The 144,179-nt window shown below is 33.8% G+C and overlaps 7 protein-coding genes, 1 long non-coding RNA gene and 1 pseudogene across 11 annotated transcripts; 7 read left to right on the top strand and 2 right to left on the bottom strand.

The window, feature by feature from the left end:
• Window positions 1–925: 925 nt before the first annotated feature.
• LOC129873114 (uncharacterized) lies at window positions 926–2,389 on the top strand. The gene is given in 4 exon segments (XM_055948131.1): window positions 926–1,108; window positions 1,624–1,796; window positions 1,798–2,109; window positions 2,323–2,389. Coding segments are annotated over 4 exon segments (735 nt in total).
• A 225-nt stretch (window positions 2,390–2,614) lies between these two features.
• LOC129873120 (uncharacterized) lies at window positions 2,615–3,352 on the top strand (annotated as a pseudogene).
• Window positions 3,353–28,927: 25,575 nt separating this feature from the next.
• LOC129877203 (uncharacterized) lies at window positions 28,928–31,351 on the top strand. 2 transcript variants are annotated; one of them, XM_055952699.1, is made up of 2 exons: window positions 28,928–30,044; window positions 30,504–31,351. In XM_055952699.1, the coding sequence occupies exon 1, from the start codon at window positions 28,930–28,932 to the stop codon at window positions 29,455–29,457; it is 528 nt and encodes a 175-aa protein (XP_055808674.1). In that variant the 5' UTR covers window positions 28,928–28,929; the 3' UTR covers window positions 29,458–30,044; window positions 30,504–31,351. The 2 variants fall into 2 exon arrangements, with proteins under 2 accessions (XP_055808674.1, XP_055808666.1); XM_055952691.1 differs by having other exon boundaries at window positions 28,928–29,851; window positions 29,932–31,351.
• Window positions 31,352–35,565: 4,214 nt separating this feature from the next.
• Window positions 35,566–40,001, bottom strand: LOC129877219 (uncharacterized). The gene is made up of 15 exons (XM_055952708.1): window positions 38,644–40,001; window positions 38,366–38,569; window positions 38,182–38,286; window positions 38,025–38,090; window positions 37,763–37,918; window positions 37,610–37,684; window positions 37,434–37,534; window positions 37,080–37,182; window positions 36,931–36,997; window positions 36,733–36,845; window positions 36,595–36,651; window positions 36,331–36,468; window positions 36,166–36,258; window positions 35,997–36,082; window positions 35,566–35,876 (listed from the first exon to the last, which is right to left on the bottom strand). Exons 1-15 carry the CDS (start codon window positions 39,931–39,933, stop codon window positions 35,870–35,872), a joined length of 2,661 nt encoding a protein of 886 aa, XP_055808683.1. The 5' UTR covers window positions 39,934–40,001; the 3' UTR covers window positions 35,566–35,869.
• A 2,841-nt stretch (window positions 40,002–42,842) lies between these two features.
• Window positions 42,843–110,532, bottom strand: LOC129880769 (uncharacterized). The gene is made up of 2 exons (XM_055954962.1): window positions 109,353–110,532; window positions 42,843–42,994 (listed from the first exon to the last, which is right to left on the bottom strand). Exon 1 carries the CDS (start codon window positions 110,494–110,496, stop codon window positions 109,489–109,491), a length of 1,008 nt encoding a protein of 335 aa, XP_055810937.1. The 5' UTR covers window positions 110,497–110,532; the 3' UTR covers window positions 42,843–42,994; window positions 109,353–109,488.
• On the top strand, window positions 44,070–44,878 carry LOC129880771 (uncharacterized). The gene has a single exon (XM_055954965.1). It carries the CDS (start codon window positions 44,228–44,230, stop codon window positions 44,771–44,773), a length of 546 nt encoding a protein of 181 aa, XP_055810940.1. The 5' UTR covers window positions 44,070–44,227; the 3' UTR covers window positions 44,774–44,878.
• LOC129880770 (uncharacterized) lies at window positions 50,687–59,601 on the top strand. 2 transcript variants are annotated; one of them, XM_055954964.1, is made up of 2 exons: window positions 50,687–51,302; window positions 54,943–55,374. In XM_055954964.1, exons 1-2 carry the CDS (start codon window positions 50,839–50,841, stop codon window positions 55,355–55,357), a joined length of 879 nt encoding a protein of 292 aa, XP_055810939.1. In that variant the 5' UTR covers window positions 50,687–50,838; the 3' UTR covers window positions 55,358–55,374. The 2 variants fall into 2 exon arrangements, with proteins under 2 accessions (XP_055810939.1, XP_055810938.1); XM_055954963.1 differs by lacking the exon at window positions 54,943–55,374 and adding an exon at window positions 59,014–59,601 and having other exon boundaries at window positions 50,692–51,302.
• On the top strand, window positions 76,740–79,896 carry LOC129880772 (uncharacterized). The gene is made up of 3 exons (XR_008765489.1): window positions 76,740–76,905; window positions 78,686–78,738; window positions 79,520–79,896. It is a non-coding gene; the product is annotated as an uncharacterized LOC129880772 (long non-coding RNA).
• LOC129880768 (transcription repressor KAN1-like) lies at window positions 97,472–104,015 on the top strand. Of its 2 annotated transcripts, none has more exons than XM_055954960.1 (6): window positions 97,472–98,289; window positions 98,717–98,793; window positions 99,718–99,763; window positions 99,984–100,101; window positions 102,740–102,839; window positions 103,483–104,015. In XM_055954960.1, the coding sequence occupies exons 1-6, from the start codon at window positions 97,596–97,598 to the stop codon at window positions 103,597–103,599; spliced, it is 1,152 nt and encodes a 383-aa protein (XP_055810935.1). In that variant the 5' UTR covers window positions 97,472–97,595; the 3' UTR covers window positions 103,600–104,015. The 2 variants fall into 2 exon arrangements, with proteins under 2 accessions (XP_055810935.1, XP_055810936.1); XM_055954961.1 differs by having other exon boundaries at window positions 102,743–102,839.
• Window positions 110,533–144,179: the final 33,647 nt, after the last annotated feature.

The raw sequence follows: 144,179 nt of genomic DNA on the forward strand, positions 1-144,179 counted from the left end.
GCACCAATTATATAGTAGTGATAGAGGCTTCATAGACTAGATAGTGATGGGTCGATTGAGTATTTTCTTTCCTTGAATTATTCTTGTCAAACTAATTTAAATGATAAAGATTAGAAATTGATTTGTTGGCTCATGAGCTTTCTTTCTTGAGTTAGAATCGTTGATTTGGATTGCCCACTAAATTATTTCTTTATTTTAAACTTTCCGCTGATTGATTGATATGAACGGATGTGTGATTGTACCAAGTGGTTCGCTTGGGGACCAGAAATGGTCTTCGAGTGTCGGCCACGTCTAGGGTACCCTCCCGGAGCGTGACAAAGCTATTGTTGATTTGTATAGAAACACGTACACGAGATCTATGTTTCAATTTTTACTGTAAATTGAAAAATTAATTTACCGAAATATGAAATCTTGTAGTTCATGTTAGTACGATTGTATATTGTATATTGTATATTAATATTACTTGTATAATTCTAGTTTTGTGCTATGATGGAGTTATGATTGTATATGTGGAGTAACATAAAGTTGTATAAACCTTCCTTAAGTGTATATGTATAAATGATCAAATTAATTTATTAAAAAAGTGTCAATATACAATTTTAATATATATTAGTATGAGTATATATAAAAACTATAGCTATGTAAAAATTGTATAAATATGGACTAAACATGAAGCACTTGAATATTTGTATAGTACTCATATGTGTATCAGAAAAGTTGTGTGATGTTTAATATATACATATACAATTAAGTTGTGTATTAATCAACTTTGTATACGTATACAGTTATATGGAATGTAGTTGAAATATAGTTGTTGTTTATGTTGGTTTGTATATAATATTAGATATTGTATATTCAGTGTCAATGTGTGATTTGTTGATTTGTATAATGTATTCTCTTTTATTGCACTTAACAATACACATAAATGGGTTCCTTAGCTATACTGGTAATGCATTCTAGTAAATGGGATGATGAAAATTGTTATGTTGATTATACTATTGAGGGGGTTGTTTTCAAAGAGAATGCATCATATTCAGAGTTGTATGATGTAATTGCAAATCAGCTTGAGGTTGATGTGACTAGCAAGAGACTGAAGATTGAGTACAAGGTAGAACAAAGCAATACACCTATGTAGATACACAACGACATGGGTGTGAGAGTGTATGTAATGCTCAAGAAGCATAGTAATGATTTTAACAAATATCTGATTTGTATAACTGAAATCAATGATATGATAGAGTCAACTTGTATAGAATTAGTTGACAATTTTAAGACAAATCAATTGGCAATTTTTGATTTGGTGGATACGCTTGGGGGTTTTGAAGCAACATGTTGTGGTTAGGTTATTTCAGATTCATGATTTAAGTATGTCGAAAAGGACCAAGTATATAGGGATGAAGCAACTATCAAATCTGTTATGGAGCAATATACAATTTCACACCGATTTTAGTATATAATTGAGAGGTCAAATGCGATCAGGTAATGTTTGAATTGAATAAGCACATATTGTGTTGTATTTGTATATATTTGAGTATAATATGTGTGGACTGATATATTGAATTGAATTTCACCTGTAGCTATACACTAAAATGCTTTTCTAATGTGTGTGAATGACAAATAAAGGCGTTAAATATTAACAAGTCTGGAATATTCAAAAGGAAGACCTTCAACAAGGAGCATACATGTCCTTTGAAGGACAAAGTGTATTCGCAGAAACAACTAACAAGTAATGTGATTGAAGGGATTATCAAACCTAAGCTGGTAGATCACAAATGAAAGTATATGGCTGCGGAGATTACATCTCGAAGTTAATGTTAATTACATGTGTGCTTGGAGGGCTAAAGAGAAGGCATTGATATCTTTGAGGGATATACCTGCAGGATCCTACAACAAGCTGTCTGCTTATTTGTATATGATGTCTATCACTTATCCAGGATGTCATATACAATTGAAGAAAACTATTAATGATCAATTCTTGTACGTGTTTGTTTCTTTGGGTACTTTTATACAAGGATTTAGACATTGCCGACATGTTGTTGTTGTGGATGAAAATTTTCTAAGAGGACCATATAATAGAACTTTTGTTGCAGCAAGTACTATAGATGGAGCAGGTATAGTGCATTTTATGTTGAATATCTATGTTTGTATATATAATTTTTTGTATATGTGTATATATGTGCTTACTGATATGTATATGAATTGATTTATAGGTCATATCTTTCCACTTGCGTATGGTGTGATTGATTCTAAAAATGATGCAGCTTGGACGTGGTTCTTTGATTAACTAAAAGAGGCGTATGGGGATCATAATAATATGTGTGTTGTGTCTGATAGAAATGAGATCATTATAAAAGTTGTCATGAGAGTGTCTTTTGATGTGCCTCATTAAGCTTGCATATGGAATTTGTGGGGTAATGTGCAAAAATAATACAGAAAGTCACATGAAAAGCTGACTGCTATATTCTACAAACTGGCAAAGACGTGCAAAAAAATTGAATTTCATAGTCTAATGGAGATTGTGGAGAAGGTAGATGTAAGAGTGAAAGAATACTTAGAGTTGGCTGGATATGAAAATTGGGCTAGGTGTTATGCAAAAGTTCATCGAGGATGGGCTATGACATCGAATATTGCAGAGAGTATAAATGCTACACTAGTATCAGCTAGAGAGTTGTCAATATTTGATTTTTGGAGCAGGTTAGACTTATGTTTGGAAGATGGAACCATGATTATAAAATGGAAGCCACCGGGACTTTAACGCCATTGATTGTAAAGTATCAGGATATACTCATAAAGAATGAAGCTATGTGCACAAGAATGATAGTATGTATTTTTTTGTATATTATTCTTCAAATATATATTAAAACTGTATATACAGATCTTTATTTTATTATTTTTTAATGCAATAATAGGTTGTACCATCGACTGAATACGTGCACAATGTAAATGACGATGGCAGAAATTTTGTAGTGTGTCTTCAGGAAAAAACATGGTCTTATGGTAGGTTCCAGTATGAAGAAATACCATGTGAACATGCTTGAGCCGTATTGAAATCGAAAAATCTAACAGCAAATGAATATTGCTCTGATTTATACAAACTAGAAACTGTCCTAAAGATTTATGAGATGCCAATATATCCCTTACTAGATATTAAAGAGTGGATGGTCTGGAATACATCTTAGATGATGTAGTTCTGCCTCCACCTTTCAAGAGACGACCTGGCAGGCCGAGGAAGAAGACTCGCGCAAAGGGTTCAAGAGAGTTGTTTGGGAGTGTATGGAAGAATACGTGTAGTACATGTGGAGTTGCATGTTATAATAGGCGTTCATGTAGAAATAAGCCTCGAGATAGTTGACAAGTGATAGATTGGTTTTATAATTTGAACTTCTTTTGAATTGAAAATGCTATGCATTTGTATTTTGAATAGTTCTCTTGGAATAAATTGTTTGATACATTACGAATTTATGAATTCTTTGAATAGCTAAACAGTAATAATGCTTAACGTTTAAATGTTGTTTTTCTGTTAAGATGTTTAATTAAGAATAAATGTATAAATCTAATTTGAAATTTGGATTAGCTATGTTTGTATAAGTATATAGGTTAAACCAAAAATGTATAAATGAATATGATAATGTTGTTGACGAAGTTCGTTTGTAGATTTATACAGAATATAAATGTATATACATATATAATTGTATAAGAAGTCAAAATTGATTATACAAATTATTTTATGATGCATTCTATTTATAGGTTTAATTCATTCAGTAATATTCCATATAAATATGTAGAACTTAATATTTTATACACTTGTTTGTTATAACTGTCTAATATGTATAAATATATATAGTATATTTGTCATTGCATATAATTGAATCATTTATTTTTTGTATATGTATAAGTTTTTATACTCATATTTTTTGTATAAGTTCTTTGTTTGCCTGGTTGTTTCCAAATTTTTTAATGATAAGTTTGGTCAAAAGTTGATTCGAGACATAGTGTCTTTATATAATTATACAACATATTTTGAATAGAAATAAAAACATAATTAAATTTAAAGAAGACGTGAATTGCTTACGACCACAAAAAATATTAGATGATTCAAAATATTACCAACGTATTTAATAGCGATAAAAGTATATTTTCAAGCAATGTATGCAAAAATACAAAAGCGCATAAAAGCATACGTACATTTAGTAACTGAAATGGAAACTTAAACTGTACTGAATTGTGATTCTTTCACCAATATCACAATCAGTCCTACTCCTATCAGGTTTCGGGGGTGCTTCACTATCACTAATTTCTTCACATTCAATCTTCTACATTCCATAATACAATTGCAGTTGCGCGTATTCCATACGTGTCAACTCTAGATCAAATGAATCTGGGATCCCATTGCCAGAACTGAGATGTAATGCATAAGCTGCCATATATAGTCCACAATCCCTAAAAATTATAAATTTACAATGAGTTACAATATTTCGTAAAATAGTATAAAAGAGGAAAAACTGAATATGCATAAGAGATTCCTTCAGTTAGCTGTGGTATACCGTTGATATAAATAATGTCAAATAAATCAAAAATAGAGTGCGCGTTATACTTTGGGTGAGAGGCCACATCCAACCCTTTCTTTGTATAAAAATCAGACATAGATAGATACATGGGAATGAGCTATGCATATTTCTTGACCTCGTTGTCAATATACAAATGGTGCAGCGCATTACTGATTGAATCATACACCATTATAAAATGTTCATCTAAAGAAACAACAATCAAGACCCAATGAAACCTCTCCTTCACATTGACTGGATGAAAATGTTATCCACTCAATGCCATGGTACAGTATAGTGCATCCTGTATCCTTTTATATACTCGAGGATGGCCTCTTCTGAACTCGCCTTAGAAGCTACATTTTCAGCATTATTATATGCTTTCGAGATGCAACTTATTAAGTTATTAAAATTGCAATCAACTGTGTTGAACTTATAGGCTGAGCTATTGGAATATTTTTCTTTTTTCCTCAGATAGTAAAAGAGCACATCTATGTGCTGAAAGATAATAATGTTAAAAGTAATAAACTAATAGTATGTCAGTCATACAAACTTATAAACTAAAAGTATATTAAAAATAATGAATAGAAAATCATACCGAGTCATCTAGCAACTGTCCTACATTAGCAAGTTTGTAGAACCAATTCTTGTTGTCAATTTTAATAACTCCATAATCAAAGAACTGTTTTAACGCTGCTTTATGCTTTTTGTATCTGTCCTCATTGTTCTTCCTGTACAGTAAGACAAAAAATTAACTCAGAGGTGTAAATTATACATTTTTTGGTGTGTACATAAAGTATTCATACTTTTTGTATCTAATTCTTACTTGGTATGATGCCTAACCAATAAACCTTCCCTTAACTATTTCCAGAACTTGACAAAGGTAGATTGTCCTCATCTTCTGGCAAAGCAATGAATGGATGTTTCAAAGAAAAAATTGAAGGAGACTTTGAAGAACACCCTGAAATGTATACATAGTGCATTTCAGTGTTAACACAATGTATAAAATTTGTTGTTGAAAAAATTGGTTTATACCTGTATCTGATCCAAATGAAGTAATGTATGGAGATGTGTTATATGGACCTAGGTGCCTAATTCCTTGAATTTGTAAAGGTGTATGGCCGTCTACTATGGATTGTTCTTGAAGTACAATGCTCATTTCTGGATTAAGGCTTGGGAGAAATTGATCAGCCAACAAATATTAGGATTTGGGTACGTTTGCATTGGGCATTAAAAGTGAAAGTGGTATAGGATATACAACAGACTCCTCGGCCGATGAAGATGACATAGTTGTTTCTTTAAGACAATCACCTAGATTTGGGTCTTCTTTTGTATCAGACGTTTGAGGCTCAGTTGGGGCTGACAGTGTTGTTTCTTTGGGACAATCACCCGGAAATGGATCTTTGTCACCATAGATAGATGTGACAATGATTGTGGGGTGTTCATTTTCAACAATAGTCGACACGTTCTGAAGAAGGTACACAAGAACATCTTGAGAAATCAAATAAAAACTAATAACTAATAAACTTTTAAATATAAAATGTTGGGTGCTTGTTCACATCTGTTTGATCATCGACAAGTTTTGGCTGCTCATGAGAAACCTTATTCAAATTTTGAGAAACAACCTTATAAAAACAAAACAATAGGTAATGTGTATACAAATCCAACTTATACAGATTTTAAAGATAATTGAAATTGTAGTACTAATATATAATCATACCTCTGAAATTATCTTATCGAGCAAAAGATCATCCAAGTTGGAATCCTTTAATGAATAAAAGTGAACAAAAGTGAAATAACAAATGTATATGTATATGTACAATTTAATCATGTATAAATGTGGATTTGAAACATTGTATATTATTAATTAACATTGAAACTTGTATAAAATGTGAAATTGTATAAACTGTATATATAGCTATACAATTAAGAAAGATGAAGAATAATACAATAAAATGTATAAGTATAAAACTGTGATCTAAATTAACAACATATAAATATATACATACAGTTGGAGTTTTACTGGCGTCTAATTGTTCAACCATGGACTGTGGCTCCTCATTTGTTTCATTATGCAAATTTAGACAAACAACCTTTTAAAAAAGGTTAAAATAACATGTATACAAATCCAACTTATAGATAATGTATAAATTAAATTAAATAATATATCACTATTCAAACCTCTGAGATATGATCAAGCAACAAATCCTCATTATTGAAATCCTTATATATAGATGCAAATAAAGAAAATCAAGATGACAAGTCAATATGTATATCTGCAATTATTTATACAAATGTTGAAATGTATAAACAAACTGTGGATTATACAATCATAAAATATTAGGCATGAGCCATGTATGTATAACACTATATACAAACATTTTGTATAAATAGTATATATAATAAGTAAAAAAAACTTTATTTGTGGGAGATTTATGTTACTTGATTGTACTGAGTGCTTTATTCCGAGATCGGATGGAGGATCAAAAAGAGGAGGTTGGTGTGGCTATTGGATGGTGAATGTGTTGGAACTTTTTGCTCAGCTACTTGTTCATTAGGATCTGTGTTCTTCTTGTTTATGGCCTCCATCACGACTGTAAAGTTTTCTTGTATCAACTTTCGCAGACCTTTGAACTCCTTCTTTACTTATATTAAGATGATAGAGTAAAAATAAAAATTAACTATGATTTATAAGAATTATATATATATATATATAAAATAATCTAACCAATTTTTCGAACGACTCAAATTCATCGTGAGATATTCTTAAATCAAACGACCTGCTAGATTATGATTTTTTAGTAGGGTCATCTATCTTTTTCCGCTGCACACATTAGTTTATTACTTGTTTATCAACGGATTGATGAGAGCGTTTACCCCGCTTCTTTGAAGGTGAAGGATTGACAGTAGGTGGAATAGTTTGATGTTTGGACACTTGTTTTATTCTTATATTCTGAACAGGTGCAACAACAGAATACCTTGACTTCTTCAGTGTGGGTATTGCAAGACAACCAACTTTCTCTTTGGCTTTTATCTTTCTTAAATCTGGAGAATCTTCAAAATCATCCTCGGGGTCAACGGGGTTACCAGGCACACCTACATCAACATGAAACTCTAACACAATGTACTCAAGCGACAATTGGAGGATTTGAATTTCCATAGGAGAAGGACTTATATTGTGGAAAGTGATCTGCAAAAGTAAATTAAACTCATTATACAGTGTTACTCTGAATTATACAACCCCAATAGTATACAATTATAACATTAGTATAACTAACTGTATTGTGCATACAAAAACCTATTTAATTGTATAATTATAAAAAATGAGTCAAATTTGTATAAGATATTTAAATAGTACATACACAATTTAAATATTTGATTTAATTTTAAAATCTGAAAAGACTTATCGGATTATCTTCATCACGTAACATTCCTTTCAAGAAGTAATCTAGGCGAGGCTTGTCTTTTCCCATCTTCCAGATGAGAATTCTCGAAATGTGGTTATAAACCTTGACAGCAATTGTTGGGTCAACTTTAGAACAACATTCATAAAACCATACTTGCATGGCAAGTGAGAAACCATGTATTCTGTAATACTTCCCTTCTGGTGGCATCTTCTTATGCAGGTTTTTGGCTAGTTCATCAATTGCTCTATTACTCTATGGGTAGTCCATATATCTACCAGACTCAACCAAATCAAAATCCATCCTGTCTATTATTGAACAAGTAGGCTCCGTAGATAGAATGAAAGTATGAATGTAGTACAATAATGCAAACTTCAACGCATCATCATCGTTATCACCCCATACCTTGCCAATAAAACTATCAATAAGATCTTGTTTACCGATAGAATTTATACCTTCAAAGTACTGGCTAAGAATTTTTTTTGGTACAACAGTGTCAAAAAAAAAACTTGACACATCCTCATCACACTTGAGACCATAAATAATTGAAAAATTCCTATGGTTAAGCATAGTCTAGTGTCATTTGCATAGATGAGGATACCATATGTTGAACTACCTTCCAATTCATGCAACATAAAGCACCTAAATAATTGTGCTTGAACATGACATCTTTTCATGGTAGTCAACTGAGCAAAAGATGTAGTACCACAAAAAAGCTTCAACTGAGACTCCGACAAATACTCCGCTAAATGATTCATAATGTCAATGTTTGGATAACATTGCATGTGTGGAGTGTGCTTGGGGTTTTTACTGAGAATGAATTTAACAACCTACCAAAAATAAATGAGCTTAATAAAATTGACTTGTAAAGAACATACAAAAAGGATTGAAACTACTACTAACTACAAATTAATATATTGTATATATCTTTTAGATGTCATGTTCTGCACTTAAATACAAATCTTCATATAATGTGGAATATCAACTCTTATACACAAATGCTCATGTAATGTATAATTGATTGTATATGTATAAATAAATTTTATAACTATATATATGTCATCATATACTATTGTTATTAATGTATAATAATAAACTTACCTGACATGTATCAAAACAGGTATATTGTATATATCTTTTAGATGTCATGTTCTGCACTTAAATACAAATCTTCATATAATGTGGAATATCAACTCATAATAAACTACTAACTACAAATTAATATATTGTATATATCTTTTAGATGTCATGTTCTGCACTTAAATACAAATCTTCATATAATGTGGAATATCAACTCTTATACACAAATGCTCATGTAATGTATAATTGATTGTATATGTATAAATAAATTTTATAACTATATATATGTCATCCTATACTATTGTTATTAATGTATAATAATAAACTTACCTGACATGTATCAAAACAGGTTGAATTGTATAAAAATAAATAATTAATGTATATAGCTTCTTTTATGCAACTACGATTTAGCCAAAATTAGACTTATACAATATATAAGAATTAATATGTTTTGGCATGCCAAATTGTTTGTATACAATTAAATGAAACAGATAACACTTATGCATGTTAGTTTACACCCAAATATATAAAAATATAGATTATACAATTAGGTTTATACACAATACTTGAGGTCTTTCAGTTTCACTATTATCAATTAAAGCTTCATCAACATCCTCTCCTCTAATTGATTCATTATTAGTAGTATCAATTTCTTTTGTTTTCCTCTTTTTTTAGACCCTAAATCTACTAAGCCCTTTTTATTTTGACTCAACTGATTTTGCAGCTTTTTCTATTGCTTGTTGTGTGATTTGTTGAAATTTTAGTGGGTCGTTTCTAAGCTTGGACCTGATCTCATGGTCTTTAATAGATTTAACATTGTCGATCTCTTTACTTCTTGCAATTGATCCTGTATTTTCTCCCAATAATTGTGTTAGGCCAATAGAAAATGATGAAAATTTTTGAGGGGAATAGGCATGCAATGGTATACCTCGTGTGACTCTCATAGATAGAGTCTAGTCATCTAATCGACTAGAAAAAAAATAAACAATCAAAACCAAAACACCTAACACTTTGAACCTCCATATCCCCTCTATCCCTTTGCTGGAGTTACTCTCAAATAGGGATATTTTAGCTTATCACTGTTAATGATCTTTCTTCCTGCTACTCCCAAACTGCTGAAATTTTGATAGTTTCACCCTCCTTTAAGCAATATTTTCCAAGTAGTCTGCTAGTTGATTTCCTTCACTGAGAATGTGCTGAAATGTATGTTATTTGTCCTGTAATGTTGGCTTGATTTCTATCGCCATCTCTGTGATTATCCAGGGACATGACCATTTTTCTTCTAGAATCTTGTACAATAGTATAGAGTCTGTTTGAATGATTATATTATTGTGATATTCCTTCATTCTATGTTTACATGCTTCTAGAATCGCCTTCTCCTCTGCTACAGTATTAGTGGTGTTTTCAATAGTAGCTCCCTCTATATACAGTAAATCCCCTTTTTCATTCCTCAAACAAAAGGCATAGGAGCTTTCCCCTGGAAACCTCATCTGTATTGTATTTTAGCCAGCCTACTGGTGGGAAATTCCATAATACTCTTGTTAGCCAGTCCTTCAATGTTAAAACCTGCAAAAAAGCAAAAATAGGACCAAGTCCTGCTAGCTAAAAAAGATCTCAGGAACACATGAGCAAGTGTCTCCTAAGTAAGGTTTTCACAACACCAGCACCTAGATGGACCTTCCAATCCCCATCTTCTCACTCTGTCATCTACAAGTAGTTTGAATTTTTATAATCTCCACATTGTCAATGCCACTTTAAAAGGGATGGCTTTTGTCCATATCCACTTGTAAATTTTGTTTTCTCCTTATTTATGCATTATATACTGCCAAGCTAATTTCATAGAAAAGGTTCCTTTATTTTCCATCATCCATAGTGGCTTATTTCACTCAATCATTTGTCCAGGAGGTTGAATATTATGACTGGTATACTCTACTAGCTCCTGTGGCAGTATATCATTCAAACCTTCTATGTTCCATTTTTCCCTCTTTACTAATTCATCAACTCTTTTGTAATTATCTTCCCATTCATAGTCTTCTCCTGTAATGGTGTACAAGTTTCCCATTCCCGTCCAAGATTATGCCACACTGATGCTGATCCATTTCTTAGTAGCCAAAAGATTTGATGCTTAATATGATCTCTGGCATGTAGCATTTTCTTCCACACTTGTGATCCTCCTTTTCGTATTTTCCACACCACTTTATTTGCATGATCTTTTCGATAATACTTATTCCTCATATACTCACTCCATAGTGATGGCTTTGTTCGAAAATCCCATCATAGTTTATAAAATAGGGCCATTGACATATCTTACATTAGTCTGAATCCTAGTCCACCTTCCTTCTCTGGTAAGCATAAATTGCTCCACTTTGCCCAATGTCTTCCTCTCCCTCCAATACAACTGCTCTAAAAAATTATGCCATTATTTTTTGAGCTTGATTTAGTACATTCATAGGAGGATTCATCATTGACAGGAAATAAATGAGAGTGCTTTGGAGCACATGTTTTATTAGAATAGCTATTCCTCCATAGGATAGTAATTTTCCTTTCTGCTTCCTTTTATATAACATAGGGCATCCCAATTAAGTGAAAGGGAATTCCTTTCTTAGGATTTCAGCTGCTACCTCAGCTATCACTGCTTCTCCTCCAGCTACAGAATGATGCATATAAATAGCACTCTTTTCCTTGTTTATTTTCTGCCCAAAAGTATCTTCATATCTCTTCAAAGTATCTATAATCATCTGCATTGTTCTCACTTCTACCTTGCACATTATAATCATATCATCTGCAAATGCTAAATGATTCATTTTGAGACCACCTCTTGGCATTCCAAACCTCGTAAAGTCCTTCTTCTCCATAAGAGCATTTAGGGATCTAGACATAACTTTAACTGCCAATATAAATAGTGTAGGTGAGAGAGGATCACCCTGTTTAAGTCCTCTAGATGATTTAAAAAATCCCTTTGGTTGTCCATTTAGTAGAATCGAGTACCAGTTGTTACTGATTAATCTGAACACATATCAATAACCCTTTCCCCAAACCTATTTTTCTTAATACCTTAGTCATGAATATCCATTCTACCCTGTCATAAGCTTTCATCATATCCAGTTTTATAACTAGATTTGGTGGCTTTCCTCTTTTTCTGATTTCAACAATGATTTCTTGCACTAATAGCACATTCTTTGCTATACTCCTTCCTTGCACAAATTCTGCTTATTTCGGAGATTAATCTTAGGTAACAGTGCCTTAAGTCGTTCATGAATAATTTTTGAAAAAATTTTATTCACGAAATTACTTAAAGAGATAGGTCTAAGATCTAAGAAAGTATTCACATTAACTTTCTTAGGAATGAGCACTAAATTCGGGTGGGTTATAAACTTCGACAGCTTTGCCCCTCCAAAAAAAGCCCTGATCATAATGTAAATGTCCTCTCTAGTGATGTTCCATGTGTTGCTGATAGAAAGTTTCTGTCATTCCATCCGGCCCTCCTGCATTATCCTTATTTAGTCTCATGACTGCCTTTTTGACTTCGTCTACTGAAGGCATTCCCTGAAGTTGCTTTTTTTCTTCCTCACTAATCACGACTGGTAGTTCATTCAGCATTTCAAATTCATCCCTATCTGCTTGTTTTGTAAACTTTTTTATGTAGAACTCTTCAGCTTTCTAGATTTTGTTCACTCTAAGTCTGTTCCTTCTCCCCTTAACTATTGTATGGAAGAACTTTGTCTTTCTCTCCCCTTCTTTGAACCATTCCATCCCTGCTTTCTGTTTCCATAATTTCTCTTCCCTAGAAAGTTATTTTTTAAGCTCTGCTTGAGTTTTGTGAAGCTTTTCCTTGTTGGATTCTGATAAGTCTATCTCAAATTGAGTTTCCTAAACTTTAATGACTTCCTCCAAAGTGATTGTCTCTTGAAATATATTCCCATAAGTATCTTTACTCCATTTGGCCAAAGCTTTCTTTAATATTTTTAGCTTATGATGGAATAAGATAAAAAGATCTCCTTCAAAATCTGCTTTCCAGTGTTGCTTTACCACCTCCTTAAGAGGAACTTTCTCTTAAACAGAAATTAAGAAATTTAAACGGTCTCACTACTATCTCCTCAGTTGTTTTGAAGATAATTAGAAAAGGTGTATGATTTGATCTGTTTCTCACTAAGTGTTCCACCTCCAGTATTGGAAAGAGATCTTGTAATTTGTCATTGCCCATCACCCTATCTAGCCTTTTAAAAATGCACTCTACATCTGTTCTACCATTCTACCAAGTATATTTACCTTCTTTAAATCCCTTATCCTCCAGATTATACACATTAATACAATGATTGAAATCTCTGACTTTCCTTTTGAAAACTGGTAGACCCCCGAGCTTCTCCTCTTCATTGCTTATTACATTAAAATCTCTCCTTATCAGCCAAGGGGCATTGATACTATCCGCCAACTCCTCCAGGGATTCCCATAGCCTTTGTTTTTCACCTTGTGTACATTTAGCATATACAATTGATACCACCACTTCTGTGCCCAACCCTTGATTCTGAAGTTTGAGTGTTAGCATCTGTTTATCATCTCCTTCTATAGAGTATTCTAGTGCTTCATCAATGAATGCCCAAATTTCTCCATTCACATTTGCCACTGCATATTTCACCCCTAGCTTCTTTCTGAAAACCTCTAGTTCTTGCTTCTCCTTAAATGGTTCTGAAATCCCCACAAATTAAAATTGATTTCTTTTAGGAAGATTAATAAGGCTAGAAACGCCTTTTGAGTGTTTACTGATCTAATATTCCAAATTAGAGCTCTCATTGATATTTAGTATTTTTGATAATCGTTCTCTTAGACCTTGAAGAAGATTGTGCGGCATTGAGTTCTCCTCTCCCTTTCTTCTTTGGCTTGGTATGTGATCTTTTTAGCCTGCTTATCTATTTAGGGGATAAATGCCCTTTTATAGCTACCTTCTCTATATTTTGTGTCATATCTTCCTTTTTATTATTCAACCCTGTTAATTCAATACATCCCTCCTAATTATCCTTTTGGATTGCTAGGGGCATTACTTCCTCATTACTTGGATCATAAATGACCATGGTTCCAGCCTTTTCCTCTTCGTCATAGTTTTGTCCATCTTTTACATTTTTTTCTTCTTGCAATTGTCTCCTTGTCATTTTGGTTTTCTGGTTGTGTCTTAGTTTGCCTTGTATCAGAATCACCTTCCTCTTGTTCCTTTATAATTATCACATGTTGCCCCTCTTCTTGTCTCCAAAATTTCTTGTCACCTATTCTGTCGTGCTTCCATCAAATTTATTTGTATTATCAGTTTTGTCATGTTGTTCTTCCTCTTCTCTTAGTGCAGCAAAAGAATTATCATCTTGTACGTCCTTCCTCCCTTCTATATGCCCATATTTATCCCTCTTATATTTGTTCCTCCCCCAAACCATCCACTCATGTTTGTTGTGTTTTGTCCCCACAATCTTTCCACTCATCAATGTTCTTCTTTCTTCCCCTTTCACTCCTTGCTTATTTTTGAGTTCTTTTTCCTCCTGATTCTGCTCTTCTTCAATCCTTGAATCATACAGTTCTGGATGGATTGCCCAACATTTATGTTCGTCATGTCCTTGTAAGCAACATTCCTTATAGTATTTGGGCATGTAGTCAGATTGCACTATGATCCACTTAAACTTTATAACCCCTGTCACATCATCTTCTTCCATTATTCTAACCCTTTGTGGCAACTTTGTAGTCAAATCTACCTCTATTTTGACTTTAACACAACTAGGTATCGTTTGATTCCTTGTTGCCATATCTACTGTTAGTGGCTTACCTATTGCTGCAGCTATAGAGAAAATTATCTCCTTCGCAAAAAAGTTAGGTGGAAGATCCAGAAAGGATATCCATGCTACTCCTATCGTTGTTTCAACATCTGGTTCAAACCAAGGGTCCCATTTTAGTGTTCTCATCTGCCAATAATTCTATCTCGCTTTCACATAGAAGGCTGATGTTGAAAGCAGATGCACATAATCCTCTAAACTTGTGAGTTTGATTAAGATATGTCTTGTATCCAAAACGTCAATCGTGCTCTCACTTCTAATTCCACATTGACTCGGTATTGTTCGCCTCAACTCTATTATGTCAGGTTTACCATACGAGAATTTGCCAATAATGGCGAATTATAGATTTTCCTGAATGATAAGAGATTTGACTTCCAATGTTTTCCAATTGATATTCGGTTCTCCATGAATCATTACTACAGGCTTGGGGGGAACACTAATCTGTGGTGTGGTGGTCATTTTTGGTTTAAGAATATTGGAAAACTGGCATTATTTGACTTTTTAGGTTTAGTATTTTGTGGATCTGGATTGCTTTTCAAAGGTAAGGGTGAAAATTCCTTCGGTGGGGTAGTACCACCGGCGGTGGCTACGGCCACGACGGTCTAATCAGCAAGGCTAAATAGCTTATAACTCCTCTGTCATGCCCCGGGAGGGTACCCTAGACGTGAACGGCACTTGAAAGCCATTTCTGACTGTCAAGAGAACCACCTAACTCAATCATTCCATCATTCAGTCATATACGCTCAAATGAAGGCTCAATTATAACATGTTATTTACAATATGGGGGCCGAAGGCCAAACATGTTTAACTCAACAAAATAAGTATAATAGGACTCCTCAAAATAACAGTTCAACCTCCCCACACTTTAGTCTATGAAGCCTCTATCAAATTCTAGGAGGTGCCAATGACAAGCCCATGGCTACCAAGAAATCAGAGTAAAGGAAACTACAACAAAACTATACAATAAAGTTCAATATCCTCCGGAAACTAGGAGGACTCACCAACTAGCTGGGAGTGTATGTGGATCTTCAACAGAGTGCCGGTTGATGATCTCTAGTACCTGTCTCTGCATCATGAAATGATGCAGGACAAATGGCATCAGTACATGGAATGTACGAGTATGTAAAATGGCCGGATGAAACAAACATCAAGGAAACATCAACATCAACTCAGGGTCTCAACTTATACATACATGACAACTCACTCAAGTGTCCTAAGTCTAACAAGAATAGTTTAGACGGGACTAACTCATAAGCCACTCAACTCAACTGACTCGGAGCACTATCAAGACCTAAATGGGAGTTTCTCTTATCCGACAACCATCACCTATAAGCCAGTGATAGTACAACAATCAAACGTTGTTGCCACATCCATCCATACCTTGCCAGGGCATTAACACCTCCCTAATCATGGATACCATCAATTAGTCAAGTCCTATCATTTCAGGACAAATAAATGGGAAACATCTGACTTTAACGGTTCGATCCCATGGGAAGCATCCGACTTTAACGGTTCCATCGCTACCTACGTTGGCGGCATAGATCCTGGTTCGAGTACGGACTATACTCTTGCCTGCCTCGGTGCTCGATACTCCTCCCATGACTCTATGCTTATAAGACTCCCTCCAATTATCTCAAACAAGCCCTCACGGCTAGTTTCAAGTGAGAAATTGCCAACTCATCAACTCTATTCTCATTTCAACTCAATTAAGTCATAATGGCAAGTTCCATTTAGGACCTCATCCACTCGTCAATTCTATCGTCCAATTAACTTAATCAAGCCTCATTTAGGTAAGCATTTATGATATCTCCTCAAGACTCATCACAACTCTATGACTTTAGCTCAACAACACAAGTAGAATAACACATTTAAGGAAATTGACTTAAGCAACATAATCACATGGCTAAAGATATCAACAAAACATAATAACAGGTCATCTCTATCAACTCATACTAACATGAAGGTTTTAGGAACTTCTTAGCTCAACAACATCAACACATATAGCATCAAATAAATAGGGGACAAAACTCATTCAAACCTAAACCATACCAAGAAACTCCATTTTCATGGACATCTAACCTCAAAGCAAGGGTAGGGCACATGGGTGGACTCAACCCATGTTTTGGATAGCCTTACATACCTTAGTGAAGACTTGAAGAAAACCTTGTGGTTGGGTCTTCAATAGAGAACTCAAATCTTGAAGCTCTTGGGACTCTTCTTATTGGTGGAGGATTTGGAGAGGAAGAAGAAGAGAGAGAAAGAGAAGAACTCCTAGGGCTTTTTAGAGAGAGAGTGGGGGCTGAAATTATGATCTCAAAATAGTCTAGGGTGATACATATATAATTTGGGTAAGTTCCCAAATTGCCCCTTCTCAAAAGTTCTGAAAAATAGGCAACAATGCACCTGGCGCGATAGTGGCGCATCGCGCCATTGCAGCGCCAGGCTGATTACACCTAAAACCTGCACACTTCACAGTGGCGCACTGTGCTAGAGACCAAACTACTAAGGCATGTTTCTGGCGCGATAGTGGCGCATCGCGCCCTTATAACGCCAAGGCTAATATTTTCTGGGTTCTGGAAATTGGCTTGAAAAACCCTGCACACCTTTTAGTGGTGCGCCGCGCCAGAGCCCAAACTACTGAGGCATGTTTCTGGCGCGATAGTGGCGCATCGCGCCACTGCGGCGCCAAGCCCAGTTTTCCAGCAATTGCAACCCAGGCCTGAAAATCTCTACTGTGCTAGTTCATCATAGGATCGTCATATCTTTTGACTCCAAACTCCAAAAATTACATTCTTGGTGGCGTTGGAAAGAAGACTTGACGACCTTTATTTTAATGGGTCGTGGGCCACCCAGATTGTCGTCTTTCAAAAGATAGTATCGTTAAAAGTTGACCCCTCATATGAATTCATCCTAAAACTTAGCCACGACGAATCCTTCGTGACCCTACATCACCTCTAGCACTTCTCAATTTCTCAAGGACTCATCTTAAGTCCTGCAAATGCTCCATAATACTCGAGTTCGACCCTACCCAAATATAAGAAGGGTCCGAATCTTAGGGAAATATTTTGAGGGGTGTTACATTATCTCCCCCTTGGGTTCATTCGTCCTCGAATGACGAGTAACCAAGAATGGACTCGGGGCGCAAATCAAAATCAAGAATTTAATCATTCAATCAATCAAATTCTTTAACAATTATCAATCAAGACTCAAAAGGCACAAATGAATTCAAGTCAAGGAAATGGGCATTACCTTCAACATTCTCGTCGGTAGGCACGAATAGATGTGGATATTTAGCTTTCATGGCTTCCTCCGCTTCCCATATGGCTTCCTCAACAAATTGGTTCCTCCATAGGACTTTGACTGAGGCAACCTCTTTGTTCCTTCACTTGCGAATTTGGCGATCAAGAATTTGGACCAGAACCTCTTCATAAGACAAGCTATCCTTAATTCCAACGCTATCAATGGGGACTGCCAATGAGGGATCGCCCAAGCACTTTTTCAACATCGAAACGTGGAACACCGGATGAATAGAGGCTAGCTCTGAAGGTAACTCCAACTCGTAGGCAACACTCCCAATCCACCTCGAAATTTGGTAAGGACCAATATATCGAGGACTGAGCTTCCCTTTCCTTCCAAACCTCATGACACCCTTCATGGGTGACACTTTCAAATGCACCCAATCACCCACCTCAAACTCCAAGTCTCTCCTCCTCACATTGGTGTAAGATTTTTGGCGGCTTTGGGCTATCTTTAGCCTATCTTGGATAACTCTCACCTTCTCCATGGCTTGGTGAACAAAGTCAGGCCCAATCAACTCAATCTCACCAACTTCAAACCACCCAATGGTGATCTACAACTCCTCCCATATAAAGCTTCATAAGGAGCCATTTGGATGCTTGCATGATAGCTATTGTTATATGCAAACTCTATGAGAGGTAAGTTATCATCCCAATTTCCCTTGAAGTCAAGCACACATGCCCTCAACATATCTTCCAATGTCTGGATGGTGCGCTCTGCTTGGCCATCTGTCTGGGGATGGAAGGTTGTACTTAAGTTCACCTTCAAACCTAATCCCTTCTGAAAGGATTTCCAAAATTGGGAAGTGAATTGGGCTCCTCTGTCTGAGATGATAGACAAAGGGACCCCATGCAATCTGACGATCTCATGTATGTACAACTTTGCATAATCTTCTGCGGTGTCAGTAATCTTAAACACCAAGAAGTGAGCTGATTTCACCATTCTATCCACAATCACCCAAATGGAATCGTGTTGCTTTCGGGACCTCGGCAAGCCTGTAATAAAGTCCATGTTGATCATCTCCCACTTCCATTCTGGAATTTCTATGTTTTGGGCTAAACCACATGGCCTTTGACGCTCAACCTTCACCTGTTGGAAATTCGGGCACTTGGAAACAAATTCCGTAATATCCCTCTTCATCCCACTCCACCAATAGATTTTCCTCAAGTCATGATACATTTTTGTGGAGCCTGGATGAATAGAGTATGTGGAACTATACGCTTCAGCCATAATCCTCTCTCGAACATCATTGACATCAGGTACACACAATCTACTTTGGTACCTCAACACACCATCTCCCCCTTTGGTGAAAACCATCACCCCTTGTTTGTGAACAACTTCTTTCAACCGAAGAAGGATGGAATCCTGATCTTGTTTCTCCTTTACCTCTGCTACAAGTGAGGACGTAGCCCCATCTCGAATGTTTACTCCACCTTCATTGTTCTCTTCGAGTCGAACTCCCAATCGGGCTAATCGATGTACCTCCTTCGCCAATTCCCTCCTTCCCTCCTCCACATAGGCAGTGCTACCCATAGACAACCTTCTAAGAGCATCAGCAACAACATTAGCTTTACCTGGATGGTAGAGGATGCTCATATCGTAGTCCTTGAGTAGCTCAAGCCATCTCCTTTGCCTCAGGTTGAGTTCCTTCTGGCTAAAGACATATTGTAAGCTCTTGTGATCGGTGAATACGTCAACATGCACTCCATACAAGTAGTGGCGCCAGATTTTAAGCGCGAATACTATAGCCGCCAGCTCAAGGTCATGAGTTTGATAATTCTTCTCATGAACCTTAAGTTGTCTCGAAGCATAGGCTATCACCTTCCCCCTTTGCATCAACACACAACCCAAACCAATTCTAGATGCATCACAGTAGACCAAAAATCCCTCTGTTCCATCGGGCAAGGTCAGGACAGGAGCAGTGGTTAGCTTGGTCTTTAATTTCTGGAAACTTTCCTCACAAGCATCGGACCATTGGAACTTAGCCTTATTTTGAGTCAGCTTAGTCAATGGTGATGATATGGATGAGAATCCCTCTACAAACCTTCGATAATAGTCAGCCAGACCCAAGAAGCTTCTTATCTCTGTCGGGGATGTGGGTTTGGGCCAATTCTTTACAGCTTCAACCTTCTGGACGTCAACCTGAATACCGTCTCCAGATACAATGTGGCCTAAGAAGGCCACTGATGCAAGCCAAAATTCATATTTAGAGAACTTTGCATACAATACCTGGTCTCTCAAGGTTTGTAAAATGACTCTAAGATGATAGGCGTGCTCCTCTTCATTCTTGGAGTAGACCAGAATATCATCTATGAATACAATCACAAACATATCAAGATATGGTTTAAGCACTCGGTTCATGAGATCCATGAAAGCTGTGGGGGCATTAGTCAACCCGAAGGACATGACCAAAAATTCAAAATGGCCATAACGGGTCTGAAACGCTGTCTTTGGAATATCACACTCCCTCACCTTCAACTGATGGTAGCCAGATCTCAGGTTTATCTTTGAGAAGCAAGTGGCACCCTGAAGTTGATTGAATAAGTCGTCTATTCTGGGGAGAGGGTATTTGTTCTTTACGGTGATCTTATTCAGCTGCCTGTAGTCAATACACATTCTAAGGGACCCATCCTTCTTTTGCACGAATAGGACCGGAGTACCCCATGGTGAGACACTCGGCCTAATGAATCCCTTATCTAACAAGTCCTTCACCTGTTCTTTCAACTCATTCAACTCGACTGGAGCCATTCTATATGGAGGGATTGAGATAGGCTGGGTGTCAGGAAGAACATCAATCCCGAAGTCTATCTCCCTATCAGGAGGGACTCCAGGCAAATCCTCGGGAAAGACGTCGGGAAACTCATTGACAATCGAGACCGACTCGAGAGATGGAGACTCAACATTGCCATCTTTCACTCGGACAAGGTGATAGATACACCCTTTTGAGATTAGCTTCCTGGCCCTAAAGTAAGAAATAAACTTACCCTTAGGCATAACCGGACTACCCTTCCACTCTATGGCAGCTTCATTTGGGAATGTGAACTTAACAATTCGAGTCCTACAATCAATGGAGGTATAACAGACATAAAGCCAGTCCATGCCAAGGATCACATCGAAATCAATCATGTCCAACTCAACCAAGTCAGCCAAAGTATCCCTGTGATGAATTGACACAGTGCAATCTCTATAGACTCTCTCATCTAAGACAGAATCACCCACAGGAGTGGTTACACTGAAAGGCTCAAGAAGATATTCAGGAACTTTATCGAATTTACTAGCCACATAAGGAGTCACAAAAGATAGGGTGGCACCCGGATCCATCAACACATAACAATCAAGATAAGAGACTCGAATCATACCCGTCACGACGTTTAGAGAGTTCTCTTGATCTTGGCGACTACACATGGCATACAGGCGATTTGTACCTCCACTCATACCTGAAGTAGTGCCCCTCTGGTTACCCCTAGCCGGTGGTGCGGTGGCAAAATGCTGGACTCTGTTTCCTCCTGTCGGGCACTCCTTCTAAAAATGGTCCATTTGGCCGTATTTATAACAACCAACCCTTCCTGCTCTGCATTCTCCCAAATGGAGCCTACCACACTTGCCGCATGGTGGCTTCCCTCTCGAGCCTTGACTTACGCTGGCCTGGGATTGAGAACCCTGTGGTCTAAGGTTCTGGCGACTCTGTCCCTACCGATCATACCTGTTCTGCGGCATAGAAGCACTAGCAATAGATGAGGCATAGTTGGAAGGCCTCTTCTGGAAGAAGGACCTGTTGCCCTTGTTTTGCCTCTGTTCACTCTCATGGCCCACTGATTTTACCTTCTTGCTCAGGTGCTCTTCTCTGTCTCTTCTTTTCTTATCCTCTACCTGTTGAGCATACACCATTAATTTGGAAATATCCATATCCGATATCAACAATGCTGCTTTGCACTCCTTCTTCACATGCCTCCCTAATCTGGAGATGAACTTCCTCATCCTTGACCTCATATCTGGGATCATTTTTGGATCATACCTGGACAGCTGGATGAACTTCAGGCCATATTCCTTAACAGTCATACCCTCCTGTCTCAGATTCACAAATTCCTCCACTTTTGCTTCCCTCAACTCTCGAGGAAAGAAGTGGTCAAGAAAGGCTCCCTCAATTTCATCCCACATAGCAGGTTCAGCATCCTCACCTCTACCTTACTCCCATTGGTTATACCAAATGTTTGCCACATCCTTGAGTTGATAAGACACCAACTCAACCCCCTCAATTTCCGTAGCATGCATAGCTTTCAGAATTTTCCACATCTCGTCAATAATGTTTTGAGGGTCTTCATTAAACTTAGAACCTGTGAATGCCAGCGGATTTATTCTCAGAAAGTCTCGAATTCTGGCGGCAGCAGACGGCTCTTGGAAACTAGAGCTAAGAGTCGGCGAACTCTGGTTACCATTTTGGGCAGCCATTAATTGAGTGAGCATTGCAATCGCCCCTCTAAATTCTACCACTGACGTGGGTGCAGGCGGAGTAGCAGGCACTTGGGGCGCCTCCGCATACCTCGCAGGTCAGCCTCTAGCCCTTGCCGGGCATACCTCAGACTGGGCATCTCTGCATTATCAGAATTTCTCTGGCTAGCAGTACGTTTTGGAGGCATTATCTATAACGTATAAACGCACGAATTAGAAGGGAAGTTTCATAGAGTTTAACTCCATCGCACAAATTCAGAGTATGAAAGAGGGGAAACAATTCCTAATGTCCTATAGCCTCCTGCTTAAAAGTGTGGTGCACTACACACCAATAAACAAGACTCTATTAGACACGGCTTCATAGACTCCCTAAGACACTTGAACTCTGGGCTCTGATACCATGTTTGTCACGCCCCAGGAGGGTACCCTAGATGTGACCGGCACTTGAAAGCCATTTCTGACCATCAAGCGAACCACCTAATTCAATCATTCCATCATTCAGTCATATACGCTCAAAGAAAGGCTCAATTATAACATGCTATTTACAATATGGGGGCCGAAGGCCAAATATGTTTAACTCAACAAAATAAGTATAATAGAACTCCTCAAAATAACAGTTCAACCTCCCCACACTCTAGTCTATGAAGCCTCTATCAAAGTTTAGGAGGTGCCAATGACAAGCCCATGGCTACCAAGAAATCAGAGTAAAGGAAACTACAACAAAACTATACAATAAAGTTCAACATCCTCCGGAAACTAGGAGGACTCACCAACTAGCTGGGAGTGTATGTGGATCTTCAACGGAGCACCGGTTGATGATCTCTAGTACCTGTCTCTGCATCATGAAATGATGCAGGACAAATGGCATCAGTACATGGAATGTACGAGTATGTAAAATGGCCGGATGAAACAAACATCAAGGAAACATCAACATCAACTCATGGTCTCAACTCACATATACATGACAACTCACTCAAGTGTCCTAAGTCTAACAAGAATAGTTTAGACGGGACTAACTCATAAGCCACTCAACTAAACTGACTCGGAGCACTATCAAGACCTAAATGGGAGTTTCTCTTATCCGACAACCATCACCTATGAGCCGGTGATAGTACAACAATTAGAAGTTGTTGCCACGTCCATCCATACCTTGCAAGGGCATGAACGCCTCCCTAATCATGGATACCATCGATTAGTCAAGTCTTATCATTTCAGGACAAATAAATGAGAATTATCAAACTTTAACGGTTCGATCCCATGGGAAGCATCTGACTTTAATGGATCCATCCCTACCTACGTTGGCGGCGTAGTTCCTGGGGTTCGAGTACGGACTATACTCTCACCCGCCTCGGTGCTCGATACTCCTCCCATGACTCTATGCTCATAAGACTCCCTCCAATCATCTCAAACAAGCCCTCACGGATAGTTTCATGTGAGACATTTCCAACTCATCAACTCTATTCTCGTTTCAACTCAATTAAGTCATAATGGCAAGTTTCATTTAGGACCTCGTGAATTCTATCCTCCAATTAACTCAATCAAGTCTCATTTAGGTAAGCATTTATGATATCTCCTCAAGACTCATCACAACTCTATGACTTTAGCTCAACAACACAAATAGAATAACACATTTAAGGAAATTGACTTAAGCAACATAATCACATGGCTAAAGAGATCAACAAAATATAATAACAGGTCATCTCCATCAACTCATACTAACATGAAGGTTTTAGGAACTTCTTAGCTCAACAACATCAACACATATAGCATCAAATAAATAGGGGACAAAACTCATTCAAACCTAAACCATACCAAGAAACTCTATTTTCATGGACATCTAACCTCAAAGCAAGGGTAGGGCACATGGGTGGACTCAACCCATGTTTTGGATAGCCTTACATACCTTAGTGAAGACTTGAAGAAAACCTTGTGGTTGGGTCTTCAATGGAGAACTCAAACCTTGAAGCTCTTGGGACTCTTCTTGTTGGAGGAGGATTTGGAGAGGAAGAAGAAGAGAGAGAGAGAAGAACTCCTAGGGCTTTTTAGAGAGAGAGTGGGGGCTGAAATTATGATCTCAAAATAGTCTAGGGTGATACATATATAATTTGGGTAAGTTCCCAAATTGCCCCTTCTCAAAAGTTCTGAAAAATAGGCAAAAATGCACCTGGCGCGATAGTAGCGCATCGAGCCATTGCAGCGCCAGGATGATTATGCCTAAAACCTGCACACCTCGCAGTGGCGCGCCGCGCCAGAGACCAAACTACTGAGGCATGTTTCTGGCATGATAGTGGCGCGTCGCGCTCTTACAGCGCCAAGGCTAATATTTTCTGGTTCTGGAAATTGGCTTGAAAAACCCTGCACACCTTTTAGTGGCGCGCCGCGCCAGAGCCCAAACTACTGAGGCATGTTTCTGGCGCGATAGTGGCGCATCGTGCCACTGTAGGCGCCAAGCCCAGTTTTCCAGCAATTGCAACCCAGGCCTGAAAATCTCTACTTTGCTAGTTCATCTTAGGATCATCATATCTTTTGACTCCGAACTCTAAAAATTACATTCTTGGTGGCGTTGGAAAGAAGACTCGACGACCTTTAATTTGATGGGTCGTGGGCCACCCAGATTGTCGTCTTTCAAAAGATAGGATCGTTAGAAGTCGACCCCTCATATGAACTCATCCTAAAACTTAGCCACGACGAATCTTTTGGACTTAGCATGGTCCTAGGGGTCCTTCGTGACCCCACATCACCTCTAGCACTTCTCAATTTCTCAAGGACTCGTCTTAACTCCTGCAAACGCTCCACAATACTCGAGTTCGACCCTACCCGAATACAAGAAGGGTCCGAATCTTAGAGAAAAATTTTGAGGGGTGTTACATCCTCAAGCCAAAACCCAGCAAACAGATAGAACAAAGAAATGTTGCAAGATAACAAATATCATGAAAGAAGTAGCAAAGAAAATATACCAAAATATGCAGCCTTAATCTTGTGGTGGTGTGACGAGCTCTGCCGCCGCAACTTTCTCTATGTCACACTAAAAACCTATATTCCACCATATCTGACGAAGGTGGTTGATCTTGATCTCCTATCAGCAAGCTTGAATGACGAACCGCCAAGAAGACTACGATATTGAAATGACAGATGAGTTGTTGTTGTATATGGTAGATCTAACTTGACTTGTGAGAGATGCTTCAGAGAAATTGGCGATCTAATTTTGCAGTTCAACAGATAGGGTCGAGCATTGGCGGACCCAGGAATTTTATGAAGGAGGTTCAAAAAAAATATAACACGCTAATTAGAAAAAAAAATGTGCTTATTCGGATTCGAACCCGCGAGCTGAGACAAGCTAAGGCAAAATATTGAACCTCATTTGCCACTGAGCTAGTCATTTGACTTATGCTCAAGGGGTTCAATGTTAAATATATACACATAAATTAAAAATTTTATCTTATATATACAGTATAATTTTTTAACAAAGGGGGTTCGGATGAACCCCCTGAACTTGCCTTGGGTCCGCCCCTGGGGTCGAGAGCTGCAGAGAAAATCTCTCTTCGGTTATGGATGTCTCTATTCGCCGACTCCGGCAAGCTGCTACAACTGCAATAAGTATGTTGCGCTGTTTACGGATCTGCTAGCAAAAGGCGGCGACAACAGTTTGGAATCAGAGCCAACAGCGACGACGGTCGGTGACTAGAGAGGTTCTAGACTGCGTCGTATTTTATCTCCTACTTGTCTGACAGCGAAGTAGAACAACTTGGAATCGGAAGCAATGGCAGTGGCCAGTTTTGCACGGCGGCGTATTGTGTTTTGTTTGCCTTTTTTCAACCGGAGGCAACTCACCACGGCGGTGGTCGATTTTGCACGGCGGCATATTTTTTTGAAAGTACTGTTATTGCTAGTTAGAAGACCGATTCTTAATGGAGATTATCAATTAGGAGGGAGAGTAAGATTGGTGTACGTAAATTCAAAATTGATACACGGCTAGATTTTAGGAGCGAATTTTGAGAAAGGAAGAGAACTGTATAACAGAAATAAAAAGGGGAAGTGGAAACGTTTTTGATTTTGATACAAATCAGAAAGTGGGGCCCGCCTTCCATAGCAAATTTCATCAAAATATACTCACACATGATAATAAAATAAAATTATACCCATATGGAGTAATAAAATAATAATGTTTGTCATATCACATAATTTTCCCTTTATTAATAGTGCAAGAGTTTTCAAACGAATTTATAGTGGTCTCATTTGCACTTCTCCTTTAGTGGTCTTTATTTTTTGTCGATCACTTATAAAAAATATTTTTTTATGAGGCATAAATTTATATTTTTCTTATTATAATATCTTATATTATACCCCAACATGACTTCAGATTTAAAGAACTTGTGTGTGACTAGGCATAAGTTAGATTGTTAATTTAAAGAGCAAAATGTTCAACTTTATATTTATAAATAATGTCCTTACTCCTTATGCCTTAATCATATTATATTTATAAATAATGTCCTTACTCCTCTATCACTACACTCATTTATCCTAATTAAAAATATAATATGATTAAGGCATAAGACATAATTAAAAATATCCATAAAATTAAATGACCGTTTTAGCCTTCTTTTCAAATCTATTCATATATTAAATATATAATTTACATTTAAAAAAAATAATGAAGTGTCTCTCTACCTCCACGAGGTAGTGGTAAGATTTGTGTAGACTCTATTCTCTCCAAATTCCACTTAGTAAGTTTTCACTGAATATATTATTGTAAAAAAATAATAAAGTGATAGTACAAAATAAATGTAAAAGATGAATAGTGTTCATATTTCTAAAATTAATAATAACATTTAGTGTAATCAATTCAGTTTAGAATTGTTTAAATCCTCCACTACCTATTGCAAATATTCTCTTACTATCAAGAAGTATATTAATTCATCTATTAGTGACGGAATCCATTGGTGGCCACCTAAGTTGGCATCAACTTTTACTTAGACACCATAATTAGAATTTATTCATTTTAAACATATCATGTCGGACTTCGTTGTGTCATTTTGACAATCAGCAAAAAATTGAAGTAGAGTGTAAATGTGTAATACACTCGTTGATGATGTGGCAAACAACCAATTAAATGATTACATTTGTCATTTTAAGTAAAAAAATACTATTTTAAAATTTATTTAATAAATAAAATAAAAATAATATTCTAAAAAAACTAATTTCACCCCATCCTCTCCCACCCCTCCCCTCACCCGGCTCTGCTGGAAGTCGTCATCTCCATTACATCCAATAATATTTTTGTATTTTTCTCAATCTATTATTTTCTCTAATTGTTTCATATATTTTTTTTTTCTATTTTGGTGTTGTTTTGTGAGAAAAAAAGAGGGGTAGAGGTAGAGGAAGAGAAAGAAAGAGAGAAAAAGTATGAAGCATGGATGTTGGTATTCATTTTTTCCGATGAAAAAAAGGTAATTTAGAAAAACAATACATTAAAGAATTAGAAGAAAAAATATGGCTTGAAAACATATTTGAATCAAAAAACTTTGACCTCCATTGAAGGAGTTTGAGCTTGAGAAAATGGTGGAACATGGTGACTTGAGAAATGGAGAAGTAGAAGAAGAGAAAAATAAAAAATGGCTAAATACAAGCCTTTCATGCGCTATTGATGAATGTATACACTCATTTTGTCATGTCCGTAAAAAGTGTCAAAATGACATAGAGGAGTCTAATATGATGTGTCTAAAATTATTAAAACCTAGTTAAGGTGTCTAAGTGAAAGTTAGTGCCAATTTTAGATGGTCCGGATGGAATCCACCTGTATTAGTTAAAGAAGAGCTCAACGATACATTCTTGTGTCCAAAGTGTGTCCCAGTTTTTCTAATTTTTTTATTTGGTGTCTGATATTTGCGTAGGAACCTGAGTGTGCTCCTATATTATACATAGATAAATTAAAGAAAATATTAAATATTGATTTAATGTAAACATAATGATTTAAAATCTAATTAAAATTATCAAGGCAAATATTTTTTTTAAAAAAAAAAAGGAAGAAGAAAGATTGGTAGTGTCCTATTCCGAGTTAAATAAGGTTTTTTGTTGAAATTAATAAAAAAATGGGTAGTGTCCTATTCGTAGTGAAAAGAAGTATTTTGATTGTGTGTTATATATACAAGACAAGCAAAAGGTTCTTTCCCAAATCTATTATGAGTTTCTTAAAATATAGACCGGAAATATTCAAAACATAATTAACAATAATAATAATTCTTTGTTTCCCGCTCAAAGTTGGAGAACAAAAACCTAATTTGTTTACAATATTATGTTATAAATAGAAGCGCTTGTGCCTCTTTTTATCGGTGTATTATTTTTACAATGTCTGATCAAAAGCCTTTGCTTAGCATTAAGAAGACATTCTTTTACAATTTCTTTCCATCAAAAGCTGAAGAAGAAGTTTGCAAACTTAACAACACTCCATGGGTAGTGACTCGAGAACTAATTGAGATAAGGGACTTATACCCTGCCCCGAAAATTGATTTGAAAAACCCGTGGCAGATCAAGAAAAAGATTACCAATGACGAGGTTGTTGTAGGAAAGATGGTGATTCCATTTTACGAGACTTTTGAGTACATTCTTCGATATTGGACGTTGGATGTGGCCAAAAGTTTGGAGAACGGGTATGGTGTGCCTGTTGGCGTGTGGGATGTAACTGAGGAGAATGTCCCTAAGAAGTATGAAGGTGGAAGTGTTTGCTTAAGGAAGTTGTACAATGATGACTATTCTCTTTCGTGCATCCAATTGTTCAACAATCGAGGATTAGGTGTTGGTGATGAAATTGGACTTAATTGGGATCCTAGATCTTCAAGTTTAATGTTCAAATTACTTTCTCAGGTTCACGCTTAGTGAAAGGTCCAAGAATTTAGGACCAAAAACAACATACCATAATCTTTTTATTAGGATTACTCTTTTTGTACTTGTGTTTTCATTCCTTATTTACTATAGTGCTCTTTTAATATGAGAATAATGTAGTTCGGTGGGTTTCGTGAACCCCCAATCATTTAGATATGCAATTTCGCAAAGCAGTAATAGTATCCTCTGCATCTTCCAAACACAGAGAAGATAGAGCTGATATAAAATTCTCAAATTCTCTAACTTTGTGTCCTCTTCGAACACAGTTAGTTCAAGACAGGACAATCATCGATTCTCACATATCGTAGTTTTGCAAAGTTTGTTTTACTAGTTTTCTCCACTGATTGATTTCTCCTTTAAGTTGCAAACAAGAATGGACACCTCCCTGGTAAGTTCTCCAACACGCGCCAAAAGGTCATGTTTTTTGCCTTATTGACACTAAATGTTCTATCCCATATCAATTGCTAGGTATGTGATGGAAAAGAAACATAAGTTTTGCCCTTAACGGATAGCTCGATGGTCAAGATTTCAAAATTTCAAAGCAGGGGTGGGGATACATTTACTCTTCAATTAGACAATAGGTATGAACTTCTATGTATGTGTGGCAATAGGGACAAAGCTTGGTCTTCCACGAATAATGCAATAGTTAAAAGGTCAAAATCTGAAACGCCATGTTACATCTGTGCAGATTTTGCATTTCTTCTAATTCCTACTGCTTCCTGATTTAAGCTACTGAAGAGATATTTATTCCTAGACTCATATAGTCAAGCAGTTTCATTTGATGGATACGGAAAATATACCTCCGCAATGATATCATGAATTTTCGGAACATTCACATGATTGAAGCCCAAAATATACCTAGCTAACCTGAAATTTATTGATAGCTGATATAATATTTTCAAATTCTCTAACTCTGTGTCCTCTTCTAAACATAGTTGGTTCAAATGAAAAGTACACGTACAATCCATTCTACTAATAAACAACACAAGTGTCTGTCATTACTAAAATTCACTTCCAAAGTTCTTTTGTTGTTGATTCAGATAAGAATATACTCTTCTTTGGCAACAATTTATCTAAGCCAAGTCAGCAGAAGTAAAGGAAAATACTTCTACAAAGAAGATTATACTCAGAGCAAATGCACAAGATAAGGACGTACCATGATCCCATTTCGCACAGGAGCTCACTAGTAGAAGGTTTGAGGCAAAAGGTGAATATACATGAAGGAGCAGAATATGTTCCTTTCTTTTCCTAAGAGAGAATTGATAATGACTCAAAAGCTAATAGAGACAGGACCTGACATGATATTTTATCCGAACAACATGAGGCACATCAGGAAAAACATTACTCATCAAGAACTCTGTGTTGAAAAGCTGTGGATTCCATTTTCTGCGGTGTTTAAGTATATTCTTCCATACTGGGATTTGGAGATGGCAAGATGTTTGGTGAACGGGAAGGTGTTGCTTGTTGACTTGTGGGATGACACGTAGGAGAATGGCCCTAAGAAGTATGAAGGTGGAAGATCTACTTTTAGGAAGCTGCGTAATGATGACTATTCTTTATCGATCATGATATTGATCAAAGATCACGGATTGGCTGTTGATGATGAAATTGGGCTATATTGGCGTCCTAAGCATTCAACAATTGTTTTGAAATTGTTTTCTAAGGTTGGTGATTCAGCAAGTAGGCCTGTATTGACAGATTAGGGGCCTGTAGGGAATATCTTCAAGTTTTATGTTCAAATTCTGTATATAATTCAAGAATTAGGACCAAAAACCAACATAACATAGTCTTTGGGTTGGAATATATGATGATTCTTCAAGTTCCTAATTGGAATATATGATGATTCTTGAAGTTCCTAATTGGAATATATGATTATTCTTTTCTCAAATTTAATCTGCCTTTTGTACTTGTGATTGGAATAACTGCTTTCTGTCCTCTTTCTCAGTTTGTATATTTCTTTCGATACAACCTTTTCTGCATTTTTACTTGAATTTGCTGACATCATCGATCGTCTTCACACCTTTATTTTGCTGATCTGAATTTGCTTTATACTTGAATTCTAGTAATCAAGTGTCTGCATTAGCATTAGTCATTGTAGTTCTCCACGTTCACCTAACAGAAATATGCACAGAACATCAAAGAGACGGTGTTCATCAGAAGCATCTGTAATTGATGACTATTTTCTTTCATATATCGAATTGTTCAACGATAGTGGATTAGGCGTTAGTGATGAAATTGGGCTTTATTGGGATTCTAGATCTTAGTGAAAGGTCCAAAAACTATATACTATCATAGTATTTTGTTTAGTATTATTCTTTCATATATTGTAATAGCTGAAGATTTGATTCCGAAATTGGAATATTTGCACTATGGAGTCTAGTCATTCTTGAAGTTCCCAATTTAGTCTGTGCGTTCCCCTTCCTGTACTTGGCATTATTATAGTGCTCTCTTTTTTAATTTTTTTTAATCAGGTAAAGTAAAATAGGGGTGTTCTAATGTAGTTGAGTCTTGAGGGGTTTTGTGAGCACCCAATAGTTTAGGTATGAAATTTCGCAAAGCCCTCAGTGCTGTTAGTATGAAAAATAGATGATCAGTTGCTAGTTTCATGTTCTGCTGCAACACAATAATTCTGCTGAAGATCTAAGCCACAAATCCTCTCTTTTCCTTCCTTGCAATGACACCACCAATCAGATCAAGTACCAAAGGAAGCCCTGCACACTTTCGGTCTATTTCTTCTCCAAAAACCAATAGTTCATCAGGGCAATGTTCTTCTCCAAATACCTTTTTGCTAATAACTCCCAACTTTCTTCTGGTGTGAACACTTCTGGTGTGAGCAATCGAAGATAAAGAGGATGACTGTGGTGTTTCCCTTGCAAAGCCACTTCCTTTTTCCGACTTGTTAAAATAATTCTACTTCTTTTCTAAATTTGAGGAAAAGGTCTTGTTAGCTCATTCCATGTTGCAATATCACACACAAGTCATCCAAGACAATTAGGTACCTCTTTCCAAACAGTTCTTTCCGCAGCTTATTAGCAATGTCATCAACAATGCCATCCTCATTGAGTGTTTATTTCAGACCAATAACTTGATTGAAATTTTTTTGCAACAACTTTTTATCATTATCAGGAAGTAACTGTCACGCCCCGAGAGGGTACCCTAGGCGTGGCCGGCACTCGAAAGCCATTTCTGACCTTCAAGCAAACTACCTGGTCCAGTCACACTTTCATTCAATCACATTCTCTCTGCGGAAGACTCAATCAATGAAGTACTATTCATAATTTAGGGTCAAAGGCCAAATAACTATCAAATCAACCAACAGTTATAGAAGAACTACTCAAAAGAACAATCCAACATTTCTACGCTCCGGTCTATGAAGCCTCTATCAACAATCTAGGAGGTGCCAATGACAAGCCCATGGCTACCAACAATCAAAATAAAGGAAACAACACAAAACTATACAGGAGACTCAACATCCTCCGGAAACTAGGAGGACTCACCAACTAGCTGGGAGTCTGTGGATCTTCAACGGTGCACCGGTTGATGATCTCTAGTACCTGTCTATGCATCATGAAACGATGCAGGCCAAATGGCGTCAGTACATGGAATGTACGAGTATGTAAAATGGCCGAATGAAACAACGTCAGAAAGGACCGAATCAAATCAACTCAGAATCTCAACTCAAGAGAAATAACAACTCAATCAAGTGTCCTAAGTCTAAACAAGAATATGATTTAGACGGGACCAATCACATACAACTCAACTCGATCTGACTCCGAGTACTATCAAGACCTATATGGGAGTTTCTCTTATCCGACAACCATCACTTATGAGCCAGTGACAGTACAACAAACCAACGTTGTTGTCGCGTCCGTTCATACTTTGCCAGGGCAAGAACGAATCAACCAATCATGGATCCAATCCAACCAAGTCCTATAATGTCAGGACAATAAATTTGGGGAAGCATCCGACTTTAACGGTTCAATCCCCTCCTACGTTTGGCGACGTAGTTATTGGATTCGAGTATGGACTATACTCTTACCCAATTCGGTGCTCGATACTCCTCCCAAGACTCAATGCTCATAAAACTCCATCCAATCAACTCAATCAAATCATATCGACAAGTCTCATTTACGACCTTGTCAACTCATCAACTCTATCACAATCAAACCTCTCCCAATCATACTATCCGATCAATCTCAATCATATCTTTCAAAAGTAGATAAATATGCATTCATAACAACATGTAAACCTATCCAATCGTTCCTCTATTCATTTAACAAATCTTTTGGGACTCAACACAACTCCAAGGTTTTAAATCAACAATTCAAGATAAACAACATATTTAAGAAAATTAACATTTCTTTATCAAAATCAACATAGTTAGGAAATTAACAATATATGATCGACACCTCATCTCAGTCAACTCATAACAACATGAAGCACATCACTCTCTTGACTCCACAACATCATCATAATGGAAATTAGGATAATAGATGAAAAGGACCTATTTGGACCTACCTCTATCAATAAGCTTCATTCTTATGGACAATAAATCAAAAGAAGATGTAGGGCACATGGGTGGACTCAACCCATGTTTTGGATAGCCTTACATACCTTAGTGAAGACTTGAAGAAAACCTTGATGTTGGGTCTTCAATGGAAAGCTTGAATCTCTTGAAGCTCTTGAATGAAATCTTTGTTAGAGAAGGATTGAAGAAGAAGAGAGGGATTTCTAGGGCTTTTAGAGAGAGAGAGAGGAGCTGAAAATAATGGTCCAAAACATTCTAGGGCTGATACATATATAATTTGGGAAAATTCCCAAATTTCCCTTTCTGCAAAATTCTGAAAAATAGGCCAAAAACACTCTAGGCGCGATAGTGGCACGTCGCGCCACTGCGGCGCCAAGTAGAATTTAGGCTTAAAACCTGCATATCTGATAGTGGCGCATCGTGCCAAGGACCAAACTACTGAGGCTGTTTTGTGGCGCGATAGTGGCGCGTCGCGCCCTTACAGCGCCAAGCCCAAGTTGCCTGGGTTCTGGAAAATAGGCTTGAAAACCCTGCACATCTCGTAGTGGCGCGCCGCGCCAGGGGCCAAACTACTGAGGCGTGTTCCTGGCGCGATTGTGGCGCCAAGCCCAGATTTCCAGCCATTGCAACCTAGGCCTGAAATTCCTGCCGTGCTAGTTCGCCTTAGGATCGTCATATCTTTTGACTCCGAACTTCAAAAATTACATTCTTGGTGGCGTTGGAAAGAAGACTCGACGACCTTTAATTTAATAGGTCGTGGTCCACCTAGATTGTCGTCTTTCCAAAAGATAGGGTCGTTAGAAGTCGACCCCCTTATACGAACTCATCCTAAAACTTAGCCACGGCGAATCTTTTGGACTTAGCTTGGTCCTAGGGTCCTTTGTGACCCCACATCACCTCTAACACTCTTCAATTACTCAGGGACTCGTCCTAAATCATGCATATACTTCACAATAATAGAGTTCGACCCTACACGAATACAAGAAAGGTCCGAATCTTAGGGAAATTTTTGGGGGGTGTTACAGTAACAAGATAAGCTACTAGAGACCATGTGCTGTAGATGAATCAGATATCCTCTAAGAATGTGTGGAGAGGCTTTCTGGAGCTGCTTAATGAAGCATCCAACTTTTTCTGACTTTGAAGCTTTCAAATTTGTCGTACATATGAGCATAACCTCCAGTTAAATAGGAATAATATCCACAAGTATAGTGATTACTTGGTAAAACCAATAGTGAGACGTGAGCGATATACTATCTTCCTGTGAGTGCTCGTGTAGGAAATAGAACTATAGACCTTTTGACAGATAGGTGAGAGACTTTAAATAGAGTGTGTGAGGGAGCAAGTCTTTAAGGTTGGGTTGTTACAAGTCTGTGCTGTGCTTTAATTGAGTGGTGTGTCTTGGATGATGATCAACAAGTAGAGTATGGTTGTATTAATTCTAATTTTTTCTTCCAGAGTTTTCATGGTGATTCTATCAACTAATACGAACTATATCAATTGCACTTATTATCAAAGAAATCTGTTTCCACATATTTGCTTCATTGTCATGATTTGCGGTAACTGAAGAATACAGCTTCAACACAAGAGTCACAAGATTTACATCTATCAAGACATTTCACATCGAAATGTAAACATCCTTACAAGTTCTCAACAGGAAAGTAATTTTAGCTGTTTTGAAACTATACAAATAGTAGCTAGGTATTGGTAGATAATTCCATTTTCCTTTACTGAATGTACAAGATTAAACGTGTGACATGTCACAACAGCTTCTGATGTAGGTACAGTTAAACCTCAAGGGAGAATGAGGAAAGGAACATGATAGTATAAGATTCTTCAATTCCTTCATCCGTTGCTCTGTTGCCAGATTATCGGTGTCTCTTAGAACCTGACAAATGTAATTCAGTGAGAAATCATAAACTACTAGTCCTGAATGAAAATCAAGAGTGTACAGTATGTAAGATATCAACATGCAAATGTGCTCAATGGAGAAGATCATGCAAGTTACCTATTAGCAGCTTCTTTACATTTCAGAGAGATTTCATTGAAGGTTAGAAGTGCAATTTCCTTCTCTTTTGCTGTTGCATCATTTCTCTGCATGAAGATCATATCATGTTATGAAATAAAAGAAAAACTTAAAAAAGTTTTAGCTTTGTTTATTGATGAAGAAAACTTACCATCATAGCTCTTATACATTCCAAAATTTTGTCGACCAAAGTCTTGGAGCTTTCCTCGTATATCTCCGTCAATATGTGAATGTAGTATACAACCTGTACCAAAAAGGGTTAATAGACCTAGAGGAAATCAATCAGAAGTATTCGGAGGTCATGGTGTCTACGGACCTTTTCAATGATCTTTTTTTCGAGATCAGTCACATCTTCCTCTTGTGAAAAATGTTTTCTTGATGTTGCTTTAAGAACCCGCTCTATCACATTAGCTGTCTGCTGAATTTTCTTTTTGCTAAGAAATCCTCCAGCAATCTGTAGAGAGAATTTCGTTGATTGTTTGGAAGTGTCAGTTAAGTTCCACATATCAAATAGCCAAAACATGACAAGAAAGAAACAGGATTTTTGATCACACTATTGAAATTTGAGGACATGACCAACCTCAATGCATTTGGTTAGTGATTTCACTATCTTTGCGCAAACTTTACCATCAATTTCCTGCATATAAAATGTAACTCAACTTTGATTATTCAAAAGAACAAATGGAATGGAAAAGGAAAGTATATAAACTTGAGGCACCTCATCCAGAGCTTCCAGCAGAGACTTTACAAATCGGAGCACTAGTTTATGCAGATGGGAATTTGAAGGGCCATCAATAGAAAGTTTTGCTGAGAGCAATAGCTTCGGCATGACTTGAACAAAAAGTACGTATCAAAAATACATGACTGAAGGAAAAAGAATTGATAAAATCAAAGATTAGGGAGAATGAAAAAGTACCTGAAAAAGCTATTTTTCTGATATCTCCATCATGAAATTTCACAAGTGATAACAGTATCTCAGAAACCTGCACAAATAATGTTTACCTAATGTCAAATTTGAACAGGAATGACATATGATGAATGAAAATCCAAATCTTTAGAACCAACCTGATTGATCCATGGAAATAACTCCCCTTTGAACTGTTTAGTTAAGCAAAGCAAAAGTTTACATGCCTTAAGTTTCTCTGTCAAAATAACACGGTCTCTGGTACTGTATAGAAATGCAATGTTTTAGTGGAAAAGCCAAAGATTTTCAAATTGCAGAGTATGCATGCTCAGCGCAACAACTTGTCCGGTCAATGTTATATTGCTAAACTTGATTACCTATTCTTGTTGCCCACTTAAGCATATGTACAAACTATTGCACTTCCAATTTTCTGTCACTTATTTAGCAGAAATGTACAATTTTCAGCTGAAAAGTGTACAAATTAGTCATGAAGCACTTTTGAAGTTTGTACATACCTATTCCAGCGAAGTCTAGCAGAGTGGAGCAGATCAGGCATAAGATCTTTCACGTATGGATGAAAATGGGATCCGAGACATATGAGGAGCTGCTCCCATGCCTTCAACACAGATAGTAGACCATTATATTGGGAGCATTTAAGTACAAGAATATAAATAGTTTGGATCATACATACTCGTAGAAGGTTAACTTTCAAACTGTGATCATCCTCCCCTAAATACCATCGCACAGACAAGAGAAGGGCCACGACCTTACATACATGAGAAAATTATAATCAGTTACTGCACTATTAAGCTGAAATAATGTAAAAGAAATAACGACACATCACCTCTGTAGCATCTTTAGTGAATATATCCTTTGCAACAGCCATTCCAACTGTCCAAATGCACTCAACAGATTTGTCTCTCAGCGATTTACTGGTTGCACCAGCTAGATGTTTTTTTAGGGAAGTGATGATCAAATCATAGCAATTACGGAAGAAATCCTATCCAAAATCATAATTTTGTCAGACACAACCATCAAATCCAAATTACCAAGGAAATAGAGTAGCATGAATGAAAAACTGAGTCAGAGTTTCTATCGAGATGGACCTTTGATGATATTGCAAAGGATGTTAAAGTGTTTAAGGACTCGGCTTGCACCTCATCATGTTCACTCTAATGTTAGACAAAAGAAAAAACACTTTTAAGCTAAAGGAAATGCCAATGAAAAAGAAATGTCAATGCAAATCCACACAAGATCTCTTACCTGGAGGAGTTCAAGTAATCTGCTCACAATTGATTCCAAGCGAGGTTCTACGATGCTTGAACTGCAATTCTCACAAAGAGAACGTATCGCCGAAGCAGCAGCAGCCTATGAATGATAAGAATTTCAGCAGAAATATGAATTTTAAGACAAGGAAAGAAATGAAAAGTCTATCATTCTTGGTCACCTGTTTGACGGGTTTGTTGCCATATGAAAGTGCCAAAAGTAGCCAAGTAATAAGTAAGTTAGCTTGTTGGTCTAGCGTATGTGGAGGTAGCTCTACACTCATAGCTTTTACTGTTTTAATAGCAGCAAAAATAACATCGGGAGAGGAATCATTCAGTGATTTCGTGAGCACCTTCATCACTTCAGCAAGATTATCGCTCAAGGCCTGAGAATAACAACAGTCTTAGGTGAAAAGATCCAAAAAGAGCATATATCCAAGAAATAAATTTAGGAATATACCTTTGCACATCCTTTTGAAATGGCACCAATGATTGTAACTGCTGTATATCGTTTCCGCCAATCTGATGAAGCCATATCCTCTGGTATTATCTTGAGTATTATAGGCATATGGAGTTTTTCACCCCTTACCAGTGAAATCCTCTGCATAAAAGTTTCTCCAAGAAGATAATAACACGTTTTATCCGAGACAAGTGAAATCATCTGCATCAACACATGAAACAGTCTTCCTAGAATGCTCCTTTTTACCCTTTTTATCGCAATATCATCAAAAGCATACATCATTTCTACACTAAGATATCTTGTTTGTTCCTCCAATTCATCATTAAAACCTATTTTAACCATTTCATCAAACACTTCATTCAAATGGGAGTCGAAAAACCTTGGCTCCGCCCCAGATAACTCTGCTAACTTCATGAGACTTGTCCGTGCATTGTCCTCTGTAACATCACTATCGAGAAAACCCGAGACCGCTTTTACCATTGGCATCAATAGATCACGAAACTGAGAGTAATAATCACTAGACATATGTAGAACAAGATTGACTAAAGCAGCCAAGGCATGAACTTTTCTCTCTCCTTTGGAAGAATTAAACTTATCCCAAAAGTTTAAACGGAGATGTTGAACGTACTGACTCAATTCTTCGTGTAGACATGTGGGCAGCTCCAAAAAGAACATAAGTGCGGAATCTTGAATGTATATTGTACCCGAATTTAGAGACTCGCAAAAGAAACTGAGCATATCATGCCACTCCCCCTGTTCTTCGTCAATAATGCAGGTGAATATCTGAGATGCCATCTTCCACATTTTCATGCAAAACATTTTGGGGTTATCTTGTTTAAGAATTTCAAGAATCGCAATTTTGAGCTCGGTCCTGATGACGTGTGAGGTGGAATCCCAGAAATCGGGAGAATCGAGAAGAAAGTGAAGGAGTTGGGCACAAGTGGATTTGATAGCAGGGTTATTGGATGAGTTAAGGAAGAGATGTGATAGCTTCAAAGACAATGAATTTGGGTAATTGGATTTGCAGAACATGTATATTCTTTTGTTAACCCGTGATGTTTCTAAGTTTGTGATAAGTTCTTGAAGGGCAGCATGATCTGGAGTGTTAAGAATTTGTATGGCTCTCAGTCGTTGTAATTCGTAACTTTTGCTTGGAGGGGCTGTTTCTTTCTTCTTTGGAGGATCATCTTTCATTATTAGAGGCCGGAGTTTTTGGTTCAAAGGAAGAAAATCTGCACCTGCAAGTCGGAGAATCTCATTTTTTGGTTCAGAGGAAGAAGAAGAAGCCATTGAAGAGAAACAGAGTAAGAGGAGTTTTGGCGGGGGCTTATATTTCAGTTGCAACGTTTCATCATATGGCGGTTTGTCAACTGCCAACTTGGAATAAAGACGTGAAAATTGTTTTGTAATATATAATATGAAAATTGTTTAGTTTGGAAAATTGATCAATTGATTTTATTTTTTCATTGTACTAATATGAGAAAAATTACAATTTATAGTAATTTTTATATAATTTTTGGATATATATTTTAATTTTAAAATATTGAAGTATTCTAATAGAATTTAGTTTGGAAAATTGATCAATTGACCCTAAAAAAGTGAAACGTCAAAACTATTTTGGAACGACGATCACATACTCTTATTGCTAAACCATAGTTAGTTAATATGTTATAACCTTAATCATAGTAAAATAATATGATTTTATTTAAATAATGAATGCAGATAAATTTTGACTTAATTATTATATGATAAAGTGTTATAGTCAAAACACACATCCAAACTATCACTTTTTCGTGAGTTTCTTACATAAATTATATGTTGTTCAATAATTTAACACACATAAACTATCACATTTTTTTAATTTCATATATCAACTATCCAATGTTTCCATTACATACCTAAGCTATTAACTGTTAGAGACGTCGGTGGATCCATTTTTACGGGGGTTTCAAATCTTACATGTTGATTGTCGAGTAATTTCAAATATTTGATCAACTCAACAGTGGAGTTTATTTTAATAGAACAAGATAATAACACCACTCATATTTACCATAACACTGAATTACTGTCACATAACAAACCTCAGAATTAAGTAAGAGTGAAGCTAAAAACTCAGATACCTGATGAGTTGATGTGATCTATGACCTGAGAGAATTGAGCTGATAAGTCTAATGTGATTCATGACGTGGGTGTCAATAATTATATTATTTTTATATTACTATCTTCGAGCACTGATTAAAAAAAAGTATAGAATATATGTGTTTATCCTAACGATACAAATATCTGTCTACAAATAATTAGTGACATCTAACTGAATCAACATACATATTTAATATATGTTCTATTGATCTTCAACGGCATGTAATATAGAGACTTACCCTTAATATATTCATGTGAATTACCAAATAGCATCATATTACCATCAATAAACTACCCATATATATATATATATATCCTCATATAGTTAGGATATAGATTTATTAGCGTAAACTACTCATATACATATATCCTCATACAGTTAGGATAATTTATTGTTAAAGTTAATAATATATTTTAGGACTCTATAATTTCTAAAACTTACCATATATTTTAGGATTCCTTATTTTAAAATATTATAAATATAATAATATTTATAGTATAGATTATATAAAATTATAAGATGTATTTATACATGCATATACAATAATGTACTATTATATAAAAACTGATTTCGTCCTTGAAACATCCAAAACATCTCAAAAATTACATCAAATCATCCAAAATTTCATATTTAGAGTCCTCATTATGTTACCATCTTTTGCAATAATGCCCGCTCGAAATGAATTATTTGTAGAAATCCAATTTTTAAAACTTTGAAGTTTCGAATTTCAACAATGATTGAAGATCAATTTTTTGTTGAGAGAAAGATTCAACTCTCAAGAAAATCCAACTAATCAACGGATCATGTAAGCCCTACAATTTAGAGATATCATGTAATTGGACCAATTTAGATAAGTGTTAAACTATATAAAGTAACTGTATATGTTATATTAGAACATAATTATCTCGAAAAAAGAGTCCGATATTGCATTAAACAGAATTCTGTTATTTGAAATGATAAAAGTAAGATAGGAGTATCCTAGTTAAACAAGGATATTCATGGCTCCTATAAATAATAAATACAACAAATCCTCTCTCCCTCGACGAGATAAGAAAGGAAAAACTCAAAAACATAATATGCCGGTCCAGCGGTGTTCTCTATTGGAACCCTCTATATGGGAGCATCTATTTACTGGTGGTGATTCCGACTCCGACTCCGATGAACCCTTACCCCAACCTCAACCCTTATCTTCTGATTCTTCTGAGTCCGACTTAGAAATCAGCATGAAGCCCAGTACTACTACTATCCCACGACCCCGAACCACCTCAGCAAGTAAGGCGAGTGAAGATCAAGAGCAGATTAATCTTCGTAGTGATTCTGACTCCGATTCTTCTGATGCTGATGATGATTCTGATTTTGATTCCAAGGTAGACCAACCCTTATCCCGGCGTCAGTGCCCTTCCAATTCTAATACTTGTGATTCTTCCTATTCTTTTGACTCCGGCTTACAGTTCACCATGAAGCCGACTACTACTACTGCGGATGAGCCGAGTAAGGCTTCAGGTCCTCCTCCTCACAAGTGGAGTCAAGAAGAGCAAATAAGTCTTCTTCATGATTTGATTGTGTTCAAATCTCAACGTGAAAAACACATTCATGAACCCTGCATCTTCCCCGGACATATCTATAAAAAATTGGATATCCAATTACCTGAGATAACTGAGGAGATTAATAGATTGAACGCCAAGTTTTGTGATAATATGGACAAGCCGAACCCTCCTGACGATTTAGTGTTTTATCTTTCGAAGAAACTATGGGGTACTCAACTTATGAAGAAAAAAATGGATCTTCACTCCAAGTATCCCATTTTGGCTGCAACTTTTGACACACGTTATTTGTCATCAATTCAGAGGAATATCGATTTGATTCCATCTAAAAAATTGAGGGATTTAGAGAAAGAATTGAAGAAGCTGCAGGATCAAGAAGCCAATATCAGTCGAAAAAGAGAAAAGATTATTAGGGACAATTATAGATGGTTGAGGAAATTGGACCAAAAAGAATGTAGTTGATGCTTGTGTTGGAGATTATTCTTGTTTTTTTTTTTGTTTTTTTAATGATTTGAGATTAAAATGGAGTTGCTGCTTATTTGGCAATAGTTCTATGGAGCTTTTTGATTAATTATTAGTATTCTTTTTTAGAGATACTAGTTTTTGAGAACTTGTGTGTTATGTTTAATAGGTAGGTGCAAAACAAACAAAACTTTGATGCTAAAATCTTGATTTGCCACAATGTAGAATGTCATGCTCTGCTCTTCATTTCACTTTGATGTTTGGTGTCTCATACTAACATTTATTGATTACATTCAAATCAATCTACATTCCTCTAGAGTAGTTGTTAATACAAATAAGACAAACTCCATGTCTCAATACATATAATCTTCCAACATTTTTTATATTACATACTCATACACAAACCGAGAACTCAAATTAAACAACAAAAAATAAAACAACAATACAAACAAAAAAAATCAAATTAACAAACTTAGGTTGTATATATAGGTAGATCACAACTTTTAGGTTATATATATGCATGGGAGATCAGCAAAAGTTGAAGCTACATAGGAATTTAGCTATGCTGGCTAATGAAAACCATTCCTCTTTTTCTTTTCTTTTTTTGGGTAGTACTTAGCTTTTAATATTCCAATCTTGATGTCACATCCCTTTCATCTCAAATTTTATTTTTTTTTGAAAAAAAGATTAGAAGAATTAAAATCCCATTTATGAAACTTGATATTTGTTTGAATCCCTTGTATGAATTTCTAGTTTGTCAATGTGTTTCACTTATGGTATTATACTTTATACCAAAAATGTTCTTTAACGATAATTAATTAACGGTAATAGCTTAATTGTCCCTAATATATTTTTTTCAGAGGTAATTAATTAACACTTTTTGTAAATGACCCTAAAACCTATAGCGATATTGGATTCAATGACAATTAACTAATGTCGATAAAGGATTTAACACTCTTTATTAATGTGTTGATCTCCCATGCATATATATATATATATATATGATGAAAATATTTTTTTAAAAAAAAAACATATATATACACACACAGATGTGTGTACATGTTACAATATGAAAAATTACTAAGTGTCTAAGTGATACATACATTTTCACTTTCTGCTTAAATAATAATTAAAAAAAATTAATGTTATTTAGACCAAATTCCGCATCAAATTGGAGAACGCGTCCTTTTTGAGTAGTTCAGCCTATAAAATAGAGACCACGTAAATTAATTGTTCAAAAAATCAATTTTAACGGGAAAAAAAAACCTCCCACTCATAGTTGGAATAGGAATTAAATCCTAATTTATTTAGGATTTGGAAATAGGTTTTTCAATTTGTACTCAATGTAGGTCTTGCACCATTATAAATAGAGATATTACTACCTATTTTCAATATATTAAATTTTTGGGGGAATTGTATCCTTCGGACAGTTTCTTCGATGGATGATCAAAAGTCTTTGACTAGCATGAAAAAGACATTCTTTCTCAAATTCATCCCATCAAAAGCTTTAGAAGAAGCCTGTCAAGTTAACAACACACCATGGGTAATGACTCGAGAACTAGTGGAGATAAGGGATGTATATCGTGCCCCAATAATCGATCTGGAAAATTTGTGGCAGATCAAGAAAAAAATTATCCGTAACGAGGTCGTTCTAAAAAAATTGATGATTCCATTTCTTGAAATGTGTGAGTATATTCTTCGATACTGGAAATTGGACGTGGCCAAAAGTTTGGCGAATGGGTACGAGGTGTGTGTTGACGTGTGGGATATAACTGAGGAGAATGATCCTAAGAAGTATGAAGGTGGAAGTGTTTGCTTTAGGAAGTTGTACAATGATCATGACTATTCTCTATCATGCGAGAGATTGTTCAATGATCGCGGCTTGGATGTTGGTGATGAAATTGAGTTATATTGGGATCCTAGGTCTTCAAGTTTAATGTTCAAATTACTTTTTCAAGTTCACACTCAAGAATTTAGGACCTAAAATAACACACCATAGTCTTTTTATTTAGTATTACTCTTTCATGTAATTGTAATAGCTGAATGTTGAATGATATTTTTGTTAGAATTACTCTTCATTTAGTTGTCACTTGGTATTGGGTTTCGATATAACTTGCTTTCGTGATCTTGAATTAAACCTCTGCTCTACTAATTCTGTTTTTGTTAGAATTACTCTTCATTTAATTGTCATTGAGTACTGTTGGAGATTTTGTGCATGATTATCGTTATTGTACGTAAAGTTCAGTTATTTTAATGTGTCAAGCGATAGTTTTGTTACTCTAGAATTATCAGAGTGCTTGTTCTTACTGTTTTTAATATTTAAAAATATAAGCATATGCTAATAGATTATCACTTGCTAATTTCATGCTTTACTGGAACTGGAGATGTTGCAACACAAGAAGTCCCAAGTTTTAGAAGAATGCATATGACTTAACTAGTATTTGATCATAGATTTTAATTAAGAGTAGATTATAAAAATTAATCGTCAGCTATCTTTTTGGCCATGATCAAATTTTGAAATTTTAATTTCAAATATTTCATGTTTAGATTTTTGAAACTTTCAATCACAAAACTTAACATAACAAATTATTCTAGCTAGCTTTATGATAAATGGGGTTCAAATAGGTTTAAATTCAAAGTGTGATGCATAGATTTTTTTTATCCACTTATATAAAATTATAAATTTCTAAATCCACTATTAATATCTCGCTTAAAGTGATAAATATATTTTCTCATAACTTATTATATATATTTATAGATAAGTTACGTTTTATACAAATTTTGAAAATTAAACCTATGATTGTTATTAGAGGACATGAAGGGGAAAAGAACTATAAAACAATGTCATTCTTGGACATAAATATCAAAAAATCAAAAAAATCAAACTAATTCAATTCTACAATTTTATTTTTTCGATTCGATTTTTTTTTTTGGAATTTCATTCTTTCGATTTAATGTAAGGGTTACGGTTCTTCAGTAGCACTAAAACACACACACACACAATATATTACCATATTAAAAGCATGAAGGCCCATAATAATGTTGTTTGAACTTTTTGTCATTTATTAAAGGACTTTTTTTTAAAACAAAATCATCTTTTCATCATTTTTCTTCAATCACTATATCATTATTTAATAATACTAAATATGGACTATAATATGAATCCTAAAATTATTGGCCAACTCCTAAATATTTTGTAGAAGTTTTTATTTATTAAGGTATCCTAAAATAATGAAAAATTTCATGAATCCTAATTATATAAGGAGAGGTTTAAAACTAAATATGTCCGTAAATAATGAAATTGAGTTAATCAAGGACTCTTTTCAACTCATCATGATCATTTTTAAGAATTTACACTTTTTCATTAATTTTTATTTTATAACCTAAATATATTGTTTACATTTTATGTTTTCTAGGTTTATTAGGAGTTTTAATGTTAAATTTTCTACATTAGGAATTTAAAATAAAATAAGTTTTATATATTAAACACATGTGTTTGGCTTTACCATTTTTAGTTTTTTTATCCTTTTATTTTTATACCTTTTTTTCTTTCGGTCGATGTCCTTTTTAAGAAAACTTCCAATATAAATTAATAATTTTTCTTCTGATACTAATTCAAAATTCAACTCCTAATTAAGGTGTTGAAATGGTGTTTCGAGTTAATTGGATGTCAAAGTCGAGTTTCGGATCCAAAGTCAAGGTCGTGTCAGGTTCAATCCCGAATCGATCATTGAGGTCAGATCTTGGTTCAGAAATCAAGTCATGGGTCGGCTATTAGGGTCAGGGACTGGCCAGGTGTAGGGTCCTAAATTGGGTGTCAGGGTTGAATCTTAGTTCAAAAGTCGAATCTCGAGGTCGGGTCCTAAATCAGTCATTAGTGAGATGTCGAAGACGAGTCTTGATTCGAAAATCGAGTCCTGGGTGGAGAGTTGGGGTCATGTCTGTTACACCCCGTATTTTTGTACATTAAAATATATTTTTTAGCTAATCGCGATACGTGTAAGGGCAAGATTATTTGGGATACGAGGTAGAGATTTTCTATCTCCGAGTTTTACTAGTGCGCAAATTGTTTATAAATTTTAGTTGGTCTGGACATATGCTATATCCCGTAGGTTTATACGTCAAATTATTTGTAAGCAATTCAACTCAAGTTGAAGGCAAGGTCATTTTCGGACACATAATAAAAACCTTTACGTTTCAATTTTTTTTATTAGAATATAAAGTATGTATAAATGTCTTTTAGTGAAAATAATGATAGTAATATATTAGTGGAAGTTAGGAGTTGATTAATTGTGATTAGATTAATAGTTAATAGTTAGTGGTTATCTATCCATTAATTAGCTTAATTTATATTTTATGGAACCCACCCATTTTGTCAAGAACTATAATAATATATATGTAATAAAGATACTACTATGGTGAGTAGTGAGCACGTGTAAGGCAAATGGGTTATATATATATATACATATTGTTAAGTAAAAGTTAAGATGTATATTCATTTCATTTGCTGCAAATTGAGTTTAGGAGAAAAAAAAATTATGTCAACGTGAATTAGATTGCTGGAGAAGATGGCGTTAAAGAATCAAGATCTTTAAGGTAAAATTCAACTTGTTTTCTACATGTTTCGGAAGAAGTTTAAAGTCAAAAAAAAAAAAAACTTATTAGTTGTGCAGTGAATATAAAACGCTATAGGTATTGATGTTGAGGTATAAATTGTTGTTTTAACCTTAAGTAGGGGTGTGTAGAATTTAAGGAAATATGAAAGTTTGTATGGTAATATGGTGCCATGTGTATACATGTTCTTATATGAGTAAGATTTACTCAATTTTTGTGTAGTATTTTTGTGTAGTATTTTTGGTGTAGTATTTGAATAGTAGTATGATAAATATTTGATGTTGAAAATGGAAGTTGGATGAAATTAATTGAAGTTGGAAATATGGGTTAGGTGATGAAATGGAAAAAAATAAGTTTGTATAATTTGTTAGTTGTTGTTATGATTTTTGGGATATAAATGAAGTTTATATGGTGTAAGTTGGAAATAAAATGGGTTGTAAGAATTATGTAATTTTAGTATGATATTATAAGAATATGGAGGTAAGTTATTAAAAGTATGGATTGTTGTTGTTGATTATGAAGTTGAAAGAAGGAAATAAATTTGATTATGAAGTTGAAAGAAGAAAATGAATTGTAATAGTTTTGTTGCATTTATGGATTTTTTGGGTGAAATATGGAATTGATGAATATTGGATAGTTTACTTGGAATATTTTTCACCTATGTTGGAATGAGTTGAAATTAACTATGGACATGAAATATTCATATTTATTTGGAAATGCAAAGTTGGGTTGAAAGTTATTGCATTAGTTGGAAAAGAAATCAATTTATGTTATGGTGCGTTTTAAATTGATTGTTGATGGTATCGGTGTTGTTGTTGGCTTGGTTGTTGATATGGTGACCGAGTTGTAATCTCGGGGTTGTCATATATATAAGGGAGATGCTGCCGAAATTTTTGTAGACAAATATTGGTAGAATTGAATTCTTAAAGTCTTGTGAATAGTAATTGGTAAATGTGATCAATTGTAGATTTTGAAGGAAACGGGAGTTGAATTTGGACAAACGTGAAAAGCCGATAAGGTATGTAAAGTTTTACCTTTTCTTCTCTTGGCATGTCTTAGGTGTAATAGGTTTGGATACGAGCCTCGGGGATGACTCTACTCTTCGAAATCGACACCTAAATTTGACCTTTTTCTATTCAGTAGAATTGAATTAAGTATTTATGAATATTTTTGAAAAATTATCTAAACCTCTAGAATTTGCTCAAATAGGACCCAACTACCTTGAAACTCTTATAAATAACGTTATGATATTTAACGCGCATAATTTAGATACGCCACCTCATTTGACCGAGGTGGGCCCCACTATTCTAAATTTTTCTTTGTTATTCTGTTTGGCTCATGTTAGGTAGAATTTGAAAGAAACTCTTTGCTACTCTTCCAAATATCATATGATTAATTATTCCGTTAAGTTCCATAATATATTCTGAAATATGGAAACAATTTCAGAAAATTATTTTGACATAGACTATCGGGACATTGAAAAGACTTACACTATTATTATTACTCAAGTATTTTTATATATGATTTGTTATCGAAATTATGCTATCGAGTCTGTATAAATATTTTGTATTTTAAATTGCATTTAGTCTCTCACTACTCTACTCGTGCATACTGTAACCACTCTTTCACTGAGCCTGGGCCAGGATATGTTATCAAGCGTACTTCTCTGCATTTTTCGCCGTGCCCCGATGTGAGGGGGCATGTATGACATGTACATGGGTTGTGGTGTATATTATGCCACGGAGTTATGCTGTGCCATGTACATATATGATATGATATGATTTGATTTGATATGACCATCTGATATGATATGATCTGTTACGGAGATATTCCCTACTCTGATGTTATGATGTGCTGTGGCGCCAATGACGGGAGGGCGACCACGTTTTGTTCACCGAGTCCCATGACATGGGGCCGGATATGGCATATGTCTTTGCATATATGATTTGTGATTATGATAAGCATTTTGAAATTTTGAACATTTATTTTGTTTTCTGCACATACTATTCAGATTATGATTTTATTTATTACAGTTCATGCTTTACATATTCGGTACATTTTTCGTACTGACCCCCTTTCTTCGGGGGGGCTGCGTTACATGCCCGCAGGTACCGAAGTTCGATTTGCTGATCCACCTGTTTAGGATATTTTCTGCGTCGTTGACAGTGCTCCCTTGTTCGGAGCTTGTATTTTGGTACTGACTTTATCTCTGTATATTTGGATATTTTGGTCAGGGGTACGACGGGGCCCTGTCCCGTCATATGACTATGCTATCATCTGTAGAGGTCTGTAGACAGAGTTATGTTGTGGGTTTTATATATATATTTTGGGTTGAGTGTGTTTCGTGACGGCCTATTGGCCCTCGTGCCTACATCTATTTTTGTGATCTATTTAGAAATCTTTCCTAATCACTACCTATGTTTATTCGGTTAAAAGGCTAATTTGGGATAAGGGTACGTTTGGGTGCCCAACTCGGGCACCAGTCACGGCCTACGGGGTTGGGTCGTGACAATGTCCGATTTGAAAGTTGAGTCCTGGGTCAAGAGTCGGGCCCTGAGTTGGGAGTAGAGCGTCTGGGTCGGGTCCTGCTTTGAAAGTTGGGTCCCATATTGGGTATTAGGGTAGGGACCTAGTTCAGATATCGGGTCTCAATTTGGGTGTCGGGTCCCGAGTAAGGGAGTCAGAAGTCATGTCTAAGGTTGAGTGTCAGAGTTGGATCCCAATCGATCATCGATGTCGTGTCTAGATTCGGATGTCGATGTCAGAATTTTCTAGAAATAATATTTTCCTACATCTAATTGTACTGCTTAATTATTGGTATAGTGGTGATTTATAATATTTCTCCTTAAGTGTATTTTTATCTTAAAAAACTTACATTATTTTTAAAAATTTTGTACTTAGTAATATAACATACATATAGTAAGTTTTTCATATATATATAATTAACACAATAAACACATACAAAGCACGTATATTTAACTAGTAACTACAAAAAAATATGTATAAAATTTGTTGTTTTAGTTATTTCTTTGGATTTTTAAAAACAAAACCAAAATCAAACTAATATTATTAATTTCTAAAATATAAAATCAAATCAAATAAAAATTAATTTATTTAATCAGTTTGAATCGATTTTTATCTTAATCATGAATATTGGGAGGGAGTATTAATCTTCATGCTCATATTGTTGGTAAAAGGTGATACATATTTGGTGCAATTAAATTCGCGGCGGTTATAGATCTAAACAGCACCGTTTCAATACACACACTATATATCTGAACAAAGCCTTTTGCTTTTCTTTTATAAATTATAAAAAAATTTGAAATAGCTCTTCCCTTTAGGGTTTTAAGATTTTCCCCCAAAATTCCCAACTGAAACATCATCTTCTTCATCTTCTCTAGGGTTTAACGTCTTCTCAATTTCACTGAACCAGCCATGGCGCGTAACGAAGAGAAAGCTCAATCAATGTTAAACAGATTCATCACAATGAAAGAGGAAGAAAAGAAGAAACCCAAAGAACGCCGCCCTTATTTAGCTTCCGAGTGCCGTGATTTAGCTGAAGCAGACAAATGGAGGCAGCAAATCATGAGAGAAATCGGTCGAAAAGTAGCTGAGATCCAAAACGAAGGACTTGGGGAACACCGATTGAGAGACCTGAATGATGAGATTAATAAGTTGATTAGAGAAAAGGTTCATTGGGAGAGGAGGATTATTGAACTTGGCGGCCCGAATTATACAAAATATTCAGCGAAGATGACGGATTTGGATGGGAATATTGTTGATGTACCGAATCCGGGTGGACGTGGTCCTGGGTATCGGTATTTTGGTGCTGCCAAGAAGTTGCCTGGTGTTAGAGAGCTGTTTGAGAAACCTCCTGAATTGCGAAAAAGAAGAACTAGGTAATGTTTTAGCTGCTTAAATCCATTTATACAGGTTGTTTTGACTAGCTTAGGATTGAATCAAAGATGATTGGTTGATTGGTTTTGACCTCATTCATGCTGAATGTGTTATCTGGTTTATATCTATATATTCTTATTTGTGCTTGTTTAGTACAATGTTACGACATGTATCACGAGTAGCTTTTCCAGAATTAGTAGAAAAACTTGATAGGAATTTATTAAAAATTATTAATTTGTGTTTGTGATACAAACGAACTGGAAAAATTAATCACTAGAGATCTAGGCTTTGAGTTCTAGTTACTACTAATATATAGGGATACATTGATAGAAGAAGTAAATACAATCCTGTATTTTTTATTTGATGAAATGCAAGTTTTGCTGAAAAACTTACATTTTTTTGATAAAGTAATAAGTTTTATTAATCTAAAAAGCATGCTCGTATACAAGAAGTATGCAAAAAAAGAAAAAAAGCCACAAAAAGAGACTTTTCTAACACCCAACCTTCTATGCATAAAGGAATCTTGCACAATAAAGAAATAAGGGATAAAATACCACTCCTTAACTGAAGAAAGTTCATCACTAACTGAAAAGATTACATATAATGCTGGATTTTGAATATCGACTTAGCTACCTAGGAAATCCACCTAGACCTTCATAACAATTAAAGGAAATTGAAAAGCAGTGAAAAGGAGACCTGATCCTAAATTAAAGAGACATTGTTATTCTTCATCGGTTGGAATCAGTGTTTAGGGGAGCGCGAAGCGTAAAAAGGCGACAAGGTCCTACTTCACGCTTTAAGCGAAGCGTGAAGCAAAGCGCTCGCTTCATTGAAGTGAAGCACAATTTAAAAGAAAAAAGGCCAAAATAAATAGAGACAAAAGATATAAGCAAAAATTCATATTAAAAACTAAAAAAGGCCCCCTTTAGTTGTCTTCTCATAAAACAGACATACAATTGTTGTCCTAATGATCTCACTAACTTTTTTCCCGGATTTTCATGCCGGGTCAACCATTTTTTATCGCGGATAAGATTTAAGAAAAATAATCAACATTATATTTTATCACTATTAAGAAAAAATTCACGATAAGGCTGCGTACAATAGACCCTTATGGTCGGGCCCTTCCCCGGACCCTGCACATAGCGGGAGCTTTAGTGCACCGGGCTGCCCTTTTTTTTATATTTTATCACTATTAAGAAAAAATTCAGCAATATTTTAGTCATTGTTAAGAAACAAAACAATGCAGCAATATATATTTCAATCACTATGAGGAAAAAAATCAGCAATATATAATTTAAATAATCAAAGCTAAACAGCACAAAGGAAAACAGAGTAACGAACAGAGTAGAAAAAAAGAAGAAAAATCCCAGGCTAGCAGTGCCACTGCACCAGAAAGAAGAAGAAAGAAAAGAGAAAGTACTGGAAAGAAAGAGTACACTGAAACCTTACTATTCGTATTTCGTAAGGACAAGGTAAGGCGCGACTCTTTTTATTCTTTAAAATTGATCACTTATTAATTAAAAAAATAAAAGCGCTGCTTTTCTCGCTTCGCCGCTTCTGGTTGAATCGCGCTTCAAGCCCAGAAGCGGCCACTTCATTTCACGTGCCTCGCTTCAGCCCTCACTTTTCTTCACCGCTTAAAGCGATGAAGTGCTCGCTTTCCCGAACACTGGTTGGAATAGGGTGCGATGTTGTTGTTTGTCTCCAAATGTGGTGAAGCTGGAATGTCAGTGACTTGAGACACATGAAATCAGAGAAATGAATAGGACAATCTGGAGATGGTTCTTTGGTTCATACAAATAGATTTGAGAAAGACTAAGCACTACCAATGATTGGTTTACAATGGTTTTTGGTTTCCCATCACAAACATGTATTTACTTAACAGATTTAAATAAGAGATGGCGCTTAGCCTAAAATTGCTTATTAGTATTTTTTGGTTGATAAGTTTATTAAATGTCTTTGATATGTTTGACAACGGTGTTTTGACAGTGCTCTAATAAATTCCTTTTTTCCCAATTGTAACTAAGCAACAACATTAAAGCTAGTGTCCACAACTACAAAAAAACTCAACCTAGCTTGCTTCAATTGCATTCTCTGTTCCTTAAATTTTTCCAGTTACTTCATGTGTGGTCTTTGTTTGGGAGGAAACAGAGAAAATGAGAGAACAGGAAAGCAATGATAAACTGATGGCTAAGGTTTTCAATAGTTTTTCTTTAGAATACAAAATAATATAGTAAAGATAAAACTATTGAACATGTCTTGGATAAGGATATGTTGCTCAGACCTCAGAGAACTTGGAAAGTCATTTATGATCCTTTGGTATAGTGTATTATGGAATGCCATTAGAAATGATCTTGTTCAATTGGTGGGCTGTATCCTAAAAAACAAAAATCAAGAATTGTTTTTCAAGCTACAACAATTTCTACCTTCTGGATATAGATGTCTAAAAGTATGGGAAAGGCAATATTTCCTTGGCTGGGAGGTACTTCTGAAGGGAAAGAGGGTGGCGGGAAGATGACGAGAAAGGATTTGTTGTCTTTAATTTTTTGGGGTAAAAGACCGAAAAATCCCCATTACAAATGAGATTAGTTAGGATATTTAAGAGAAACAAAAAATGGGTACATTGTTAACCTACTTCAGCAATGTAATAGATTAGCAAAATCCTACATGTATAGTATGTATATACATATGTGTCTATAGGTGTATAATATGCATATATGCATGTATAATATATATACACTTATACATGCTATATGCACGCATATGTGCCTATATATACACATATATACCTTTTTTTTATTGATCAAGTAAAAGATTTCATTGATAATGACAAGGCCATAATGATCGTATATAAGAGTTATACCAAAAAACTGAAACCTGCATAATATGGTTCTCTCTGAAAGAGACTCAATCCTCTATACAAACCGAAACTACATGGGTGCGCTAAAAGAAAATAAGGAATTGGACCTCCCCTTCAAAAGCTCTCATATTTCTCTTTCTGAATGATCCACAAAAAAAGCTTTGCGCCTTCTCCTAGCTTCACTCTTCCCATTGAACATCAACTCCTTCGTGGGCTTCTGCATTGCCGAAGAAACACCAAACCATTTAAAGATATCCCACAATAACTCGTAGCTAGTTTGCAATGTATCAGAATATGATCCACGTCCTCATCTGCCTTCTTACGTAGGAAACACCAACTTATGCAAACAACCTGCCCTTTTCTAAGATTCTCTGCCGTCAACATCACCCCTCTCGTTGCTAATTAGTGAAGAAACGCCCCTTCTTCGGCACCTTAAGGTTCCCAGACCGAATCATATGGAAAAATGTCCTTTGCCCTACCCAAAAGCTTCTCATAGAAGGACTTAATAGAGAAAACTTTGTTATTTTCCAAATCCAGTGTTCTAAAAGGTGCTCGCCTCTCGCCAAAGGCGACATGGCAAGGCAAGGCGATGGCTTGTCGCCTTTTCTCTGTGTGGTGAGGCGAGATCCAAAAGGCGACGCAAGGCGACAGAATGGCGAGAGGCGACCAGGCGAGGCGAGGCGAGAATGGCGCGCCATTTGTATTTTTTTAAAAAAACGAACTGATTTAATAATTAAAAGAAAATATTAGGTTTTTTTTTGGTTTTTTTGACAAATCTGCAGTCCTGCACTCTATTCTCTCCTGCGCAAACAGCCACGATCCTTCTCTCCTTCGCAGTTTGCACAAGTCGCGACTTTCTCCAGTTCTTGTTTCTTCTTTCTTCTTCAGCTGCTCAAGCATCAACTCTCAACAGGTACGTTTCAGTCTTCATCTTCAGTTCATTTTTTTAATTCTCTTCTTCTTTCTTCTTCTTCTTCTTCTTCTCTTCTTCAGTTCCTCTCTTTTTCTTCAGTCGACTCAGCAGTCAGCAGAGTGCTATATTTTTCTAGTGCTCTGTTTTTATATTTTTGGACTTTAGAGCTACTGAGTACTGAGTCACTGACTGTGACTGCAATGAGCAATCTGCCAATATTTTTTTATTTTTTTTTTAATTCTTCTATATTTATTTCTTTCATAATCAATTTAGTTTTATACTAATTTTGATAATCTTGAAGAAGAATAGACTTTTAGAGTTCTAGTATTGTTTGTCAATTGTCTTATGAATTATTGAATCATTCAAGTTTTAGACTTTTAGTGTCTATTATTAGGTTTTGAATTGAAATATTTGCTAATATATGTTATTGCTATTGAGATTTTGGACATTTATTTGCAATTAAATATTTTAAGAATTTGGTATTAATTGGCGCCTCAATTCAAAAAGGTGAGCGCCTCGCCTCGCTACGCCCTTGTCACCTTTTGCCGTCCAAAACACTATCCAAATCCCAACTCAAAGTATTGGGTTTGTCAACTAGCTCGCAATGCTAGTGAAGTAAAACTAGCAGTATCTGAATCTTGGTCGCCTCCCAATCTTATCTTGGAAATTCCTCTTGAACCTCAAATCCCAAAAAGTCCCATCCCTTTGTGACCCCCTAACTCAATCCTTTTGGCAAGGTCCTATACAAAACCGGGAAATCATCTGTTAGCGCCAAACTCCTCACCACTTTTGGCCTCAAAAACTAGCTCTATTCCCAATCCCAACCTTAAAAGCAATGTTTTCATAAAAGGCTTACCACTCCTTCATTATTTTCTCCATACGCCACATCCGAAAGGGTATACTGATCACATTAGTTTTCCACTCACCCTCCTTCATTATATTTCTCCACATGACACCCGAAAGGGTATAGTAATCACATTAGTTCTCCACTCACCCTTCCATTACTCCATATTTTTCCGTTATCACTCCATTCCATAAAACTTCTCCCTCCTTCCCGAATCTCCACAACCATTTATCCAAAAGTGCCTTGTTAAAAACCTTCAACACCATTTAGGAGTAGTCACGGTCTCCCATTGAACTAAGTGGAACTTCTTTGCCTCGTCCTCTGCATCCCAAATAAAGTTTTTTTGTAATCCCTTGAATTTTCCTATAACAACAGTAGGTGCATTGAATAGGGACATGCAATATGTAGGAATACTTGATAAAGTGCTCTTAAGAAACACTTCCTTCCCTGCTTTTGAAATACCTCTTCTGCCGCCTTGTCAGCCTTTTCTCTACCCCTCTGAATGATCGGATTCCAAATAATTTGATCTTTGTTCGAGTGATCTTTGTTTGAGACCCCTAGAGGTAAAGCCAGGTAGGTAGTTGGGAGGGCCCCTAACTTACAATGCTAAACTTGGGCAACTTGTATATACATTATATATGTATATATGAAATCACTTTTCATGCCGACATAATTATGCTTTGTGATTTATTGCAACCACACCAAAATGGCCTGAATGGGGGTGTATTAAGGACATTTCTAATGTGTCAAAATATCTCACATGCCTTTTGTGAAAAAAAGGTGGTGTTTTTGCAGTTTCAAATTTGAGTTTTGTTTTCTCATCAAAATTAATTGTCCCCTATTTTCCAAATGCTTTGGAAAAAAAAATATTCTGATGGAGAAAAAAAGTTACTTTTGCAGCACTCCATATGTGAAAAAAGTAAGCAACTATGACCCCCTCTATTCTTCTTTTCATTTAGTCTTATGCTATACAACACCCCTTAATTTAGTTGGAAAAGACATAAGTCACACCCTGTAGTTGTCCAAAATATCAGTGTGTAAATGACTTTTTTGGACAACTAGGGGTTGTAACTTATGTCTTTTCCCTTTTTAGTTTATCTTAATATTTGCGGATAAAAGTCAAAAAGGTTCAAATTATTTATGTTCTGCATGAACATATATAAAATAGAGAAGCTATAATTAATGGATGTATAGCATGCACCTTAATGTAATGGATAAAGAGGAGCTGTTATTACTTAAGTTTTTTCATTGTATGTTCCCTCCATCAAAATATTTTATTTCTTGGAGAAAAAATTCTTTAATGCATTGGGAACATCTAACATAATTAATTTGATGAGAGCGAACTAAATTCAAATTTGGAATTGCAAAATCCTATTTTTTACGAAGGGTGTGATAGACATTTACACATAGGAAGTGTCCATAATACCCCCATTATGAATATAGTACATAATTCTTACGCTTTTCTGCGCTTTCTCTTTTGACTACCCTGATGGTCCTTATGAGTTAGATTCAATAGAACTCAATCAAACCCTACTCTTCTTTGTTAAGATGGAGAATTCACCAAGTCTACTTCATCATCAATGATGAATCACATTCTATGAGCTGGGATTTTATTTCATTGTCAAAGCAATTCCAGTCAAGTTTTTTCTTTTACCATCAAGTCTTGAGTTAAATGTCTCAATTTCTCAAAAAAGTAATTCGACTAATGGGGATTTTTGAGGAAAAACTGTTTATCTGGTTTTAAGTGCAAACTCCATTTAGTTTTTCATGTTAAAACCTGTTTTTATGAATGATTAACAATGTGAAATCTCCAATTTCAATATGAGATTGGATATGGCCTGAAAAGGATGTGAGAGGACAAGTATGTCCTCCTTTTGGAACTAGTATCGGTCAATCAGAAGTTATCTGACGAACTACCTGCTGCTGAAAATGTGATGGTAGTCAAAGTTCAGCCACCTTGGAAGGTGTATCTGGATGGTACTGTGCAACTTGAAGGATGTGGTTGTGGTTTCACTACTTTTCAAGGAGAATCGAGAGCTTGAGAAACAACCATTGAGATGAATTAGTAATGATTGTAAGTCTTCAGAAACTCCAAGTTTGCTGTCAGTTAGCTTCTTAGTAGCTTCAAAGTGAGAAGATTATGTTGTTTCCATGTCACAATTAGCTCAAATTTATGGGCCTTTGGCTTGATATGATGTAACATTAGCATAAAATCAGTGTTATAAGTTATTAAAGGCTCGCTTAAGCCTCGAAGCTCTGTGAAGATGCATATGAAGAACACCGAGAAGCACATTTTGTCCGTGTCTGTGAAGTAGAGAACAAGAAAGTTGACAACAACCCCATCTGATGGTATTTCTTCCAGCTTGCTTACCGTTATCAAATAAGCTGGTCAGGAAGAGGATCCTTGGGTGTAGCGAGTAAAGTTGCGTACAATAAACCCTTGTGGTTAGGCCCTTTTCCTAACCCCGCGCATAGCGGGAGTTTTAGTGCATCGGGCTGCCCTTTATAAAATTGCAGCTCAAGTTCATAAGCAGTGGTATTTGCTACTCTGAATATCATTTCACTTAAAGATTGATCCCAATATTAGTCTTGCTATATAACACTTATCAAGTAGCACTTCTTCCAGCCAACTAGCCTTGTCACCAAATTTGTGATCTGCTTCTTGCACCAACATTCTTATATATAATGTCACTAAGAACGTAATTTAAGTAAAAGAAAGTTCAGTTTTTTTCTTAAGATATAATGTGTGGACAGATTTTAGTTAGTAGGTTGCAAATGGTCTTATGACTTGAACTACTTAAAATACATGGGGAATGTGGATAGATTGTGAATTAGCAGGTTGGAAGTTCTATATATAAATGAAAATTTAGTTTATCAGAAATTTTGTAGCTTTATGTTGTTTATGCATGTATGATGTAGCCATTACATATTATTGTATTTAACAAAAATCTAGGTTGAATAAAAGCTTTGTTGGACACGTGTAAAAAAAATATTACTTTGTCCTTTAATGTTTTTTGTGTGGCTACATTTTAGATTTTCTTCTGCTTGGTATTTTTCGGCAATTCTTATGTTGATTTGTTTGCTGAATATGTGTAGGTATGATATATACAAGAGGATTGATGCCAGCTACTACGGATACAGAGATGAGGAGGATGGAATATTGGTAAAGTTGGAGGGCCCAGCAGAGAAGAAGATGCGGGCTGCAGCTGTGAAAGAATGGATGGAGATGGAAGAGATAAAGAGGGAAGCCAAGAAGGCGGTAAAAAGTGGTGAGGTAGTGGAGGTGGGTTTGGGATCAAAGATATTGTTCGAGGAGGAAGAGGATGTGATAGAGGAGGAGAGGATGGAGAGGGAGAGGGAGAAGGACAGAGAAAAAGAATATGTGGTACATGTACCATTGCCAGACGAGAAGGAGATTGAGAGGATGGTGGTGGAACATAAGAAGATGGAGCTTCTGAGCAAATATGCTAGTGAGGATCTAATGGAAGAGCAAATGGAAGCTAAAGCCATGCTTAACATTCAAAGGTAGGTGGCATAGAGAGCATATGTTTCTACTCGATGTAAAGAGGAGTTGTTGGCTTTTCTACGAAGATGTTGCATTAATCCGACTGTTTTCTAGCGTTTTTGTACTACTTTTCAAGTGTAGCAAACTAGAAATGAATAGAATGACTATTTTTCAGGCTTCGCTTCGTGCTATTCAGCTATAACATTGATTTTCTAGTTGCAGAACAACACGATGAAGTGCATAGAATGTGGTTTGAGCTTTTAACTATTCTGCGTCGTGAATCCTCAGGAAATTTAATTCGATTTTTGCTCATTTCATTCCAACAACAAACAGAAACTACATCTATTTCAGCATCGAGTGATTATTTAGTAGTATTTATTATGCTATTTTGTAGTCATTATGTGTGTTTTCTGCTGCCCTTTTTTACATAATTTTGTAGTTCAGTTAAAATTTGAATAAAAAGCAATCCTCCAAAGCAACCATTTGCATTATTAACGCAGATTTCAGGTTTATTGTTTGTTTTCCATTAACCCCCTTTTTAACTTCCTTTAGAGAAGTCTATGCGGAGGGGAAGGGGTAAATCGAAAAAGTATTGAAGAGAGGTGATTAGATAAGATATGGTGCTACTCCACATCACCGAGGAAATGACCTTAGAAAAGAGTGGAGGTCACGGATTAGGGTTGAAGGCTAGTAGGGATAGAATGGTGTTTTGCCGTGTGTCGGATTTGGGTGGTCGTAGGTCTAGGCGTGCCTTCATAGTTGTGTTGCTATTGCCTTTGATGATCATAGTACTTTGCTATAGTTATTGTTCTTGTCTTGTAAATTTTGCATTGCATTTTTTAAAATTTATTTATTTATTTATTTATATTTTTTATTTTTTTCATTATGCTATATATATTGTTTTTATCTCGTACTTGGAACTGAGACTTTTGAACCGAGGATCTTTCGAAAACAGTCTCTCTACCTCCATGAGGTAGTGGTAAAGTTTGTATACATCCTACCCTCTCAAGACCCTACTTGTGGGATTTCACTGGGTATGTTATAGTTGTTGTAGAGAAAACGATAATTTTGGTCGGGGGTGGCAATTGGATGGGTTAGCTCAAATTTAGGCGGGTCATATTGGGTCAAGATCCAACTCAACTCAAATTTATTTGGGTCAAACAGGTCAAGATCCAATCCAATTCAATTCAATTTTTTCTCAGTTTAATTGTTTTATTTTTTCTTTTAAACTATGTTAGTATCTAATAAATTATTTTTTCTTTATTATGAATATATATAACATATTATTTTTTTTAAAAAAAATCTCATTAGTCAATTTGGATTATATATCAACTCAATTTTGAATGGATTAAAATGAATTAAGCTAATAAATAAACGAATTGTGAATTGTTTCAAGACCGACTCGAATTGCTTTTTTTTTTTATTGTGATGCAGGTTGAATTTGATTTTGTCGCCCCTAATTTTGATCAAACAAGAATGGAAATTCAAGTAGTGTGAGAACTATGGCTACTATTGTTTTACCGGTCTGTCTATACCATCATATCTTGAATGCATGTGAAGGGTCGATAAGAAACCATAGGATGGCGTTGGAAACGAATAATGTCTAAGGCGAAAACACAAGGTTTTAGTTCCATCTCTTAAGTTTTAATGAACTTAGCTACTCGATATCTATTATAGTGAAAGACAATACACATATCCGATGAAATAATTGAGATATGTTCAAATTGATTTCATTAAAAAAGAAGGTTCTAACCACAATTTGAACTCACTAGATCATGCCATCATTTCCAAAGTCAACTTCACTTGGATCAAGGTCAGTCAGTAACTCTACCAAATGAACAGAAAGGAACATATATTTCCCATCAGCCATCAGTAACATTTGTGATTTCCAATGGTTGCTTTTTAAAAAAATTTAACTTTCTTTTTTCAAAGCTCTAGCAGTAATTAAATTAAATTACATCTACTGTACATACACAAAATTTACCAAAAAAAAGACCTTTTTTTTTTAGCTAGAGTAGTATAGTGGCCATCATATATTGAATTGATCCATGCTTCATACAAATCAATTGAAAAGAAATTTTACCAAAAAAGATTTTGACACAAGAAATTTAGCTTTTGTGTATAGTTTTTTTTAGGATATAATATTCATCAATTTCATCTAACTGGAAATCTTGAATCCCTAAATTCAGCTACTATTATATGGGTCAAAGCCAAACAGGTTTTGTCCCAAGAAACAAAGCCCATTTTGTCTGTCATTGAATTGTCAAATCCCTTATTACCTGCTTCTTGGAACATAACACAAGTAAAGGTCACACAATTAATTAACCATGATGTGACTATCTCAAAAAAAATAAAAATTGCTTTAGTGATCTTAGACACATTGACCAAACTATTCTGTAAACACTATGAACTGGCTAATTTGAATTTGCGTCCGATAACTCGAGGGGATGTAAAATGCACTTTATCAAGAGGGTTTTCATTTTTAGGCTTCGAACGATCCCAACCATTCTATCATTCGACCACAACTCTGGGTGGTATGTGACCGCCTCAATAGTCAATAGTGCGTGTTGAAAGTAGGACGGCGTAAAAGGGGTAGGGTGAATTTATAAATACCTTTGCATGTATTAATAAATAGTTTTAACAAAAATTTTTTGGTCATTTTGAGATGAGCTGCACTACTAGAAATTATTAGAAATAAAGGTTTTTTTCATCGACATCAGTAAAAAAAAATTATGTTATAGAACATGATTATCTCACTTATTTTTCATTGAACCTACTCACTAGAAAATTGTATGGTAAGAAACAGATTCTCACCGAACTAGTGAGAAGCTTCCTAATTTTTTCATATGGAATAATTACTATACTATTTTTTTTCTTTTCGCACAAATTCAATCAAAAAATTGGATTTTTTTTTCCGCACATATTCAATCATCTTAGATACATGGTCTTTATAGGGTAAAGAGGTTGTCAAAGGTCAAAATTTAAATTCCAGTTCCACAAAAGTCAATAGTAAAAAGTACTCTAATTTCAGCCATATTTTAATTTGCCTTTATTAGAGCCTTCCCTATTTTTTGCTAACATTTAATCCTTCCCCTTATAAAGTGACATAAATAAATGTTGTGACAGATACCTAATTCATGAATATTTGAATCCACAGTCAAATACTCACGGACTGCAAAACCAAAAGAACAAAAATAGGAAAAAAAATATTAAAAGGGAAAAAAAAAATAGGGTTCATTTGGAGCAATTGTTCTCTGGAAAGAATGGAAGTAATAAGTCAGAAGAACAGCAACAAAACAACCACAAAAATTTCCTTCAAATTTCAGACTAGTCTGACTTAAATATGTTCATTTTTTGAAGAAAAAAATAATTTTAAAAAGTTTCATGTAAAATATTTCAACCCAAGGTGAAAATTTTTGTTCAAATTATTGAAGTTGTAATCATACATAATTCCAATTTTCTGCCACCTTTTGTCTTCTGTTTGTCAACTTGAAATTGAAAATCAATAAGTTAATTATTCTTAAAAAATATATTGGGATAATAGCACTTTTGATACCTCCGGTTATTGATTAAAAAAAAAAAATTGATCGTTGTGATATATGACTCATCACATTTAACCTTTAATTAATTGAAATATACATTAAATGTATTATATGGACTATTTTTAGAAGTATAGTACCCTCAAATATGGAGTAATAATATAAATTTAACGTAATAAATAGATAATCAAATGGTGATATAGTCAATAATGCTAGAAATTTGTGATTATGATAGCAAAGGAATCAAAAATGCACATTTCAATTTACTAATAACTGAAGGATTACTTGTAGGGATAATTACATCCCTAAACACTTCAACCAACTAACTTACAAAATGTAGATTATGTATATTTACATATACATATAATATACATACCTATGCTATTATACATATAAATAATATATATATATATGTATGATGTATATTTCGATCATATTTGAGAATTCATTTTCTAATAATATAATTAATATTCTTAAATTCAAGACAAATAGAATAATGACCCTCCAAACAAATATATTAAAAACAGGTATAATGTACAGTATGCAGAGGTACAATATATTACATTATAACATTATAACATATTGGCATTGTGTGGAGACTAGAGAATAGTAATACACAATATGGGTTCGCTTTAAATGCGAGGTGGACAATACATCATCTCCATTAATTTAATATCCGCTCAGGATCGTAGTGAGATAAATATATTTTTCATTGTTAATCAGAAATTTCTAATTTAATTATTCAAACCCTCGAAATATATGAGTATCCTAATAAGAGTGTTTTTTCGTTAAATAAACTTTATCATAGCATGAATTTAAATTAATTAAAATTTAAAAATAAATATCGAATACGGAGCGAAAAATTAAAAAAAAGGACATATCCCTCCAATAACTCAATCTTCCCACTAATTGGGTCCTTACCCAAAGATGTGAAAAATCATTCATATACCTAACCTCCACCCCACCCCATTAAGAAGTGTCTTATATATTAAGATTTAAATAATCATACTAGGGAATTTGTACATTATCAACTACAAGTTATAAAAAATTTCAAGGCTTGGTACTTAGATTTGACACTTTTGTGATCATCCTAAATTTTAAATCGGCCCTCAAACTCTCCACATTCATATTTTGTGAAATGAACAAAAAATGTCCTTCGTTTATAATTTGGTGTAAAAATACTTTTGTTGTCAATAGTTTTGTCTAAAAATGTCTTAATTATTATTAGTAGGTCAAAAATGTCTTTTTCCAAATAAATATATTATTTATTTTCTTTTTGAATACATAATTTTCTTAATAATATTTTTCTATTAGCAAATATTTACCCTATTTAAATTCAGAAAAAAAATATAATATAAAAATATTTCATAGTTTATTAGAATTATTTTTTATTGTTATCTAAACAAAAATCAATCATGGGTTTATGATCTTATAGATATGATATAAATAACCCATTAAAAGGGTACATAAAATTATTCTATTTTAATTGATAAAATGAGATGAAGAAGAAAAAAATATTTTCTACATTTTTATCAGTTAAAGTGATTTTTAAAAGAAAAAATAAGAATAGAGTTCTTTAAAAGTAATTTTTTATTCGAAACAAGATAGGTTTAAAATAAAAAGAAATAATATATTTATTCAAAAAAAGTATTTTTGCACATTTAGTAATATTAGTGGAATTTCTGAACCAAACTATCGACGACAAGGGTATTTTTGGACCAAAATATTGACGTCATGGGCATTTTTTAACCAAACTATAAATGTAAGACATTTTTATTCATTTCATATAGTTTAAGGACATTTTTGTCATTTTTCCTATTTTAAATTGAATGTCTAATTATATAGTGTCACATAAATTAAAACGAATGAAATAAATAGGGCATAATACATAAATTGAACCCTTAACTTGGTTTCAAATTATAAGATTGACCTTTAACTTTGATAGTGCACTAGTAGGCACTTAAACTATCCAACACTTAAACAAAAAAAATACTTGAATCCTATTTGGCAAAAAACGTGAAAAAAACACCCAAGTTAAGCTCGTCAGAGGTAAAATTGAGGCAATATTCGAGTTTTTTTTGTTTAAGTGTTGGTTAGTTAAAGTGTTTACTTGTTTACTGTCAAAGTTAAAGGTTATTTTTAAAATCCATGTGTATTTATTTTTAATTAGGTGGCAGTCACTGAGTGGCTCAGTAATCCACATCGGAGCGTCTGCATATCATGCGTTTGGGCTGCAATATTTGAGTATTTTTTTGTTTAAGTATTGGCTAGTTAAAGTGTATACTTGTTCTCTGTCAAAGTTAAAGATCAAAATTATAATTTGAAGCTAAATTAAGAATCTTATTTATATATTATGTGAATAAATAGCCACATGTCTATATATATTAGGTCACTTTTCTTTCTTTTTCCTTTTCATATTCCCCTAGGTCTATCTAGGCTAACTCACCATCAATGGGAAGGGGACCATGTTGGATGTTGAGGGATGAGGGAAGCCACTAGATGTCAATAAATACAACTGCAAGGAAACCACAATTCTATTCTCTCATCATAGTGCCATCATGACTAACAAAAGTAAAGTGAAATAAAAGAAGCTTTAATTTGGACAGCCTTTTTTCTTACCTTTTTTTCCCTTCTTTTATTTCTTCATCCAAGGAAGAAATCAATTTGGATGAAGTGATAAGTAATTTTATATATTTAATTTAAAATTTTAGGTTTAAATTTTAAGTATAAAATTGTATAGGATAGTTTGGTATGAATTTAAATTAGTTAAATTTAATATTAATAGTAAAAAAATTAAAAAATTATGACTGACGTAACTGATATTAGTTATGTGAAGTTTATCCTATTATCTACTCATTATTAATTTACGATCAATTATGTGAGACCCGTGATAATTTTTTTGGTGAAAATGAGAAGAAGAAAAAAAGATAGAGAGGGAGCAAGTTTACAATCATTATACCAACATGGATTGTTGTGCGTGTTAGGGTTGTTCCATCCTTAATCAGAGATTTCAAGTTCGAGATCTGAATATGAAAAAAATCTTAATAGAAGCATCATCCACAAATATGCATTGCAATGCACAATTCAAATTTAATCAGTACTTTAATACGGACTCCAAACATTGATATATATGAAAAAGAAAAGTTTACAATGACTTTAAAAAGTTTAATATTTTATTTTTACTTTGACATCATATATACTTTGGACTTTCAATCATAAAGTAATTGATTACAAAATGATATACTCTCCCCCTTTCTCTCTCTCCTCTCACATCCATCTTTTCTTTGCCTGTAAAAGATGTGTACCCTTTGCATTTATTACCTTCCCATTTTCCTCTCCCACCCACCCTACACCATATCACAACCCCTTCTCTTTTCTCATCTCATATGTCAACTCAATTACTCCCTCACACTTTCAAAAATGATATTTTTGATCACTCAATTTATGTAACGTAGTTTTATTTAAGGAAAAATTATTTAATTATATTTTTTTATTTATCATATTTTTTATTATTCCGATTCATTCTTAAAAATTTCAAAAATTCTTTTTTTTCATCCGGAATATTAGTTCAGTAATCAAGATACATTATTTCTGATTATTAAATTATCTTTATGTTCAATATATCATATTTTAAATATTATCTGTTGATACTTAAAAACCCTAATTAGTTAGTAATTTTTGTATCCAGAATTGAATTAATATATTCGGATTACTAAGTTAATGTATCTGAATTATCATGTTTTTAAAGAATTTCTGTAAATTGAAAAAGGGCAGAGAAAAATGATAATTAACTCTTTACACTATATGATTCCTAAAATATTACTTTATTTAATACGAAAAATAAAAAAATTTAAAATTTATGATCTAAGATATTGTTTCACAGTTACCATTAACTTTAACAATAATAACTTAGCTAAATATTTTATGCACATTCATTCTATTCTACTATAGTTATGATCTAACCTTACTATATATCCATTTATTTTTTTCAAAAAAAAAATACATCTAATGCCCATCGTATGGCTTGACTAATCAAATATAATGCATCCCAAAATTCGACTGCTAGAGTAATAAAGTATTCTTATCAAAGGCGATTCTATTTTGAAAATTTCAAATTTCGATTTTAGTTAATGATAAAAGTATTTTAATTGTTACCAAGACAACCACAAACGTTACTATTCCTTCATTCAACTTTATCAAAGAATTAAAAATAGAAGAAATAAGGAAATAGTACAAAAGAAAGCAGAAAAAATGACAAGCTTAAAAGAGAATAGGGAAAATGATTTCAATATTTAATTTCTTTGTTCTTTCAGTCTCATATATTCTCTTCTCAGAAGGGATTTTGTAAAATACTTTCCCTCTTTACCCTTTTGTTTCTTTTAATTTCTTCTCACTAACCCCACAATCGAAATTTAATTTCTTCTCACTAACCCCACCCCATAAATATAGCTAGCGTTTGGCTCTAAATTTCTGAATATTCTTGGTAAATTATTTTTTGGTGAAGTTTTGTTAATGTCCTATCATGCTTTTGATCACAAATTTTTTTTAAGAATATTTGGCTGTTTTAAAAATATTATTTTGTATCCGTAAGTTCTAAAAATTATTTAAAATACCCATAAGTTTGTATTATCATTTTATAATGAACATGTTCCGTTAAAACAAAAACTTATAACATAATTGATAACAATCAATAACAATAAAATAACAATATATGCAAGAACAATATATTAATCGCGTTAAAAAAAATTATTCTTTTTTTCTCAATTTTGTCACTCAAACTATTCTTTTTCGGAGGAGGTAGATAGAGATGTTATTTAATGGTGTTGGTTGGCCATGTTAATGAAGTAAGTTGGTAGATAAATATTAGTTGGAATTAATAAATGATGGTGTTTTTATAAAATATAAATGTTTGGGGTAATTTTTAAATTTTTAAAACTTTCCAAATATTAGAACTTGACCCAAGTTTTTTCTAAAACTTAAAAATTTGGAATGTTTGCCAAATATATTTGCCAAGTAACGGCAAATTATATAACCAAACACCAGTTTCCAAGATTTTTTCAAGTTTTTTTCCAAAAATTATTTGGAGCCAAACGGCACCTTAGCCTTTTCAAAGAGTGGCCACTCAATCTTGAAAGGAAGTACTCTCTCGGTATCATATTAGTCGTTCACTTTCATTTTTATACGTTCTTTAAAAATAATAAATAAGAATGATAGTTTTATTAATTTATCCTTTAAAAGACTTTTTTGGACTTTACAAACATGTTTACACTTTTGAAAATAATTAAATGTAATAACTACTTAATTAATGCACATTTATTTTGCATAAAATATATGATTTAACAATGCGGCATCATCGTTTATTCATTTGATAAGATTATATAAGAATTGAAAAAAAATCAATAATTTTCACAACTTGTGAAATTTTCATATTTATGAAAAAAAAATATAATTTAAAAAAATATAAATTGCATGTCAAATAAAACTTTTATTTTCAAACCATGTCTAAAACGGGGCCTAATTAGTCCTACAAAATTCTTCTTGATTTTACACTTCACCTAAATTATTCTTTCGGTTGGACGATGATTCTTTAATTTATTTTTTCGATTTTAAAGTGATAAAATGGAATTAAAGAAAAGATTTTTTTTTGTTTGCTTCTTTCTTCCCTCACTCCTTTAGTCCAAGATGAAATTTAAAATTTGAAGTTTATCGATAATTTTTATAGTAAGCTCTGTTAGTAATCTGTATTGTAAAATGTTGAAATAGTAACAATAATTTCTGAAAATAACAGACATAAATTGAAAATTAGAATAGTGTCTGAAAAATTATGTAAGAACAAAAATCGAGCCCACTGAATGCACAGTGTGTCCTTAAGGAAATTATTCCCCTCAATGTACCTAAGGTTTTGGAATCTTTCCTCCCAGGATAGAACGATTTACTCACCAAAATAACGGTACAGAAAATTATGGTGATTGCAAACCACTCAAAGGGTGTATATCACATGAGTTTTTAGGAAGTGCAGAAAAGAAGAAGAAGAAGAAGAAGATGTTTTTTCAGAAATTTTCGTTAGGAACAATTCTGTATAGCCTGCTTGCAACTTTTCAGAAAAAGTGTATGTTGGGAAAAGGTCGCAACTTTAAGGTTTGCAACTTTTTCAGAAAAGTTTGCAACCTTTTAAAAAAAATCCGTTGGAAAAAATGGTAGAAAATATTTTAAATTAATACGGAAAAGAAAAAAATGGGTCGGGTCACGGGTTAAATTTTTTTTAATTACTTAATTAATTAAAAAAAATTAAAAGAAAATTGGTCCAAAAAAATTATCAATCAATCAGAAATCTGAAGAAAAGCAAGCGTCGACGGCGCGAGGAGAGACCCTCTTCTTGACTCATTAGCAACATGAAGGAGTGTTTTTACTTTTAAGTAGGAGACTTTTTCTTTCCACCACCTATGTGAGAGAAATACTTATTTCATAAAGCAAGAGGGAACAACTCATTTTTTCCTCCACTTCTTTTTTCTTCTATTTCCCATTCAACCTATCAATTAAACCCAATAAGCTCAAATTAATCTTACGTTAACCTAGCAAGCTACCTTGGTTAAAGAGAGGTTAGAGTATTGTTATAAGTTGTTAAAAGTAGTTAGTAGGTTGTTAGTAGGTTGTTATGGTCAGTTAAAATATAGTTAAATGCCAACTGGTATGAGTGTATAAATACTATACATATATAAGGTAGAAGTATAAGTGTATGTACTGATGAAGTAAATAATAGAGCTTTTCATTTTTTCAAGATATTTTTCTCTCTCTATACTTTTCTGCTCTTCCTTCTCTAACAACTCTCTTCTCCATTCCTCTGTATATTCTTCTTCACTTTTCCTTCTTCTTCTTCCTCCGGCAGTTTGCCTCTTCTTTCTTTCAGGTCTAACTCCATTGATGGAGTTATCATGGTATCAGAGCCTACAAGGATCGTAGGGTAGAAGAAGAAGATCACAATCGGTGATCTAGACTCCAGTAGAAGAAGTCAACCTGCGAGCTAGGGCTTAAGCTGTCAATAGAGATGTACATAACTGAGGCTACATCGGGATCTATGGAAACTGGTGATGGAAACCTAAATGGAGCACATGCAACTGCTGATCCAACTAGCTATGAATCTCCGACTGTAGGTCACAATCATCCTTTGTATCTCCATCCGAATGACACTTCAAGTAGCTCTCTAATCTCCCTTCAGCTCACAGGCTCAGAAAACTATGTTGTTTGGAATAGATCTATGCGTATTGGACTATTAGGAAAAGGCAAATTAGGCTTTGTTGATGGACGGTTCCCTAAGTCTTAGTTTGCACCTAAGTTGTTTGACATTTGGGGAAAGTGTAATGCTGTAGTTTTGTCCTGGATAATGAATATTGTTACACCTGGATTGTTGAGTAGTATAGTTTATGCTGGTGATGCACACAAGGTATGGAGTGATCTGAAAGAGAGATTTGAAAAAAATTAATTGTGCACATGTATTTCAACTGCACAAGGAAATTCATAGTTTCACTCAAGGAACTATGACTATTACAGAATACTACACACATCTAAGAGGGCTATGGAATGAGTTTGATTCTATCATGCCCTGTCTAGGGTGTTCTTGTGCTGAATCAAAAAAGTTCCAAGAACATTTTGAATACCAGAGTTTGCTTGAGTTTCTTATGGGACTGAATGAGTCATATTCAGCTGCTAGAGGTCAGATATTGATGCAGAATCCAATTCCCAACCTAAACAAAGCTTACTCTCTGATAGTAGATCATGAAAGCCAAAGAAACCTAGCAAGTTCATATCATGAAAGTGTTACCTCTAAAATGGTTGAATGTACTGCTCTATTCAGTAAAAAGGGGGGAAATGGTCCTAATCGGGGTGGCAACTTTGGCCAGTAACCAGGAGGTGATGGCAACCCAGGAAGAGGGCACTATGACAACCAATACAAGCCACAAAAATTCAAGAAGTCAACTTTTGTGTGTGAGGATTGTGGCTACAGGGGAAACTCTAAGGAACAATGTTTTAAAGTGAAAGGCTATCCAGTTGGATGGAAGTCAAAGAAGAAGAGGGAATAGTTCAATTCTAATTCATATGCTAATCAAGCTGAGGTTACCCAATGTGGAGGTCCACATTCCACAGGTGACACACCTTCACCTACAACCTTCTTCACACAGGATCAGCACCATCAGATCCTACAGATGCTGGCCAGAAGAAGTGAAAATGGAGAAGAACACTCAGCTAAAGCAGCTACAGCAGGTAGTGCTCTATCTGCTTTAGTCTCTAAATATGTAGATAAAAGCTGGATAGTTGATACTGGAGCAACAAATCATATGACTTCTAAGACTGAACTTCTAAATAACTTTCACACTATATTACCATCTGAAAGGAGACAAGTAATATTGCCCACTGGAAATGTTGTGTCAGTCTCACATGTTGGTAGTACAAACATTCTTGGTAATTAATCCATTGGAAATGTTTTGTTAATACCTGACTTTAAGTGTAATCTTCTTTCTGTATCACAACTCACCAAAGAACTCAAATATATGGCAGCCTTCTTTCTGACTTGTGTGTTTTTCAGGATCTCTTCAGTGGTCAGGTCAAGGGGATTGGTAAAGAGAATTAAGGGCTCTACATTCTGAAGGAAGGTGCTCCAAAGGCAGAAGTCAATGGTTGTTCAACTCAGTTTCAAGGTGTAGCTCCTACAAACTCCACAAGTAGCAGTGTCATCCCAGCTGGCAGACCTGCCACAGCTACTCTGTGGCATCTAAGACTAGGCCATGTGTGTAGATATATTAAAGAAATCATCCAGTATTGAGGTTCTAGACAATGAACATTCTACTTGTACAGTTTGCCCACTTGCTAAGCAAACTAAACTTTCTTTCCCTGTAAGCTCTCATGTGTCAAATATTGTGTTTGAACTTGTTCATTGTGATATTTGGGGTCCTTATAGGGTACCCATTTATAATGTAAAGAAATACTTTGTGACTGTAATTGATGATTACTCTAGGTTTACTTGAATTTTTCTTATAGCCTCTAAGTCTGACACAATTGTGGTGTTAAGAAATTTTTTCACACAGGTTCACAACTTATTCTCCACAACCGTGAAGACTCTGAGAACTGATAATGGTTGTGAGTTCCTTAGTGTTGTATTTCAGAACATGCTGTCTACACTTGGCATCCTTCATCAGACCACCTGTATCTATACTCCTTAACGAAATGTAGTTGTTGAGAGGAAGCATAGAACTATTCTGGAGATGGCCAGAGCACTCAGGTTCCAATCCTCTGTACCCTTAAAATTCTGGGGTGAGTGTGTCACTACTGCAGTCTACCTCCTTAACAGAATCCCCTCAAAACTCCTTCAATCAAAACTCTATTTGAAATGCTTCATTTGCATTCCCCTTTTTTAGCTCACATTAAAGTCTTTGGTTGCCTTTGTTATGCCACAGTCCCACATATTCTTGACAAATTCTCTCCTAGAGCCATACCAGCTGTCCTTATGGGTTACTCCTCAACAAAAAAGGGGTACCTCCTGTATGATCTCCACTCCAAATCCTTTTTTGTAAATAGACATGTAGTGTTCAAAGAAGATATTTTCCCTTTCAAGGATGTCCAAGTCTCCTCTAATCCCCTATTTCTAGTTCTCACACTTCTAGACTCCTCTTATCCCTCCCCACAGCCACACTTAGAGTCCATCCAACCATCTTCACCTCCTGCATACCTCCTGAGTTCCACTCTCAGCCTCCCCCCTTCCTGTCCCACCCAAAAAATCCTCCAGACCTAGTAAGCCACCATCTTGGCTTCAAGACTTTATCACCACCTCTACAGGCAACTCTTGTTCCTATACTATTGCAGCACATATATCCTATTCTGATATATCTCCTTCTTACAGCACTTGCCTAGCTGCCTACTCAGCCATCACTGAACCCACATCCTATAAAACTGCCTCTTTTGATCCTCAGTGGGTTCAAGCAATGCATTGGGAAATTGATGCTTTGGAGGCTAATCATACCTAGTCCCTGGTTGATTTACCCCCTGGCAAAAGACCTATTGATTGTAAGTGGGTGTACATAGTCAAGTATAAATCCACAGGTGAAGTTGAGAGGCTGAAAGCAAGACTGGTGGCCAAAGGGTTCAACCAACAAGAAGGCCTAGACAATAGTGAAACCTTCAGTCCAGTTGCCAAAATGGTCACTATTAGAACTGTTGTGGCCCTTGCTGCATCTAGGGGTGGTTTATTCACTAAATAGATATCCACAATGCCTTTCTAAATGGGGACCTACTGGAGGAGGTGTACATGACTGTCCCTGATGGGTTTGCAAGACAGGGGGAGTCCAATACCAAAGTATGCAAACTCCATAAGTCCTTGTATGGACTCAAACAAGCCTCCAGGCAGTGGAACTTGAAGCTGACTGAGGCCTTACTGAAGCTGGAATTCCATCAAAGCCACTATGACTACTCCCTGTTCACCAGGCAAGTTGATAGTGATATACTTGTTGTACTAGTCTATATGGATGAATTACTGGTTACAGGTAGCAATACTGGTCTAGTAGAGGACACAAAAAGAGGCCTAAGAAAGCAATTCAAAATGAAAGACTTAGGTGAGCTGAAGTTCTTTCTAAGCATTGAATGTGCTAGATCCAGTCAAAGAATTCACATGTCTCAGAAAAAATATGCACTGGAACTGATTGCTGAATGTGGGCTAGGAGGAGCTAAACCTGCAGGAACACCATTAGAACAGAATAAGAAGCTTACATCAGTGAAATATAATGAACACATTTCATATGAAGGCAGAGTTGATGACCAACAACTGCAGCACCCTGAAAGGTACCAAAGATTTGTGGGGAGACTCTTGTATCTCACCATGACCAGACCTGATATAGCCTTTCCAGTCTAGGTGTTAAGCCAATAAATGCACAATCCTAAGGAGTTACATATGGAATCTGCACTGAGAGTTGTCAGATACCTCAAGGAAGCTCCAGGCCTTGGGCTATTAATGTCATCTCAAATTACAAACACTTTGACTGCCTACTGTGATTCTGACTGGGGTGCGTGTCTAGAAACAAGAAGATCTATCACTGGATACCTAGTAAAGTTTGGTGGATCACTAATCTCCTAGAAATCAAAAAAATAAGAGACAGTATCCAGAAGCCCAACAGAGGTTGAGTTTAGAAGTATGGCCAACTGTGTAGCTGAGGTCACCTGGCTGGTAAGTCTGTTTAAAGAGCTAGGAGTTCAGATTGAATTGCCTGTTAACATGGTCTGTGATAGCAAGGTTGCTATTCAAATTGCTGTAAATCCCATCTTTCATGAGAGAACCAAACATATTGATATAGATTATCATTTTGTAAGGGAAAGAATCTGCCAAGAATTGCTGAAAACCAAATTTATACATACAAAAGACCAGCTAGCAGATATACTTACCAAAAGTCTAGAAAAATCTCAACATCAACAATTGCTAAACCAGCTTGGAGTTATGAACCTCTTCAAACCATGAGCTTGAGGAGGAGTGTTAACCTAGCAAGCTACCTTGGTTAAAGAGAGGTTAAAGTATTATTATAAGTTATTAAAAGTAGTTAGTAGATTGTTAGTATGTTGTTATGGTCAGTTAAAATATAGTTAAATGCCAACTAGCATGAGTGTATAAATACTGTACATATACAAGGTAGAAGTATAAGTGTATGTACTGATGAAGTAAATAATAGAGCTTTTCATTTTTTCAAGATATTTTTCTCTCTCCATACTTTTCTACTCTTCCTTCTCTCTACAACTCTCTTCTCCATTCCTCTATATATTCTTCTTCACTTTTCCTTCTTCTTCTTCCTCCGACAGTTTGCCTCTTTTTTCTTTCAGGTCTAACTCCATTGACGGAGTTATCAATAATAATAACAGAGTTTATCCCCCCCTCCAGCATTCACACCCATAACATACAGAAGCTACTCCAACATCAACACATTATTAAAAAATAAATAAATGGAAAAAATAAGCAAATAAATTTGTCTCTATTTTATTTTCATGACACAAGAACAAACACCTAACTGCAGTGATTGGAGCTTAATATTGGTTTATTTGTCTGAACATAATGATCAGCAAAAAGAAATAATTGGAAATTTCTTGACTACAACTTTTTAAAAAAAAACTGCAAGCGAAAATTCAAATTAATGTCTGGGGTTTTGAGACATCCCCTCCAACCCCCGTGCCCCCCAAACCAAACAAATAAGTAATAACTATCGGGTGAAAATCATTTTCACCATCCAATTTTATTTTTAAAATCAAAATTTTATTTTAATTTTGAACAATAATCAAACTCTTATTTTTATTCTATGCATTGTTTATTTTACCCTTGTTATATCACATTTATTTAATATCTCTTTATATTATAGATAATTTACTTTTGAACATAGATATTATAAGAAAAATTCTTAAACATTATAAGTAAAATAATATTTTTCAGAATTGATCACAAATTTAATATTATTGTCACGAACCAAATTTGGGTGTGATGGCACCCATCTCAACTCACCGAGACAAGTCAGCCTAAAACTCAACGAAAGGTAAATGCAGAAGTAATTGAGATAAGCAAGGTTTAATTTAGTCAAAAATAAATAAATAATCTCAAAATCCCCCAAGATTGGTTGTCACGTGCACAAGCCACTAATACATTATCGAAGTACGAAAGAAAATACAGTCACAATGTCTTTGTCCCTAGAATAGGACTAAAACATAATAAAAGAGTAAGATGTGTCCGCTAGATGGATGTAACAGCTACCTCAACACTCGAAATGATAGGCTCGGATGTGGTAGAAAACATTAGGAGATCAAGCAGGTCCGGGATCACAACCTACACAAGTGTAGAAGAAAGATGTGAGTACCAAACAACACGGTACTGTTACACCCCAGAACATTTCGGGTTACTAAGGCTACAGATGGCTTAATGTAAGCCAGAGGGGGAGAAAATATTACAAGTATATAAAATGAAATTCTACCGTAGAAGAATGAGGATAGCATGAGTATAATATTTGGATTTCATATAATACGATTGGAATGATATGTTAAAAGATATATTGCCTCGTAATCGTGAGCTGAGGTAGGGCCCACATGATCGTATTTTATAAAGGGACATACGATAAGTTATATGGATAATAGATGTGAAGTTAAACACAACTCAAGAAGGAACCTTGAGCCAAATCCAAGTGTAAGTCATTAAAAAAAAGGTGTTTTTACGCTACATTTTCGGGTGATCTGATTTGGGGAGATCATAACGATATCATTGTTTGGTAATTTTGGAAAATTCCTAAAATAAAAGTTATAGATAATTGGATTATCTTTCCAACCATAGGTTGTGGGAATTTATTCAATAACGGAATCAAAAAATATGACTGTTTTACTGAACAAAGGCATTGACTGCAAGTAGAAAATCTGACACGTGGTGGCTTCAAGGACTTTTAATCCCAAATTTTAAAATGGCTCGACTTAGTTATAAATTTTAATCAGTGTGGGAATATTAATTGATATGATAGATTAATTAACCATGGTTGGATTCTTATGTGAGAATTTTGGATTAATTAAGATGAATTAAGCTAATAGTGGGATAAAGAAATGGTCCCCCCACTGCCACATGGCAAATTTCTATTAATCCACGTTTTAGTAGGGGGCAACTAGGCATATGGGGCAGAACATATGTCTTCTTGTTGACCAATGTTTCACCCCAAAAATGTTTTTAAGGTCTAGAACATTCAAGAGAAGACTTCATGTCCAAATAGAGAAGAGAGAAGCTCTCATCTTTTCCAAATAAAGAGAGAGGCTCGGCCATGGTTGATGGAGCAGCTCCAAGTGTGGCATTTTTCTTCAAGGTCATGGTAGCAAGATGAAGTCTTTAGGGCAACAAAAACATTGATGAACCAAGCTTCAAATTCCAACAAAGTTGGGTCACTATAACCTAAGGTAAGATTCCATCTTTTTTCTCATCTTGGAAGCAATTTAATCTCTTATAAGTTGATGAATGAATGAAATTATGGGTGTTGATGTTGAGGTGTTGTTGAGCCGTGTTAGGGGGCTGCTTGGTTGAAATTGATGAATTAAATTCAAGTAGTATTTTGGTTGTTGTCATCATGAATTATGTGACGAGAATAAAGGAAATTAAATGGTTAAAGTGGAAATCATTCTTATTCAATTAGTGGGCTATTTTGGAAGTATTATTGTTCTTGTTGATTGGAGGGATTAAGAGTTAAAATTTGTATTGTGTTGGTTGAAAATGATAGGCTGCCTTAATCTAAAAATGATATAATTAATTATAACTAGTGTTTATGTTATTGTTGTGGTTGATTATATAACGAAAATGGAAGAATTTGATATTTCGAGCTGGAGTGGTAATTGATTATGGGCTGTTGCGGAACTTGTGGTGAAATTAACATAGTTTTCTTTCATATGAATGAATGATGTTGTGGTTGTGTGTAGGCTGGTATAAATCACGAAAATTTGATAAAGAGATAGTACGAAATAAGGTGTAAAATCGTATGTAGTTTTCTTGGTGTGTTCACAAGTAATCGCAAGGTTTTGAGCCTCTTTATGTTGTGAGTTAGGGGCTGCTTTGATAGATTGTTGTTATTCTTGTTGAGCTTGGAAAATTAATGATAATTAAGGTTTTATGTTGCATCATATGTTGGTTGAGCTATTTTAAGATTGTCTCGATAAAACGATAAGACTATGGATCATTAAGGATAATTGGAAGATGTAGTAGTTGTATGTGGATTGGAATTGTTGTTGAGTGTTATGAATGGGGGCTGCCTTAACTTACCAATAATGTTATGATGAAGATATTAACTTGTCTTAAATGGAATTGGAAACAAGAAAACCCCATGATTAGTGTTGGTATTAAAATGGACAGATTTGGAATCGTTTAAATTAGATTGGGTTGATTATCGTTGTTGCTATTATTGTCATGAATTATGTGTTAAAAGTGAAGGGATTGTATATGTTAATGTTTGGGACATATTGGGGTTCTTCTAAACTAAATAATGGAGGAACATCGATTAATGTGGTGGTTGTTATTGTTGCTTATTACAAAACGAAAATGAAAGCATACGACATGTCAAGTTGAAGTTGTAATTGATTTAAGGGTGGCTTATAGTGTGTGGCTGCTTGTGTTAAATTGAAGTTATAATTATGCATTGTATGGTTGCTTGTTGGGCTATTATAGATCATTTTAATAAGGTGTGATGGCTGCAACTTATTAGAAGTAATTTGATGACATCATAGTCGTCATGTTGGTAATAAACGGAAGTTAAATGTTATGTGGGTTGTTTGGAGTATTTTTGAATATCTTCTTGGATTGTCTTGACATGGGATTTGAATGTGTGATTAGTGATGTTTCTTGGTAATTGTATGGCTGATTTGGGAAGTGAGGAAAATGGGTAGTATAAGGGAGTTGCTGCCCAGAATTTTGTGTTTAGCAAACCCTTTTTTGGATGGGACTGCTGTTAGTAATTTTAGCATAACTCCTTGTGTAAAGCTCCATTTTGAGTGATTAAAGATGTTCTGGAAAGCTATTTCATAGCTCTAAAACTTTTATGTAGGCTCTAAAATCCAGTTTTGCTTTTATATACTCAAAAAATGGTGATGAAGTTCAGGAGAGGTGCTGTCCAAATTTCAGAAATAACCTAATGATGAAGTACGTTTTATGCCTTTCCATAGCCTAATCATAGTTCTTAACGTATTAATATAGGTTGAGATCCTATGGGGCAGCATATACATATTGTGTGTGGATAAATGCTAAAGGTATGTAAAGCTAACCTTTCTTTTTTTTGGCATGATCTTATGAAACAAATGGACGACGAATGTATAAAATTCCAATAAAGCTATTATTCTTAGATATACTAGGATGGCGAATGTTCTCAATTTTCAGAATTTTATATCGATATGTCTTGATTCATATGTATGATTCCAGCCATCCAAGTTGGTATAAGTCATATTTTAGTATAAATCATACTTCTGTATAATTCATATTTGGAATAATTTATAAGGTCAATCGGAGGTTATTTGAAATGAATATTGTCTTGATTTTCAAATGATGGTTCATTTGAATTATTCTATTGAATCTCAAATGATGATTTAAATGCATATGGTTACTCACTACTCTACTCGTGCATGCCTTAATGTATATTTCACCGAGTCTCAGGCCGAGTATGTATTCGTGCACAGTTTCACTGCATTGTTCACCGAATCCCTCACTAGAGGGCCGGATACGGTATATATATATGATGATATGATATGATGATATGATGATGTGATGATGGCACCGGGCCCCGTGATGGGCCAAATATGGTACATGTATATGACAGATTCACCGAGTTCACAATGGACTAGATATGATATATGATATAATCATGCATGATTTTATTTCATAAGGCACAGATACAGTGACTTCTTGAGTATCATACTTATCTCCTGAATCTCTACTTCAAATGTGATCTCATTTATGATATGTTATGCTTTATATACTCAGTACATATATCGTATTGACCCTCTTTCTTTGGGGGGCTGTGTTTCATGCCCGCAGGTACAAATATTAACTTCGGGAATCCGCTAGCTTAGAATTTCCACTCAGCTATTTTGGAAGTGCTTCATTGTTCCGGAGCCTAGAATTACGATATAGATATATTTGATGTATATATTTATTTATCCATGGGTACGACGGGGCCTTATCCCGTCATATGATACTGTTGATATTCTTAGAGGTTTGTAGACATATATGTGGGTGGTATATAGATGTTATCCAATTGTACTAGTATGACTTATATTTTGGGAACGTTCCTATTTATAGTGGCGGCCTTATCGACTTGCATATATGTATATGATATATAGCGGGATGTTTCTACATGTAATGATAGCCTTGTCGGCTTATGTACTACATTACCTTTGATGTTATAACTCCTCAGGAGACAGATCGCATTATATATATAAATATGGGATAGTCTTGAGATAACATTCTATTTCCTTAAGTCCCATATCATGTTTAGTTCTTGATTGATTATAGATAACAGGTGTGTACACGAGAGTCCAGTTTGAGCTATAGTCACGGCCATGGGGTTGGGTCGTGACAGGTACTCAGCAAGTGGATAACTAAAATTAAGCAAAGTTCGATAGATACAAGTACTCATGCCATCCCAACCGAACCTCCTCAATAACAACCTGCATAAAACTAGCCCAACTCTACACTCTACACAATAATAACAATACAGTCTACGAATATTCATCGATAGTCTTATCAAGTGAATCATATCAAGTCAAATTCAATATATACAGAGCAATAAGTGGTAAACACGAATTCAAAAATATCAATAAAATGCGATGCAAAGCAATGAAATGATGCATGTATGTCCTATCGGTACACATCTGCTGAATTATAGTCTTGAACCCATGGAGGACATTTCTGTCCATGTTTCCTCCACGGTGCGTGTGGCCCAACCTCTTGTTTCATAATACCTGTCACGGAGCATGTGGCCCGATCCCTTTATTTTATATCATTTTCAGTCTCAGCACAATATGTCAGAACCAATGCAATCACATGACAACAACAATAATTTTTCCTATCTCACATCAACATAGTCATTTCACATGTTCAAAATAAACTCATAATCACAATATATCAATTCCACCAATACATGACATTAGACCACCATTTTATACCCCTCATCTCTATTTTTAAGGTCAATTATGTAGTTAATAACCCAGTCCAATTCTCATTACTCCCCGGTACACATAACACGAAAATATAAGCATCTACGCTTAAACTGAGGTTTAGAAATTCACTTGCCTCAATTAAATTGAATAATCACTTTAAAACTTGAGTCTTTTGTAACGCTTCCGAACGATCAAAATCTGTTCAAATACATAATCTTCATAAGAATACGAATCTAATGACACCCATATTGCTATATTTATTTTCGGATAAAAAATTGAGTCAAAAAGTCATCCCCAGTCATTGAAGTCAAATCTAAAATTTTCTTTTCGATTATGTTTACTCATGATAAAATAAACTCACATGTCAAATTTTAGCTAAAACGGATCATTATTCGACCCTCAAATCAAAATTTTATGTGAAGAATCCTAGGGTCATGTTTTCTTATTTCAGCGTTATTTCTCCACCAATATACCTTAAAAATATGTTCAAAATCACATAAAAATTTAATGGAAAGGATGAGAATAATTACCTTGACACTTTAGAATGAAAATCCCTAAAAAAAAATCTCCTTTATTTTTCTTTTCCCCTTTCTTTTCTTTCTTCCTCCGTATTTTTAAAAAAAAATTATTTTTAACAACAAAATAATTTTTTTTATTAATATGAAAATCATGCCACTCATTCCACAAGTCATAAATTATTTATAAAAGTTAAGGATTAAATAGAAAAATCAACAAAAGTCACAAAATAAGGTCGTTAGAATTATTCTTATGTAAGTTATTTTAATATAATATGCATTAAGTGTGTGTATATGTATATGTATTATTTTTTCTTTCTCTATTATTTTACTCTATGCGTTTCATATTCTTGATATATATGACACTCCTTAAAGAAATAATTAGAGGTGTATTTTACTAAACTAACATTATTAATAATATTTTGAAACCTTAAATTTCACTATTACTATTTTATGCAATTATTTAATACTAAGGGTAAAAATAAAAAGATATTAAAATTTCTTAAATTTCATAAATTGGACAAGTAAATTAAAATAACTATTTTTATAATTAGAGTCAAGTAATATAAATGGCAGTGAGTATTCTCTTCTATATAAATAAACAAGTTTTGATTGACATTGATGGAGTATTACATAAATTATAATATAAAATAATTTAAAATCTAAATAATATAATCTTTAAAAATTTGTCCTTAATTAAATTAATTATTTATATTTTCTACATTGAAATATATTTGTATAGTTATTAGTCTCTGCTATTTTTACTTGTATAAATAAATATTAGAGATTATTATTCATAAAATTAATTTTCTCATTATACTAATTTACTTTATTATAGAACATCATTAACTTATATACTTAATCAGTATTTTTCACTTTTTTTTTAAAAAATAATGTTTATGCTTTTATGAAAAATTTGTTACATTAAATAAGAAAATGAAAATACCATGATTTCTAAAGAAGTAAAAACAATTGATAATGAAAGGGTATAAAAGGCATTTAAAAATTTTAATTAGGATAAAAGGGAGAGTTTGATTATTATTCAAAGTTGAGGGGGAGTTTGATTTTAAAAGCAAAGTTGGGGGTGAAAATGATTTTTTTATCTCGACAATATTTTATTTAAGAATAATATAAAAAGGAGGCCATAATCTTATATATAATTTTTTCAATGGAAAGAGACTTTTATTTTGATCAAATTTGCTATTTTTCTGCGTTTTATTCCTCCCAGGAAAAAGGCAAAAAAAAGAATAACCACGGGGTAGAAAGAAAGAAAGAAATGACATTTTTCAAAGTCACTTTATAGAAAGTTAGTACCAATTTTTCTTTTTATGGTAATAATCAAAATTGTTTGAATTTATGATATATATACCTCGTTAGTATATATAATTTTTAAAATTGTCAGGACGCTTGAAAAATATTTATAGATAGTCCTTCTTAAAATATAAAATTTATAACTTTTAAGACTATTAGATAAAAATAACATAAAAAATACAAATTTATCATCCTCATAATATATATATAACTTTAAATTCTATTTATTTTTCTTATTCTTTTAATGTTACATTAGTTGTGGTAAAATGAATAGTATACCCCATCCTTAATAAGAGGTCTCGAATTTGAGTTCTTGATATAATTTTTTTTATTAAAAAAACAATTTTTTAACCTTACGCAACATAAATTCAACTTAATAAAGACCCTATACAAATATCAAACACTTGATTTAAAAAAAAAAAACAAGAAAAACTAATATATCATGAAAGTTGATTTGCTCAATTTCATGTTTGTTTTTTCATTTTATTAATTTATACCACTAGACAGAGTGTCTAGTGATTTTGAATTAAAAGTACAAAAAAATCAATAGGGAGAGAAAATTTCACACGACTTTTGCTATAGAAATGATAAAATTTTATTTATATTCGATACTTACACAAAATCATACAAAATTACCTGATTAAGTGAGAGAAATCGATGGTGATGATGAGGCATGTATTATCGTATAGACGAGAAAATGACTAAAATGGTCTCTTTACATTTGAAAGTAGATTCAAATTTGTTCTTAAATGTGCTCTTTAAAAGTTTTGATCCTTTACATTTATCAAAAATTAACAAAAATGATTCCTTAAATTTATCAAAAATTAACATTTTTAGTGTTTGATAAAAAAATTATCTAATTCTATCTGTTATTCCCTTCGTCTCATATTAGTTGATCACTTTTCATTTTGCATTATGCTTAAAAAATCATAAATAAGAAGATAATTTTATTAATTCACCTTTAAAAACCTTCTTGAAAACTTTACAAACAAATGTGAACACTTTCAAAAAAAAGTAATTGCAAGGGTAATATAGAAAAAAATTAATTAATATTTTTTTAATTTAATAAGACAAACAATTAATATAAAACAACTATTTTTTTAGTATAATGATCAGCTAATATTGAACGATGGGAATAAATTTAAAGCATCTAAAATACTTTGTATATAGAAATGTGGGTGGGGTGGGGGATGGTGTTTCCTTGTGGTAGCCAAAAATCAAGAGTCAAGTGGGGTCAAAACAAAAAGCTGAAAATAAATAGGGACTAATTTTAGAAGGAATATAAATGTAGTTGGGAATTGGGATGTCCCATTGATAATTGTTTTTTATGCATAAATTTTATGTCCCATTATAATTGTTTTGTTTTTTATTTTTATGCATAAATTAAGAAAAGAATAATAAGAAGTAGAAGAAAGAGAGTCAAAAGATGTGACAGAATAATTGGAGAATTTCAATCTCCAATATAACCTTTCAATTTCTTATAATTATTAATTAATCTTTACTTATAGTATATAGTAAAGTAATTGCATTTTATTTCTTTGAAAATAATGATTTTATGCATGCAAATATTGTAACGTAATGATTTGGTGAGCTTTTTAGTTATTTTAATTAGATGGTGCTTTAAGAAAATAATAAGTCACGTGACAACATCTTCCCTCACATGACCCCCACCCCAACCCCACTCCCTCAAAGAGGGGATTAAGATTTTCTCTAATCTCCTTGGAATTTGCATAACCTCATCCAAGTGCTAATGATTAATTTAACCATTTTTATTATGATACTCATATTAATTGATGTATAATTTTAAATTTTGAGAAATAAGTAATTAATATTAAGGATAAAATAGGAAGAATTTTTGTTGTCTTTTCTCGATATATGATAAAAACAATAAGTAATTGTGAAAATCTATTTTTGAAAACTTAAACAAGTAAAAGTTAAATTAAACACAGAAGGATAGGGATTACATAACTACCAAGGCAAAGCTAGTGGAGGAGCCAAAATATTTAATAAGGGGGTTGAAAATTTAAAAAAGTAGACACATGAACTATTCGAAGCGGATTCGACATCTACTATATATGCATAACAAACTATTTTAACCAGTGGCGGAACCAAAATTTTTAATAAGGGGTTCAAAATCTAAAAAAGTAGACACACGAATTAGTCGAAGGAGGTTCGACATCTACTATTTATACATAAAAAATATATTTTAACCATGTATAAATAGTATAATTTTTCGCCAAGGGGGTTCGGATGAACCCCTGGATACATGCTGAATCCGCCTCTGATTTTAATCATGTATAAATAATATAAATTTTTGCAGAAGAAGGTTCGGACGAACCCCCTCATTATAAGGTGGCTCCGCTATTGAGCAAAGCTATCAAACAACAAAACATAACAAATTTAAAGGGAAGCGTTGAAATAATTTATAAAATTATTATCATGTGATTATAAGATCACTAGTTTCAAGCAGTGTGAAAACAACATCTTATAGACAAGTAAGATAAATAAATTCTTATAATCAGATCCTTTCTTAAATCTCAAATATAACAAATTTTTAATACACTTAACTGCCCTAAAACATAACTAAATTAAAATAGGAGTTGTTGGAGTTTGTCTTTGATCCCTAAAGGAGCTCTAATATTACATATATTCATATTCTTCCTCCTTATTTTTTTTCTGTTCCAACTTGGCTGCGTCTGTTTATAACATCAACTTTATCAAACCAATGTTCTCAAAACTTTTCTGACTGCAGGATTCATCATTACACCATTATTGAAGTAAAAATTCAAAGAAGAGACACATCAATTGGGAGCACGTGAGCAAAAGGCACTCACCAATATACAATTATTTATTTTACAAAATTAGGTATTTGATGGACAATTTTTTCGAAAGAATTTTTTTTGAATTATAATAAGTTGAAATAAGTAAAAAAAAATTCTAGCGTGCTATAAACCTACAGAAAACAAGAGTCAGATCGATGACATTCCTTTCCTTCAAAGTATTTTTGCAACTTTGACAGATTTGTGAGAGAGGGCGATTGAAAAAGAAGTTCGATCTATCAAATTAGGGGAAAATTTTGAAAAAAATTTGAAAATTAGTGTTTGATCATATAATTTATCATTACGTATAAATATATTTGCAAATATCCCAAATTTTCAAGTTCTAGAAAAAATGAGAACTTGAAAAGTTTTAAAAATTTAAAAATTATCTAATTTTTTATATTTTATAAAAACACCCATTATTTATTGTCGGAAAGAGATTGTTCGTAGAATGTGGGAAGATTTAATAAAAGAATAGTTTGTTATTACCTCCCCCGGAAAAGAATAGTTTGAGTGACAAAATTGAAAAAAAAGAATAATTTATTTTTAATTCGATCTTTGTATTGCTTTTGCCCATATTGTTATTTTATTGTTGTTGATTATCATCAATTATTTTATAAGATTTTTTTTGATGGAACATGTTCATTATAAAATGATAACAAAAACTTATGGATATTTTAAATAATTTTTAGAACTTACGGATACAAAATTATATTTTTTGGAACAATCAAATATTCTTGAAAAAATTTATGGCCAAACACATAGTAAAACTTCACCCAAAAATTACTTGCTAAAAATATTTGAAAACTTGGGGTCAAACGCTAACTAAATAAGATTAGAAATAACATGGAAATCAGCACCACTCATATGAATGCTATATTAATCAGAAAAATTTGTCTTCATTTCAATTCTATTATGTGCAAATGAGTCAGCCAATCAATCTATTATTTAATAATTGATAAAAATGTTTTTCAATTCGATTAATTAAACACAAATTATTACTTTTTAATATTTTTATTTCGAAAAAGAAAACCTTTTCATGAAAGATACGTTTCAAATAAACGAATCTTAAAAATTTGATCAGACATAATATAATTAGAATAGGAGTCCAGTTTTATAAATTCCTAATGAGAATAATAAAAAATGGTAAACAAAATTGAAGAGAGAAAAAATAGGGGTTCAATTTTGCAATTTTTTATTCAATAAACACTAATTAAGGGAATTTTAAAAAGTTTTCCAAGAACAGAGTTTTCGTGAATAATTGAAATCTAACGGGAATTTGCATTTTAGTCCCGGGAATTTCGACAAAATCTAATTTGCTCAGGGAGATAGTAGTTAAGCACATTTAACTTTCAACTAATTAAAATAAATATTTTTATTCTTTTTTTTTTGTAAATTTTCACAAACTTAATTGTTAAACTATCCAATTAAATGTGTTGTGTTAAATTTGTGCATATTCGGAGAAAATAATTCTAAAAATGATCTAAAAATAATCTTTAATCTTGTACGCAGCAATTCAAAAAAAAATAAAAATATATATATATAAAGTTATTTTATTTTAAAATTAACTATTCAATAAAAAGAGATTATTATCTTAAAATATAAATAAAGACAAAATAGTAAAAAAATTCTCCTAATTAACCGATAGATAAATCTGAAACGGTAGAAATAATTAACCGATAAATAATTTGAGATGAAAGGAATAATTTTTTATGTCTTTTTTTCATCTAAGTCCTCAATTAACCCCAATGAATAAATTATCTCAATAGTTTTCACCCCTAAATTTTCAAGTTATTGCACTTTGCATGGAAATTGTGAGAATTACTTCTCCGTCCCATATTAGATGACCACTTTCTATTTTATTCTGTAATTAAGAAATCATAAATAAATTGATCTACTTTACTATTTTGTCCTTTGCTCATATTAATTAGCCAATTGAAAAAAGAATTTTTTGAATCTTCAAAATTTTTTTTAAACTTGCAAAGTATATTAATTATAGGGATAAAATAAGAAAAACTTACTTAATTCTATTCAAAATTAATAAATCATCAAATAATATGTGATAAATATTTTTAATAAAATATCAATCTAATATGAATCAAAGAGTAAACGACAACAATCACTATATGCCGACATAACTTTAATTTGAAAAAGAAGTTTGCTCAGAAATATTTGATGCAATTGACTTTAAGAAAAAGCAAAAGGTTTCTTTTCACCTTTTTTTCTAGACCCTTTTTCACATTTTAATTTGATTTGTTCAAAATCTCAAGTTTTTCTTTAAACATATTTATTGTCCTTTTAAAATCTTTTGACATTTTTCTTGATATTTCCCCGTCATATCTATTGTCCAATGGTGATTAGTCAAAACATTCTTCGCAGAAAAAATAATATATAAATATATATATATATATATATATATATATATATGTATATATTCTGTAAATAGTGAGTGTCATATTGTTATAAATTATGGAATATAGATGGATGTCATCGATAATACAACAACAACAACAACCCAGTGAAATCCCACATCGTGGGGTCTGGATGTCATCGATAATAGAAAACATTTTTCTTTTTTTCATGTTATCCTATGAAAATATATTTAAAGTTAAAAACAAGAGGAAATAGGTGAAGAAAATGAATAAAATAAAATAAAATAATATTGCATAGATTTTTTTGTGTAATTTTTATGTTTTTTAATGTATAAAATATAAATCTCTTATAAAAAGTATAAAATTAGAAATAAATTTATAAGGGATTATAAAATTAATTGACTCACTTTGAAGGTTTGTCACTTAACTACCTACCTTTTCTGAAATTGTAATCCATATTCATTTTTTTTATAAAGAAATTGATTATTTTTTAATCTATATTCTTTTCTAACCTTTCCTTTTCCATCCTAGCCATAAAAAGCAATCTATGGATATTTCACATAGGTAATATCCTTCCTTTATCTTTTTTTTTTCCCACACGAGGAGTAACATTTAATTGCAGGATTTGCCTTTCAAATAAACAATTTTTTTTTATAAAAAATAATATATATGTGTGTGTGTATGTGTGAGAGAGACGCCCCTGTTTGAAGGCGAGACTAATAAGGGTGCAAGTCAAGCAAGATTTGCATACTAGGCTGGCTAGCTTTTGAAAATAAGGTGCAAATGAGACTAAGGAAAGTAAAGAGCTTTGTAAATGCATAGTTTAAGTTCACACGGTATGCACACACTTTTGAGATTTGAAATGGTGCAGCTTGAAAAATAAATTTGTGTGGACTTAAGCTTAAAGTGGACAATATATGTCATGAATTTTGATCGTAAGAATATGTAACTTAAATCCTAATATCCTATATCAAGTTTAATATTTTTAAAGCCCTAGTTTACTTCTTCTCCCCCCCTCCCCCTCCCCTCACTTTAACTCCAAAAACAGTGAAAGAGAATTTTAGGCTCTTCAAAATCTTCCAAGAACATGATAATATATGGTAGCATCAGTAAAGGCAATGTCTTATCATTGTTTTCTCAAAGGTAAATGCTTTTTATAAGGTTGGAATTAATGCATGCAAAAGGCAGATATATTGGAAGATAAATAAAGAAGATGAAAGAATGAAAGTGCATTCAATGTAAATTTTTGAAATTTTCACTTTGTGAAAATTACTTTCCTAAAAATGTACTTTTGTTGGAATAATAATTTAAAGTTGGAGTAGAAATACTAAGTTGTTTAGGATTTGTTATTTGCTATTTATTTAATTCATGTCTAATTAAAATTTATTTGTCCTAGTTTATATAGGAATAAGTTTTCTAGTCCTAGTTTAAATTGATTTCTTATTATTATAAATAGAGATGTTGTTAGGTTATTTTCAATACATAGAAACACACAAGAATATACAGAAATATACAGAAAATACAGAAATTGAGAGAACTTATAGTAAGATTCAAGAAATTTTGAATTCTTATATAAAATATTTTCCTTTAAATTGGTATTAGAGCTTTTACGATCTCGGTAGAGAATCAAAGAGTTTCCGCTGCCGACAGGCGGCTATGACCCATATATGCTGTCCGTTATGCCGTCCGTCAGGCCAATGATCATGATGACAAATGCCGGACGAATGATATATGCATGAAAACATCATCCTAGAAGGAAGGACTTACAAAAATATTGCAGAGTTAAAGAAATACAAGTAATCATGTTCTTGAATTTCATGGTGAGTTGTTTAAAGCATGATTTTTAATTGATGAATTTCAAAGTATTTATGCATAATTTCATTTACATTCATGTTTGAAAATTGAAGTGATTTGAACTCACCTAGTTTTATTATGTTTTCAATGAAGGTTGACTTGAAAGCTTTGACTTCAAATGAACTTTTCTCTAATTAAAAGTTGGAGAAAGTAAAAAAAAAAGAGTTGGTGGGAAGGCATTAACAAGAGTTGAAGACAAAGTGCTTTAACACTAAACCGAATCTTCGGACCGGGTAGATCGTGCCTTCGGGCTGGGTAGACCGAGCCTACGGATCGAATAGACCGGACATACTGTCCGGGTAGACTGAGCCTTCGGGCCGGTTTGACCGGACATACAGTTCGGATAGACCGAGCCTTCAGACCGAGTAGATCGGACATATAGTCCGGATAGACCGAGCCTACAGGTCGTGTAGACTGATTCTACGGATCAGATAGACCGTGCCTATGGGACGGACAGAAAAAAATTAAAAATTGAAGAGAAGTTCTCCAAAACAACAATGACAAGAATGATATTGAAGATTGAAGAAAAAGGCTTTCCAATACAACAACAATGACAAGAAGAAAAAGGCAAGAGTATACAACTTTGAACTAGATAATGTTGGAATAATAATTCAAAGTTGGAGTAGAAATCCTAAGTTGTTTAGGATTTGTTATTTGCTATTTATTTAATTCATGTCTAGTTAGAATTTGTTTGTCCTAATTTATATAGGAATAAATTTTCTAGTCCTAGTTTAAATTGATTTCTTACTATTATAAATAGAGATGCTAATAGATTATTTTCAATAAACAGAAACACACAAAAATATACAGAAAATACAAAAATTGAGAAAACTTATAGTAAAATTCATGAAATTTTGAATTCCTGTAATATATTTTCCTTCAACTTCATGTGTGCATTTTGGTAACAATTGTTTTTGCTTAGAGTAAGATCCCTATATAGTGAAATCTTTCTATACACATTTTTTAAGTTAGATCAACTTTAAACTTATAACATTTGTAAGTATAAGCGGAGCTAAGATTTAAAATTTATGAATTATGAATAAATTATTTATATATATTAAATATATAGAAGTTACATCATAGGCGGAGCTAACTTGTCATTGACCCCATAATTACATATTTGATATTTTTTAACATAAATATAAAATTTAAGTGAAAATTATTAAGTTGAACTGAATCTTGAATCTGTATTTAATATTATAACTTTGCCTTAATGTGATGGTACATAGAGGGTCAATATGATCATACATCAGTTCAAAAGGAAAATAATTTTCATTTGTGTATGTTATACTTTGAAGATTGAGCCTAAAATTTTGTTCCTTTTCATCTTGAGTTGTCACCATTACAAGACATTACACACTAGTAGCTTCAGTTTCACTTGTTTGTATGTATATATGGATATATTCTCATTTTGTGCCATTCAAATTCTAACTCATTGAAAATTAGTGTAAAGTGTAATTTGCCTATTTATTCTCTTTTCTAAAACTTAGGACATTATTTGGGGAAAAAAATGGTACTACAACTATTTAGTGAAATTAGTGATTTTTTTAGTAGTATATATATACTTTCTATGTTTCGATTTGTTTGATCTATGTCGATTTGATACGGAGTTTAAAAATATAAAGAGATCTTTTTGAATCTTGTGTTATTAAATTAAAATTATGTCAAATGTATCAAAATTATTTTTTATTCTTGTGGTCTTAAAATGTCATGTAGAAAGTTGAAACTAAAGAATTGCTAAAAAAAGTCATTCTTTTTGAAACGTACAAAATAAAAGTAGATCAAATAAATTAAAACGGAGATTGTAATATTTTTGGTCCCTCATTTTGATAAATTCTTGATTTCTATGATATTTAACTAAGTAAATTAAACCTTCAAGTGATTAAATCATGCATTTTTATCCATTTTTTTTAATATTCACAAATCAATCATAAGTATTAAATGTTCCACCATATAATTACTTATACGGTATATTAAAGTTCATTGTTACTTTTTATTTGAAAATGATATAATTTTAAAATAGTTAAATATAATATAATTTCTATCTGAAGAGACAAAAACACACTTTAATTAATTAAAAACTAACTATGTTTAATCACATATCACAAAAATCAAAAGAAAAATTTAGCAATAGGTTAGGGACCAAAAATCTTATAAACGGGTAAGCTTGTAAATATTAAAAAAATAATAGTTAATTAAAAAAACCATTTAATTATAATATGATGATTAGATTTTTGTTGTATTTTTCATTTTTTTGGGTCATGTTGTATTTTTCATTTATTATTTCTTCAAAATGTTTTATCACATGGGACCCTTTAATTAAATCTCATGGTTCTTCTGATCTGATAGGGAATGAGTATATAAAATTGTACCAAAATATTTAAAATATATTAAAGTACATGTAAGGTATTCCATATCCTTTATGTTACATACTTTTCAAAGTGAAACCCCATTTATAAATGTATGCATGTAGACAATTTTTCCTTTCAATATTGAACCACCTGTTTATCAAGTTCTTTTTTAAATATTTTTTTTCTCCTTTTTTCATGTATAATAGAAATGTTCAAAAGTAGTATGATAATGACTTAAATTTTTAATAGTTACTTTGCGTTTTATATAATCTAATTTCAAATTGAGAATGATATGTATAATTTATTTATAAGATACTCTTTTTATAAAAGCTTAAACATATCATCAACTTATAATTAATCTAATACCGTCATTAAATTTTCATTCTTATTGAACACATTATTGTTATAGACAAATACTTTTATGGGTAAAATTAGTTTTTTTTAAAAAAATATCTTTCCACTATGTACTAGCGGGGATGAGGGATCTATTATACGTAGAAAAAAAATAATACATACTACTTTCATTTCAATTAATGTAGCACCTTTTGAAATTCGAGATTCAAACAAGATTTTCTTTTACCACAATTTTTAATATATTTTTTGAATATCTTGAATTATTAATTAATATGTTTTATAATAATTTTTAAGTAGTTTTCAAATATATAAATTTTATTTTAAAAATTTTAAAATGCCATATCCAAATTCATAGTCAAAACTTACCTTATTTAACTCTCGAAATTCGATTTGTCACGTAAATTAGAACATAAAGAGTAGTCGATTAGGACTAGTGAATGTCTTTAATTTCTTAAATCAGATGCAAAAACATGTGTCATTATTATCTATACACTTTTGATTAAATGTAAGAGACCAAACACCTTTTGACTAAAATACTTGAGATAAATAAAAATGGAATAAATAAAATCTAACTAAAAGCAATATATCAATGCGTGGAGGCATATTTTGTTATTTGGGTATGCCTTTTAGTGTTGGGACTCTCATTTTGGAGCCGTAGAAGGTCAATTAAAGGAAAAAACGTTCTTATCAGAATTAGATCAATTCTTAAAGCTCTAATTTGAAATCTTTAATTAAGGGAAGAGGGTCATGGTCATGGAGTCATATTAAACTTACAATAGATATTATATGTATAATGTATCTTAATAATTTATTGTGTAAAAACTTAAAAATAAATTATTTTATAATGATTGATAATAGTGAAATTCCGACAGAAACTTCAAGTGTACATCATTCCATACTAGATATGTAGGCAATACATTACCCAAAGCTTAAAATTCATAAAAGTTTGTCTTCAACAGTATTTCCAATGGAATATATTTCAGCGCAAAGTTTTTTTCGAAAATAGGAGAGCTAAAATATAAAATTATATACCGAAACATTAGCATTAAATGCTCCAGCCAAGCACCACCTATATAGACTAATGTCATTTAGTGTAACATTGGACAAAGTCATGTCACACTAAAACGGGCAGCTCGGTCTATGACGCATTTCACGTTTAGGTAGGATTTTAAAAAGGGTTATATTATCGAAAAGGTATATTATACATGATTACCCTAATTCATAATATTAGTAATACAATTTACGGTTTGAACTATGATATCTAGATCACGTCAAAAAATAATTATATCATTGCTCAAAGGCTCATCTTGAGAAGGTGTCACAATACTGTTAGGTGTTTGTTTCGACTTTCTTAGTATAATTGAATTTTTCTTTTTCTAAAAGAAAAACACAAAGTCTTCATATTTAGCTAGTCTTTTTTCTTGAAGAAAAAGATTTATGACTCTATAAATAGAAGTTCATTTCTTCTAACATGGTAGCATTCATAATGTATTCCTATGGACTTTGAGAGTTTTGTGTGGGAAGAGAATTTGAGAGACACAAGTGTTACGTTAACACTTGTGTGAACCTCTTTTTATTTCGAGTGGATTGTGTGAAGTTATTTCTCTAAATATTGTGTACTCTCATATTTATAGTGGACTGCTTATCTCCTCTTGTGGATGTAGATCGGTTGACCGAACCATGTTAAATGTTTGTATCTCTTTTTGATATATTTCTCTCTTATTTTCTAACTCATGATTTTTCGAGGTTTGCTTTGTTAGCTTCCGCATAACACCAGATTATTTTGATCCTACCAAAATAGAGAGAAAAAATGCCAATGAATACAAAAGTGAACCGATTTTCATATCTCTTGATGACCATTAATGGATAACCTACTAATTAAATTGATAACTAAGGGCAATTTTTTTTCCGGTATACCGCCCCCCAGCAAGGGGCGTGATACAAATTCTGACCTATTATGTCACCTTTTTTGTTTAGAGGCTTGTTGATCAGTGGCAAAGCCATATAATTAGCAAGGTGATTGAAAATATAAAATAGTAAACACCCAACAAAGGTAAATAAATTCAATATATTATATATACATAAAAAAATAATTTCGACTAAGTTGATGATATAGTAGGTTAAATTGTACAGGTGATAGAAAAAAATCTTTTATAATCTAAAGTGTATAGTTGCATATACAATTAGTTAGATCTCATCCGAATATAGCATAGAATAAAAGAAAGTCAAACGATAATTATAAAGAAATGAACTTGTAACCCTTTGATTTAGCCTAGGGTTTTGAAAACATTAATACTTGTATATGGATATGATTCATATTTAGTGGTGTATGATCATGTGAAGGAAGACATTAAAAACCAAGATGCCAGACAAAGTTGTTGAAAGATTAGAAGGGAATATTTGGGAGTATGAAATAAAGGAATTAGAAGATAATATGTGTGTGTGTTTTAATTATTTTTAGGTTTGTGCACACGTTAACACCACATATATATTCTACTACTAGAGAACAAACACCCCTTTTTGTGGTTCTCACTCTCCCTCAGTTTTAATTTCTCAAGTCAATGGCTCACTAGTTGTACTTTAATGCTCATATATATATATATATATATATACATTTATTTCTTCTATACTTTTCTCTATTACATATGTGTAGTTTAATTTGACCTAAAACCCCCTAACATCCCCTAATCTATTTCCAAATGGGATAGGGTGCTAGAAACCAAAATCTTATAGTATAAAATTCACTACTAGAAAATATTCAATTAGCGACAGATAAAATTTATAGATAAACGTATTATAAAATTCATGCTAATTTTTATTTAGATACAAATTAGAGACCGATTTTAAAAAAATTCAATTAGCTGAGAATTTTTTAGCGACGAATTAATTTATAGATAATTTCATATTTTTAAAAGTAGATTTGATCATATTTTGTCAATGTGCTTATTAAGAAAAAAATTTAACTTATATACATGGACAATAAAATTAATTATTACACTATGAGTAGATTTTTTTTTTCATGTTATATATCTCATTTATCAAAGACGACTATTAATACACCCGGTACGCCAATTTATGTAGTGTTACCTGACTAAACACAAAATTTAAGAAAGAAACAAAGATTTTTGAGACTTGTGGTAAAAAGAATCTTTAGACAATTTACAAGGGGTAAAAACTTCCACGGCCCCATCGGTTGCTTGTACACCCACTACTAGAAATAAATGTCTTTCTGACCGCGAATAAGTGAGAATTTTGTGTTATAGAACATTATTTTATCATTTATTTTTCATCATACTAGCTCACTGAGAAAATGTATGATGAAAAACAGATTCTCGCTCAAATATTGAGAAATTTTCTAATTTTTTTTATATAAACATATTATGATCTTTTCTTTCTCTCCGCTCAATCAAAATGTCCATGGGATAAGTGAGAAATTTTAATGAAAAAATAGTAATTTTTTAGTAGTGCGTGAACTATATAAACTTATCATCGTTAAGTGATATAAGCATGTGTGTTGTGTGTTGTGTGCAAGTGTGCACATATTGCCATATTGTATCATCTGAATTAGGTGTAACCACTCGATACAGGTAAGTTCTTTTTTATGTAGGGTAAAATGAAATTTGAAACACATGAAAAGACAAGAAGTAGAAGCGCAGAGAGTGGGAGGAAAAGAATCAACAGAGAGGAGGGAGATGAGTGTCTCTTTCACTCTTCAGCCATTTTTAACCCGTTCTCTACGGAGAGGAAAATCAATCAAAAAGTGACCCTTTATCTTTTTCAGTTTTTCTTATTTATTTCTCTACCTATTAGTACAATTCTTTTTTGATTTTTCATCGAGTGTTCAATACCTGCATTAGAATTCGACTAAATCTGGATTTGCATTGGAAAGTGACACATGGGGGAAAGGGGGTGGAGCTCTTCCTAAAAAAGGCGACTGCGTACCCAGGGGAACTCAAACCCGAGACCTTTGGTTTAGGATAAAAGAGTACTTACTATTCCATCACAACCCTCGTTGGTCCCTATTAGTACCATTTATTATGTGTCTTACTATTTATATTTCGTGATTATTTAAAAAATTTAAAATCTCACATAAAATCATAAGATTTAAAGGGTATTTCAGTATATTATACACGTAATAAATTTAAGACCATATAATTATCATATATGTCCTACATTTCAATTTGTTTGTCTAGTTGTGGTTTGACACGAAATTTAAAAAAATAAGTAAGTGTTTTGAATCGTAAGCTAAAGATATGTAAAATGTACTAAAATGAACTTTAAATTTGTAGTTTTAACCATGTTACGTGAAAAATTAGAATTAAAGAGTTGTCATAAAAATAATGAAAAGACATTCTTTTTTAAATGAACCAAAAAAAAGCAAGACAAATAAATTAAAACCGAAAAAATATTTATTTTCAAGATTATAAATTTTACATTAATTTTAAAGCGTGTACTAATAAATATTTTTTAGTAAGAAATTTGTTACCAATAATTTATGTTGCTTTGATTTTTGTTTTGACTATAGAGGAGAAAGAGGAAAGAATGACAAAAAAATGTGGTACAAGGTTGCTTCTTCTTTTAATCAAGGTTTTAGATTCGAGATTTAGGTATGAATTTTTATTTGGTAAGAATTGCTTCTTCCGAATGGGGATCTAAACGATGTGTATCCGAATTAATCAGGTTTCAATATAGGTATCTAAAACGTAATATAAAAAAAAAATAGAAAGGAGCCTTGTGTTCAAGTGTCATTTACGATGTGAAATTCGAATTAATCAAATTTTAATATAGATATAAAACAGAGAACGTATTAAAAATTAAAAAAAAAAGAAAAGAAAGAGAAAGGAGCCTTGTGTTCAAGTGTCATTTTCTAATAAACAGTATTTCTCGACGAACACAAGTCTCCTATCCCTTTCTTCCTTTTTTCTCATTCCATAAAGCCTTTCTTGATTCCTTTCTTTCATTTATTACAAAAACACTTTTTTTTTTCTTTTCTTTCCATTGTTTTCACAAACACCATTATCCCTACTTCTTCTTCTTCTTGCTACTTTTTTTTTATGCTCTCCCTCTATATCAAACATGTCCACTTAAAAAGAAGATAAAATCTTTGCCCCTCTTTTTCTTCACTTACACTTAGCTTTTTACAATATTCAAAAGAATAAACTGTCTACCTCTTTTTCCACTAAATCTATCATCAAGAATCAAACTTGAAGTTTGTTCATCATTCTTTTCCACATCTTGTGTATGTATGTGTGTGTTCAACTTTTTACTTTATTTTTCATCAATTTGGGGGTTTTGAGGTATTAAAGCCAAATCCAACATAAAAAAGAACAAATCTTGAATATATTATTTCAAAGATTTATTATTCACAAATTAAAGATGCCCTTAGAAGGGGTTTTTGTTCAACCAACTAATAATTCTACTTCAAAGCAAATCCCTGATCTTTCTCTTCATATTAGCCTTCCAAATAATAGTAATAATTCCTTACACACATCATCATCATCAACAACAACAACAACAAATAATTGTCTCACTGAGCTTTCTTTAGCTCATCCCACTACTACTACTACTAATGAAGAAAATAGGAGTTTTTCAAGAAACCCTTTTCTCCAACAAAGCTATATGATAAATCATCAACCAATTAGTAGCCAAATGAATAATCATGGGGTTTCTTTATTAGACCCTATAAAGGGTATACCAATATATCATCAAGATTCATTTTCTAATTTCTTGGAGAAAGATCCAAAGAGATCATTTGGATCCCTTTATTCAACACCTTATTATAATTTGGATCATTTATCATTCTTGAATTGTGGTACAGCAAATGCTTCTTCTCCTTATGGGATACCTATGGTGGCTAATAGATTTCAACAACATCAACATAGCCAATATTCTAATGGAGTGGGATCATTAGGGCCAACTACTTCTTCTCATGACAATAGTTTGATGATGAGATCAAGATTTCTACCAAAATTTTCATCTAAAAGGAGCATGAGGGCACCGCGAATGCGATGGACAACTTCACTTCATGCTAGATTTGTTCATGCTGTTGAGCTTCTTGGTGGCCATGAAAGTAAAAACTCCATTTCTCTACCTATATATACCCTACTTTGAGTTTTTTTTTGTGTGTGTGGTTTACATATATATACTGCACTTCTTCTTTTTTTAAGGTGGTTTTTTAATGCTTTTTTGGGGGTACTTATATATGCCAATGGACATGAAAGTAAACCCCAAATCTTTATCTTGATTTTTTTTTTGATTTGATTTGATTTTTAGGGTACATAAGGTTTGAAGAGAGAAGTGAGAACATTAAAAGATTCAGAATTTAAATTTGACTTTTGAAACTATTGTAACTCAATACACTTTTGCAATTCAGATTCATATATTTATGCATCATCACATTTTATTGCATTTATTTGAAAATTATTAATTGTTGCTTAATATAATGTGCTAAAAATTGCATCTAAAAGTCTATTGCTGAATTTTCTTGAATCTTTTAGGGGCTACTCCAAAATCAGTCCTGGAGCTAATGGATGTCAAAGATCTCACTCTAGCTCATGTCAAAAGTCATTTGCAGGTAAAAATAAATAAATAAAAATTACAAGAATTTTTTTTTAGTAAAAGGAAAAATTCGGTTTAAACTATTTCTGTTTTTTATTTATTTATTTTCTTCTGTGGGTGAATTGTTTCTCTGGCACAATAATCGATGAAAAATGCAGTGAATGAATGACTGAATTAAAGCAAACAAGTCTGATAGTATAGCAGAGAGATAAAGAAAAAAGAAAACAGACAAAAGTAAGTCATCATTATTCAATAATAATACTTCTGCTAATACTTATCAAAAACATCAACCTCGTGATTAATATATCAATTTTAAAGAAACATTTTGACTCACAACTATTAGAACTAGTACTAGCTATCTCCCTCTCTTTTTAAATATACCCTCTTTCATTTTTCCGTGTTTTGAAGCAATCGTTAGTAAATAAGATATTTAGAAGTTATATTTTTACTTCTAAAATGTAACAGATAAATTAATCTATAGCCAGTGGCGAAGCGATCGATCGATACTTTTTCATCCGAAAGTTATATTATGTTGCTACGTAAAAATATTTTATATATATATATATTACATTACATATTAACACTTCTTAGCTTCTATGCGATTTTATCCTCTTTATATTTTGACATCTTTTAATCAAAATTCTGACTCCTACATAACTATATCTATGTGTGAGTAGGGGTAAAGCTAAAATATAAATTACGAATTTAACTGTACTCAGTAACTTTAGTCTAAATTGTATATTTGTCTTAAGTTTATTGAATATGTAATTGTTAACGGGATAATTTCAAAAAAATTAAAATTTCGAATTAATAAACTTCAAATCTTAGCTTCATTCGAATTTGTGAGGAAGAGTGAGGAGATTTGAGGTAATTGGAATCTTTTTGTATTATAATTGAATTGTTGTCTAAAATTATTCTAAAAGGATTTTTCCTAATGCAGATGTATCGCACTGTTAAAACCACTGACAAACCTGCAGCTTCCTCAGGTAATTAATTAATTCACTATATAAAAAAGGAATTAATAATGAAATTTATCGTTAAATAGTTTATAGCTAATCGTATTTTTGATAATCCATCACTAGCTCGTTATTAAATAGGATTAGTAATGAATTTTTGCTAGGTGTTTTAATGATAGAAATTCTCTAAATATATTATTATTTTTATTTAATTTAACGATGAAAATTTGTCTGTTGCTAATTAATTTAGGGCAATCAGATGGATCAGGTGAAGAAGATCTGTTAGCTATAGACAGGATTTTGGATCAAAGAGGTCCATCTGATGGATGTGATGATCCTTCTACTACTCTTTGGAGTAACTCTTCAAGGTACAATTAACCTTTAAATATATGATCATGTCTTTTATGTCAAGGGTTTATGTTTTATGCACTAATAGTATATATAAAAATAATTACATAATCAGGTCGTTCGTGAGGTAGTTACACATAGATTGTTATGATAAGTACTTTGTCTTGTTTTATTTGAAATATAATTTTTTTAGTCTATTTCAAAAATAATTATATATTGAAATAATGCTTTTAAATTTTTCAGTTAATACTTGATACTTAATGAGATGATTTATTACATTTAGATTTTAATTATAAATTTTAAAAGTATTTTTTATTTTGTTAAATATGTATATGTCAAGTCAACACAAAACAATCAGATTGAAACAAAAGGAGAATACATCATCTAAAATGTTGGAAATGAATTGAAAATAATTAGTATATAATAATAAGGGTAAAATAGATATAAAGTGATAAATTTTTCTTAAGTTTTCAAATTGGACAAAAAGAAATGGACACCTTTTTTTTTGAAAGTATAATAGATGAGTAAAAATGGGCAAAACTAGTATTATATCTATTTTAATTTGTTTGACCTATTTTTCTTTTTAGTCAATTTAAAATAGAATGACTCTTTCCTTTTTCTTTTTACAATTCGTTAATTTCAACTTTTTGACGTGACATATTCAAAATTATAAAAATATTTTAATACATTTGATATATTTTTAATTTAAGATCACAAAACTCATTTTTTTTAACATGCCAAGTTAAAACAGCAAACAAATTGTAACACAAAGAATATATTTTTTTTTATAGGAAACCACAAAATGGGGGCAAATATTTCACACGTACATAAAACTTTTGAAGTAATGATGAATAAAATTGATAAACATATTTCCTTTTACTTTTTGCATGAGTCTTTAGAAATGCAAACCCACGTACTTCATTTTCTAATTATTCTAAATATATATATAAATAGTTTCTTGTCGCAGCTTTTGCTTTTGTTCTGCTTCGTTTTCCTTTTCTTTTTATTTTTATTATTAAATTATATTATTGTTTGGTTAATTTTTCTTTTTTTCACCTGAAGATTTTTCAACGTACGTATTCCCTTTCTTTTTTAATTAAAGAAACATAATAGTACTACACAAAAGTGTAGTATTTAATTGCTGCAACAAGAACTTTATCTTTTCTTTCTTTTGGAATTATTTAATTTTTAATTTATTAGACAAATTATAACCCTTTTACTTTACTTTGTTGTTATTCTCTTCACGAGGAGACTTTAGCATGTAGGTCCAAAAAAAACCCTGTCTCTTGACTTAAGTGCTCTCCTTTTCTCAAAGTTACATTTGTTTAATTAAAGTATTTATTTATGCATGGTGTTTCTGTGGACGTGTGTTCGTCTCTTATGTGTATATAGTTAATACTCCCTTCGTTCTATTTTAGGTGATATCATTTGACTTGACATGATATTTATAAAAAAAAGAAAAACTTTTAAAATTTATGGTCTAAAACAATCCTTAGATATTCATGTGGTTGAAAATCATTTCATTAAGGATAAAATGAGAATTTCAGAATTATAGTAAGGTGACATTCTTTTTGGAACAGACTAAAAATGATAGAGTGTCATATAAAATGGGATAGAGCGAGGGAGTAATATATATATATATATATATATATGTATGTATGTATGTATGTATGTATATAGAAGACAACATATAGATATTAATGCTCTAATTTTGAGTATGTGCATCTAGACGCTTTAACTTATATTATTATATCAGTCGAACATTTCAACTAATTACAAAATAATTTTCTAGACATGTCCAATACTTATGTACGTCACATCAGCTTCGGGTGTCCACAAGACACAATAAAAACAAGTTGATTAATTACCAATTGAGGTATCTAGATATGCACTCTCAAAATTAAAATGCTTATTATTTGTTGAGATCAAGTTTAAGTATATGCTCGAATAATATGCCTTAATTATATTATATTCATGAATGCCTTAACCGTATTCCTAATTCTTCTTCAAAAGCTCACATCAATAAGAAAAAAATTGTAAGCATCCAACTCAACTCTTAGGCTAAATGAGTGTAGTAATAGAGGAGTCAGGACATTATAAATGTAAAGTTGCACGTTTTGCTTTTTAAATGGGCTAAACTTAAAATTTTTGCTGAGGCATAATTATGAAGATATTATGATATAAAAATATAAATTTACGTTCTAATAAATATTATTTGTTATGAGCAACGAAAATTAAAGACCACCATAAAATAGAGGCAAAAGTGCAAATGACTCCATTATAAATTCTGTTAAAAACTCTTGCGCCATTAATAAAAATAAGTATATCTAGACTTCTCTAACACCATCTTCACCTATAATTAGTCTAGTTCTAGGGTTTACTAGATCTAAATTCTTTTTAGTTCTATCCTTTGTCGTTTTTTCTTTTGAGAAAAGAGTAGGGATGGTGACGGAGAGGGAAATAACGGGACAAGTAAGATTTAATTTATTTAAATGGTCGAGCATCTCTTCACCATCGATCGGTAAATTAAGTGGATATTTTTAGACAAATGATCATATAATATAAATATTTTTCATAAGAAATATTATGGGAAAATATTAGAAGTATATTATGAATATAACATGTGCTGAAAAATTTATTTTCTATTTGAATTATCAGCAGTAGAGAAAGATTGTCACAAGCTAACTTCAATGAATCGAATGGACTCATCAGATCATCCTCTTCCCCATCTCAACAAAGATTCGGCCACCATATAGAGGTATATACTTTCCTCAATCTCTTCTCGTTATTCCTAATAAGCATGTTATTCAGATCAGCTCACACGCATTCTGACTAATTATATATATACGATAGAATAGCCCTATCTTTCTTTATAACACTAGTGTTTTCCTCATTTTACTTTGCATGGAAGTACTATCAAATGTTTAATTGGTGTTTTAATTTAGCCCCAAATTATTATTTAAATTTCAAAAGATGTTCAATGTTTTAAATGGAAAACAAGAGAATTAATAGTAATTTTTGGTCCCTTATTTTGATTTGGTCCTTATGATATCTGATGAAACATATTAATTTAACCTTTACTCAATCGAAATGTGAATCGTAGAATGTTTTACTTATGCCTCCCTAGTTTTCTTCTCTTCTTTCTATGTTTTAATAATGAACTTAGCCACATATATGTGGAGATTTTAAAAGCCCCCCCTCCCCCCCTCTCAAAAAAAAAACAAACAAAAGAAACACCATTATAAGTAGTTAGGACAATAAGCGCATATATTTTAAGCGCATATATTTTAATTCCAAGTTAGTTGAGGTCAGCTATTTGATCCGTCCCAATTATATTGCCTTGTATTTGAACAGAGAAAATAATGATTAAGTGTATTAAATGTGTGAAGAAATTATTGCAGGAATGTGAATATTCAAGACCAATGAGTTATGTCGGTTGCAGTTTGGATCAGAAAAACCCTAGCTTGGAGTTCACATTAGGAAGATCAGATTGGGTAGAAATTAAGAACCATGAATAAGTTTTGGGCTTCAATATATTATTAATTTTGTCTTTTTTGTTTTTGGCTTAAGCTGATTCTTCTTAAAAATATATATATTTTTTATTTTTTTTGTAATTTGAGATGAAAGGGATGTGACATCAAGATTGGAATATTATCTACTTACCCCAACCCCCCCCCCCCCCCCCCAAAAAAAAAAAAGGAATGTTTTTCATTAGCTAGCATGGCTAAGTTCACAATCTCCCATGCATATATATATATATAACCTAAGTTGTGACCTACCTATATATACGGCCTAATTTTATTTTTCTTGACTTTTTTGATTTGACTCCTTTTTTTTTGTTTCATTTTTTGTTGTTTCATTTGAGTTATTGGGTTGTGTATGAGTATGTAATCTAAAAGTTGTTGGAGGATTGTATTGAATGGAGCTTGAGGCAGAGTTTCTCTTATTTGTATTAATAACTACTCTAGTGAAATGTTTTTACACGGTGCAAGGACATTATTATTCAAAATATTAGCCAGCATCAAATTATAAATTAAGTAATGGTGTATCAATATATTAAGAAATGTGACGCCCAAGAAGCAAATTCTTGTAAATATCTCTCAAAGTTGGATAAAAAACCTCTTTCCTCCTTTTCTCTTGAGTTCAAAATCAGTTTCTTGCGGATTCATTGTTGATCCATATTTAGATTAATTTTCCACTAAAGACCACGACAAGGTATAGAGGGATTTTTTTTTGATTATTTTATAGTAAGAAGCATTTTTCCAAATCAAGATGAGGTGAAAAATAAATTTATTAAAATATATTAATGATGGATGAAAAAAATAAAATAAAAATCAACAAGGTGACTTGGATCAAGTCATTGGACTATTTCAGCAGGGGAGTAGGTCGGCGTTTTAGGGCCTTGGCCCCAATTTTGTTTATGCAAGCCCAACTAATCTATTTCCTCTTTAATTACTAGCCCATTAGTTGAATGTTGCTCTTTTGAGAGACTTTAAAAAATGACTATATTTGGACTTAATTATAGATTTATATATAGCTAAATTACGACTCAAAGCTACATGATAAAAGGAGGCAAGAGGCGAAAGAGAGGATGAATACATATTGTATTCATTGTATCAGGTTTTATCATGCATACAATTATATCAAGTTGTATAGGTTGTATCAACGAATATATATATATATATATATATATATATATATATATATATATATATATATATATATAATATGACATATATGTAGTGATAATAAATCGAAAAGCAAGCTCCATAGAATTATTGCCAAATAAAGTTTATTGGGTAAAAAATAAAATAAGAAAGAAAGAAAAGGTAAAATGTCAAGCTGATTTTCCCTTTTCCTCCAATTGCCTCAACCATGTATAATCGTCCTTAATCATTTGTTTCGGGCTTCTTGAAGCTGCCAGCTTGTCCAATTTTTTCTCGTGAACATCCACTTTGCATTGAGGTTGAGGTTGAGGTTGGGGTAACTCGGAATCCGAATTACTAACAAATACGAAAATTGATTTTGTGGAGATAGAAAGGTTTCTTGTATTGTATTTCTTGTGTTGTTAGGCGGATATGTAAGTGGTTTCTCCTTCTTCTCCATATTAAAATCGAAAGACCATTGAGACCAGGATAAGGGTGAGTCGAAATCCGAATTATTAGCAAATAATTCGAAGATTGATTTTGTGGAGGTAGAGAGGTTTTCTTGTATTGTATTTCTTGTGTTGTTCGACAGATATGTAAGTGATTTCTACTTCTGCTCCATATAAGAATTGTCGGAATCCGATTTACTATCAAATACGAAGATTGATTCTGTGGAGGTAGAGAGGTTTTCTTATATTGTATTTCTTGTGGTGTTCGACAGACATGTAAGTGATTTCTCCTTCTTCTCCATATCAGAATTGCCGGAATCCGAATTACTATCAAATACGAAGATTGATTTTGTGGAGGTAGAGAGGTTTTCTTTTATTGTATTTCTTGTGTGTTCGATGTACGCGATTTCTCCTTCTTCTCCATATTAGAATCGAAAGACCATTGAGGCCAGGATAAGGGTGAGTCAAAATCTGAATTATTAGCAACTAATTCGAAGATTGATTTTGTGGAGGTAGAGGGATTTTCTTGTATTGTATTTCTTGTATTATTCGATAGATATGTAAGTGAAATCGCCGGAATCCGAATTACTAGCAAATACGAAGATGGGCATATTTCTTTTTTTGAGTTTGGTGGAGGTAGAGAGGTTTTCTTTTGTTGTATTTATAGGAGCCATGAAATATCCTTATTCGATACTTTTACCGTTTTAAAATAGTTTTGATTCCCAAGTTTCACTAACCGACTTTTCCTCTGTACGGAAACCTTTTTTTTCTTTTTTCTACTATGATTAAGTAAAAGATTAACTAAATATGGTTAAGTACAAGATTAACTAACTATGGTTAAGCAAAAGATTAAGGTTATAATATATTAACTAACTATGGTTTAGCAATAAGAGTGCGCGATCAATTCCTTCATTCCAAAATAGTTGTCACATTGATTGATTTTTCAAGAGTTAAATTTATCATTTTTTCAAGCTAAATTATATTAAATTAATTTGATATTTTATGATTAAACTTTAGATATTCAAAAACTATACCAAATATACTATAAATCACATTTTTTCTCATATCAATATGATTTTTTATTCCAAGTTGGTAGTTGATAAAACGGTACAACTGAAATATAAAGTAACCCCCACCAAAACCCATCTTTCTCTTCTCTGTTTTCTCTGTTTCTTTGTTTGTCTCTGCAATGGCTTTTTCTTCTTCATCCTAACCAAAAATTGAGATTTAGCGACTTGCAGAGGCAGATTTTCTTCTGATTTCTCGTGAAAGAAGGTCTAGAATTCGTAAGAATTGAATAAAGATATTTGGACTCATCTTGTAGGTGGCGTATGAAGCAGAACTTGCCATTAATTTAATTTTCGTGAGAGATCATGGTCTCATGTGTTAGGAACGAAAATAATTAGGTGTCATGCGGAAGCCAGTGGCGGACTCAGGATTTTAAATAAGGGGGTTCAAAATCTAAATAACTAGACACACGAGCTAGTCGAAGGGGGTTCGACATCTACTTTATATACATAAAAATTTATTTTAACCATGTATAAATAGTACAATTTTCCGCCGAAGGAGGTTCGGATGAACCCCTCGGCGTAAGGTGGATCCGCCACTGACGGAAGCCAGCAAAACAAACCTCGAATGACCATGAATAAGAAGATAAACGAGAAATATACCAAAAGAGACACAAGTATTTAATGTGGTTTGGTCAACTGACCTACATCCACAAGAGGAGATGAACAATCTACTATAAATATGAGAGTACAAATAATCGAGAGAAATAACCTCACACAATTCACTCGGAATAAAAAGAGGTTCACACAAGTGCTAACGTAACACTTGTGTCTCACCGTTTCTTCCCCTACACAAAACTCTCAAAGCCCCTAGGACTACATTGTGAATGCTACCAAGTTAGAAGGAATAAGCTTCTATTTATAGAGTCATAAACTTTTTCCTATAAGAAAAATAATTAGCCAAATATGGAGATATTGTGTTTTTCTTTTCCTAATATACTAGAAAAGTCAGGGCAAACACCAAAAATCATGCAACGTATCTTCTTATTTCCTCGTACCATAGAAAAGATCAAGTTTATCAAAGAAAGAGGTACTGACGAGGATTTCTAAAACTAACAAGCCAATTGAAATTAACAAGTCATAGACAAAGTGGATAATTTAGGAAGCTTACCAATGTAAAGAATTAAAAGATAATGATAGTTATAACATCGTCATGTTCTTATTTAGGAGTTGGAATAGATATTTGGGGTTGGGGTAAGGGTGAGTTGGAATCCGAACTACTAGCAAATACGAAGATTGTTTTTGTGGAGGTAGAGAGACTTTCTTGCATTGTATTTCTTGTGTTGTTAGGCGGATATGTAAGTGGTTTTTGCTTCTTCTCCATATTAGAATCGCCGAAATCCGAATTACTAGTCAATACGGAGAGCTACTACCCAAATAAGATTGTATTGAATGTAGGTTGAGACATGGAATTTCTCTTATTTGTATTAACAACTACTCTAGAGGAATGTAGATTGATTTGAATGTATTCAATATATGTTAGCATGAGACACCAAACATCAAAGTGAAATGAAGAGCAGAGCATGACATTCTACATTGTGGAAAATCAAGATTTTAGCATTGTGGGATTTGTTGGGTTTAATTGATAGGTTGAATGGGAAATTGAGGGAAAAAGAAGTGGAGAGGTAATGATATTTTCACTCTTGCTTTATTAAATAAGCTTTGGTCCCACATATGTGATGGAAATGAAAAGTCTCCTATTTAAAAATAGAAGCACTCCTTCATGTTGCTAAAGGGTCAAGAAGAGGGTCTCCCCTCGCGCCGTCGTCGTCGTCGCTCGCTCGGCTCGGCTTTGGATTTGGATTTGGATTTGGTCAATTGATTTGATTGATAATCTTTTTGGACCAAATTTTCTTTAAATTTTTAATTAACCCTCCGTTTTTTCCAACGGATTTTTGAAAGGTTGCAACCTTGTCCGAAAAGTTGCAAACCTTCTCAACAGGTGCCTTTTCTTAAAAGGTGTAAACAGTCTATATATATCTGTTAATCCTCAGAATGTTCCATACGAAATTCTGAACATACCATCTTCTTCTTCTTCTTTCTGCACTTCCTAAAATCGTGTGATATACATTCTTCAAGTGGTTCGCAGTCATTAAAGATTTGCAGTACCTCTACTTTGGTGAGTAAATCGTTCTATCCTGGGAGGAAAGATTCCTAAACCTCGGGTACTTTGAGGGGAATAATTTCCTTAAGGACACACTGTGCATTCAGTGGGCTCGATTCTGTTTCTGCATTAATTTTTCAGATTCTGTGTTTTATTACCTTTAGTTGTTGTTACTGGTTTTAATATTTACAATACAGTTTACTAACAGGATTATGATAGAAACTACCGACTACAGGAAGACAATACAATTAGCAAAGAGGCCATAATGAGAAAACAGGTCAGAAACAAGTAGTAACTTTAATTACGATCCATAGTTACATGTTAGAAGGAGGAGACAGGCGAGGGAGATTGGGAAAGGGAGGAGAGAGGCGGGCAAGAGGTTAGAGGGAGGATGAGTATGTAACAAACCCGGATATCTTACTATATTAATTGGAGACTGGAATGCTATTACAATTTTAAAATTATAATTACAATGCTCAAACAACTTAATTACAATGGAAATATTGAAATAACAAATAAATAAGGTTAGAAATATAGAACAGAGATGGGAGGCTTAGACTCTAGAAGAAGAAGAGAGGACAAACATTTTCTTCAATATGCATAATCCTTCTTTCCAACTCATTCTGCCTTTTAACCAAATGTTGATTGGCCTGGATCCCAAATAAAATACTCCAACATTTTACTTGGCCCAATCTCATTCACTACTTCTAACTCATAGGCCCTTATCAAGCTAGCTTGGTTCACAACAGAGTATATGTTGTATCCCAGGTTTCTTGTGTATTCAAAATGTATCAAGTATATATACGAATGCGATATTGTATCCAATATGGGATAGGTTGATTCATTTAAAGTATTTCAATTGAAAGGATGATAAGTAAAAGCCTTATGGAGTACTAGAGTTATTTGAGAGAGCATCATACTAAATAAGTAGTAGTAGTCTTCTGAAAGTTTTGTTTGCTTTGCACCTACCTATTAACCATAACACACACACACGTTCTCAAAAACTAGTATCTCTTAAAAAGAATACTAATAATTAATCAAAAAGCTCCATAGAACTATTGCCTAATAAGCAGCAACTCCATTTTAATCTCAAATCTTTAAAAAAACAAAAAAAAAACAAGAATAATCTCCAACACAAGCATCAACTACATTCTTTTTGGTCCAATTTCCTCAACCATCTATAATTGTCCCTAATAATCTTTTCTCTTTTTCGACTGATATTGGCTTCTTGATCCTGCAGCTTCTTCAATTCTTTCTCTAAATCCCTCAATTTTTTAGATGGAATCAAATCGATATTCCTCTGAATTGATGACAAATAACGTGTGTCAAAAGTTGCAGCCAAAATGGGATACTTGGAGTGAAGATCCATTTTTTTCTTCATAAGTTGAGTACCCCATAGTTTCTTCGAAAGATAAAACACTAAATCGTCAGGAGGGTTCGGCTTGTCCATATTATCACAAAACTTGGCGTTCAATCTATTAATCTCCTCAGTTATCTCAGGTAATTGGATATCCAATTTTTTATAGATATGGCCGGGGAAGATGCAGGGTTCATGAATGTGTTTTTCACGTTGAGATTTGAACACAATCAAATCATGAAGAAGACTTATTTGCTCTTCTTGACTCCACTTGTGAGGAGGAGGACCTGAAGCCTTACTCGGCTCATCCGCAGTAGTAGTAGTCGGCTTCATGGTGAACTGTAAGCCGGAGTCAAAAGAATAGGAAGAATCACAAGTATTGGAATTGGAAGGGCACTGACGCCGGGATAAGGGTTGGTCTACCTTGGAATCAAAATCAGAATCATCATCAGCATCAGAAGAATCGGAGTCAGAATCACTACGAAGATTAATCTGCTCTTGATCTTCACTCGCCTTACTTGCTGAGGTGGTTCGGGGTCGTGGGATAGTAGTAGTACTGGGCTTCATGCTGATTTCTAAGTCGGACTCAGAAGAATCAGAAGATAAGGGTTGAGGTTGGGGTAAGGGTTCATCGGAGTCGGAGTCGGAATCACCACCAGTAAATAGATGCTCCCATATAGAGGGATCCAATAGAGAACACCGCCGGACCGGCATATTATGTTGTTGAGTTTTTCCTTTTTTATCTCGTCGAGGGAGAGAGGATTTGTTGTATTTATTATTTATAGGAGTCATGCATATCCTTGTTTAACTAGGATACTCCTATCCTACTTTTACCATTTCAAATAACAGAATTCTGTTTCATGCAATATCAGACTTTTTTTTGGAGATAATTATGCTCTAATATAGCATATACAGTTACTTTATATAGTTTAACACTTATATAAATTGGTCCAATTACATAATATCTCTAAATTGTAGGACTTACATGATCCATTGATTAGTTGGATTTTCTTGAGAGTTGAATCGAGCGGACATTATTGCAAAAGATGGTTACATAATGAGGACTCTAAATCTGAAATTTTGGATGATTTAATGTAATTTTTGAGGTGTTTTGGATGTTTCAAGGACGAAATCAGTTTTTATATAATAGTGCATTATTGTATATGCGTGTATAAATACATCTTATAATTTTGTATAATCTATACTATAAATATTATTATATTTATAATATTTTAAAATAAGGAATCCTAAAATATATGGTAAGTTTTAGAAATTATAGAGTCCTAAAGTATATTATTAACTTAAACAATAATTTATCCTAACTGTATGAGGATATATGTATATGAGTAGTTTACGCTAATAAACCTATATCCTAACTATATGAGGATATATATATGGGTAGTTTATTGATGGTAATATCCCTATTGATGTTATTTGGTAATTCGCATGAATATATTAAGGGTAAGTCTCTATATTATATGCCGTTGAAGATCAATAGAACATATATCAAATATGCGTGTTGATTCAGTTAGATGTCACTAATTATTTGTAGACATGTATCTGTATCATTAGGATAAACACATATATTTTATATATTTTTTAATGTTCGAAGATAGTAATATGAAAATAATATAATTATTGACACCCACGTCATGAATCACATTAGACTTATCAGCTCAATTTTCACGTCTTTATTCCAAGTTGGCAGTTGACAACCGCCATATGATGAAACGTTGCAACTGAAATATAAGCCCCCGCCAAAACTCCTCTTTCTCTGTTTCTCTGTTTCTCTTCAATGGCTTCTTCTTCTTCCTCTGAATCAAAAATTGAGATTCTCCGACTTGCAGGTGCAGATTATCTTCCTTTGAACCAAAAACTTCGGCCTCTAATAATGAAAGATGATCCTCCAAAGAAGAAAGAAACAGCCCCTCCAAGCAACAGTTACGAATTACAACGACAGTGAGCCATACAAATTCTTAACACTCTAGATCATGCTGCCCTTCAACAACTTATCACAAATTTAGAAACATCACGGGTTAACCAAAGAATATACACGCAGCACACCACGTAGGATAAATATGTATATTTATTCAATTAATACAAGTTAAAGTGCCTACATGTACACATTCAAAGTTAGAAGGCATAAATGTCAGTTGAGACCAAGCTAAATGGCGTGTTTATGTATTTTGTCTTTTGAGATCAAAGGACAACTAACTTCATCATCGCCTTGATGCTTCCAATAATTGCAATACAAAGGCCACTTATCATATACATTCTCCTTGAAAACCTCGATCAAATTACCAGATTTTCCATCAACAAATTGCAACCGTATATGATTAGGAAGTTTATCCATTAGATCGAGTATAACCTTAACCCTAGTTGTGCTAGGACTATTTTAAATGGACTAAAAAAGAAAGTTTGACAAACAAATTAAAATAGATGGTGTATTAATTAGAGGTGTAAAATCACGTTCTAAGATTTTATTGAGCTAGAGTTGTTGAGATTTTTTTCTTGAATCATATTAGGAGAAAATGTATGTGTAAATGAAAAATTAAACTAGTTATTTGGCATATTTCCTTTTCATTCATAGTATAGAATTAACATTATATAAAAAAAAATATAGTTCAATGCACAAAGCATTCCGTGTTAGCGAGGCCCTAGAAGAGCCATACTCCAAGGGATGTGATGTAAATAGTCTACCCTAGTACAAGCATTAGTGACTGCTTTTATGGCTCGAACCAATGACCTATAGGTTACACATAAACAACTTTACGTTGTTTCAAGGCTCTCATTCCAAAATAACATGATATATGTAAATCTAGTAACAAATTCACATGATACGAGAAATACTAAATAAACATGACACAACTCATGACAGATAGAATCATAATATGAAAATATTAAATAATGTGACACTTGTGGTCAGGCCCTTCCCCGGACCCCACGCATAGCGGGAGCTTTAGTGCACCGGGCTGCCCTTTTTTATTAAATAATGAGACAATACATGTGACAAACAGATTCGTAATAAGAAATATTAAATAACGTGACAATACATGTGACAAATAGACTTGTGCACCTATGATAAATTACCCTGGTGTTCCTCTCAAAGTTGCTCTGGCTTATTCAGCCAAAACATCTTCTTATTTTCTTGTTTAATTATTTGCTTTTCCAATTGAAAAGAGGATTGACAGGGCTAAGCAAAAGATTGGAATGGAGTTGATTGAACAAAGGAAGAAGTTGATTGAACAAAGGAAGAGCGCGCTGCTACTTTAATTTCTCGCAAAGGAAAAAAACCTTGTTCAAGAAAACGGATGAGCTTTCAACTCTGATTAGAGCAGATGTTTGTGTTATGCTCTTTTCACCAAGTTGAAAACAAATTCCTATGGCTTCACAAATATAGAAAAAATAATTGAAAACTTTCTTGAATTGAAATCAAAACGTCGTCAACACGATCATGCTAATGTGAGGAAATCAAATGTATGTGAGGCATTTGATGATCATGTGTCTCTTGCTGTTGGTAAATCAAGCACTAAATGGCTTACAATATGAGTAGACTACTTAAATGTCAATTCTATTCTAATTTTCATTCTAAGAATATCTTGATTTATATTCGAAACTTCCGGAAAATACAACATGCCTGATGGATTGTGAAGCTACTGATATTTTGAAAGGATTAAGAGAACTTCTTGTTGTAATTGTCTCTTCTAGTGCGTTTTCTTATTTAACTCAGTTCAGGCCTTCAAAACAACATGGCTTTTTCGATGGGGAGGTATTGAAAGATTCGACATGTTAATACTTTGATCTGTTACATGTGATGTAAGGCAATCTTTTCATATTTCATTGTTGTATGGATGCAGCTCAGCATGATTGCCAACTTTCACTTGGAATCTGTTGATCAAGTGTTTGCTCCTGGCTTTCAAGACTCTTTCATAGAATTTCAACAATTTCTTCCACTTCTGAAAGCCTACCAAAACGGTGTTGACGCTCCTAATACGCCGCTCAACTAATATGGAGTTTTTACATAGAATAGATAGGTCTTTTATGATAGTCATAGAAACAATATGGTATGATTGCTAGATACTATTGCTCCGAATAGTCAGTTCTAGATTCTGAAGGAAAGAAATAATGTACTAACTGTTGGGATGAAAAACTTTATATGAACGGTGATTGGTAAAGGTAATAATAACAACATAAAAGGAAATCTGGTGCATGCACTAAACTCCCACTTTGCACAAGGATCGGACCACAAAGGTAACAACAACAACATGACCAATGTAATTGTTATGACGGAAGGACGCAAACCCGAATACAGAGAAAATAAATAACATCAAATTTAACATAGAAAAACCCTTCAAATCAAAGGTAACAACCATGAGATCTTTGAGATCTGAATTGCTCCACTATAACAATAAGAGGGTTACAAATATTTTCCTAAATGGCTACACCACAATTGCCAAGTAAGGAGAAGCAATAGCTACACCAACAAAAGTAATAGAAAGAAAAACTACCCAAAATAGAGCTACTGTTCAGGAATTAAAATAGGATGTTTCTGACCTCCAAATCCGATCTTCGCCGTTCAAATAAAAAACTAAGATGTTAGACATACTCACTAAGAATTTCAGCCAGATCCAACGGGTAATAAATAGGTAAACATAATTTGAAGGTTGCTGGTAAACGCAATGGGTAATAAATCGGTAAACTGCTGCGGAAAACACCCTTTTTTTTTCTCTTCTCTCTTGTTGAAAACTCTCTCAAAAAACCTCTCTTATGTTCTTAATGTCTCTCAAAGACACTATCAATGAGTAATTGCATAATTCTCTCAAATCATCCTATTTATAGAGTGATGCTTTTTTCTAAAGCCAAACCAACTCCAAATAGGATTATAATTCCCATCCTTTTACCAATAGAATTGAGAACCAAATTAGGAGAGTTATTCCAATCCTTTTACAAATAGAATTAGGCCATGGCCTTTGGCTGGAACATGGACCATAGCTCAATAAACTCCCCCTCCAGCTAAGAGGCCAAATGAACTTCAAGTGGAGGAACTCTTTGACAGGCTTCATGCCTGACGCTGTTCTACGAAACTCTTATTTTTCTACGATCACCACTTTTGTAAGGATATCTGAAGGATTGTCATCAGTGTGTATTTTCTCAACCTCAAATAATTTCTCTTCCACGACCATTCTAATCCAATGATACTTTCTACTAATATGCTTGGACTTAGAGTGAAAGGTGGAGTGCTTGTTGAGATAAATAACACTCTGATTATCACAGAATAAGATGAACCTTGATTGCTCAAAGTCAAGATCTTCCATAAATTCCTTCATCCAAAGTAATTCTTTGTTATCTTCAGTGTTAGCAATATATTCGGCTTCTGTGGTAGATAGAGCTATGCACTTCTATAGTCTAGATTGTCAGGAAATACTTCCCTAGCAAAAGTGATCAAATAACCGCAAGTGGATTTTGAATTGTCAAGATTACCTCCCAAATCAGAGTTTGTGTAGCATACAAGTTCAGGCTTGCCATTACCAAAGCACAACTCCATATCTGAAGTGCTATTCAAATATCTTAGTATCTATTTCACTGCATTCCAGTGTTCCTTTCTAGGATTAGAAAGAAATCCGCTAACAGTACCAACAACATGTGCAATATCTGGTCTAGTGAAAACCATAGCATACATCAAATTACCAACTGAAGAAGAGTATGGAATACATGGAATCTCCTTCTTCTCTTCATTAGTAGATGGACTCTGGATCATACTCAACTTAAAGTATTTAGCAAGAGGAATACTAACCACTTTTGCTTCTGTCATATTGAATCTCTTGAGTACCTTCTCAATGTACTACTTTTGGGATAATGATAACTCCTTCTTTTTTCTGTCTCGATGAATTTGTATGCCTATAATTTTCTTTGCTGGCCCCAAGTCCTTCATTGAAAATGATTTGCTCAACTCCTTCTTAAGGACTACAATTCTAGATTTATTTCTGTCAACAATCAACATATGATCCACATAAAGCAGTAAGATAATAAAATCATCATCAGAGAACTTTTGAAAGAATTCACAATGATCTGAAGAAGTTTTCTTGTATCCTTGATTTTTGATGACAGATTCAAACTTTAAGTACCACTGCCTTAGAGCTTGTTTCAAGCCGTACAAGTTCTTTCTCAATTTGCAGGCATAGTTTTCTTTTCCTTTAACCACGAAACCTTCAGACTGCTCTATGTAAATTTCTTCTTCTAAATCACCATGAAAAGAAACAGTCTTGACATTTATCTGCTCAACCTCTAAATCTACACTTGCGGCTAAGCCTAGAACCATGCGAATAGAAGACATTTTCACAACAGGGGAGAAAATTTCATCAAAGTCAACTCCATTTCTCTGGCCAAAACCTTTGCCAACTAACCTTGCTTTATATCTCGGTGTAGATGTATGTTGTTCTTGCTTTACTCTGAAGATCCATTTATTTGTCAAAGCTTTCTTATCTTTCGGTAACTTCACTAAATCATATGTGCCATTCTCATGAAGTGACTTCATCTCATCTTCCATGGCTTCTATCCACTTATCTCTATGAGTTTCTAGAATGACTTCATCTTAATCTTCAGGTTCTCCCATGTCAGTCAAAAGTATATACTCATTAGGAGAATAACGTATTGACTTTAACTTCTCCCTAGTAGATCTTCTACAAGAGGTTTCTAGAGCATCTAGAGTAGTCACTTAAACATGAGTTGGTGGATGATCAACCATAACATCATTACTAGGAGCATGTTCAAGTTTTACACTCTGATGATCATTCTGATCTTGATCTCCATCGATATTAGTAACTTGGATTCTTTCGTGTGCAAAAGATATGTTAGTACTAGGAACTAGATCAACATCAGCAAAGCTCTCATCAATCTGAGAATCTGTTTTCTCAGTGTTGTTAATATCTTCAATTGTTTGGTCTTCAAAGAACACAACATCATGACTTCTAATAAGCTTCTTATTAATTGGATCATAAAAGCGATATCCAAACTCATCTTGACCATAACTAATGAAGATGCACTGCTTAGTTTTAACATCCATTTTTGATCTCTCAGCTTTTGGAACATGCACACAAGCTTTACACCCAAATACTTTCAAGTGATCATAGGAGACATCCTTTGCAAACCAAACTTTGTTTGGAACATCACCATCCAAAGCAACAGTGTTAAGTGCTTTCACCCAAAAGGAATTTGGAAGTTTTATCTATGAAAGCACGCATCTAACTCTCTCAGCAAGAGTTCTATTCATCCTTTCTACCAATCCATTTAATTGAGGCATCTTGGGAGGTGTCTTCTGATGATGAATTCCTTGCGCTTTGCAGTAGTTATCAAAGGCACCAATATACTCACCACCATTGTTAGTGAGAATACATTTTAATTTCTTTTCAGTTTGTCTCTCAGATAAGGCTTGAAACTCCTTAAACACATCACATACTTGATCTTTGTATTTTAAAGGATATACCCACAACTTGCGAGAATGATCATCAATAAAAGTTGCAAAGTAAAGTGAACCACCTTCTTACTACACTTTAGAAGGACCACAAAAGTCAGAGTGTACTAGCTCTAGTAGTTCAGACTTTTTTGAAGGAGGATGAATGTGAGAAGAAACTCTTTTCTGTTTCCCAGCTAAGCAATGAACACATCATTTCACCTTTGCTTGTTTCACACCAGCAAGCAAATTCTTCTTAGCCAAACACGTGATCCCCCTCTCGCACATATGACTGAGTCTCTTGTGCCACAATTCTGACAAAGTCTTACTTTCTACCAAATTTATAGAGTCCCCAAGAATTGATCTTTGTGTCACGTATAAATTTGAATACTTTCTTCCTCGAGCTACAATCAACGAGCCTTTGGTGAGCTTCCATTGGCCATTGAACAAGTCATTATGGTAGCCATCATCATCTAATAGTCCTATAGAGATCAAATTCAAAGGAAAGTCTAGAGCATGTTTGACATTCTGAAAGACTAACGTTGTACCAAGATTGGTCTTCAAACAAACCGTGCCAACACCAAGTACCTTAACCTCACCATAATTACCCATCTTTAACATGCCAGAATTAATAGGAGTATAAGATGAAAAAAAGTCTTTCCTCGGTGTGACATGTGATGTAGCTCCAGAATCTACTATCCAACTTATATCTTGAGATACAAAATTAATGACGTTTTTATCACAAGCGAAGAGAAGGTCATATCATACAACAACAACAACATTGTCTTCATTATTTTCTTTTTTCTTTCCTTCTCTAAGGTCTTGCTTCAACTTATTGCAAAATCTTTTAATATGTCATTTCTTTCCACAATGATGACATGAAACATTTTGATACTTGGATCTTGACTTGCTTTTACTTTTACCTTTACTTCTCGAACCTCTTATTTTACCTCTTCCTCGATCTTCTGTAAAGAGAACGTGTGAATGTGAGGATGTTCCTTGAGATCTTCTTCTGACTTCTTTATTCAACATACCACTTTTTGCATATTCCATAGTAACCTTACCACCGAAAGCAAAATTTGTTAAAGAAACTCGAAGAGTTTCCCAAGAATTTGGTAGAGTATTAAGAAGGCAAAGTTTTTGTATTTCATCATCAAAATTGACACTCATTCCTGACAGCTGATCAAAAATACATTGAAAATTATTTATGAGATCAAGAATAGGACTTCCCTCCTTGTATTTAAAGGTCATCAATTGCTTTAGCAAAAACAACTTGTTATTGCGAGTTTTTGAAGCGTAAATCATCTCCAACTTTTTCCACAATGTTCTAGCATGTGTCTCATTCACAATATGGTTGCGAACATTATCTTCAATCCATTGCCTTATATATCCACATACTTATTGGTTCTCAAAGTTTCAATTTTCATCTGTCACAATCTCGGGTTTATGAGCAGTGAAAATGGAAAGATGCATCTTTTTCACGAATAGTAAATATTCCATCTTGCTCTTTCATATGCTGTAGTTACTCTCATTTAAACACACAATCTTTTTCATATTCTCCTCCATTAAAAAATTCTTGATAAATAACCAAGGCTCTGATATCATTTGTTATGACGGAAGGACGCAAACTCAAAAAAAAAAAATACCACCAAATTTAACAAAAGCCTTCAAATCAAAGGTAACAACCATGGGATCAGATCCAAATTACTCTATTATAAAAATAATTTGGTTAAAATATTCTCCTAAATGGCTACAAAATAATTACCAAGCAAGGAAAAACAATAGTTACATTAACAAAAATAATAGGAAGAAAAACCATCAAAAATAGAGTTACTGTTCGGGACCTAACATATGATGTTCTGACCTCCAAATCCAATATCCACCATTCAAATAAAACACTAAGATGTTAGAATCACTTTTTAAATTTTTTAGCCTGATCCAACGGTTAATGAATCGACAAACGCAATTTGAAGGTTGCTGGAGAGGCAAAATTGCTGCAGAAAACACCCTTTTCTTCTCTCTTCTCTCTTGTTAAAAGATCTCTCAAAAAACCTCTTTTATGTGCCTAATGTCTCTCAATGACACTACCAATGAGCCATTGCATAATTTTCTCAAATTATCCTATTTATAAAGTGATATTTTTTTCTAAAGCCAAAACCAACTCCAAATAGGATTATAATTCCAATCCTTTTACAAATAGAATTAGGCAATGAGCCTTTGGCTGGAATATGAGCCATATCCTAACAATAATTGCATAAGTCGGGTCAGGGAAAAGTGGCGTGTAACCTAGAATCAAACATAGTACTGTCACCTAGTATTTGGAATCATGCAAAGCTACGATATGTAAGCATGATGAGTTCTTTTGAATTTCATTTGCCTATTGACAAACCTACAGTGTTAGAAGAGGATTTAAGGTTAGAGAATTTGAGAATTTTATATGGGCTTGAGCTTTCCTATTCAAGAGATACAAATGAAATTTTGAAAAGGTTCCCAATCTTTGAAGCCTTAGATTCAGCACTGAAGAACCAAAGGATTTAGTTTTCCTTACCTGAAGAAGGATTTTCTCCAATACCCAAAATGAGGCAGTTTACTTCTGATGCTAATTTATTTCTTCTTTATATTTCCAGTGTACTTTTCACCCCAACCATCCAGCAATTGGAAAAACTTTGTCTTCAAATCCCCCCTTTAACATATGTTCCCATAGAACATCATCAATATTTAACTTTAAGTCACTAATTTCACTTAATAATGCATCGACTGCTCCACTTATTTACCCACGACCTCATGACTACGATGCAGGCAAGTCTGGAACCCATAACATAATCCGAATGGGCATATACATGAACACATTATCAATTTACCATTTAAAGCAACATATAGTTTCACAATGTAAATCTCAGATACAACAATCAACATGGTAACACTTGGACCTTCAGATATCAATTATTACATAAGATAGACATGCTCAATTATAATCGACTCAATTTCTCTATCATCACATATGTAGTCAAGATCAATTCATAGATGATAGACATATAATGGTTTTCTCATGAAACCCATACTCAAACTGCTAGTGTATCGGCGTGACACCCAATCCAATAGTTAACATGACACCCTATCCAATATATGTGTCGAAATGCGACATCTGATCCAATATATGTGTCAAAATATGACACCCTATCCAATATATGTATTAGAATGCGACACCCAATCCAATATCACAATCATAATGCCCAATCATAGTCCATAACGAATAGTTCACACACTAGCACAATCAAGTAATCAGGCTCATTGCATGTAATTATTCACAAATAGTCATTTCATTAATTTCATTCTATCTTTCCCTTCGTTAAGAATATTTCATCAAGCCTTCTTTATTTAAGGCATCACTTTTGGGTAGAGCAAGTTCAAGATTATAGCTTTCACAATCTTGAGATTGTAGACCTATCACAACAATATATCAATCATCTAACCACAATAATTAAATGCATGATAAATATCATAATATTATCCAGTCACTATTAAGGGCCTGCCGTAACACGGTGATCAGGATGCGAGGGACCCCAACCATAAGTCATCTTAGCATTCATTGCATACATAAAGTAAAGAACGATATAAAGATAAGTGAAAGTAATCATAGGTGGGGTAAGGGAGTTAGGGAAATCCAACTCTATAAACGTCCAAACCGGACTACACCAATACATCGTCTAAACATGCCTCTAGTTTAACCTTCAATAGGGGCTTAGGACAAGCTCCTAGATCACCCTAGCAATAGAAGAAATGTCTAAGAAATAGTAACATGAATAAAAGTCTTGTCATAGGTAGAATAAGGCTCACCAACTTTTTCAAAATCTAAAGGAAACTCTAGCCATGAACGGGGTAGTCGTGAGTGTCGTCCATCCCTATATTATGAGACAATATAGGCAAAATATGCGTTGGTATATTTGAATGTACTAAGTATGTGAGGTATGCATGATAAGTAATAGAACATAATCAATATGTCATAAGATACATGACCAGTCATAATAAGCATGACTATAGCTTAAAAGCAATTTAAAACATAAGAATCTTTTGGTCAATGCATATCATAAAACTTCCAATTTTCAAGGTCATAACTTGATATCTTAAAGCTTAAATTGAACTTGTGTGAGATAGGACCTTTAACCGATAACTAAGACCATGCGAGCTACTACATGGAATCTAATGACTCTTGCATTGAGACAAGTCGATGACTCCTGCATCAAAATAAGAGAGGTTTCCTTGCCAGGGTATACTCCAAAGATAACTCAACTGAATTGGGCTATGTTGATCCACTAACTAGGCCATGAAGGCAACCTACGTGGGCAACGTAGTTTGGGACTTTAGGTTGCTACTAGGATTTCCTTGGATAACCAACTGTGTTATCCGACTGAACCCCACCTTGAAGTCTTCTCGGTACTTAGTCAATATCCCAATGGAAACTTATAAAACGTACTCATAACATTGTAGGTAAAGAAAGTAACTGCCTATCAATCCAGCTTTAAAATATTTAGGAATATCTCATCTAACTTGGTGTTTCATAAGAATCTATAACTATGGTGAAAATTATCCTTATCACCATCTTTAAACATATAATGATCTTTACTCTGATCATTATCTCAACTTTAACTTCAAAAATCATGATCTCAGTTGTAATTCATTGGAAACTATCTTTATAAATCATTTAACTCATGATTAACTCATAAAACCATATTTAACTTTGACCATCATTATAACTTTCATCATAAGATCATAATTTCAACTTTAAACCATGAACACTTTACTTGAAGATCATTGAACTCATAATCTATTCATGAAAATCATCTTTAACTTCATAATCTTAACTTGGAAATAGCCTCATGCATGGACATTCATAATTCAACTCAAAATCATGTAATTCATATGAAAACATGCATATAATGATCATTGATAACATCTAAAAAGGAATTAAGTCAGCCCAATACAACTCATCAAAACTAGGGTTCATAATCAATTTAAATTGAAAGAAACTTTAAGAAAAACCTTAGAACTTCATGGGTGAAAGGAACCCATGAATCAATACCCGCATACCTTGCTTGAATTCACTAGGAATACCTTAAAGAAATATGGAAACCCTAGATTGAATTTGGAGAAAAACCTTGAGAGCCCTTGTGAGTTTTTGCCTTAGAAATTTTGAGAGAATGAATTGAATAGAAGGAGATTTTGAAGAAAAGCGTATTTATAGACTTTGAACTTTGGCCTAAAAGTGTCTAGGTTTATTGAACTGAACTTTAGAAAAGACACAATTGCCCTTCGTTAAATCTGGAAAATTGACCCTACGGACACCCTTCTACGGATCGTCAATGTAATGATAAGCCGTACAAATGACCGGTCTTGGAGGCCTGAGAAAAAGCGTAAAAACAGTCTCCAAAGTTTAGGAATGACTCATGTTTACGACCCATCATAAAGGAAATGACTCATTTTTTAGACTCATCCAGTAGGTCTGAAAACTTACAAATATACTAGTCTTGGAAGTTTTGCGACGAGTGGTCTTTATGACCCGTCTTACCTTCTACGAGCAGTCCTGCAAGTTTGTAGACTTTGCCCTGACGGGTCCTTGAGGCTTGGCCTCTGAACTTAACTTACGAGGGGTTTTTATGATCTGTATACTCAAGGAAGACTCATATTGGAAGGTCGTAGAACCTCTCCTGAAGGAAACTCCAACTTTTGCTTGAAGGATCACTCTACGAACCTACTCTATGGGTCGTAGGAATCTCTATGAGCCGTTTCGGGACTAGTTCTCATGAATAAGTTCAAAATTTTTAGACTTTTCTCCTTGGTTCTAACTTTCTGACTTACGGGGTCTTATAAAATTTATAAATACTCAATTGAGAAAACCAAGCCTACCTGGGCAACAAGCAATTGTAGAAGGATTATAGCACAATCTCTGACTTTCAAAAGGAGAATCTATGGAGACATGCCTGAAATCCATGGGTTGTAGCATTCCTTGCTCTAGGAATCTCTTCTTCCCTTCTCTCCATTCTTAGAATAACTTCTTGGGAATTTCTAGGGTAATCCTCATCTATTTTGGCTCTTAGGAGAAGAATGAGCTAAAACAATACGCCCTTTATAACTTCTGACCCGTCGGATCCCGCTCTGGCTGCCCAATATGGCTAATGCTCGATATAATGGGCATAACCTTTTACTCTGAATTCCAAATAAGGCAAACTCAGTGGCATTGCAAAGAAGACTCATAGACATTTAATTTGATAGGTAATAGTCCATCTAATTCAATATAGGCTAAGATTTATGGTCATTTGAATTTGGTCCTAGTTTGAACTCAAGTTCAAAAATAAATCAAAAGGACACTTTCAACTCAACTTTGAGATATGATCATAGTACGACTATATTTCAGCACTAATGCACTCACATACCAACTAATTGATCCTAGTCTTATGATGAATGAAATTTGTATACCTTTATCACATATATTTTTAGTAACGGCGGGGTTAAGTCGTTACACTAAATTAGAAAGAAAATTGATTAACTTTAAGATAAAAGATAATTATGATTTAAGTAGATCTCAGTTGGTTAGGGTATCTGCTGATAATATATTGTGAAATAAGAGGAAAAACAAGAATACTAAACAAGAAAGGAACACAAAAGATAATGGAGAGTATAATGTAAAGAGTCATATTTAATCTCTTCAAGTGTCATTACAATCGTGAATGACAACCCTATTTATAGTTTGAAAAATAACTCCAAAAGTCACCATGTTAAATGTCATAATTAATAGATACATTCTTATCCAAAATGATTCATAGAACCTAGGAAATATGTATACATGAATATAAGTAGTTCATGCATCAAGCAAAAGGACAACCCACAAATTCAATGGATTTATAACACTTTTATTTTATTTTTTCATTTAATTTCCAAAAGAGCCACGACCACTGCCCAAATATGATTATTGTTTTTAAAAAAGAAAGTATTGGAATAGTGAATTAGAGACTTTTAATCTCAAAACTCAAATTTTTTGTACCTATAAACTATATACTACTCTGTCCCTTAGAATTGTGTTTTGTTGGCTTATTCACATGTTTATACTTTCATTTTTCGACTCTACTGAGTAAAAATTTTAGATCCGTCACTGCCAGAGTGGTATCCATTCTTGTTTGCAACTTAGAGGAGAAATCAATCAATAGAGAAAACTAGTGAAACAAACTTTGCAAAGCTACGACATGTGAGAATCGATGATTGTTCTATCTTTGAACTAACTGTGTTCGAAGAGGACACAAAGTTATAGACCTTGAGAATATTATATCAACTCTATCTTCTCTATTTGGAAGATCTAGAGGATACTATTACTGCTTTGCCAAATTGCATATCTAAATTATTGAGGGTTCACGAAACCCACCAAAGTACATTATTCTCATATTAAAAGAGCACTATAATAATAAGAAATGAAAACATAAGTACAAAAATGGGATTGCACAGACTAAATTGGGAACTTCAAAAATCATCATACTCCATAGTGCAAATATTCCAATCTTCAGCTATTACAACTATATGAAGGATTAATACTAATAAAAATAATTTTTGGTCCTAAATTCTTGGACTTTTCACTAAGCGCGAACTCGAGAAAGTAATTTGAACATTAAACTTGAAGATTTAGGATCCCAATAAAGTCCAATTTCATCACCAATGCCCAATCCGCGATCGTTGAGCAATTCAATGCACGAAAGAGAAAATCATCATTTTACAACTTCCTTAAGCAAGCACTTCCACCTTCATATTTCTTAGGGAAATTCTCCTCAGTTACATCCCACACGTCAACAGGCACACCACTCCCGTTCTCCAAACATTTGGCCCCGTCCAATGTCCAGTATCGAAGAATGTACTCAAACGTCTCAAAAAATGGAATCACCAGCTTTCCTACAACGACCTCGTCATTGGTAATCTTTTTATTGATCTGCCATGGGTTTTCCAAATTGATTTTTGGGGCAGGGTATATGTCCCTTATCTCAATTAGTTCTCGAGTCACTACCAATGGAGTGTTGTTAACTTTGCAAGCTGCTTCTTCTTCTTTTGATGGAAAGAAATTGTAAAATAATGTCTTCTTAGTGCTAAGCAAAGGCTTTTGATGAGATATTGAAGAAATATTTGGAAGGATACAATTCCCAAATAAAATAATAATCTGAAAAAAAGTGAGGCAGTAACGCTCTATTTATAACAATAAAATTCTAAACAAATTAGGTTTTAATTTCTATTCCATCTTTGAGAGGGAAACAAAGAATTATTATCCCTATTGGTTTTCGAAAGAAATTTATTGTCCTTCTTGAATTGAAAGAACATTTTCCTAATAGATTTGGGAAAGAAATTTATTTATCCTAATAGATTTGGAAAAATAATTTATTATCCTTCTAGGATTGAGAGAACCTTTTCCTACAATATTTCTACAACAATTATTAATACGGTTGTATATACTTCAATTTGTTGTGAAATTTGATCGGTCTAAGTAGCATTTGATTTTTTATTACTCCATTTTATTTTACTTTTCTAATTTTGATTTCGTACGGAATTTCAAGAAAATAAATAAAAAATTTGAATCGCGTGGTCTCAATTAGAATTTGACCATAAATTTTGAATCAGATTATGAAAATTTGCAATCAACTATTTGTTTGACCATAAATTTTAGATCAAATTTTGAGAATCTATCTTCAAAAGAATTTTAAGTTTCAAAATTTGAAAATTGCATCTTCAAAACTAAAATTTTCAAGTTCAAAATTTGTTGCCAAATGGGAGCTAAAATCTAAAGATTTTGAGTCACGGACGAAGGACTAAGACACATGAGAAAGTCCACAGCAACATGAAAAAATAGCTTACCCTTAGACTTGAACAAGATTTAATACTCCTATAAGCGAGGTCTCTCCGCGGTCAGCTGAATATTCCCTGTACTCAACAAAAGTCAGAGCAAGTGTAGTATCAGTATACAAAACAATAGTGTACTGGTAGGATCACACGGTTAGCTAGTAAGAGGATCATAGACAAGTAAACTCAACATGATAAGTACACATATACATAATAAGTTACTCAACCTCATCTACAAGAATATTCAGCAAGATCATAGTTCTATAACTTCAACATGCTATAACTTCACACAGGGTCCTCTCATGAAACCTACAAACACTCAACTTTGTGTCGAAATATGACACCCGTTCCAAGGTCTGTATCGTAATATGATACCTGATCCAAATATGTGTTGAAACATGACACCTGATCTAAATATATGTCGGAACATGACACCTGATCCCAGTCATGCAAACATCTACAATCATAGTTAATATTCAACATTTTATCACCAAGAACACGTTCATCACACAACAGGCTAGCAAGTGATCATATTACATATAATCTAGCATGTTTCCTTACTCATATACACATAAGCGTATCATAAAAAAAATTAACAAGTATATGAAACACATACGGGAAACAAAACCTTTACCTACCTCGAATTTGAGCTTGAACAACCTTAAAGTACAAGAGCTTTCCCTTTTCGGGTTCTTTCTTCTAATTCTTGTTCTTGAACAAGTCACATATATACAAGGATCAATAAAATAGCCTAATTCACAAAAATTATAACAAAATTCTTACCCAAGTCCAAAACCCATGATCCTAACCCCACCCTAGGGCTATTTCACACTAGTTTTAGTTCCAAACCTCTCCTAATGATTACCAATCATAGTTTCTAGGTTTTAGGAATCAAAAGACGAACTTAGGGAGTAAAATTATTACCTTAAGCTTGAAAATCCATGGGAAATCGATAAAAATTGTCCTAGGTCACCTCCTGTCATTCTAGAAATTGTTTTTGCAGAAAAAGACAATTTTTGGGGGTTTTCCCCACTTAAGTCGCGTATGTCCCGCTCTGTCAGACCCATCCCACTCTGGAGGCCCTTCTCTAGTGGGAGAAATCCCACTCTAAAAGGATGTGCAAAAATAGTGAGCTCAGAGTTTGAGCTCCAAGCCCCCATTTCACAACACATCCCTTCCCAAGGATGTATTAAAATATACTTTTCACGCTAAATCCAATTTTGGGAGTTTTGCTCGCCCAAATGCGATTCCTCGAAGATGTAAATGATTAGTATTGTCTTCGCTCTCATCTTACACAAATAAATCAGATATTATATGTCCGACCATTCATATGATAACCCTAGACCTCACCTAACTATGAATTCGTCCAAGTCTGGTCTAGGCTAATTTTTTTTGAAGTTACTACCCAAAGTTTTCTATCCTAAAATTTTTCCCCATTGTCCTATTTCTAACAATGGGGAAAGATCATTACAATAGATACCAATTTACCAATCACTCACCCCCGAGTGACTAACTAGGGAAAACAGGGCTAAGGTAGAGATAGAGTAGTATCTGTTTCGTCGAATAGTTAAGGATACTTGTCTTGCATGTCCTTTTCAGTCTCCCAAGTAGATTCCTCCACCGATCCATGTTTCCATTGCACCTTGATCATATTGATCTCTTTAGTCCTCAACTTCCGAATATCACGATCAAGGATAGCAATTGGTTCTTTCTCATACTGAAGTTCCTTATCTAATAACACCGAGTCCCATTTAATGATGTACTCCCCATCCCCATATGACTTTTTTAGCATTGATACATGGAACACCGGGTGTACTCTAGAAAGGATAGGTGGTAAGGCTAATTTGTATGCCACTGGCCCTACACAGTCAAGAATTTCAAAAGGTCCAATATAGCTAAGACTGAGTTTTCCCTTCTTGCCAAATCTCATCACCCCTTTAATTGGTTGTTATAACCCGTATTCTGCACATTAAGCCATTTCGGGATAACAGTAATAAGTCAAGGGCAAGGCTATGGTTGATCTTGTTGGATACAAAATTCTTATGACTAAATTGGAATTTCAACTTGGAAATATTAGAAAGAGTAAGGGGCAAAAATTGGAATTTCTCATGGAGGATGTTATATCCCGTATTTTATACGGTTGAATGTTTTAAGGTAGTCGTGGTAAAGTTAAGGGAATGAACATCTTCCAAAATTTATTTAATATACAAGTTGGATATGAATATTATTTATGATCATTAATAGTGTGGAAATATTGGAAAAGGCAAAGGGCAAAAAGGAAAATTCGCAAAGTGGCCTATGGTAATATTGTGGAAGGCTAAGGGTAAAATGAGAATTTCACAAAGTCTTCAAGAAGACTCATGTGGGCCCCACATGCCACATGGCAGCCCATGATTGGAGAAGAGGGGTGTGTTGGACCAATGAAACCTTGACATGTGTCACCACTTAGATCTTGACATTTGTCGCCACTTAGGGCTTGACACGTGTCACCACTTAGGGGATGACATGTGTCACCCCTAAAGTTGTATATATATATATGAGTCTTATGACTCATTAATTCCCATACTCATCTAGAGAGTTCAAGAGGGAGGAACCGAAATTACAAGAAAAAAAAAAGAAGAGAAGAGAAGAGAAACTTAGGCTAGAAACAAGGAAAGAGCTACGATTTGGGAGGAGAAAAAGGTAAGTTCTCCGATTCCGTTCCAAGAATTAATCATATGAGCTATACCATGATGTTATGAAGATGTTAGTAATGAAATTTTATGGTTTGAAACAGCCCAAAACGTTACCAAACAGCCAATAAGTTTCAGCTGCGCTAAAGGAAATTCCGAGGCAAGTTTTGGCGTGTTTTGGTGAATTTCGGGAAAGGTAAAGTTTTCTGTTTTGAACTGGACTTTATGATGATGTTATGAAGTATATTACATGTCTTAAAATATGCTGAAAGTGGAAAAAAATGTATAAGGATGTTTGACGTTGGAAACAAACTAAATGGAAGTCGTAGTAGTTAAATCGAAGTCGTGTAGTGTGTTGTTGTTGTGGTGCTGCTGTTTGGTGGAGGTTTAATTGTGTGTTGCAGGGCTGTAAAGTACTCAAAAATGGATGTGGTTGCTGCTGGTTGCAGCCACACAACCCTCCGTTTGGTATGACTACACATTTTACGAAATAAAGGTTAGAAACTCTGTTTTGGTACCGTAGTTTGGAATGAGTTGTATAGAGCTTGTATTGTGTAAAGTTGAAGTGATTTACTTGTATACATGCTGCTGGCTGTTGTTGTTGGTATGGTTGTTGACATGGTGGCCGAGTTGATAACTCAGGGATGTTCAAGTTACAGGGGAGATGCTGCCCGATTTTCGGTAGATTCGGAGCTAGTAATAAACAAGTCGAGAGACATAGATAAGGAAATGATTCCTATGGTTACTTGGGTGTAGAGTTGGAAATTGGAAAGTGAAAGTTTATTAACCTTAGTATTAATTTCATGTTAAATAGGTTCAAGAGACGACGAGGCGAGCATAGTTAAGAGTAATCCGTAAGAGGTATGTAAAGCGAACCTTTCTTTCTTTTGGCATGTATTTGTTATAAGTATGTAAAGCATATTCTTTCGATTTTCAGGTTTTGACATAAGTATGTAAAGCTAATATTTGTTTTGGTATGGTATTTATGAAACAAAAATATGACTTTTATATAGTTTCAAAGAGGTTCCTATTCCTAGAGCCATTAGGATGGACAATTCCTTGATTTCCAAAAGGTATTTTATTATGCTTCGATACGTCTATATGATTCCAGAAGATTTATTTTGATATAATCCAGGGCAACTTTCGAAAGGTACTTGACATAGGTCTCGTCTCGATTTTTAAATGATAGCTCATTCTGATTATTCCATTGAGTCTTAAATATGATTTAAATTGCATATAGTTTCTCACTACTCCACTCGTGGATGCCTCAATGCTTCTTTCACTGAGCCTGGGCCAGGATATGTTTTCGTGCGTATTTCTCTGCATTGTTCGCCGTGTCCCGACGTGAGGGGGCAAGTATGACATGTACCATGGGGTGGTAAATATTATGCCACGGAGTTATGCTGTGCCATGTACATATATGTTTGTGATATGATATGATATGATATGATTTGATATGGCCATCTGATATGATATGATTTGTTACGGAGATATTCCCTACTCTGATGTTATGCTGTGCCGTGGCGCCGATGATGGGAGGGCGACCACACTTTGTTCACCGAGTCCCATAATGGGGCCGGATATGGCATATGTTTTTCTGTATACATTATCTGAGGTTTTGATCAGCATTTGATATCTCCGAACATTTTGTTCAGTTTTGTACATTCTATCGCGGTAATGACTTTACTTATTACAACCCATTATATGTGGTTTGATAAACATTTGATATTTTTGGATATTTTGCTCATTTTTGTACATTTTGCTCTGGTAATGACTTTACTGATTTCAGTCCATGCTTTACATACTCAGTACATTTTCCGTACTGACCCCCTTTCTTCGGGGGCTGTGTTACATGCCCGCAGGTACAGATGATTGGTTTGCTGATCCGCTTGCTTATGACATCCACCATGTTGGTCGACAGTACTCCTTTGTTCGGAGTTCTATTTTGGTACTGACACCTTCTGTTGTATATATATATATATATACGTTGTTCAGGGTACGGCGGGGCCCTGTCCCGTCATATGACTAGGATATCATTCCGTAGAGGTCTGTAGATATGAGATGTGGGTTTTGTATATATGTTTTGGGTTTTGTGTGTTTCGTTATGGCCTATCGGCCCTCGTGCGTTATATCTATTTTGTGATCTATTTAGAGATCCCTTCTAATCATTACCTATGTTTATTTGATTAATGTACTAAGTGGGGATAAGGGTACGTATGGGTGCCTAACTCGGGCACCAGTCATGGCCTACGAAGTTGGGTCGTGACATTGGTGATACTTTAGAAGTACTTGCTCACCAACCTCGAATGTCATATATCTTACCTTACGATCAGCATACTCTTTTTGACGACTTTGAACTGCTAGAAGCTTAGCTTGGATGCTCCTTGCGTTATCTTGAGTGTCCCTTACTAAGTCTACCCCCAATGGCTCTACTTCTCCAGCTTCAAACCACCCTATGAGAGACCTACACCCCCTCTTATAAAGGGATTTAAATGGTGCCACCTCGATGCTGCAATGGTATCTATTGTTGTGGGATAACTCATATAAGGGCAAAAACTTGCCCTAATGCCCTCCAAAGTCGATCACACATGCCCTCAACATATCTTCCGACACTTGTATAGTCCTTTCTAATTGCCTATCTATTTGTGGATGGAAAACAGTGCTGAAAGTGAGTTGAGTGCCCAAATCTTCATACAACGTTCCCCAAAATTTGGAAGTGAACTACGTACCACGGTCTATAATGATAGAATGGGGCACCTCGTGCAAATTTACTATCTCTTTCACATAAATCTTGGCCAGCTATTTTGCATTGTAGTCTACTCTAACCGAGATAAAGTGTGCTGACTTTGTTAACCTGTCAACCACCACCCAAATGGAGTCATACTTCCCCAAAGTCTTGGGAAGTCCTACAATGAAGTCCATGGTTGTTCTCTCCCACTTCCATTTAGGAATGAGCATTCTTTAAAGCAAACTTGCAGGTCTTTGGTGCTCATATTTCACTTGTTGGTAGTTCTGACATTTGGCTACATATTCAACTATGTCTTTCTTCATATCCAGCCACTAATATAACCATTTTAAGTCTTTATACATCATAGTCACCCCAGGGTGAATAGAGTATCATGAACCGTGAGATTCAGACAGGATTTTCTCAATTAGTTCATGTACCTGGGGAACACAAATCATTCCCCTAAAGTGGAGCACCCCACCTGCATCAAATGTTGAGTCTTGAGCCTTGCCCATCAACATTTTTCCTCTAATTTCATTTAAGTTAACATCCTCAAACTGCTTGGTCTGGATCTTCTCTATAAAAGTGGGCCTTTGATCAACTACGAACATTATCCCACCTTTCTTTAAGATGCCTAGCCTTATGAACTTGGCCTCCAAAGCCTGAATTTCTCTAGCTATGGGCCGCTTAAGGGCTCCCAAATAGGCTAGACTGCCCCATGTTAATCGGTTTCCAACTCAACGCATCTTCCACCACATTAGACTTACCTGGATGATACTAGATAGTAACATCATAATCTTTGAGCAACTCTATCCTTCTGCGTTATCTCAAATTCAAGTCCTTCTAGGTAAACACATACTGCAAACTGTGGTGATCAGTAAACACCTCATACTTGGCACCATATAGATAATACCTATAGATTTTTAGGGCAAATACTACCACTGCCAACTCCAAGTCATGAGTTGAGTAGTTCCTCTCATCCATCTTTAACTATCGTGAAAATTATGCTACAATGTTCTTATCCTACATCAACACAGCACCTAAACTGGAATGTGAAGCATCATAATAAAGAATAAAGTCTTTACCTTAGATTGATAGGGTCAAAATTGGTGTTGTGGTCAGAAGAGTCTGAGTTTTTGGAAGCTCTATTCACACTTGTTAGTCCACTCGAATGACACATTCTTTTTAGTCAACCTGGTCAAGTGAGTAGCAATAAAAGCAAAGTTTTTCATAAACAAGCGATAATAACTGGCTAGTCCCACAAAACATCTAACCTCGGTCACGAAATTAGGCCGATCCTAGTTCTTAACCGCCTCAATCTTTATGGATCTACCATTAACCCTTCCTTTGAAACAACATGGCCTAAAAAGGCCATTGAAGGCAGCTAGAATTCACACTTAGATAATTTTGCATACAACTTTTGTCTTCCCAAAACACCTAAGATAATTCGGAGATGGTCAGGATGTTCTTGTTCACGCTTTAAATATACCAATATATCATCTATAAATACTATCATGAAGAAATCCAGGAATGACTTGAACACCCTATTCTTCAAACTCATGAAGGCTGCAGGTGCATTAGTCAACCCAAAAGACATCACCAAAAATTCATAGTGCCCGTACCTGGTTCTAAAAGTTGTTTTGGGCAAATCCTCAGGCCTAATTTTCAATTGATGATATCCAGACCTGAGATCAATCTTTTAGAAGACTGAAGCACCTTACAATTGATCAAAAATGTCATCAATATGAGGCAAAGGGTATTTATTTCTGATGGTAACCTTATTCAGTAGTCAATAGTCAATACAAATTCTTATACTACCATTCTTTTTCTTGACAAACAATACTGAAGCGCCCCAAATGGAAGCACTAGGATGAATGAACCCCTTATCAAGAAGCTTTTGGATTTGAGCCTTAAGCTCTCTCAACTCTGTTAGAGCCATACGGTAGGAAGGAATGGAAATTAGATGAGTACCCGGCTTTAAGTCAATACATAAATCTATATTTCGGTCAGGAGACATACCACGCAAGTATGAAGGGAATACTTTCGAAAATTCACACACTACTGGAATAGACTCAATTGAAGGAGACTCTACATGCACATTTTGGATATGGGCCAAATGGGCCAAACAATCCTGCCTTACCATTTTTCTAGCTTGGAGAAATGATATGACCTTAGCTGGTTTAGGCTTATACACCCCTTCCCACTCTAACCTCTCCCTCCCCGGATCTTTATAGCCACAGGTTTTGCATTGCAATTAAGTACAACAAAGTAGGGGGACAATCAAGTCATGCCTATGGTCACATCAAAATATGTCATATCTGAAATCACTAAGTCAACTCAATTCTGGTATTCCATGAACACAATAGAACAAGCACGATACACATGGATGACTATAATTGACTCTCTAACAGGGGTAGAAGCATAAACCGAGGCATCTAGTCTTTCACACAGGGCATTAAAACTCAAGGCATATTTCACAAATATATAAGAATAAGTAGAACTCGGATTAAACAAAATAATAGCCATCCAGTCACCAACAAGAATAGTACTTGTGATCACTACGTCAGATATCTCTATCTGGGTCTTGCTTGAAAAAGCATAAAATTGAGCCTAGTCATCCGACGGGCTACCTCTCTGCCTGACTGGGCTGCTCCTTAACCTATACTACAATTACCTAGGCCCCCATGACCTCTCGTATTTCCTCCTCGCCTATCCTATGGACGTTCTCTACCATTGCTCCCCAGTTGCTAGTATTACTACCCAGGCCTACTGAGGTGCTGAAACTATCCTGCAGGGGTGAGGATACTCCCTCTATATATGTCATGACTCTCTATAATTAAAATAGTCGCAATAAAAAAATGTGCGGCTACCTGAGAATAATGCTCTCTGGCCCTCATGGATGGGATATTGTTGTGGAGTACCTGAAAAACTGCCAGTAGAAGTGGACAGTGCTAACTGAATTGACTAAGCTACAATTAACGACCTTCCTGACCCTCTGAAATAGGATTCCTAGAAATTACCCATGCTTCTCATACCTTCAACCTTTTTTACAAAGTCCGTGACTTCGTTGAAACTCCTGCCTGAAGAAGTCATATGGACGGATAGTACCTGCAACTCGAGTTTCAACTCCTTCACAAACAACCTGATCCTCTTCTTCTTTGTAGTGACCAGCTGAGTATCAACGTATAAAACTTGGCCTCATAAGCAGCCACTGATAACCTTTCCTTCTCCAGGGCCATAAATTCATCTTTTTTCCTATCCCCTAAAGTACGGGGCACATACTTCTCTAGAAAGAGGGCATGAAATTGAAACCAAGCAAGTGGCAGAAACACGGGAAAACAACACTCTACATAAGCCCTCCACTACTGCTTGGCCTTACCCTGCCGTTGAAATGTCATAAATTATACTCCATATTGGTGCACTATACCCAGCTTGTGCAACGTAGCAATCAAGAATAAATTCATAAACATATTCATTTTCAGAACAATGGAAGAATGGAGGTTTGAATTGTAGGAACTTTGTAAGCATGTCATGCTCAGTACCAATCATTACTGGACCCATGAGTGGTTTGAAGAAGGCATAAGTGCCTACCACCTCATTTGCTAGCTGAGTTACAGTAGCAACAGGATGAGCAATAGGAGCTGATGCTGTGGGTATGGCTCTAGTGACGGCCAACCCACTCAAGAAAGCCATGATCTGCTGAGTTAGTATAGGGTCAGAGGGGGAATACCATCAGCTCCAGTCTAGGTGCAATCCTCCTGTTCAACATGCTTTTCTTCCTCTCCAACTTCTATCTCTCTCTCTAACTTGTTCTAGGGAGCGAGAGGGGCCTCATATACTAATACCTCCTTAATTGGAACCTCCACTCTAGCAAATGTTGCTCTACATCTGACCTTGCCTCACCTCCCTCTCCTTCCTCTACCTCAGCCTCTCCCTCGAACATCGGGCTCTTCCTCTGTTTCCACTAGAGCTACGAGCCTTACACCATTATAGCTCATGTTAACCATCTGCAGATAAGAGAGTGAAAAAGGTTAGATACTAAATTGGATCACCAGATACTAATTGGAATCAAGTTATAGCATGAAGGAAAAAAGACAATGAAACTTTTCCTAAAATCTTGTAGCCTCTCGAAGAAAAGTACAAACGTTTTTGTAGCATTCCGCAAGACTCTACTAGACTCATTTTAGAACAATGAGATCAATGAAATTAGGCTCTGATACCAACTTTGTCATGACCCCAACTGGCCATTACTAACACCCACACTAACCCTCTGATGGGAGAACCATTTTCAATAGCCCAACAACAATAATCGTGATGTATACCAAAGTTTAAAAATGCAAAACAGGTGTAAATCAAGAATAAATGTTGAGTTCCCATAAACTCAAAAACCATCTAATTATAAATCCAAAATATGCGAAAGTAAACACATCCTAGGAACTGAAAGTCATTGTATCAAAATTCTAAAAATAAACTAGTCTAGAAATGGAAATACAAGTCCCAAAAGATATCATTAATGAAAATAGCAGTTGTTAGAACATTTGAGTCCCAGACGAAGGACTAAGACGAATGAGAAAGTCCACGGTAGCATAAAAAAATAGATCACCCTTGGACTTGAATGAGATTTACTACTCTAGGAGAGGTCTCTCTATAGCCGGCTGAATATACCCCGTACTTAATAAAAGGCAGAGCAAGTATAGTATTTGTACATAAAACAACAGTGTAATAGTAGGTTCATGCGATTAGCCAGTAAGCGGATCATAGACAAGTAAACTCAACATGACAAGCACACATATACAAAATAAGTTAACCAATCTCATCTACCACAATATTCAGCAAGATCAAAGTTCTATAACTTTAACATGCTATAACTTCACACAGGGTCCTCTCATGGGACCTATAAACACTTAACTTTGTGTTGAAATATGACACCTGATCTAAGGTCTATGCCAGAATGTGACACCCGATCTAAATATGTGTCAGAACGTAACACCCAATTTAAATATGTGTCATAACATGACACCCAATCCTATTTATGCAAACAACCACAATCACACTCAATATTCAACATTTTATCACCAAGAACAAGTTCATCATACAATAGGCCAACAAGTGATCATTTCACATATAATCTAGCATTTTTCCCTACTCACATACACATATGTATATTATAAAATAATTTAACAAGTATATGAAACACATATGGGGAAAACAATCATCACATGCCTCGAATTAGAGCTTCAACAACCTTAATGTGTAAGAGCTTTCCCTTTACGGGTTCTTTATGCTAGTTCTTGGTCTTGAACAAGTCACATATACATAAGGATCAATAAAATAGCTCAATTTACAAGAATTATAACTAAATTCTTACCCAAGGCCAAAAACCATGATCCTAACCCAACCCTAAGGCTATTTCCCACTATGCGTTTCAGTTCCAACCCTCCCCCAATGTTTACCAACCATAGTTTCTGGCTTTTAGGAATCAAAAGAAGAATTTAGGGAGTAACATTCTTACTTTAAGCGTGAAAATCCGTGGAAAATCAACAAGAATCGCCTTAAGTCACCTCTTGTCGTTCTAGACCCTTTCCGCTCTAGCGGGATATGCGAAAATAGTGAGCTTAGAGTTTGAGATCCAAGCCCCCATTTCACAACACATCCCTTTCCAAGGACGTATTAAAATATACCCTTCATGCCAAATTCAATTCCGGGAGTTTTGCTCGCATAAATGCGATTTCGCGAAGCCGTAAATGCTTCGTATCATCTTGGGTACCTGTTGACACCCAATTTTGTCCCTCCACAATGAAATTAGCTATCGAGTTTCTTTGAATTTTGAACATTTTTGAAAATAATTAGCTTTTATATAAACAAAGATATTTTCATGTTATTTTAACTATTTTTATCTTTTTATAAATTTTAGTATAATACACATATTTCTATATAATTGTATCTTTGATTACTATTTATGTGGTTATTTAAAAATTATCTCAAAAAGATTTTATTTTTTATTAAATATAATGTTAGTTAGGTTAGTTTAATTATAGTTTGTATTTTTGAAATTTTTAGTTTTTTCTTTAAAAAAAATAAAAAAATTCCTAACCTCACACATCAAAAATCCTTGAGGGATTTGGGTTTTTGGAGCCTATATAAAGGTTCATATTCTTATTAAGAAGAAGGAAGAAGGGAGAGGTTTTTTAGCCACCCCAAAATTGAAAATTTTCGTAACTTTTCTACGATTTTGCTATCTTGCCCCCAGCCTAAAAGTTGTGAAAATTTCTAATTTTCAATCTATATTTTTCTTCGAGGAAAATAGGAGATTGAAGTCGAAATTCAGGCTAACAACGGAGTTCTTATAATGTCGAACCCACAAAGTTTGAGTCTAAATTTTTAGTTTTTCTTTTTGTGGATTGGAGTTCCGTCAAGCTCTTGGGTGGTGGTGAAGTCGTCTTCATTCTCGCTGCCCGAAAAGAGGAAAAATCTTTTTTCAGGTTTATTTTATTTAATTATTTCATGTTTTATATTTAGTTGATTCGTAGTTTTTTTAGCATGTATTAAGAATAGTTAGATTAATAATAAAAAAAATTTATAATTAATATGTGTTAGCATTAATTAGCTAGCATATGTTAGGATTATTTCATGAAAGCACTTAGTTTTGTTCATTATTTTTCCAAGTAGTTTTCTTTGGCAATATAGATTTTCATGTTTTCAATTTCTTCTTTTAACATTATTTAGATAATAAAAATATGTTTAAGTTATTATTTAGTTAGAACTTTCATGGCCTAATTGATTTAATTCTTTCTTCAAAATTTGAGTTAGTATAGCGTATATATTAATTTCGTGTCCTTTAGATACTTGAATATATTTCTTCTTTCATTTTCTTTGTCTACATATAATATATGTTATTAGTCCCCTCTAGGATGCCCATCAATTTGATAAATTAACATATCATGATATATTCCTTAGTTTAGCTTAAGATTAGTACATGCATATGTAATTTTATTTTGGTGCATGTGATATCGATTCGAGTCCATCTTTGGACTCCATCCTTGCATATTATTGACTTTTGAGTATCCCATTATCTTGCTCAAATTGCTGGAAAGTTGATACATGAAAAAATGTTAATATATATGGTTTGAATATTGGTATTGTATACACAGAATACAGGTGGAAAAAAGTGTTATATACATTGATATATAGTGTATATATATGTAGTCTGATATGCAAGAAAATAATATTGTATACACTGATATAGAGTGATATACAATAGATACATGGAACAAAGAGATGGTATACAGTGTGTATACAATTCGATATATAGAAACAATATTATATACACTATATACAATATATATATACAGTCCGATATATAGTGTATATACAACTGCGATATACAGTAGAAATAGGCGTAAGGCCCAAAACACAAATGTTCCAACAGCTTAGTCCAGGCGTATAGAAACTAAGTATCGGGTCATATTTTCATGTGTTATTTATTGTTTATTTATATTGATTCGGGTTGTAATAATTTATTTACTTATGTTATTTATGCTTGTTTAGATATTAATTTTAATTTATTTTAACTTAATTAGATTCTCCTAAAGATAAACCAATTCATGTTAATTTACTCTTTAAATGATTTTCTATCTTTACTTAGTCATTTGATAAACTTTTACTTTTTTTATATACATGTATATTATTTTCAATGTTTAAGTTTGATCATTTTTTCTAAAAAATAATTTTAAAGTCTTCGTTTTCTTTTAAATTAATATTTTCAAAAGTTAGTCAAATAATTTTTTAAATCATCGAATAACCGCGTGTTAGTGGCCACTTTGAATGCTTAATACCTTCTCAAAGTGGAAATAAGAACCTCGTACATTTTTCTCTGAATTTTTAAGATTTAAATCTGGTAGGGTATTTTAAATTAAGTTTTCTTAATTTCTTTAAAAAATTAAGTGACGACTCTTTTTTTCTAAAATTGATTTTTTTCTCTATAAAGTTGAAATTAATTTTAAACTATTTTTTTCTGACATAATAGAAATGGCGACTCTGCCGAGGAATCTAATAGGTTCTAACCATTAGATTTGATTATTTGGCTATGTTTGTAATAATGTTTATTTGTTTTTATTTGTTTAAATTTTATAAATTATAACTATTGCACTTCATTACATTAAATTCCGCCAAATGACAAATAATTTGCATTAGGATTAAGGACGGTTACGTAATCACCTGCAGATGTTCCTTCAGAAAATAACCATTACTTCTTGAATTAATAAATGAGTTGTTGGTTCGTGGTCGTCCAACACCGTTTATTATATTCAACCACCAGTTTGTCTGACTCGGGTAAGCAGTCTCTTTTGAAAGCCCACAGAGTCCACCAAGCGTAGAGTGAAATCAAAATTCTGATTTAGTGCATTGGCCTAAGATGACCCAATACCCAAGGCATATTGGACTCATTAGAAAGACCACCTTGAGTCCAGAAACAACCTTCGGCCTAAATGGAGAATCATACTTATGTGTCTAAATTTGAAGATTGTATATGTTGTTTGTCAAACCATTGTCCCTCACGATTGAGATTTTAATAGCTTAGTCTGACAAAGAAGGATCTTCACAAGTTTTTAATCTATCCAAAAGGCGTTGACGTTCGGAGATGTTAAGAAGTCAAGAATGAAGGATATTTCACGAAGTCTTAGTTTAGGATTGTACCCCCAAATGAGACTGACTATTTGTATCTCATTTTTTCTATTATGTATCTCATTCAGTTTATTCATAAAGATTGTATAGGTATTATTTTTGGGGGCAATGGAACGTTTCAAATGGCGTTATATATACTTCAAATCATTAGGCCTACCTTTGACACAAAAGGGTCACAAACCTGTTTAAGATTCGCAATATTTGTTTATGTGTTATATACCATTACGGTTTGTGTGAATATGTTACTTTATTTTGAGACATTCTATCTCACCAGTTGACACCCAATTTTGATCATTCACAACGCAAATTAGCTATCGAGTTTCTTGGAATTTAAAATATTTTGAACTAATCACCTTTTATAAAAACATAGATATTTTCATATTATTCTTAACTATTTTTATCTTTTTATAAATTTTAGTATTATATACATATCTCTATATAACTATATCTTTGATTACTATTTATGCGGTTATTCAAAAATTATCTCAAAAGATTTTATTTTTTACTAAATACAATGTTAGTTAGGTTAGTTTAATTATAATTTATATTTTTGAAATTTTTAGTTTTTTCTTTAAAAAAAATCATTCTCCCACATCGAAAATTGATGAAAAATTTGGATTTTTGGAGCCTATATAAAGGCTCATATTCTTATTAAGAAGAGGAAAGAAATGAGAGGTTTTTTAGCCTCCCAAAGTTAGAAATTTTCTTAACTTGACTAGAATTTTGGACTTTTGTCCCCAGCCTAAAAGCTATGAAAATTTCTAGCTTTCAATCTATATTTTTTTTCAAGGAAAATAGGAGATTTAAATCAAATTTTAGGCTAAGAACATTGTTCTTATAACATCGAACCTACAAAGGTTTGAGTCTAAATTTTCAATTTTTCTTTTTGTGGATTGGAGTTCTATCAAACTCTTAGGTGATGGTGAAGTTGTCTTTCGCTCGTCGTCTTTAGTCTCGCTGCCCAGAAAGAGGTAAAATCTTTTCTCAGCTTTATTTTATTTAATTCTTTCATATTTTATATTTAGTTGATTCGTAGTTTTTTTTAAATATGTATTAAGAATAGTTAGATTAATGATAGAAATTTCTTATAGTTAGCATATGTATCAAAAGGGTGGCATATCTCGTGTTTTTAAGCTAAACATATTGCAAGAAATACATTTTTCCATTTCATTATGCTCATATTACACATGTGTCTACTGATGGTCTTGTCTTAGATTTTGTAGTATTCATCGCTACAATGGCTTGGGACATAATTTTTTAAAAGATCTCAAAAATTCTACAAGAATATCAAAATTAGTTCGAAGTCAAGTTCAAATGATCTCCAACATTGCTAGAATGGAGCGAACACAAATTCAAGATGTGAGCCACTAATGCCTCGTATAGACTTCCATCAAAGACATGAGTCCTAACAAACACAAATTATTCAAGAGAAAAAAATAAATATGTGAAAGTATCGATAGTACGACACTTTCCCAATCATCGAGCCATCCACCTCGTTATAGTGGAAAAACATCGAGCGATCTCCTTATTACAGTGGACAATCATTTAACTCATCCTAGAGGATGACATTTGCATATTTATTTGCCGAGAGGGCCATTTTATTTTCATTGCATTACCAAGAGGGTCATGCATCATTCAAATCATCCAAGAGGATGACATTGCATATTCATTGCCAAGAGGGCCATTTCATTTTCATTTCATTACCAAGAGGGTCATGCATCATTCAATTCATCCAAGAGGATGACATTTGCATTTTCATTTGTCAAGAGGGTCATATATCATTCAAATCATCCAAGACGATGACAATGCATATTCATTGTCAAGAGGGCCATTTCTTTTTCAATGCATTACCAAGAAGGTCATTCATCATTCAAATCATCCAAGAGGATGTCATTGCATATTCATTGTCAAGAGGACCATTTATATTATATTACCGAAAGTGGTAATATTATTGTCGAGAGGGCCATCATCATATCATTGCCGAGAGGACCATTTTATTTTTATTGCATTACCAAGAGGGTCATGCATCATTCAAATCATCCAAGAGGGTGACAATGATATTCATTGCCAAGAGGATCATTCATATTATATTACTAGAAGTGGTAATATGATTGCAAAGAGGGTCATTCATATTATATTATCAGAAGTGGTAATATCATTGCCAAAAGGGTCATTATTATATCATTATCGAGAGGGCCATCATTATGCTATTGCCGAGAGGGTCATCACCATTATCATATCATTGCTGAAAGGGCCATCATCATATCATTGCCGAAAGAGTCATCATGATATTATTGCCGAAAAGTCCATCACTATTAACATATCATTATCGAAAGGGCTATCATTATATCATTCCCAAGAAGGTCATCATCATTATCATCATATCATTTTCGAAAGGGCCATCACCATTATCATATCATTATCGAGAAGGCCATCATTATATCATTGTCGAGAGGGTCATTTCATTGCATTGCATTGCTAAGAGGGTCGTGCATCATTCAAATCATCCAAGATGTTGAAATTTATATATTTATTTGTTGAGAGGGCCATTTCATTACATTGCATTGCCGAGAGGGCCATTTCATTACATTTTATTTCTAAAAGGGTCATTCATCATTCAAATCATCCAAGAGGAGATATTTGCATTGCCAAGAGGGCTATTTCATTACATTACATTGCCAAGAGGGTCGTGCATCATTAAAATCATCTAAGAGGATGACATTTGCATAATTATTCGCCAAGAGGGCCATTGTATATCAATCTCATCGAAGAGAAACATCAATATTTTCAAATGTTATAAATGCCTAAAGGTCATTTATAAGACGCATCAAATATCAAAGAAGATTTGAAGTTCAACTTTCCAATGAATCATCATTCGTCCTATTGATGGACCAATATATCGTACCAATGGATCTTCATTCGTCCTATCAATGGATGCGTATTTATATCTTACCAATGGATATTCATTCGTCCTACCGATGGATATACAGTTATTTTGATGAAATATTCTATCGATGGATCGCCTTCATTCATCCTACAAATGGACATGCATCATAACCTATCGATATATCACCTTTATTCATCCTATCGATGGACATGTAACATCATCCTACTAATGGATCATCATTCATTGTATTGATGGACCAACATATCCTACCAATGGATATTCATTCGTCCTATCAATAGAAATACATTTATATCCTACCAATGGATATACATTTGTTCTATCGATGAACATACAGTTATTTTGCCAAGTATCCAATCAATGGATCACCATCTTACCGATAGATTATCATTATCCTACCAATGGATTAATGGAGATTTTAACCATACAAAAAGGATGAAAGAAAGTGCGAATGACATCAAATATGATGCAGCACAACGTAGAACCTTTTCTTAGCAGCAAACTGGGAAACAGTCCGAAGAGAAATATAAAACTCATAGGACACGAGTTGAGGAACAACTTCCACCATAGTAAACCACATTCCTATCGGATGACGTATAGTTATTTTGGGGTCAGGCCATAATTCCAAAATTCGTACTAGCCCCTTCTTAAAAAGATGAAGATGGAGTCAATCAAAATTGGATTTATCAATTTTCTTTGTCCATGATCTTTTTTATCGATCCTATCTAGAGAAAGGGACAGATGTTGACACCCAATTTTGACCATCCACAACGCAAATTAGCTATCGAGTTTTTTTTTTAATTTCGAACATTTTTTAAATAATTAACTTTTATAAAAACAAAGATATTTTCATGTTTTTCTTAACTATTTTTATCTTTTTATAAATTTTAGTATAATATACATATTTCTTTATAACTATGTCTTTGATTACTATTTATGTGGTTATTTGAAAATTATCTCAATTTTTTTTATTTTTAAGTAAATGCAATGTTAGTTAGGTTAGTTTAATTATAGTTTGTATTTTTGAAATATTTAGTTTTTTCTAAAAAAAATATATAAATTCTCAATCTCCACATGGAAAATCCTTGAGGAATTTGGGGTTTTTGGAGCCTATATAGAGACTCATATTCACATTAAGAAGAATAAGAAAAAAAGGGGAGGTTTTTTAGCCAC

The sequence above is a fragment of the Solanum dulcamara genome, chromosome 2 (assembly GCF_947179165.1).
Source record: "Solanum dulcamara chromosome 2, daSolDulc1.2, whole genome shotgun sequence".
NCBI lineage: Eukaryota > Viridiplantae > Streptophyta > Magnoliopsida > Solanales > Solanaceae > Solanum > Solanum dulcamara.

Coding starts and splice junctions, on each gene's coding strand:
- LOC129880769 (XM_055954962.1), bottom strand. CDS start 110,496: ATGACTCCTATAAATAATAAATACAACAAATCCTCTCTCCCTCGACGA.
- LOC129880768 (XM_055954960.1), top strand. CDS start 97,596: ATGCCCTTAGAAGGGGTTTTTGTTCAACCAACTAATAATTCTACTTCA. Junction 100,102..102,739: donor CTTTGGAGTAACTCTTCAAG/GTACAATTAACC, acceptor TTGAATTATCAG/CAGTAGAGAAAGATTGTCAC. Junction 102,840..103,482: donor GATTCGGCCACCATATAGAG/GTATATACTTTC, acceptor AAATTATTGCAG/GAATGTGAATATTCAAGACC.
- LOC129877219 (XM_055952708.1), bottom strand. CDS start 39,933: ATGGCTTCTTCTTCTTCCTCTGAACCAAAAAATGAGATTCTCCGACTT. Junction 37,535..37,609: donor TGAAAGTTAACCTTCTACGA/GTATGTATGATC, acceptor TCTGTGTTGAAG/GCATGGGAGCAGCTCCTCAT. Junction 36,846..36,930: donor CAGAAAAATAGCTTTTTCAG/GTACTTTTTCAT, acceptor TTTTTGTTCAAG/TCATGCCGAAGCTATTGCTC.
- LOC129877203 (XM_055952699.1), top strand. CDS start 28,930: ATGTCTGATCAAAAGCCTTTGCTTAGCATTAAGAAGACATTCTTTTAC.
- LOC129880771 (XM_055954965.1), top strand. CDS start 44,228: ATGGATGATCAAAAGTCTTTGACTAGCATGAAAAAGACATTCTTTCTC.
- LOC129880770 (XM_055954963.1), top strand. CDS start 50,839: ATGGCGCGTAACGAAGAGAAAGCTCAATCAATGTTAAACAGATTCATC. Junction 51,303..59,013: donor TTGCGAAAAAGAAGAACTAG/GTAATGTTTTAG, acceptor GAATATGTGTAG/GTATGATATATACAAGAGGA.